Source organism: Cetorhinus maximus, chromosome 24, assembly GCF_964194155.1.
Source record: "Cetorhinus maximus chromosome 24, sCetMax3.hap1.1, whole genome shotgun sequence".
In the NCBI taxonomy this organism is placed as follows: domain Eukaryota; kingdom Metazoa; phylum Chordata; class Chondrichthyes; order Lamniformes; family Cetorhinidae; genus Cetorhinus; species Cetorhinus maximus.
The window spans coordinates 25,882,853-26,027,031 of NC_135902.1; the positions used below are offsets into that span (position 1 = coordinate 25,882,853).

Below are 144,179 nucleotides of genomic sequence, written 5' to 3' on the forward strand. Positions count from 1 at the left end.
TATTTGTTTCTACAAAACTAGCAAGAAAACTTGCAAAAACAATCTTTGTTATTATTATGGCCATAGGGGATTGTTACTTGGCAACTCCCTGTAAAAGAACTTAATTGACCTGATAAGGTCACCTGATTATGAACTCATTTCACTGTTGGTCTGTTGCTTTTAAAATATTCTTTCATGGGATGTGGGCATCGCTGGCAAGGACAACAGTTGTTGCATACCTAATTGCCCTTGAAAAATTGGTGGTGAGCCACCTTCTTGAACTGCTGCAGTCAATGTCGTACAGCTACACCTACCATTAGGAAGGGAGTTCCAGGATTTTGACCCAGCAACAGTGAAGGAACTGTGATATAGGCCAGAATTTTACGTTAGTTTTGGGCATGTGGCTGATCTGGAAGAACATTAAATCATGCGTGATGATGTTGGTTGCACTTCCCAATGCCATCGCGCACCTGGACAATAGTGTGATCTGTGTGCGCTCGTGTGAGTCGGCAGTGTGTATGCCGACAACTAATCAGGCATTTAAGGCAATTAAAAGGCTAATTGACTGGAATTTTACGCTGCCCGTGCAGTTTTCCATTCAGTGTACCAGCAACACAGGCAGGCGGCCATCCTGTTTTTATGCTTTTCTCATCCAAGGGCAGGATAAAAGGGGCTGGAGCACTGGCTGTGTAAGTTGTTAGGAATTCAGGTGAGAGTTGGCTGTTGATTAATTGTTGAGGTTTCAGACCTTTTCTTTTGGTTTCTTCTGCAGTATTTGCTTTGTTAGCCTTGTTCTGAGGACTCTTTTGTTTTGTCAACTCTGTTAGAGCATTTTTGCCTCATGCAGTGTTCAGTGCACAGGGCAGTGCCATCTGCATTTCAGCAGTTGGGGATTGTGTACTCCACTGGGGGACTTCCTCTGAGGAAGAAGTGAGCGGCAGAAGGGAGAGGAGGCCAGGTGTCCGCAGACAGCATCGCAGGGAGAGATCTGTGGGAGGAGAGGCGCAGGCACAGGGGGTGCAGGGCAGGCAGGGACAGCAAGGCAGAAAGAACCACAGAAGAAGCTACTATCCTGCTGCCAGAGTGGTCAGGCAGCGATCCCACGATCTCAACATGTCTGAGGTCCAATGCCACAGGAGGGTTCACCTCTCTAGAGACACTGTGACGTCATTACGTCAGATGATTGGTCTGGAGATCGCCGTCAACTGTGTGGGCTGGCACCCAATGTCAGTGTCTCTGAAGGTCGTAGTAGCCCTCAATCTTTATGCATCCGGATCTTTCCAGGGGTCAGTGGGGGATCTGTGTGGAGTGCCCCAATCAGCTGTCCACAGTTGCGTCAAGCTGGTAACTCTGTTAAGTTGGGTCCTCACATTCATTCATTACCGGACGAATCAAGCCAGCCAGGCTGAACAAGCCTGAGGCTTTGCAGCTATTGCTGGGTTCCCCCACATCCAGTGTGCCATAGACTGCACTCATGTGGCCATCAAGGTGCCAGCGGGTCAGCCAGGTGCCTTTCTGAATAGGAAGGGTTACCACTGCATGAATGTGCAGATAGTATGTGACCACAGGACCCAGATTCTACAAGTCTGTGCAAGGTACACTGACAGTTCCCATGATGCATACATCCTGCAACACACCCAGGTGCCAAAACTGTTTGTGGTTCCAGTTCGGCTGGATGGTTGGTTGCAGGGTGACAAAGGGTATCCATTGAAAAGGTGGCTCATGATGCCACTTCGGCACCCTAGGACAGAGGCGGAAGAGAGTTACAATCGGAGTCATGCTGCCTGAACCGTTCTGGGGGTTTCCTGCAATACCCCCGGGAGCACGTGTCGCTTATCGTCTGTCTTGTCTGCTGTGCTCTGTACAATCTGGCACTGGCAAGGGAGGACCCCACTGGAGGATGAGGGTACCGAGTCAACTCCACACGTCTCAGAGGAAGACTCTACAGATGCATCTGATGAGGAGCCCGGGGAGGTACAGGGTGAGGACGAGGATGCAGACTTGATGAACCTTCAGAGAGGCAGGGATACCAGGGAGGCCTTGATTCAACGCTCCTTCAGCTAGGCTGCCAGGGCTTGGCTTCCATCTCAGTGTAACGACACTGCCTCCGTCACACACACAATTCTGAGGAGGCAAGGCCATGACCCTAATGTCACTTCACAACCTCTGTGATAAAGTTTGCTGCCCCTGCCGTCTATCATAAGACACTGAGGAGACTTGCACCTATGGAAAACATGAGACACTCTCAAAGCATTAAAACAAAATCTTGCTTTATATCTTTTCCAGAGTTGCAAACAAGGAACAAAACATAATATGGTTGCTGCAGTCACACAAAAACAATGCATAACACTGATAAAATGAACGCATTTCACCGTGATAATCCCATCCTGTGCTCACAGTGCCTTAAACTTACACTTATTAGTGCTACGTCTTGGTGCCCCCCACTCGCTGGCAGCGGCATTGGAGGCAGATTGCTGACTCTGCTGTCGTGTCTGCCCTGATGACCGAGGCGGTCGTCCTCAAGCTGGTTGGGTCTGAGCAGGCTCTGCCTGCCAGTGACATGGCTGGGCACTCCTCAATTGTCGTGGCCTCATCAGATGCCATGGTCATTGGCAGAGGGGCCGAGGGGCTGTCGCCCTTGTCCGGAGCACTGTAAGAGGAGTCCACAGAGACGACAGGCAGCTCATCTACCAGCATGAGTTATGTCTGAATCTCCCTGCTCACCATTGATGGGTGGGCACCCAGCAGACAGACTGGCTGCCTCATCCATCTCTCACACTGGCAGCAACCTCCTGAGATCGCAGCCGGTATGTGGGACAGCAGATCCGAGCATGACCCCAGGAACTCCTGATTCTGTTCCTGGAGCTGCCTCTCCATGAGAGTTGCCACTCTCTCAATGGAGGAGGCTGCGTGCTTGGTGCTCAGGTTCAACGCAGATGACAACCTCCACATGGACTTCTCTATGACAGAGACTGTGGCACGCAGACCCTCAGGGATCTCCAGATCTTCTCGTGCATTCTGCTGGACATCCAGCATCTGCCGCCTGATGGACGACTCCAGAGGCTCGTCATCTGCCTTGGACTCAGCATGGTCCTGGCCTCCAGCAGTCCTCTGACAGTTGGTTCCCTGGGTGCACTCTGCCTCTGTCACCTCCTTAAGTGAGTATGATGTGCCCTCACCGCAACGCACTCATAATGGAGCTGGCGCGCTATTGCCCACCAACGTGCCTGTACCTGTGCTGGTGCTTGGTGCAGAGAGTGGATGTAATGCGGGTGCATTGCTCAGCGATTTCTCCTTGGGTGTCAAGGGGGGCCCTCGGGGTCAGCCGCCCATTGTGAGGATGGTGCTTCTGAGGCTGGAACAGAATATGTCAATTAACAACATCATGAATAACTGCATTACAGTTGCTTGCCAAAACGGACACGTGCCTCACTGAGGCACTGTGAGTGGCCAAGCAATGGGTACTCTGGATTTGAACTTCTCATTGGAGATGCCACAATCCTGCCCTTCTTGCACACTCCCCCAGCATCTCATTGGCCCATTGTACTCTTACCGTCCTCTGAGACCCCTGCGTCTCCGAGACCTGAGGGCCTTGCTCCTCGCTCGCATTCCATGTCCAGGGCATCCATCTCAAACCTGGACAGGATCAGGGTGTTGGGCACCCCACCATCCTTTCGTGTGTGCTCCAGCAAGTTATGTCTTCTCTTCTCCTGAACGTAAGCAAGCCCATTCATTCGTTCATCGTCTACTTGCAACACCATTCCAGCTTCACGACCCACCCCCTTGGAGAGCCAACTTGAGGTACCCATCAGATTGGCACTCCTCACCCTTCTATACACACAAGATGAGCGGCAAAATCTCTCATCCTCGGCAGGCACAGGGATATGTGTCATTTGGCGCTATGCATCTCACATCCCTGAGCGCCATGACTTAGGGCCACCCTCCAAGACATATATACTCAGTTCCATGCCAAGTTGGTACTTACCCATGTGGAGCGCAAAAGATCATTGAACCATTTCCGGCACTGGATTCATGTGCAGTGTACCACATCATGCCTGCTCACCTGGGCAGTCACCTCCGTCCAGGCCTTCTTCGCCTGGTGGAGTGGCATATTCCCATGGCATAAGTATTTCATGCCAGGCACTCACTGCCTCAACTAGAGTGTGCAGTTAGTCGGCTGAGAATCGTGGGGCAGAGTGCCCACTAGCATTGGCACCCCACCTGCCATGCCCATCAGGTGTTGAGGCCATCACTTATGCCAAATTTTCTACTCTCTTGTCTATAGCTTCATTAGGTTCCTCCCCAACTCCTGGCAGCCCTCAGGGAGCTGCCTGGGCTCAATTATAACCCTAGCCCTAGCCCTAACCCTTCCGGGTCACTATTCTACCTAGCGTCCACCACGCTCCCACCCCTGCCGGCAGCGCTGTACCAATGTCTGGGCACATTTCATGCTGGCTGGCCCTTAATTGGCCAGCCAGCATGAAATCGCGTCATTCCAATGTTCGTGGGTTTAAGTGGACACTGTGGCCGCTTCCAGGTCCGTCGATCACGTGTGCCTGACAAGCGTGAAATTCAGGCCATCGTTACAAATTAGGATGGTGTGTGGCTTAGAAGGGTACTTTCAGGTAGCGGTGTTCCCATGCATCTGCTGCCCTGGTCCTTCTAGGTGGTGGAGGCTGTGAGCTTGGAAGGTGCTGTCGAAAGTGCACCGGTAAGTTGCTGCAGTGCATCTTGTATATAGGGGAGGTGGTGCCACAGTGGTATTGTCACTGGTCTAGGGTTCCAGAGACCCAGGGTAATGTTCTGGGGACCTGGATTCCAATCCCAGTGCAGCAGATGATGAAACTTGAATTCAATAGTGTCTGATGATCTGATGAAACCATTGCTGATTTTTGTAAAAACCCATCTGGTTCACCAATGGAAATCTGTGTCCTTACCTAGTCTGGTCTATATGTGACTCCAGACCTACAGCATTGTGGTTGACCCCTAAATTAGGGATGGGCGATAAATGCTGGCTAGCCAGTGATGCCCATGTCCCATGAATGAATAAAAAATATATAGTATATAAAACCAAAAAACTGCGGATGCTGGAAATCCAAAACAAAAACAGAAATACCTGGAAAAACTCAGCAGGTCTGGCAGCGTCGGCGGAGAAGAGCAAAGTTGACGTTTCGAGTCCTCATGACCCTTCAACAGAACTAAGTAGAAATAGGAAAGGGGTGATATAAGCTTATATTTCACCCCTTTCCTATTTCTACTTAGTTCTGTTGAAGGGTCATGAGGACTCGAAACATCAACTTTGCTCTTCTCCACCGATGCTGCCAGACCTGCTGAGTTTTTCCAGGTATTTCTGTTTTTGTTTTATATATAGTATATACACTGCTGCCACTGTGTGTCAGTGGTGCAGGGAGTGAATTTTTAAGTTGGTGAATGGGCTGCTGATAAAGCGGATTGCTTTGCCCTGGATGGTGTTGAGCTGCTTGAGTGCTGTTGAAGCTGCAATCATCCAGGCAAGTGGAGAGTATTCCCTCACACTCCTGCCTTGTGCCTTGTGGGCAGAATTTGTGCTTTTGTCCTCATTGCTAAGATAACTAGGTCGTTCCTATCTACACATATTTTATACATCATAGTTGAATTTCCCTTCAGCCACCTCTTGTTGCAGTAAAACCAACCCCAGTCTATCCAATCTTTGTGGTTATTGCGGAAAATAAAAGCTCACGGTGTAGGCATGGATAGAAGATTGGCTAGCTAACAGGAAGCAGAGAGTTGGCATAAATAGGTCTTTTTCTGGTTGGCATGATGTGACAAGTGGTGTGCCACAAGGATCAGTGTTGGGGCCTCAACTTTTTACAATTTATACAAATGACTTGGATGAAGGGACTGAAGGAATGGTGGCTAAATTTGCTGATGACACAAAGATAGGTAGGAAAGTAAACTGTGAAGAGGACATAAGGAGGCTCCAAAAATATGGATAGGTTAAGAGAGTTGTCAAAGATCTGGCAAATGGAGTTTAATGTGGGCAAACATGAAATTGTTCATGTTGGCAGGAAGAATAAAAAAGGTTATTATCTAAATGATGAGAGATTTCATAGGTCTGAGATTCAGAGGGACCTGGGTGTCCTAGTGCATGAATCACAAATGTATGCAGGTACAGCAACTAATTAGGAAAGTTAATAGAATGTTATCATTTATTGTGAGGGGAATTGATTACAAAAGTAGGGAGGTTATACTTCAGTTGTACAGAACATTGGTGAGACCACATCTGGAGCATTGTGTACAGTACTGGCCTCCTTATTTAAGGAAAGGTGTAAATGCGTTATCAGCAGTTCAAAGAAGGTTTACTAGACTAATAGCAAGAATGAGCAGGTTGTCTTATGAGGAAAGGTTGGGCATGTTAGACCTGTATCCACTGGAATTTAGAAGAGTAAGAGGTTACTTGATTGAAACCTTTAAGATCCTGAGGAGTCTTGACAGGTGGATGTGGAGAGGATGTTTCTCCTTGTGGGAGAATCTAGAACTAGGGGTCACTGTTTAAAAATAAGAGGTTGCTCAGTTAAGACAGAGATGATTGTTTTATCAATACATTAATGCTAAAAGGTTAGTTAAGGAAAAAGTGGGACCTACCAGAGATGAAGATGGAAACTTGTGTGTAGATGCAGAGGCTGTGGGAAGGGTTTTGAATGAATATTTTGTCTCCATGTTTACAAAGGAAAGGGAGGATGTAGATATAGTAGTCCAGGAGGAACACTGCGAGATATTGGATGGGATAGTCATAAAGAGAGAGGAAGTACTCGAAGGGTTGAAATCCTTGAAAGTTGATAAGTCACCAAGGCCAGATGGATTGTTTCCGAGGCTCCTGAAGGAAGTCAGGGAGGAGATAGCAGATGCTCTGAGGATGACTTTCCAATCTTCACTAGATACAGGGGAGGTACCGGAGGACTGGAGAAATGCAAACATAGTTCCATTGTTTAAAAAGGGATCAAAGGAAATGCCAAACAATTATAAAAACAAAAAACTACTGTGGATGCTGGAAATCCAAAACAAAAACAGAATTACCTGGAAAAACTCAGCAGGCCTAGCAGCATCGGCGGAGAAGAAAAGAGTTGACGTTTCGAGTCCTCATGACCCTTCAACAGAACTGAGTAAAATTAGGAGAGGGGTGAAATATAAGCTGGTTTAAGGTGGGCGGGGGGCGGTTCTAGGGACAAGCAAGCAGTGATAGGAGCAGATAATCAAAAGATGTCACAGACAAAGGAACAAAGAGGTGTTAAAGGTGCTGATATTATCTAAGAGAATGTGTTAACTAAGAATGGATGGCAGGACACTCAAGGTACAGCTCTAGTGGGGGTGGGGTGGAAAGACTGACAGGGCAATACAGGTATAGATTTAAAAATAATGGAAATAGGTGGGAAAAGAAAAATCTATATAAATTATTGGAAAAAACAAAAGGGAGGGGGAAGAAACGGAAAGGGGGTGGGGATGGAGGAGGGAGTTCAAGATCTAAAGTTGTTGAATTCAATATTCAGTCCGGAAGGCTGTAAAGTGCCTAGTCGGAAGATGAGGTGCTGTTCCTCCAGTTTGCGTTGGGCTTCACTGGAACAATGCAGCAAGCCAAGGACAGACATGTGGGCAAGAGAGCAGGGTGGAGTGTTAAAATGGCAAGCGACAGGGAGGTTTGGGTCTTTCTTGCGGACAGACCGCAGGTGTTCTGCAAAGCGGTCGCCCAGTTTACGTTTGGTCTCTCCAATGTAGAGGAGACTGCATTGGGAGCAACGAATGCAGTAGACTAAGTTAGGGGAAATGCAAGTGAAATGCTGCTTCACTTGAAAGGAGTGTTTTCCCAGAAACATGATAGGGTCCCCCTTGTCCTCACTTATCACCCCACCAGCCTCCGCATTCAAAGGATCATCCTCCGCCATTTCCGCCAACTCCAGCATGATGCCACCACCAAACACATCTTCCCTTCACCCCCCCTGGCGGCATTCCGTAAGGATCGTTCCCTCCGGGACACCCTGGTCCACTCCTCCATCACCCCCTACTGCTCAACCCTCACCTATGGCACCTCCCCATGTCCACGCAGAAGATGCAACACCTGCCCCTTCACTTCCTCTCTCCTCACCGTCCAAGGGCCCAAACACTCCTTTCAAGTGAAGCAGCATTTCACTTGCAGTTCTCCTAACTTAGTCTACTGCATTCGTTGCTCGCAATGCGGTCTCCTCTACATTGGAGAGACCAAACGTAAACTGGGCGACCGCTTTGCAGAACACCTGCGGTCTGTCCGCAAGAAAGACCCAAACCTCCCTGTCGCTTGCCATTTTAACACTCCACCCTGTTCTCTTGCCAAAATGTCTGTCCTTGGCTTGCTGCATTGTTCCAGTGAAGCCCAACGCAAACTGGAGGAACAGCACCTCATCTTCCGACTAGGCACTTTACAGCCTTCCGGACTGAATATTGAATTCAACAACTTTAGATCTTGAACTCCCTCCTCCATCCCCACTCCCTTTCCGTTTCTTCCCCCTCCCTTTTGTTTTTTCCAATAATTTATATAGATTTTTCTTTTCCCACCTATTTCCATTATTTTTAAATCTATACCTGTAATGCCCTGTCAGTCTTTCCACCCCACCCCCACTAGAGCTGTACCTTGAGTGTCCTGCCATCCGTTCTTAATTAATACATTCTCTTAGATAATATCACCACCTTTAACACCTTGTTGTTCCTTTGTCTGTGACATCTTTTGATTATCTGCTCCTATCACTGCTTGCTTGTCCCTACAACCACCACCCCACCCCCCGCCAACTTCTCTCCCCCCACCTTAAACCAGCTTATATTTCACCCCTCTCCTAATTTTACTCAGTTCTGTTGAAGGGTCATGAGGACTCGAAACGTCAACTCTTTTCTTCTCCGCCGATGCTGCCAGACCTGCTGAGTTTTTCCAGGTAATTTTGTTTTTGCCAAACAATTATAGGCCAGTTAGTCTTACATCGGTGGTGAGCAAATTAGTAGAATCACTCCTGAGAGATAGGATTAACTGTCATGTGGAAAGGCATGGACTGGTCAGGGATGGTCAACATGGATTTGTTAAAGGAAGGTCTTGCCTCACAAATTTGATTGAATTCTTTGAGGAGGTGACAAGAAGGGTTGATGAAGGTAGTGCAGTGGATGTTGTGCACATGGATTTTAGCAAGGCATTTGACATGGTCCCACATGGCAGATTGGTCAGGAAAGTAAAAGCCCATAGGATTCAGGATAATGTGGCAAACTGGATAAAAGGTTGGCTTTGTAACAGGAAACAAAGGGTAATGGTCGATGCCCTTGCGAATGGAAAGTTGTCTCAAGTGGTGTTCCACAGGGCTTGGCGTTGGGACCCTTGCTGTTTGTGTTATATATTAATGATTTGGATGTGAACATGGAGGGCACGATTGGGAAATTTGCAGATGACACAAAGATTGGCCGATAGTGGATAGTGTAGAGGGTAGCCATAATCTCCAAAACGATATAGATGGGTTTGTGGAGTGGGCAGTAAAGTGGAAGATGGATTTTAACATAGAGAAGTGCGAGGTCATATATTTAGGGAGGTCAAACAGTTACAGGGATTACAAAATAAATGGGAATATGCTAAGAGGGGTAGATGAAGTGAGAGATCTTGGCGTACAAGTACACAGGTCTCTAAAGGCAGCAGTTCAAGTAGACAAGGTTGTAAAGAAGGCATACGGAATGCTCTCCTTCATTGGCAGAGGTATAGAATATAAGTGTAAGGATATGATGTTGGAATTGTATAAATCACTGGTGAGGCCACAACTGGAGTATTGTGTGCAGTTCTGGTCACCACATTACTGGAAGGACGTAATAGCTGGAGGGAGTGCAGAGGAGGTTTACAAGAATATTGCCAGGGTTAGAAAAGTGTAGCTACGAGGAGAGATTGGATAGGTTGGGGTTGTTTCCTTAGAACAAAGAAGGCTGAGAGGTTACTTGATTGAGGTGTACGAAATTATGAGGGGAATAGACAGAGTGGACAGGATAAAATTGTTTCCCTTGGTGGAGAATTCTAGAACCAGGGGACATAGATTCAAGATAAGTGGCAGAAGGTGTTGGGGGGACATGAGGAAGAACTTTTTTACGCAGAGGGTAGTGGGTGTCTGGAACTCGCTGCCCAAGTTGGTGGTAGAGGCAGAAACTCTAAACTCTTTTAAGAAGTACCTGGATCTGCATCTTAAATGCTGTAAGCTGCAGGGCTATGGGCCGGGTGCAGGAAGATAGGATTAGAAAGGGCACCTGGGTGTCCTCAGGCTGGCATGGACAAGATGAGCCGAATGGCCTCCTTCTGTGCTGTAACTTTTCTATGGTTCTATGAGGAGAAATTTTTTCTTTAAAGGGTAGCGAGTCTTTGGAACTCTCTTCCTCAAAAGACAATGGAAGCAGTGTCTTTGAATATTTTTAAGGCAGAACTAGATAGATTCTTGATTAACAAGGAGTTGAAAGGTTACCAGGGTTAAGCAGGAATGTGGGGTTGAAGTTACAATTAAATCAGCCCTTATCTAATTGAATGTCAGAGCAGCTTGAGGGGCCGAGTGGCCTACTCTTGCTCCTAATTCGTATGTTTGTATTTCTTCGATCGTTGAAATTCTCTATTCCTGGCCACATTCTTATAAACCTCCTCTGCACCCTCCCTACTGCGATCACATCCTTCCTGTAGTGTGACAACCAGAACTCTATGCTGTACTTGAGCTGTCTCACTAGTGTTTTTTACAGTTCTAGCAAAATCTCCCTGCTCTTATATTCTATGCCTCAGCTAATAAAGCAAAGTATCCCATATGCCTTCATAACCACCATACCCACCTGTCCTACCACCTTCAGTGGACATGAACTCTAGCTTCCCCCTGTTCATCTAAATTTCTCAGTATCCTACCAGTATCTGTATTTCCTTGCCTTATTTGCCCTCGTCAAAAGCATTATCTCAAACTTCTCTGGATTCAATTACATTTGCCACTCTTCTGCCCAACTGACCTGTCCATTGATATTTTCCTTGCAATCCACAGCTTTCTTCTTCACTATCAACCACACAGCCAATTTTGTATCATCTGCAAACTTTTTAATCATGTCCCATACAGTAGACCATTCGGTCCCCTCGAGCCTACCCCGCCATCCGATAAGATCATGGCTGAAATAATTGCGACCTCAACTCCACTTTCCTGTGTGTGTCTCTACCCCCCCACCCACCTACCCACCCACCAACCGCCACATAACCCTTGACTCCTTTGTCGATCAACAATCTATTTAACTCAGTCTTGAATTTAGGTCTAAATCATTGACATGTACCATGAAAAGCAGGAACCTAGTACTGAGATCTGCAGAAGCCCACTGTGGTCACAAAAACTTTTCTGACTAGTCTGCCACGTGGGCCCTTGTGAAATGTCTAGCTAAATTCCATGTAGGCTACATCAAATGTGTTGACCTTCCTTGTTGCTTCCTAAAAAAATTCAGTCAAGCTAGTTAAACATGACCTTCCTTGAACAAACCCATGCTGACTGTCCTTGATTAGTCTGCACCTTTTAAATTATGGTTTATACAGGCACACAGAATTTTTTCCAATAATTTGCCAACCACTAAGATTAGGGCGACTGATTAGTAATTACTCAGTCTATCCTTTTCTCTCTTTTGAAACAAAGGTACAATGTAGCAGTCCATTCTCTGTAATCAGAGCTTCCACTATTTCCTTCTTTGCTTCTCTTAACAGCCTGGGATACATTTCATCTGGGCCTGATGATTTATCCACTCTCTCTGTAGTGTTCAATTGTTTGATTATATGGGTCTGTTTACTATTGATGCTCACTGTGCTTGATTTTTTAAGCCTTGACGTGGACTCAGAAAAAGTAAACAAATGGTTGAACTTGCAAAGAGTCCTACAAGCATGGAACAGTCATTTTAATGCAGTGAACAAACCCTGTTACTCATATAGAAGCTAGTGTCATTTCTGCATAGCTCTGAGATATAAAATATACAACATTCTGAAAGTTACTAAACACCTTAATGTTTCTTCTCACACTATGTTTATTCCATCCAATATTCCATAGTGCTCCTCCTTAACCACAATGTTTGCATTGACCCCTATTTTGTGGAGACAATTTCCTACTACCAAAATGCTATCCCACTGATATCCTTTCACCTGCCCAGCATAATTCCCTTCAGCTAAGTTAGAATTTCCCCTCCTCTTGTTGGACTTGCTATGCACTGGCTAAGAAATTCTCTTGAATGAATTTTAAGAATTCTGTGACCTCTTTGCCTTTTGCACTAATTCTACCCCAGTGAATAAAATTAAATCCCCTTTGAGTTTTGCAATTTCTCTCTGATTGTTTGGGGATGTATAGTACACTTGCAGCTGTGTAATTTTCCCTTCTTTTGTTCTTCAATTCAACCTCTTTGGCCCCATTTAGTCCTCCTTGCATCTCTCTCCTCATTGCTATAATTCTTTCTTTAATATTGCAACCCCCACTTCCTTTTCATCAGTCTCTCTATCTCATCTGAAAAACAGTTACCAGAAATGTATTCCTGCCAATCATTAATCCATGTGTCAGTAATAGCTATGGTATCATACTTTCAAGTGTTCATTTGTGCCCTCAGCACATCTGCTTTATTCACTAGACTCCTTGCTTTGATGTACGGTGCGTTCAAATTCTTTATTTATTTTCTAGGCTTCATTCCAGATGTAGAAGTTGCTGGATGCAAAGTTCAACACGCGATCCTGGCAAGTGCTGCACATCGTTGCTGTGCACTCACCTCCAAGTTCCCCTCAAAGTGCAGTCCGCCAAGTGCAGTGCATATGCTGCATTAGAAAGATTTCAAGATTGGTCTTTTGGATAATGCATGTCTGTCCTCTCGGCTGTTATAATTGATTCCATGGTACTATTTGAAGGAAAGCAGGGATGTTCTGACCATACTCTCAATCAATATCCCATAAAAACAGATTATCTGGCCATACATTGCCATTTGTGGGAACTTGCTATGCACCAATTAGATGCTGATCTTTCTAAATTACAACAGTGGATGGGATTTTCTGTGCCTGCTGGCGTCAGGCATGTTTGGTGGCGTGAGCGGACAATATGGCGCGATCGGTTTCACAGCACCGTGAAACAAGTCCGCAATTGTCCACATTTCCCGCCATCGCACATTGGGAACCTCATTGCATATCATTATTTGGCCAGCCTGCCAGAATCGTCCCTCCCGGCAAGTGGATTGTCTGTCCACATCGGTGGGAAAGCACGTCGATGTACTTCACAACAGCACATAAAAGGCTTGCACTTGGCGGGCTGCACTTTGAGGGGAACTTGGAGGTGAGTGTACAGCAACGATGTGCAGCACTCGCCAGGATCGCGTGTTGGACTTCAAGCTTGAGGAGTATTGGGGGTGGGTCAAGGGCAGCTCTACCATTGAGGTGACTTGTAGGGGGGCAAGGGCTGCCTTGTGTTTGAAGCGACTTCTGGAGGGGGGCGGGCAAGGGTTGCCTTGTGGTTGAAGCAAACTGTGAAGGGCAGACCTGCTATTGAGATGATTTGTGGTGGGGTGGGCAAGGGCAGCCCTGCTGCTGAATATAGTGCACAAGCATTCGGGGTGGGGGTGTGGGTGGGTGAGGGGAGTGGCCACACATTAGGGAAACCTGTATAACGTGACCATTCCACTGCAGCTGAGACAGTTCAGGCGCAGCCACCTTGATATGATTGGCGACGGGCTTCTAGCTTCTCTGCCTACACAAGCAACACAGAGGCATCAGAGTGCCACTAAGTGCTCCAAAGCTTTTTACCCTCCCCACCCGGCACAGATCGCATAAGTCATGAGCGTTTTAGTGGACTGCAGAACAGTTGGATAACAGCACAGGTTGTCCAATCTCCTTGCTAAAGCTAGCCATGGAGCAGTCACTGCTGGAGGCACTCACAGCTCCATGCAATGTCAACATCCCGGTTTGGACCAGTCTCCCTGATGGTTTAAGCTAAGAGTGCAGTCTTGGAGCGCAGGTTAGGAGAATGCCTGTGCCTGAGCTGCAAGTACATCATGCAGTCCAATAGGAAAAGCTGTTGCCAATCGGTCGGGCGGAGTGGGGCGGGTGGGGTTTCAGGCAGCCATGCAGCACTTTAATCTCTGGCCGTCCAAGTGGTGGCCCGCACACTCCAGGAAGCATTAAGGGGCCTTCACACTTAACCAGGACGGGTTCTTTGTACACCCATGCTAACCACGTGTCTCTCTCCTTCATCCTGCAGGAGGAGTACATCAGGATCATGGAGCCTAGTGAGCTAGCTGTATGCCTGATGGCCTACAGAGAGCAAAGACGATGGAGGAGATAGCAACTGAGGCTAGGAGCAACAATCTTAGAAAGAAAGGGTGGCTGGGGCTCCTGCATATGCCGCTCAAGAGCCACAGCGAGCCGTCACTTGTTGGCACTTTGCCACACCCAGGGTTTATAGGTGCTGCCTTTCATTCCTGCAGATGACCGAGAACCAGTGTTGCCAAAGGCTGCACATGTCTAGGGAACTGGTCGGTCACATATGTCAGCTGTTGCAGGATTTGGCACCAAGGGGACATGGAGGGCATCCACTTCTAGCGGCCATGAAAGTGACCGCGTGCTCAATTTGTATGTCAGTGGCTCCTTTCAGGGCTCCACAGGTGACCTCTGTGGGATCTCACAAGCCTCCACCCACAGGTGCCATCTTTGTGAGGGCACACAACTTTGTGCATTTCGCCCAGGACCAGGACAGCTAGGATGCAAGAGTGATTGGATTCACCCAGATCTCAGGTTTCCCACAAGTACAGGGTGCGATCGGCTGCACTCACGTGGCACTCAGATCTCCATCACAACACGTGATGAACTACATCAACCACAAGGGTTTCCACTCACTGAATGTGCAGCCGGTGTGTGAACACCAGAAATGCATCCTGCAGGTGTGCACACAGTTTCCAGGCTCCTACTTTCTTAGTTGGTCACAGGACCCTGGAGTCTTCCAGCTGCAGGGATGGCTCCTCGGGGAAAAGGGCGACATGCAGGGGTTGTGGCTGATGACACCCATGTGGTGGCCTCAGACTGCAGCAGAGCGACGGTATAATGGCGCTCATGCTGCAGGTTGCAACTTGGTGGAGCAGACCATCGGGATGTTGAAGATGTGGTTCCAGTGCCTGGACCGATCTGGTGGGGCCCTGCAATACAGTTTGCAGAGGGTGTCATGCATCGTCGTTGTCTGCTGCTCCCCTTACAACCTGGCACTACAATGGGGGTATGAGCTGGCTGAGGAGGAGATGCAGAAGCTGGAGGTCTCCTCCGATGAAGAGGATGCTGACAGGGATGAGGGTGAGGAGGTCCTTGAAGGCGATGATGACGGGGATGAGGCCCTTGCACTAGCCAGATGAGGCAGGCATGCTCGGGAGCCTCTCATAACTGCTAGATTTGTGGAGGATGATGACGACATGCAATGAGGTGACCCCATAGATCCTCACTTACATCTGTGAATATTTGACTCCAGTCTGGCTTATGGCAGCGCAACTACCCTCCAGAGTATGCTCCTGTCATGGAGATGCAGCGGAGGCCCTAATAGTCGCTCGATTACAGGAGGATGATGACGACATGCAGTGAGGACACTCCATAGATCTTCACATAGCCTTTGAGAATGCCTGACTCCTGTCTGGCCGAGGGCAGCTCGCTTGCCCTCTGTGATCAAGGTCATGTCATAGAGATGCAGCCATGAAACTTTAGAAGCATCTGATTCTTTGTCCGCCTTCAGCACCTGTGCCCTTCAGGAGCAGAGTGTCACTGGTCACAGATGCTGAAAATGATAGTGGAGAAAGGGTAGCTGGAGTAAGGTCGAGCTGCCCGGCACCCCTCTCATGTATACACTGTTGGAGGCCAAACCATGGCATCAGCAATGGAATTGAGCCTGCACAGCAGTGCAGGAGCGAAGTCCTGGACCAAGGTCTCCATGGCAGCTGCATCCTACCAGTGTTGACCTCAGTGCATTGCAATGCTGGTGCTATCACCTCAGAGTGAAGGCAGACAGACTCCTCTATCGTGCCTTGCAATCTGAGGAGTGCAGCAGACGTCCCTTCCTGATGTTCCCGAGCTTGCCTTTTCAGCTTCAGTAACTGTGACATGACCAAGTCCAGAGGCTCGTCATCTGACTCGGACTCAGCAAATTTCTGGCCTCCAGCAGTCCTCTGAGTGCTGGACACCAGGGAAGCCCCTGCTGCATCCTCCTGTGGTTTAGACATTGTGATGTGCTCACCAGATTGTGATCCCGGGACTACTCTAAAGCTAGGTCCCACCAAGGTGTGTGTCTCTGCGCTGGTTGAGGTTGTGGGTGAGCGCTGTGACGGGACTTAAAGGAAGGTGCCTCCAGATTCCTCTTCAGAGGTTTCTTTGGGGCTTGATTAGAGGCCCTGGGTCGTGGGCTCTGTCGGCTGTTTCCCAGATGTGCCTGCGAAAGCAAGGAGAGGTAATTAGTGCATGGCAGTGGCTTGTGAAACAGGACACATCACTCACTGCATGGTTGTCTGATGGATGTTGCACTGCTGGATCCTCACTTGGTAGAGCACCGCTGACTTCACCGTTTGCACAGGAATGACTCAGATCCTCACTGGCCAGCTGGATGGCTCCGTTTTAAAAGTCCTTGAAGGCCTTGATTTCAGGCATTCCTCCACCGGTCTGCAACCTCTCCCTCTTGTTGTGTGCCAGCTTGTCCTGCATGAATAGAGATGGAGTAAGTGTAAGCAGGATGCCTGCCAGGCCAGATGATAAGTATGCCAGGCATGTGTGGGTGGTGAGTGGTCCCACGGACGGGTTGAGGATGATGATGGTGAGTGTGAGAGAGTGAATGGCAGTGAGTGACGGCCTTGTGGATGTGTAATGGGCTTGTGAACGTGTGAGTTGGGAATGATGAGAAGAGTGACTTACTCTGGTGGGACAAGGAGATCATTCATCCTCTTGCAGCACTTGAAGGGCGTTGGCACTGACCACCACTGCCACCACCTCCCATGCCTGGTTGGTCATGCCGCTGCCCATCCTGCAGCCAGAGTGGGGTTAGAGGACATCCCAGCAAGGCATCCAATAGGCGTTCCAGTTATGCGTCGCTGAACCTAGGGGCTGCAGTCTTTTTCCATTTTGTGGACATCTTCCCTGCAGCAGTTGTGGGCCAGAAGCACTGAGATGTGTGCGCGCGGCTAGACTTTAAATATGGCACCTGGCGTGATGAAGTGGCGGGGTGATGATGGGCGGACAAATGAGAGCCATCCGCCATGGAAACAGTGTGTTTCCCTGGATTGCATAAATAATGTGGCGGGTTTAGGATGTTATGGCATGAAAGCCCACCATTGCGGATGGTGGGTAAAACGTCGTTGTACCCACCTGCTACTGCACTTAGTGCAAATCTGGGATGATTCCACCCAATGACTGGGTTCCCAGAGTGCTTCTTAGCCTGTCAAGTGCTTTGGAATGTCCTGTGATCATGAATGCCATCACATAAATGTAATTTTTTCTCTCTCTTTCTTGGTGTGTTCAGATGCATACAATCATCTATTCAGGTCTTTAGTACTCTCATTTATCAAATGGCCTATAAATCTCTGTTTTAAGAGAAGTGTAACAGCAGTCATTTTAAAGCAGCACAAGCTTAAAAAGCATCAATACAACTATAAACATACCAGTGCTTAATTTTGCTGATCCTTTTTCACATTAAAAGATCATAGTCTGGACATGATATCAGCCTACTAAAAGAAGAAGCCTTTCTTTTTAAGCAATATTCAGGTGCACAATTTGTTCACTGACACAACAGTCAGACCTCACGGCCATTTCCCTGAGGCAGGCACCTTAAGCAAATGCTATAGACACCTATTAACAGAACGCAAATGCCCCTGACCCCAGAATTTGGAACTGGGTCAGAGTGCATCCATGGGGTGGGCAAAAATTCTTCCTCAAATCTCATCGACCGACAAATGGTCACCACTAGAAACCTGGCCCCCCATTACCTAATGAGGAAAAAGCAGCAGGAAAGCAGGAACTGTGTGAGACTATGCCTGCCAGCAGTAGAATGGCAGGGAGGGAAAATGTGGCAGCCAGCAAAGTTGCAGCCAACCTGTAAGTCCATAGCTGCCAAGCACACTGACTCAACCAATGATCAGCACTGCTAGTAGAAGGAAAACCTCAAGTTCTCTAGGTTATTGGAGTAAGAGCAGTGGAATCATCACCAGACACAGTAGCACTGTGGGAGAGGGGGCAGTATTAAGAAAAGGAGCAGCAGAACTTCAAGGAAAACTGGCAGGAGCAGGAGGGCCTTGTGAATTGGAAATTAAAGAAATATATCATAGTCCTCATCATTGACAAAGGAGTCTTATTGAGTGCCCAATGCTTTCATTATAATTAAGAGGTTTATCGGAAAAGCCACCCGTATTTCTTGCATTTCTCTTATCTCCAGTTCTTAGGTTACTCTGCATCTGCCAGCTATCCCGATTCCAATCCTGGAGCAGAGGACTGATTCCACTTTGAGGCGAATTCTGCAATCACTTTCACACTGTGGAGCATGGGAAGTCCAGCCCATAATCGAGCTGACCACATGCCATCATGCCACTCTCCCCTTGGCCAGCCTTTCATCATCTCCCAAAGATTAAGATCTTTAACAATCCTTTGGATCACACAATTCTGCCATGCCACCTTCTCAAGTGCAATCAGGGAGAGGCAACAAATGTTGGCCTTGCCAGTGATGCCCGCATCCCATGAAAGAATAAACAGATCTGTTCTTTACATAGAAGCTACTCATTGTTTCAAAGTTGGACATTCCATCCATCCAGCTGATGTCAACATTCTGTTTGTGTAGCTTGTTCCAAAATGATGTAGCCTGATCTGTGTTTGTGGTTTCATCAATTTTCAATTGTGCACCACCTTAACACTTTAAAATTTCCTTGCATGCTAATGAGATGTATTGCTTCCTGCTTCCAAATGGTTTCCATTGATGTCAAAAGTATTTCTTTACTCTTTCCCAGGTGAACCCCAGTGGTTTGTTGTGCCATGGAACTATAGAACAGTTAAGCAAATTGCTATGATGCTAAATTCCCTACTCCCTTGGATATTCAGGCCTCAAATTGAATGACCAACATGTATGTTTTTTCTAGTTGTTTGGTAATTGAGAACATGTTGATGCGTTTAATTAATTTTGGCTTAATGCTTTTCCCTTGTGTTCTCCAGCTTGTAAATCAAGTCATTTGAGTTTTATCTATAAACATTGGTTATCTTGCTCTTCAGGAAATGGCAGGACTCACTGTGTACTCTGGAATAAATGCTTGCTCAGTATTGACATTTTATGTGAAAAAGCATTGCCCAAAATCATTTATAAAAATGATTTATTGCCCTGCATCCTTAATGACAACTACATTAGCCCTAAGGCAGTTTTTGAATTTAGAAAGTCAATGCACATAATAAAGACAAGGAGATTTCTAATAACTTTGGATTCACTAGGTTACTTGTTTTAAAAATCAGCCGATAAGTAACATAATCAACTATCTTGTCCACTGGGCTTCAGTGCCTGTGTGGTAATCTGGTGCACTTTGTTGCCCAGACATTGTAGAACCCTCCTGATTTTCATTCTGTTGAAATCAATGCCAGATTACTGCCCAGGAGGTGAAGATAAAAATTTGAGCTGGATTTTTGTATGACTTTTTCCATCAGGCAGAAGGCGAATTGAGTGAGCCTAATGGAATCAGTCCAATGCCTGGCCATTTTACAGGCAGGTCCCAGTACTGTTGTGAAATTGAGGTGCCAGCACATTTGGAGTAGTGGACAACATGGAAGTCCTATTGCAGAATTCAGCTAAATTAAAGGAAGTGGGAGGCGATCGTGAGGTTTAGGCATACATGGAACTGTTGGGAGGTGTTGATTACAGAACGGTGTCTCTTAAAAAAAGTCTTCGTAGTCTCCAGTAGGTTAACTGTAAGTCTTTATTAACAAGAAGGACTATTTACGCATGTACAATAAAGGGGACAGTCTAAGAGCCATCTCCATCCTTAGGTCTTTGAAGTGAAAGTCGCTGTCCCCCCAGAGGGACATAGGCTGCTTTTTCATTAGCGAGAGATGATTGCTGGTGAGGTTAACCTGAGGGTCACTACACCTCAGGCAAGGGGCAAGGTTGACAATGTGGGAATTGAACCCACATTGTTGACATCACTCACCAGCCGTCCAGCCAACTGACCCCCTAGGTCTTTACCTGTCTCTGCTCAACCCATACTGACCCCTGAGTCTGGGTCATGCGACTTTCTTACACCACTGTGGGTGGTACCATACTCAGTCCCACACTGACCCTTATATACCAGACCCTTATACTACAAGAACCAGGAACAGCACTGGTTTTAACTTTTTGTGGAGCAATTTGCTGCATTCCTTTTAAGGAGAGGGTGTTATGCTGTTCAATGGCAAGTACCAATTGACAAAGTTTGCATGGGCTAAGGGCTCCCTCTTGTTATCAGTAAGCACTTGGGCTGAGAATTTCAAGGCCCCAACCAAAATGCCAATGATCTGGACATAGATCATAGAACATCAGGAATATGCAGCAAGTGCTTTGCTGCTATTTTAATTGCACCACTCCCTCATTCCTGCCAGTGAAGGCATATGTGGTGCCATCATTATTAAATCTAACAACATTCAAGGGTCATGTGATGCTGGATATTGGAAAATACTTAAACCTGAGTTAAATCCTCTATTTCAGCCATGTATTTGATGTAGTAAGAAGCAATAAGTGATGTGTTGATAGTGTTTGGTGCTGTCCTTATCTTAGTTCTTAAAATAACTGCTATATACCTCTGAGACTGTAGTTGGTTGTTGTCAGTTTTAGAAGTACAGGTCAAGAAATCGGAGCAAAATGCTTGGCAAACTGTCCACTTTAACTGGGCTAATTTTATAAAGAACACACTCAGTGAGTAATGTGTGTTGCCTTTTGATGTTGCCAACCTACACAATAAGTTCAAAGACTCAGTTTCATTGGTGTCTCTTGATTCTGCAAAGGCCACTGATCATATGCAATTGGGCCTTAACTTCTGAGCTCCCCAGCGTCGGATTCGGGGGTATCCCGGAGATGCTCTGGGGAAGCCCCATCGGAAGTTCACAGGTTTGCACCACAATTGCCCAGAAGTGCAAACTTCCCCAGGGCAAATGCCCTACCTATACTGGGAATGATCTGAAAATGAGACATAAATCATAAACTTCAGATGGTTCCGAATGGGTTACACCAATAGTTATATAGAAAAAATTAGAAGAATTAAATAATTTCTAACTTCTGGGTGACTATTGCACAGGTACAGATCAAGCCCCATGGGATTCCCCCCAACCCCCTCAAGGGTCACCCCCTACCCCTGACTATCTCCCAACGGGATTCATACCCACCCTCCCTTGAGGCCTGACACCCTTCCCCTGAGGCCCTCTCCACCCGACACCGTAATACCACCCACCGCCCCACCCCCGAGGCCTTCTTCCCCTAAGGTCCAACGCCCTACCCCCATAGACCCAACCTGACCCAAGGCCCGACACCCCTCCATGGACATCTGCCCCACCCCAATCTTCAACACCCCCGGACCTCAAACCAACTCTCCCAACACCGGACCTCTGACCCCCTCCCCACTGGACCTCCATCCACACCCCCAAACCTTTGACCCCCCACACCGGACCTCCGAACCCCTCCCCCACCAGACCCTTACTCCCACCACTCCCACCTCCTCTACTGGACCTTGGATCTCCCCCACCCCAGACCTCCAACTCCTCCCCCGGACCCCTGATTCCCCCCTGCCCCCAAATCCTATCCACTTATCTTAGACAATTACCTTCTCCCTGGCCTGTCAAGGACCTTTAAATTTCAATGGATCTTTAAACTTGTCTGGTTTACGGCAACTAATGCCATAAAAAAGGGGGCATGGGCTCCCTCCCTTTGACGCTGGGCCTTGAGGCTGTACTGCACTGCCTGGATCTTGCCTGGCCTGAGTTGGAAGGTCAGGCAAGATAGGATCGGAAAATATTTGGCGTAAGTAATTGGGCACGGAGTGGCAATCCGACACTGTTTGCTACTGCGAGGAAGTTCAGCCCCATGATTCCATCTTAATCATGCATTTTAACAGTGTTGTGTTTGGGATAGGCATGCAAGGTTAAGTTTGTATTCTCTACAATATATCCAAGCCATTGTGGTTATGGGTTACTCCACCTCTCATAATCTTATCAAGTTTACCCATCTCTAGTTTCAATCCACATTTTGTCATGTTTTCCTTTGAAATTTCAGCAGCTAGAATCTAGAAGCATGCAGAATGTTGATTAAAGCATCACACCTGCAGTTCCAGTGATATTATTAAATACGTGGCTGTGGGAAGAAGGGGTTTTATTCATGGGGCACTGGCACGAGTACTGGGGAAAGAGAGAGCTGTTCTATTGAGGTGGGCTCCACTTCAACTAGATTGAGATGAGCGTCCGGGTGAATTGTAGAAGTAAGGCTGTGGATAGGTTTGTAATCTAAAAGAGTCAGAACAGAGGTTAGGTGGAGGAAGGTTTAGAAATCTAAAGTGAAAAGTCGAGACAATCCTGTTATGATCTTTGTAGAGACCGATAACTTTAAAAAAGAAATTTAAACTTCTAGTTACTAGCTGTAGAATGACATGGCAAGATTTCACGTTTTAAAACTTTTACTGTAACAAATGGCTAAAAGCACTAGTAACTAAACACTATTTATTTTTTGCAGGCAACTTTATACATTAAACTACATGGAAGAATATTCCCCTTTTATACTTATCACACATCGCACTTTCATAATTTGCTAGATCCTCCAGTAGGGAAATGGGGTAGCCATTAAAATGATGGTCAGCAATCGGTCATTGGTATATTCCAATATGTCTTGGGGATGTTTATGACTGTAACATTAGGATGGTTTCCATTCTTAAAATAAGTCGTTTTTTTTTATTGGTATGGCTGGGGAAGCAGTTGTAGTTCAATGTCAAGGTTAAGGTTAACAATCCATTCGACAGCTTCAGCTGACGCAGTGTGAATGGTTGTGAGGCCGCCAGGACTGGATCTTTCAGGGCAGATGTTCATTATATAAATAGGTAATTTCAGATACTATCAGAGAGTGGTCTTGAATTAATTCATTGGCATTGTCTTGAACCAAGTCTGGACGCAAATAGCAGAGGGAGGATCAAGGATGGAAAAAGTCAGTCAATCTGTGCTAAGTGGGAGTTTGAAATTCCCTTTCAGAATCACTGATTCTGACTACCCCCACTGCTTCAGTTTCGGCGCCACTAGTGCTATAGCCTTCACCTACATTACTCAACAGTGACGTGTTACTAGAATTCATAGAGGCTTACAGCACAGAAGGAGGCCATTTGACTCATTGTGCTTGCTGGTTTCTGTAAAGAGTTGTCCAAATTAGTCTCACACCACTTTTTCCTCAGAACCCTGAAACCTAGTCTACTACAAGTACATGTCTACCTGCCTATTAAAATTTTCTTTGGAATCTGATTCCACTACCCTATCTAGTAGTGTGTTCCAGATGATAATCCTCTGTGTGAAAAAGATCTTTTTAGTTTCCCTTGACAACTTTCCTAAATTGTGGTACCCAGAATTGTACAGAATACTCCAGCTGAGGTGTAATCAGAGATTTATCGATGTTTAACATGACTTCCTTGTTTTTATACTCAATGCTTCTATTTACGAAACCAAATATCCTTTATGCTTTTTTTTACTGCCTTATTAATGCACTTCCATCGCCAAGGATCTGCAAATATGCAGCCCATGTCCCTTCGCTCTTGAATCCCCCTCAACAAAGAGCCATTTAGATTATAATGACTTCATACATATCCCCATTAAATTGCATCTGCCACGTTTTGGACCATTTCATCAGTCTGTCTATACCCTCTTGAAGTCTGCTACCATCTTGTTCACTATTTATATAATACCAAGTCTACTGTATAATAGAAGATGTCCTGTGATGCTCTCATGGTGAATCAATAGTTTGATAAGATCAGAGGTTTTATGCCAAGTAGTAACACCAGGAGCACAGTAGAATATAATAGCTTTGTAGAGGGCAGGAACTCTTTCATACCATCAGGCACCACAGAACACACATATCAAAATATTTTTGTTCTAATTGGCATGTTTTGTTTGTTTGTACCAAGAGATTATATGGCTCTGGGTGCATAGTGAGTGTCTAGTCATTTGCATAAAATTTTGCGCAACGACTTATGAGATAATGTGACGGACAGGGAGAGGAGTGAACTGAAACCCTGGTACCCTTTCCCTTACTGTCCATAATCAGTGTGTTTTTTGAGAGGAAGATATTTGTGTTTCTTAGCCACTAGAGTGTGTGGTCAATTTAAATAACAGCAGCAAGCTTTTGTGGGTTTAAATAAAGATGATTATTTATTCACCAATTCACCCCAGAAGTCTAAATGTTACATCACTCACTCGGCACTCACACACACACTCAAGAAAAATATAGTTAGAGAGAATACTGTACGTTTACAAGTTGTAAACAAAAGGATAGTTCATAGTTCATGTGTCTGGCTCATTGGAGGGAAACAGTCATTGTGGGTCTGGTAAATAAATGAGTCTTCTCCACTCTTGAATTGTAGTTTGAAGTTGGATATCAGGGTCACTGCAGGATTTTTTCAGACAGATGAATGTTCAGTAGGTCATGGAACTAGGCACTTGTGCTTTTCACATCAGGTGTTCCAATTTCTTTACAGGTGAACTTGGATTTAGGAATCAGACTGGAAGGCTTTTTAAAGATTTTACAGTCTCCAGGTTCTTAAAGGCAAAAATGACACAGTCTTTTCCTGCAGCTGCTGTGACTTGCGATGTTCTCTGCAGACTGCCCAGGTCTTTCTGGGTCTTTGGATAATAAAGGATTTCGGTGTCAGAAACCAGTTTTGGTCACATGATAACTGCTACTGTCCACCCAGCATGACTTAAAGCTGAAAGCCATTGCCATACAATGGAGATAGATAACGGCTCTTCACATTCACTTATGGATAACAAGTTTTCTGCCGTTTTCCTTTTGTTGAATTGCAAAGCTAGCGACATGGGGTGGGATTTTCTGGTCCCACTAGTGACGGCATCATTGCGGGTGGAACGAGAAAATTTGGAGAGCAGCCAAAAGTCAATTGTCTTTTGGCTGCTGTACAAATTATCCTTTCCTGCCCACCCCCGACAATGCCCGCCGCTGGCGGGACTGGAAATTCCCAGCCATGCAGTCTAGAAGCCCATTGATTCTGAGTTTGGAGTAAACTATGAAGTAAATTACGAATAATGGCAAGCTTGAATTCCACAGCGGGGTGCTGTCTTGGTATGTCTATTCAAGGGGGAGTCCCTCATTCACTGTGATTCAATTCGGTACTTTCCAGAAGCTTGATGTAGTCTATGTTCAATTTGCAAAAAGTATCCAACACTTGACAGCCGTCTTAGCCACCTGGTTAGTGTCCATGTAAAAAGAAAGACAGCTCTGGAAGCTCCCATATGAGCACAGTGCATATTTAAAGTAATGACTAGGCACTTCACTGGACATAACAGATAGGCTGAATGGTCCAGTTGGTCTTCCCTTGTCCCACATTTTCTGTACATTCGTAATGCTTAAGCTGACTTCAAACTGGAGAGTGGTGGCCCCTTTTTGAAGTAGAGTAGGAAAATTGTGCTTTTTAACAATTGCATGCATGCATGTTCCACTGTTTGTAATTTTGGTTACTGGTTTCAGGGTTCACTTGCTATTGTCTAAACTTTTTGAAGGTTATAGATAGAATCCACACGTATGGAAAAAAAAATCTATTCTGTTTTAGTGATGTAAGTTGAACTTGATGGCTAACTTGGTGACATTTTATAAAGAGTTATTTAGAAGAGTTTACTGGACTATTCTTTTGACACCCCATTATGCTGTCTCTTTTAATTATAGCCAGTTTTCCTCAAGTGCCACAAATTATTTGTAGCACTTGGTTTCTGTAATACTTTACAACTATTGTAGCCAAGTACACCAAAATCACTTGTTTTTTTAACTTTGTAAGGTCTTTTTCTATCTTCATGTTTATTTTGGCAGCTGAAAAAAATGTCTGAAATTGAGCATAATTACTCAACATTGAAATCACAAACAGAACTGAAGAAATGGATTGAATCAGAGAACATTTTTCAAGCAATCAAATTAAAATGTGACACATCTGCTGCCACAATTCCTAAAAGGATAAACCATTGTAGAATGATAAATCTGAAAACAATACTTAAAAAAGTCAGCAGTTATCAACCAATCAAGCCAGATGATCTTTTTGATTGAAAAATCTCAATAAGTTTCAATAAAGTATTTTTTTTCTGCTCAGATGTGAACTTAATTTCAGGAATAATAATATGGAAGTATAATTTGCTACATTATCCAACATTCCTCCAATTCACTGAGAAAGCATGTTTTTGTTTCTTCTATGGATCTAGGTTTTTCTTCTCGTCACTTTTGCTTGCAGCTTCCAAAAGCAGATCTAAATCCCTTATGAATTGAAACCTGCAGCCTTTTTTCTAAACCATTTATGGTTTTCAGGCTTATTTTTGATGCCTGCCAAATTCTCCCATCATCTCCAAAACTAAAAATAAGCTACCAGAACAATGTGTACAATCTCTGCTTGGTCAGATTTATTTAACAATGAAATAATGTACTGAACCACAGAAAAACAGCAAGATGCCCAACAACAAAAATGGATTCAGCCAATAAAGATTTGATAACTTAGCTTTTGGAACAAGTCTTCTTGAACAATGCATCCTTTGAGTGAAAGTGTCATGCTTATGATTGTCTATGAAAATGACATTCTGCACATTGAGTATATAGGTTGCAAACACTTTCTTGACCTTCTTGGATGTTAAATATGCACATGCATACTAACTCAAAGGATAGAGCCCCTTACTGCCCTGGTGTAACTTCAACACACCATTCCTCATTTGTGCTCATTCCCTCCTCCACCAGCCACACAATCTACTAGGAAAGGCAAAAAAATGATGGCAACCAGATCTGTAGGCTTCTTTTAGCTAAAGCCATTAATTTTAGAGTAAACATGAAAGTAGCTTTGACTCCTTGGTAGCCAAGTTAATAATGGCATGAAATTGATTCTTCCATCGCACACTTTCTCCCAGGCTAGATTTCATGCATTACTCATGACTACAATTGGCAACTCTCTCTGTCAATCCATACATATTAGCATTTTCAAATAAACCAATTCAGCATTCCAAAAAAAAATTAATTGGTTTTCAGAATATTAGGTAGTATTACGTTGACTGGCTGCATCCACTCTTCTAATTTGAAATTTAATAAAGCAAGTGTAGCTTCAGTTTTGAACTTTGTTTTAATGGGCCAAAATTTTGTGGAGCAGGATATCTAACGTCATCTGCTGGTAGCCTGACTTGCCCCTGCACCATTCAGTTCAATAATGTTTGCCTACAAAGTTGCTTGAGAGTGTGAACTGATAACATAACAACAAAGTGAACAGGGCAACTAACTGGGGACCTCCTTAACCAAATTCTTCTTAACCAAGATTTAAATACAAGGAAGTAAATACAAGAAGGGCTGAGGAGAGTCAATTATTGGGGTTGGGGGGGGTGCTGAGGTCCTGAATTTGATTTTCATTCCAGTTTGAAAATACAGAGGTAATGAAAGATTGTATTAAGAGAGAGAAAAAAATAAAGATATAAGGGAAAAAAGAAAAATGACACTGATAAAATCTCCTTAAAACATTCAAAACTTGAAAGAATGAGACCTTATAAATGTAATAGATATTTTTTAGTGCCAGTAAGTCTTACTGGCAGTAATTAGCACTTAGCACGTCATTAAGAGGGTGCTTGCATTGTAATGATAGAATGTAACTTTCTTTGGTGAGTTTAATGAGGAAATTTTTAAGGAGTAATTTACTAAAGACAAAGGGAGGCTAAAGATGGGATGCTATATTAGTGTGTGGGGAAACTTGGACAGCAACTTTTATATATTGTTATTTAACTGCAGATCTCCTCCACACCTGGGCCTGAATTTTACCTTTGTCCATGCATCACAATCAATCACCTGAAAAAATAGATGATAAAAATGCAGTCCACAGATATTTGTTTATATTTTATTTCATAATGGAGATTTCATCCCGCCCTTGGATGAGCTTTGATGAAAAACGCAAAGGCTGCCTGGCCTTTTCACCTGTTCACCAACCATAAGGTTGGATGGGCCACAAAAACCGGAGACAGTTGCGCCATAATTGCCCTCTTAGAAAGCAGGTGCGCTTCCGATTTTGCATGTGCCCGCCGAGCGAAATATCGTGCGAGTGCGCGATGATATCGGGATGCTTGCCCGATGTCTTCTCAATCGGGTCGGGCATGCACTTGCCTACTGGATGTAAAATTCAGCCCCTGAAGTTGCTGTGCCATTTGCCTATAAATAATGGTAAGCACCATTAGTCTTGCTGTTCTTTAAATGGCCCATAAAGGCAGAAAAAAATCCATATTTGATAATTAAACGTGTGACAACATAATTTTTCCTTGATGCATGCAAAATAGTCCTGCAAAACAACGTGTCAAAATGCAAGATTTATATGCATCACATCTTGCACTTCCCCGATTTCTGTATTGCAGTGCTTTTTCTTTCATTTCTTTCTGCACTGATTGTCCAACTGATTGCATAGTTACTGGTTCAGACTCCATATCCTGCAAACAAAGGTCAAGTACATTTTGGCATTAAGTCACACGGCAGTCATTTTACTTCAGTACAACATGTCTTTTTCCACTGTTATTTTTGTCGTCCCAATTTCTATTGCTCTCATTTTACTTTTATAGCTTACTTTAATAACGTTTCTCCTGAACTGTGTATTACATGATTCTTTGTTAAGTATCATGGTTAACAACAACAGGCTTTTGCAGTTACATATGGGGATTTTGAATGATCTTGGACAGTAAATGAGGAATGCAAGTTTAGCAGCCCTATTGTCAGTTAAATTCTGTGGAGCAGGAGCTTTCTAAAATTCCCGTTCAGTGGTGAACCTACAAAGCATTTTATGATCTGCTTAAAGTTAATACTTTTTTGGACAATTATAATTAGTTGTTCAGATCAAGAAAATAATTAAGAGAATGGTGAATTGATAGATGTATGCAGAGAGGTGAAAAGTATATTTGCAGTTTTAGCTTACCAAAATATACAGAAAAGATTGATGTGTAGGTTTTTTGTTGTAGCCTGCTCCCAGCTGTTTATAGGTTATTAAATGTGAAAAGTAGTAACAAGTAAAGAAAATACATTGTTACCCAAAGGAATTAGATCATCATAGAAATGTTAGAGAAACTGATTTTCTTATAATTACATGAGACACACATATGTAATACAATTGTGTGAAAAAAAGTTTATTAATTGAGCATCATTGCTCTCTTGAGGCTTTTTGTTTACTTGCAGTGCATGCTTTTACAAAGTTTGGTTCCCTTTTTGCACAAAATGCTATCACCATGTCCTATGCATAGTACAATTTAATGTCTTGTGTTAGTTTGACATTCAGTAACTGCTGGTTCAAGTTTTTAGCACTGAGCATTTAAGAACAGTCTAAGTTGTAATAAAAGTCAAATATTGTGCAGGGAGATATTTGACTTTGGGAAATTAAGATATCTACAAGAATAGAAAAGCTTTGGTTTGGACTCAGCTAAGTCATTTGTCATAGAGATATTAAATTTGTACTATAATATGTAGTATGTAACTGCCACTCCATTTCCTGGTTAATGCATAGGCAACAACAAAGATGAAGGCTCTGCTGAAATGCTGAAGATTATTTGAAGTGGAATTTACAGGATGAACAAGAATGGACAGAAGAACATAGGTTAAGTTATGAGGTATTTGAATATGATGATTTTTTAATATTGAAAGATCATGCATGTTGATTTGTACTCACAGCTCTGAAACATGAATAAGAGAATTTGTAATGATAATCCAGTATTAAGTAATAAATCTATTGATTTTGAGATGGTATTGTTCTGTTAAGACGAAAAGGCATGCAAATTTGACTAGTTTTCGGCATAGAAATTGGAGAAATCCCTAAATATGTTTCTCATCGAAAGTCTGTGATGATTACAAGGTTAGGGAAAAGGTAATTGTAAAAGTCTGTTCCAAAGTTTCGCAAGCATAATGGTTCTTAAATTAATGTTATACAGGTTTCCATGTTCACCATTACACTCATCAGTGAACATCAGCTACTCCCAGAGTGTGTACATTGTTGTCAAAGGATCTTGATGCTCTTTAATTCAGAACTAGTATGGATTGTTAAGGTTGTGAAACATGTGTGGAAAGGTTCTGCAACTTAGTTCAACTGTCCTTTCTTTGTTAAGTGTATAGAAGGTAAAGATGATCTTTACATTTTTGGACACTTACATTTAGATCACACATATGAGTCACAAAAATGCAAAAAAAGATTCGCAAAGATCTTAGTAATATCTATAAAAGTATTAGTACTGACCTTTGTGCTACACTAAGGAGCAAATGCTATTGTTTGGAACTCAAGATGCAGTGTAACATCAAATAATGATCTAGTTGATGTTCAGCTGTAGATGGCACTGTAGATACTTAAAATACAAAAACTGAATATCACAACCAAAGCTCTCATCATTTATAATAAAACAGGTAGTCTGAAAGCATGATTATAACTGTAATTGTCCAGTCATCTCCAGTCTAAATCCTGCTGAGTATGAATGTTACTTTTGTGCTCATGAGTTGTTTAATCACTCTGGGAAGTAAATTGAATATGATCACTCCTCAGAAATGGATAATGTGGATGGGGAATAAGATGGATGGCTTAAGTGATTAATTGCATCCATAAACATATGAAACACATTTATAAACATAGACTGATCCCTCTATTTGAACCGTTCATTCCTTGAGCAGTTTTTCTCACCTGGCTCTCAGTAGATTCCTCTGATGTGGTCAGGGAAAAGCTCATTATTTTATAGTGTCAAGCTTGAAAATGTGACATGAAGGCCCTAGACATTGATTATTGCACCTGGGAGTCACTAGCTGATGACAGGAAAATGGCAATGAAATTGTGAGGTGCCATACACCAACATTATGACCAGTGGCTGCAGAGGCTTGGCAAAAGTTGCCAACACCGAAAACAATAACAACACTCGGTAGCTTCATGTGTGGCACTTGTGGCAGAACCTGCCTCTAAAGGATTGGTCTCTTCAGCCATCAGCAAATATGCATCATATGAAGACACCCCATCTAAAATGGATTTGTTCACTGTGTGTCCATCATCTTTCGTAGATGGAAGGATGCCAATGACAATGTACTGGGGTTGATACCGAGAGGTACTTGGGAAAAAGTTTTCAGATATGGCAGAACTATCCTTTATACTGCGTTGTTGTACTTTTGACCATTTCTATATTCTTCCATTTTATTGGACATCAAAAAATAGTTCTTCTCTATGATGACCCAAATGAAAATAATCTCTGGGTATGCAAATATCAGTACTTGTTTTTTTATGTTAATTTGTAACAAAAGACTGCTTTAATGTAATAAGCAAAATTAAAGTGTTCCCTTCTTAATTTGCATAACAGTAGAGTTTCCGTGATTCATGTAGGGCTGAAGTACTACAGAGATTTTTGACAAGCCTTTCATCTGTAATCTGGAAAGGTTATCATTTTGTGATACAGAGAAAAAACAAGAGCTCAGGTAAGGATAGTTTTATTTGATGATTATCTGCTATTATATGTCTGTAGTGGATGCCTAACAGCTCTGTTCAAATAGTTCCTCATGAAAGTTGCATTAACCTTAAGCTTTCACATACTTATTGTTTTTGGTTGGAGATGCAGAAGTAATATTATTCATAGATAATTACTTAAGTTTATTTAAAGATGCAAAATACTTTTGATTTTAGAATTGTTTGAAGATGAGTTGCAATTTCATGAGGTTGTGAACGGGTTAGATTATCTTCAGTGCTCTCCTACGATGTGAGCAAACAGATTTACAGATAAAATAATCAATGGTCTGACTATTCATGTGACCCTTTTGACCAAGGGCTTTGGCAGTGCAGTAACCTGTCTGTAAATGAATAAAGAAGGTCGGTAATGTTGTGATATTAAAAGGAAGATTAGCATTCAGAAAATGGAGAAGAAACATGCCAGTAATGAAAATTATTTAATATTTATATAGTTGGGATTTAGTTGCTTTTGAAATAAAGGATATCAATATCAAGGGAAGTGATGCACTTTTAATTTTTGCACACTTACATTTGCAAATATGTTTGCAATACACATCCATGAAGATGCTTGGTGTATAAGAAAGTGTGAAATGAGAAAAGGCCATTTTACCTAGCAAGCCCAATTGTCTACAAACTATGTATATGCTGTCCCTAAATCTTGGGACTTAAGGAAAATAGTAAAAGTGTTGCATTGAGTAGGCTGGTTATGGAAAGCATCAAAGCATATGGAGAAGTAATCAAGTAAGATACTTGCCTTTCTGGTGCCAGGGTCAAGATTATCACAGAGCGGGGCTGCAGGACATTTTTAAGGAGGAGAGTGAGTAGCCAGAGGTCATGGTTAACATTGGTACCAATGACATAAGTGGAAAGAGGGATGAGATCCTGAAAGCAGATTTTAGGGAGATAGGTAAGACATTAAAAAGCAGGACCTCAGAGGTAGTAATCTCCAGATTACTACCAGTGCTACATGCTATTGAGCATAGAAACAGGAGGTTAGAACTGATGAATGTGTGGCTGGAGTGATGGTGTAGGAGGGAGAGATTCTGAATCCTGGGGCATTGGGACTGATTCTAGGGGAGGCGGGACCTGATAAAGCCTGACGGTTTACACCTCAGTGAAGCCGGGACCAATATCCTTGCTTGAGGGTTTAAACCAGCTTGGCAGGGGCATGGGAACCTGAGGGTAGACTCAGATGGGGCAAAATAAGAAATGGTAATGGAAGACAGAAAATCAGTGAGTGAATCTGGAAGGCAGGAGAAACAAAAGAAAGAAAATAAACAAGAGACTTTTGCAGTGCACAAGGGTATTTACTTCAATGTAAGGAGAATAACAAATAAAGCAGATGAGCAGAGGGCACAGCTAGAAATGTGACAGTGTGATTTCTAGCTATTACAGAAACATAGGTTAAAGAGGGTCAGGAATCGCAGTTTAATATTCTTGGTTACAGGGTTTTCAGACAAGCTAGAGAGGCGGTTAAAGAGGAAGGGGGCATGGCAATTTTGGTTAGAGAATCAATTACAGCTCTGAGAAGGGATGATATGTTAGAAGGATCATCAATTGAGGCTGTTGTAGGGTGGTCGAGTTGTACTATTAGTGATAGAGTTTATCTGCACACACTCCTTGGGTGGAAACATTAAGTTTATTTACAATGTACTTGGCAGCAACACGCATGCTTTCAACTCCAACTTTACCTTTACTCTGGTCTCCTGAGGTAGCCCACACTGCTCTCCTATTTGTTGCTACAGATCATGTGATCTTGCCTATCAAATATTATTCTTAAAGGTACATTATACACTAAATAAAACCATAATTATTACATTCCTCCCCCTTTAACTCAGCTATGCTTATTATATTTACAAGTACATATTTTTCAAGACAGCATAATATTTACACTGGGTAAAGAATTTACAAGTTCAGTCTTTCAGGTGGTTTCCTGGTACGTGTGGAACGTTGCAGCTCCACAACTTAAGATTCTTTGTCAGGAACCTCCTTTTCCGGAATTGCCTGAACATCAGGTGCTTCATGGGCACTTGCAGTTCTGTATCCTCAACTCTTACAGGAACATCAGAAATGTCAGTATCCTCAACAGGAAACACAGACCTGGTCATGATCGCTGGTGGAAGCAAATCTTGATGATTTGCCTCTCTCTTTCTTAAATGGTCCACGTGTTTACGGATGATCCGGCCTTCCACCTCCATGTGGTAAGATAGAGGTCCACTCACCCCACTTGTTTCAACCGGTAACCACTTTGGTCCTTCTCCGAAGTTCTCCAGGTATACCGGCTCTCCCATGGTAAATTTCCTCTTGCCAGTCATGTCTAGTTTTGTGGCTTCCTTGACTCTTTTCCTCCTTCACCTCTAAATTCGGCATTATTGAGCTCAATCTTGTCCGAAACGGCATTTCAACAATGACTCCACAGGTGTGACACCTGTTGTTGTATGAGGGGTAGTCCTGTAATGAAAAGAGAGCGTGCTAGCTTGGTTGCCAAGGAATTGCCAATTAGATTTTTCATGCCTGCCTTGAATGTCTGAACCGCCTTTTCTGCAAGTCCGTTTGAGGAAGGGTGGTACAATGCAGTTTTAACATGAGTGATATCATTGAGGCTGGTAAACTGTTGAAACTCAGCGCTCGTAAATGCCGTGCCATTATCGGAAATGACTACTTCTGATAGTCTGTGAATGGAATTGTAGCAGCTGATATTGGTCACTTCAATTCATAGATGTCCAACCATTTTGAATGGGCATCGACAATGAGTAAAAACATTGTTTCCAGGAAAGGTCCAATGTAGTCAATGTGTAACCGCACCCAGGGTCTACCTGGGTACTCCCATGGGTGTAACGACTCTGTCACTGGCAACTTTTGCAGTTGCTGACATTGCACACAGTGCTTTACTAAACTCTCTATTTTGCCATCCGTCCCAGGCCACCATTGATAGCTGCGTGTTATGGTCTTCATTCGGGGAATTCCTGTGTAGTTCAATTAAAAGTGGTTCCCTTCCCTTTGGAGGAACTATCATTCGTGCTCCCCGCAATAAGATACCATTCTGGCTGGTTATTTCATGTCTTCTGTTGAAGTACAGTTTCATTACGTTAGATATGGGCTCCTGTGACTAACCATGTAGCTCTTATTTTCATGCTTGAGATAGAACTGGGTCTAGCTTGTTCAATCTCTGATCTGTTGAGCACATTCTGGCGAGGAATCTGAGAAATTTAACACTAAAATAAGTTCCTGTGGAACTGGAATGTGCTCATCATTTTCTTGTAAAGGCAAATGACTAAGGGCATCAGCGTTTGCGATTTGATTGCCAGGCCTATGTACAAAAGTGTCTTCGTATGCTGCCAGAATTAAAGCCTGATTAGTATTTCTGTATCTTCTTTCTACGTGCCTTCTTTTTTTTTAGTGTTATGACACAGCAGTTGTTAAAGCTGAGTTACTTAAAAATCCCAGAGGGAAACTTTAACAACTGTCATAACCTATATTTTCATTTGGTATGTTTGAGATGCAACTCTGAATTCAGGCATAAAACCACCAGTTCTCAAGAGGTTTTATATCAAATTACATAAGACATTTATTAACTTACAGAAGTTAAACATATACACATGCCTACAAATTACTACTATCATAACTTTTTAACAAATTCCCAAAACTAATCCTCACTAAGGCAACAGCAACCCATAGACTTTAAGCAGACACCAGGCAAAGCATTTTCACCTTACAAATTCAAAATGAGGTTCCTTTCACTTTGGTTCATGTGCAGACAGTTGTAGACTTACAGCTGCTTGATGTTACATGCCTCTGCTCTGCACACGCAAAAATGCTATCTGTTACAACCAGCACATCTCTTTGAATGTAAATTCTCATTGTATCACCAGCCCCTTTGAACTCCAACCTCTTCTAACAATAAAACCCCTTTCATAGTACTAGTTTTATTAGTAATATAAACATTGCTTGGTCTCTGCTAGCACAATTGGGTACTGCCAAAACTGGTGTCGTACTTAATACAGTTTTCAAGCTATTGAATGACTTCTGACACTCCAGTGTCCATTGAAACTTCTTGTTCCTTTTTAATAGCTCAGTCAGTGGAGCAACCACTTGGCTAAAATTTGGTACAAATTTCCAGTAAAACTCACTCATACCCAGAAATCTCATAACTTTTCGTTTTGTTGTCGGCACTGGGAAATCCACAATAGCCTTGACTTTCACATCTCTCAGAGCCACCTTACCATTACCAATGATATGGCCTAGATACGTAACTTGAGCATTTGCAAATTCACTTTCAGCCAAGTTCATCACCAAATTAGCTTCTTGTAGTCGAGTAAATAATTCTTCCAGATGCTATAAATATTCCTCCCACGTCTGACTGAAAACGATTAGATCATCAATATAAACAACACAATTGCTTAGGTCTAAAATTACTTTGTTTGTCAGTCTTTGAAATGTCGTAGGTGCATTCTTCATACCAACTGGCATGACTTTAAACTGATATAGTCCACTTGGCGTTACAAAAACTGATATCTCAGCTGAGGGCAGATTTGGCCCTAGTGGAATGGGCAGGAGGACTACAAGGTAGGACAGTTGATGAACAGTGGCAAATATTTAAGGAGATATTCAATTCCTCCCAAGTAAAATATATTCCAAAGAGGAAGAAAGATGGTAAGAGGAGGAAAAAGCATCCATGACTAAGCAAGGAAGTTAAAGATAACATAAAGGCAAAAACTAAGGCATACCAAATTGCAAAGGTCAGTGGCAGGCTGGAAGATTGGGAAACTTTTAAAGATCAACAAACAGTTACTAAAAAATAATAAAAAGAGCAAAGGTAAATTATGAAAGAAAACTAGTGCAAAATGTAAAAACTGAAAGCAAAAGCTTCTACAAGTATATAAAAGGAAAGAGAATAGCTAAAGTGAGTGTTGGTCCCTTGGAGGATGAGACTGGGGAGTTAATATTGGGGAACGCAAAAATGGCAGAGACGCTTAATCAATATTTTGCCTCAGTTTTCATGGGGGAGGACACTAGTACCACCCCAATAGTAACAGGTAGTACAGAGGGTATAGAGAAGGAGGAACTTAGAACAATCACCATCACTAGAGAAAAAGTACTGAGCAAACTATTGGGATTAAAGGGTGACAAGTCCCCAGGACCTGATGGCCAATATCCCAGGGTCTCAAAGGAAGTGACAGCGGAGATAGCGGATGCATTGGCTATAATATTCCAAAATTTCCTGGATTCTGGAAAGCTTCCAGTGGATTGGAAAAATGCTAATATAACGCCCTTATTCAAAAAGGGGGGAGGCAGAAAGTAGGAAATTATAGACCAGTTGGTTTAACGTCTGTCGTTGGGAAATTGTTGGAATCCATTACTAAGGAAGTAGTAATGGGGCATTTGGAAAGTCAAAATGCAATCCATCAGAGTCAGCATGGTTTTATGAAGAGTAAATCATGTTTGACTAATTTGTTAGAGTTCTTTGAAGATGTGACAAGCAAAGTGGATAATGGGGATCCTGTAGATGTAGTCTATCTGGACTTCCAGAAGGCCTTTGATAAGGTGCCGCACAAAAGATTAATGCACAGGATAAGATCACACGGAGTTAGGGGTAATATATTAGCTTGGATAGAGGATTGGCTAACCAACAGAAAGCAGAGAGTCAGGATAAATGGGTCTTTTTCTGGATGGCAAGCTCTAACTAGTGGGGTGCCACAGGGTTCGGTCCTTGGGCCCCAACTATTTACAATCTATATAAATGACTTGGATTCAGGGATAGAAGGTACTACAGCTAAATTTGCAGATGACACCAAAATAGGTGAGAAAGTAAGTTGCAATGAAGAAATAAGAAATTTACAAATGGATATGGACAGGTTAGGTGAATGCGCCAAAATTTGGCAGATGGAGTTTAATGTGGATAAGTGTGAGGTTATCCATTTTGGTTAGAAGAATGAAAAGGCGACTTATTATTTAAATGGAGAGAAACTTCAGAATGCTTCAGTGTAGGGGGATCTGGGTGTCCTCGTGCATGAATCGCTGAAAGCTAGTATGCATGTACAGCAGGTAATAAGGAAGGCATATGGAATTTTGGCATTTATTGCTAAAGGAGTAGAGTATAAAAATAGGGAAGTGTTGTTGCAATTGTACAAGGCATTGGTGAGACCGCACCTGGAGTACTGTGAACAGTTCTGGTCCCCTTACTTGAAGAAGGATGGAGTTGCATTGGAGGCGGTTCAGAGGAGGTTCACTAGATTGATTCCAGAGATGTGGGGCTTGTCTTATGAGGAGAGATTGAGCAGTTTAGGCCTATACTCGCTAGAGTTTAGAAGGATGAGAGGAGATCTAATTGAGGTGTATAAGATGCTAAAGGGGATAGACAAAGTAGACGTGGAGTGGATGTTTCCCCTTGTGGGGCGTTCTAGAACGAGAGGCCACAATTTTAGGCTAAGGGGTGGTAGATTTAAATCAGGGATGAGGAGGAATTACTTTTCTCAAAGGGTCGTGAATCTGTGGATTTCACTATTTCAGAGTGCAGTGCATGCCGGGACGCTGAGTAAATTTAAGGAGATAGACAGATTTTTAATTAGCAAAGGGTTGAAAGGTTATGGGAAGAGGGTGGAAAATTGGAGTTGAGGCCGAAATGAGATCAGCCATGATCATATTGAATGGTGGGGGAGGCTTGAGAGGCTGAATTGCCTACCCCTGCTCTTAGTTCTTATGTTCTTATCTCCTTTGCTCTCTCCAACAACGGTACCTGCCAATACCTTTTAGCAAGTCAATCTATGTGATAAATTTCGATTGTCCCACTTTCTCAATGCAATCTTCCAACAGTGGTTTGGGATATGAATCCGCTTTTGTAACCACATTCACCTTTTGATAGTCCACACATGGTCCTTGTGTTCCATCCGGTTTCGGTATCAGTACAATAGGCGAACTCCAGTTACGCAACTAGACTGAATGATATCATTTTGAAACATGAAATCAATTTATTTGTACTTGTGATAACTTTGCCAGATTTAATCTGTAAGGATGTTGCCTTATTGAAGATGAAATTTCTATACATATATCATGTATAGCTAACTGTATCTTTACCAACTTATTTCCACAAATAGGTTTGTGTGACTGCAATAGCTTTTCCAAATCAGTTTGACACTTGCTTGGAAGGTAACTTAATATTTCATTTAAATTTTCAGGCACCCCCTCATTATCCAATTTGATTAGAGGAAAATCAATTTCAGAGTCCTGCACTTCTACCTCTTTCTTATCATCCACCATCATTAATACCTCTTTTTGTTCCTCTTCCCTGTCAAAGTACTTTTAAAGCACATGAGACACCTTCTGCTTCTTTCTTCTATCTGGAGTATTTATTAAATAATTTACCTCTCTCAGTTTCTTTTCAATCCTGTAAGGCCCACGGCATCTTGCATTTAATGAATCACCTGGTAACAAAACTAGTAGTTTCTCTCCAGAAACAAAACTGTGAGTTTTAGCTTTCTTATCTGCTTTCACTTTCATCACTTGCTGTGATATCTTTAAATGTTCCCTAGCCAACTCATATGCTTTGTTCAATCTTTCCCTGAAATTTGATTAGTAATCCAGGAGAATCATTTCTGAATTCTGACCCACCAATTTCTCATGAATCAATTTCAATGGTCCCCATACCTCGTGACCACAAACTAGTTCAAAAGGGCTAAAACCAGTTGATGCATTAGAAGTGTCTGTAATAGCAAATAAGAAAAATGGAATTCCTGTACACCAATCCTGTGCATAATCTTGACAATACGCTCTCATCTTAGTTTTTAAAATTTGATGGCAACATTCCAAAGCTCCTTATGAGTCTGGATGATAAGCTGTTGACTTAAACTATTTTATCTCCAAACTGTTCATTACTGCCTTAAACAGCTGTGACATGAAATTTGGCTCCTGATCTGATTATATTTCTTTAGGTAAACCATATCTTGTAAAAAATTTAATTAACTCCTCCACAATCTTCTTAGTTGTAATATTTCTTAATGGTATCACTTCAGGAAACCTGATAGACATATCCATTATTGTCAGTAAATACTGATTTCCACTTTTAGTCTTAGGGAGGGGTCCTACACAATCAATTATGACCCTGATAGAAGGTTCTTCAAGTGCTGGTATTGGGATTAAAGGCTTAATCACTGCTTGTGCTTTTCCTGTTATTTGACATGTATAACAAGTTGTACAGAATTTGACTTACATCCCTATGCAACCCTGGTCAAAAAAATGCCTTTATATGTTTTCCTATGTTTTCCTAATTCCTAAATGTCCCCCATTAGAATTTCATGAGCAATCTTCAGAATCTCCTTTCTATATCCCAATGAAGTAACAATCTGATGCACCTCCCTCCAGCTTTCATTTGCTGAGACATGATCTGGCCACCACTTTCTCATTAAAATACCTCCTTGAAAATAACATAGTGGAATACATTTTGCTTCTGTTTCTGAATAAGCTTTCTGATATAACTGCTTTAATTGCAAATCATTTCTCTATAACTCCATGATCCTCTTTGAGTTAAACATTTCAGCTGAACTGTCCTGTATTCCTTCCTCCTGAATAATGTTATCAAACACAGTGCTAGCTAATTGTATTTCACACCTTCTTCTTGCCTTTGAACTGCCTGCCTGTCTCATTTCTCTTGCTCTTCCCCATGAGCCTTTGATCTCATTACAGCACAATCAGGAAACAATCAAGGATGTTTCTTCTGTAACACCTCTGTTGAAAACGCTACTACAGGCTGCTCAACTACCATATCCAACAACATTTGCGGTCCAGCTATATCATTACCCAGAATAAATTGAATCCACGCAATGGGCAATTTTTTCACTGCTCCACCTATAACTTCACCCGGCTTCCATTTGCTCTTTAAGTTTACCTTCCACAATGGAATAGACTTAGCATCTCTATGAACCCAACTGTTCCAGCAATAATCCCTTTGAACAACAAATATCACTATCCCACATTAAGGATTGACTAGCCCCTGTGTCTCTTAAATTTTTAACATCTTTACCTTTGCCACCCTGTACACATGGAAATACTTTCCCTTCACACACAAAGGGCAGAATTTTGCCATCGGCGAGCAGGGGGCGGGGCCCGTTCGCTGATGCGTAAAATGACGCGGGGTGATGTTGGGCGAACCCCCAACATCATCCCGCCCCATTTAAATTTTCAGGAAGGCGGGGGCGCAGCAAAATCAGCTGTGGGCCATCCGAGGCCATTGACAGGATCATTTAAACAATTAAAGGACCTGCCTGTCCAACCTTAAGGTCGTCGGGCAGGCCAGGAGCCCTGGCGTCAAATAGAGAAAACATGAAACCTCATCCACCGGCTTAGGGGATCCCCCCCGCCTGCACAGGGAGCGCATAGCGCTTCCTGCCAGACGTCACGCTGGGCGGGCCTTCATTGGCCCGCCCACGTAAAATGGCAGTGCGGCCCACTTCGCTCCCGGCCCGCCGGAGATTGGGTTGGGCCCGCCTGCCCGACAGGCAGAAAATTCTGCCCAAAGTCTTTAACATTTCTGCCACCTGCTCCTCAGAATTGTCTTGAGTAAACTGAACACATTCTCGCTTCTTCAACTATCATTGATTCTCCCTGTTTCACCTGGACACAAACCAAAGGTTCCTCTTGTGCCTGAACCTTAGAACCCATAGTACTTTTACTTCCAGGGCTTTTCTATACCCCAAAAATTCCAACAGATTTTTCTTGCAATCTCCCACACATTGACTTTGTGTGCCCCACTTTATTACAATGAAAACACCTCAAATTTCAAATGTCACTTCTGCCTTCAGCACTTTCCTTTTTATTTTGAGAAAAAACTTCCTGGGAACCTCCAGCTACTCTTTCTCTTCCCTGACTACCTACCTTTCTTTCACCTTCCCACTTTTATCCTTTTCCAATTGAAAGGGTAACAAAAAAAAGTGTAGCTCTATGAACTAACTCATAATCATCAGCTATCTCTGCTGCTTGTCTTACGGAATTAACCCTCTGCTCCTCCATGCGAGTTCTCACTAACAAAGGGATTCAGTCTTTAAATTCTTCCAAAAGAATTACTTCCCTAAGAGCTGCATAGGTTATCTCTATTTTTAGCACCCGTATCCACCGGTGAAAATGACTTTGTTTTACTCTTTCAAACTCAATATAAGTTTGCCCAGACTGTTTTCTCGTATTCCTAAATTTCTGTCTGTATGCTTTAGGAACCAACTCATATGCACAAAAAAATAGCCTTTTTTCACCACATCATAATTCACCGACATTTCTTCTGATTGCAAATCATATATCTCATTCACCCTACCTAACAACTTAGACTGTAATAATAACGTCCAGTTTTCCTGTGATCATTTCATCTGTTTAGCTAGCTTCTCAAATGAAATAAAGAATGCTTCAATATCTTTTTCCTCAAACTTTGGAAGAGCTTGTACAAATTTAAACATATCCCCACTGGGTTCTACTCAGGAGTTAAGTTTTTTCTCACCTATTGGCGTCTCTTTCTTAACTGCCAACATTTTCAGCTGGAAGTCTCTCTCTTTTTCTCTTTCCTCCTTCTCTATCTTCACAATTCTAGTTTCTAATATTTCCGACATTTCTTCTGATTGCAAATCATATATCTCATGCGCCCTACCTAACAACTTAGACTGTAATAATAACGTCCAGTTTTCCTGTGACCATTTCATCTGTTTAGCTAGCTTCTCAAATGAAATAAAGAATGCTTCAATATCTTTTTCTTCAAACTTTGGAAGAACTTGTACAAATTTAAACATATCCCCACTGGGTTCTACTCAGGAGTTAAGTCCTTTCTCACCTATTGGCGTCTCTTTCTTAACTGCCAACATTTTCGGCTGGAAGTCTCTCTCTTCTCTTTCCACCTTCTCTATCTTCACAATTCTAATTTCTAATTCCCTTTTAAAAGCCATTTCTCTGTCCTTTGCTTCTAATTCAAGCTTTTTCAGTTCCTTTGCTTGTTCAAATTCAAGTTCTTCATTTGTAACTGAAGTCTCACTACCTCCAGCTGTGACTCACTAGTGTCGGGTTTCACTTCCAACTGTAGATGCTGCACTATACTTTTAATTATATCTGATTTCCTAGACCTCTCAGGTAACCCCAATTTTAATTTATCTGCCAACTCTGTTAACTTACTTTTGGTTATTTTCTCCAACCCAATCAGAGGTATATCTTCTACTCCCAAACAAGTCATAGCAATTGCCAAACCCATCTTGCAATCTCACCACTTCTAAACTACCTCACCAGCTCCTGAATTCAAAGTGCTTCTCATACGCGTAACCTTAAGATTCACCAAGTCCAAACCAATCAAGGAATTAGAAATATTTTTATCCTGCCAGAGCCCCCAATTGTCATGACACAGCAGTTGGTAAAGCTGAGTTATTTAAAAATCCCAGAGGGAAACTTTAAACAGCTGTCATAGCCTATATTTTTATTTGGTATGTTTGAGATGCAACTCTAAATTCAGGCATAAAACCATCCGTTCTCAAGAGGTTTTTATATCAAATTACATGAGACATTTATTAATTTACACAAGTTAAACATATACGCATGGCTACAAATTACTATCATAACTTTTAACAAATTCCCAAAACTAATCTCCACGAAGGCAACAGCAACCCATAGACTTTAAGCAGACACCAGGCAAAGCATTTTTACCTTACAGATTTCAAATGAGGTTCCTTTCACTTTGGTTCATGTGCAGACAGTTGTAGGCTTACAGCAGCTTTGATGTTACATGCCTCTGCTGTCTGTTATACCCAGCACCTCTCTTTGAATGTAAATTCTCATTGTATCACCAGCCCCTTTGAGCTCCACGTCTTCTAACAATAAAACCCCTTTCATAGTGCCAATTTTATTAATAATATAAACATTTCTTGGTCTCTGCTCGCTAGGTGCCAGATTTCACTCCCCTTCTTGAATGCTCTATTCAACAAAATGCAAATGTACTCAACCTCTCTTACATCTCAAAACTAGTATGCATCAAAGTGCCCAGGCTAGCTGGCTTTAATCCGATTCAGACATACCCACAGACTAAAACTCTATTTAAAAAAATAATAATTTCCAGCAATATTATATACATTAATAGCTTAATAATACTAGCGCAGACTTTAAACTTGGCCTGCTTTTTGACTTCACTGTTGGCCAAACTACTCTCAGATGCAAGCTCAACTTGTCTGAGCTCAGTGACTGAATCTCCCAAAATTTCATTAACTGTCTGCTCCTTGGAAAATTCTGCGACTTTTGCTTCCAAAGCCTCTTTGGCTTTAGTCAGCTGATTCTTCAGCTCTTCTGTCTCTTTTTTGTAATTGTTTGCTGCCTTCTGGAAAAATGAGCATTGTTGTGTTTTCTCTGCCAACTCATTCTTCAGTTTGTTCAGAGAAGTACTGATTTTTTTCTGTTTCTCTTCAGACAGCCTGCATTTCTTCAGGTTGTTGAGTCCTTGCACACTCCTTTTTCAAAACAGTATTGCTTCCAGTTTCCTTTTGGAATCTCAGTGGCCAAACAAGGTTGATATCCCTTAGCCAAATTCGCCCTATAAGGCTCGGTCCTCTGCCTCTCAATACTAACACTGGTAGCTTTGCTGGTTGGCTTCCATGATGGACAGTTACTCTGCTTATGCCTTTTACTTGAATGTCTTCACCCATATATGTTTTTCGCTTGGCAACTGTTTCTTCTAAACTTAATTGATGTTCACCATTATTCAAATATCTGTAGGTATGTTCCCCAATTACTGTAGTGGAAGCTCCTGTGTCCATTTCCATTCCAACAGGTTTGCCATTTACTTTCACAGTGAGGAATATTGATTCTGTCTTTCCAACTTTCGGATTGAGCAATGAGTAAAGGTCTGAATTTGTCATTTCAGGCTCATCTACACTGTAGATTTCATTGGGCTTCTTCTTTTGTTTACAAGCCTGCTTGAATCTTTCCTTGCATTGCCTCATCATATGTCCATTTCTATGACAATAGTAGCATTCCATGTTTTTAAACTGCAATTGCCAAAAGATTGATTGTCTCCACCTCTATTAAAATTGTTCTTCGATTTTACTGCCAAGTTATTTCTCTTTATTCTTTGGCTGGCGGGGACTGTTTCTCGCTTCTCAGCAGAGTCTCATTTTTTTGCACCTCTTTCGGTTGAGGTCTCCCACGTGGTGTGGAGGACGGCGCCATTTTGAGCACCCTGTATTACTTTTCAATCTCTTATTGCACTTTCCATGGCAAGCGCTTTCTCTAGCGCTTTCTTGAAACCCAGGTTCACTCTGGACAATAATCTTTTCTGAATAAAAGCAAAATACTGCAGATGCTGTAAATCTGAAATAAAAACAGAAAATGCTGGAAAAACTCAGCAGTTCTAGCAGCATCTGTGGAGAGAGAAACAGAGTTAATGTTTCGAGTCCACATGACCCTTCTTCAGAGCTCTGAAGAAGGGTCATACAAACTCGAAACGTTAAATCTTTTCTGAATGGTGTCCTCTTTCACACCACACACTGAACGATCTCTGAGCATGTCATTCAGAGTCGTACCAAACTCGCAATGTTCCATTAACTGCTTCAAATTTGCCACATAGCATGCAATTGCCTTATCCAGGGCTCTATTACGCAAATTAAACCTGAACCTCTGCACTGTGACTGAAGGCTTTGGTTGAAAGTGGTCCTTCACGAGGTCCACCAATTCTTTGAAATTCTTCAAATCTTGGGCACTGGGTGCCATCATACTTCGAATCAAGCTGTAGGTTTTGCTCCCACAAGTACTCAAGAGGATCGTTTGCCTCTTCTCTTCCCCCGTAATCTCGTTCGCTTGACAAAATAACGTGAGGCGTTCTATGTATGGAGACCAATCAGCTGTGGCAGGCTCAAAAGGGTTAATTCTCCCAAACTGTGGCATTTTGAGAGGGGATAACTTCTTCAATTCTAACAGAGCTTGCTACTTACAATCACTGGGTGAAGTACAGTTCCGATTTCTTTTTAACTTGGTTTCTTTGGTTCAATCCTGTTTTATCCTCATCGCCAGTTTGTTGTAGCGTGGCTGAGTTGTACTATGAATGATAGAGTTGATCTGCAGACATTTCTTGGGTGGAAACATTAAGTTTATTTACAATATAGTCAGCAGCTTCTACACGTGTGCTTTCTACTCCAACTCTAGCTCTACAATGACTCCTGAGGTAGCCCGCGTTACTGTCCTCTTGGTTATAACAAATCATGTAACCTTGCCTAACAAGTATTATTCTTAAAGGTACATTACACACTAAGTAAAACCATAATTACTACAAAGGCCATATGGATTGAGCTTAGGAACAAAAAAGGGACGTTCACACACTATAGACCCCCAAACAGTCAGAGGGAGGTAGAAAAGCAAATATGTGGCCAAATATCTGAGAAGTGCAAAAACAATTAGGTGAAATAGTAGGGAATTTTAGCTATCCCAATATTAACTGAGACAGGTTTAGTGTGAAAGGAATGGAGGGTACAGAAGTCTTAAGGTGCATTGGGGAGAACTTCTTTTGGCCAGTATGTAGCAAGTCCAACAAGAGAGATTGTGGTTCTGGACTTAGTTTTGGGAAATGAAGCTGGGCAGGTGGAAGGAATAGAGCATTTTAGTGATTGTGCTCATAATTCAGTTACTTTTAACATAATTATGGAAAAGGACAAAGATGGAATGGGAGTTAAAGTTCTAAAGTGGGGCAAGGCCAATTTTACTAAACTGAGGAGTGATTTGGCAAAAATGGACTGGAAACAGCTACTTGAAGGTAAATCAGTGTCAGAGCAGTGGGAGGCGTTCAAAGGGGAGATTCAAGGGATTCAGAGTAAACATGTTCCCACAAAGAAAAAGGGTGGGACAGCCAAATCTAAAGCCCCTGGATGTCAAGGAGCTTACAGGGTAAGAAAAGGCAGAAAAGGAAAGTTTTTGTCAGCCACTGAGAACTCAATACTACAGAAAACTGAGAGGAGTATAGAAAGTGGAGGGGTGAAATCACAAAGGAAATTAGGAAAGCAAAGAGAGGGCAATGAAAGAATATTGGCAAGTGAAATCATAGTGAACCTAAAGATGCTTTATCAGTGCATTAAGAGTTAGAGGATAACTAAGGAAAGAGTATGGCCTATAAAAGACCAAAAAGGTAATCTATGTGTGGAGGTGGAGGATGTGGGAAGGGTTCTTAATGAGCACTTTGTGTCTGTCTTCACAAAAGATGGGGACAATGCAGACATTATAGTTAAGGAGGAGGAGTGTGAAGTATTGGATGTGATAAACATAGGGAGAGAGGATGTATTAAGGGATAAGCATCCTTGAAAGTGGATAAATCACCAGGGCTGGGTGAAATTTACCCCAGGCTGTTAAAAGAAGCTAGGGAGGAAATAGTGGAGGGTCTGACCATCACTTTCCAATCCTCACTGGATACAGGTATGGTTTCCCGAGGATTGGAGGTCTGCTAACGTACCTTTGTTTAAAAAAGGAGCGAGGGGTAGCTCGAACAATTACAGGCTAGTCAGTCTGACCTCAATGGTGGACAAATTATCGGAATCAATTCTGAGGGGCAGGATAAACTGTTACTTAGAATGGCAGGGATTTAATCAAAGACAGTGAGCATGGATTTGTTAAGGGAAGGTCATGTTTGACTACAGTGATTGGATTTTTTGAGGAACTAACAGGAGGATTGATGGGGGAGTGCAGTTGATGTGGTCTACATTGATTTTAGCAAGGCTTTTGACAAGGTCCCACATGGCTGACTAGTTAAAAAAAACCATGGGTTCCAGGGGAATGTAGTAAGCTCGGTACAAAATTGTCTCAGTGGCAGGAAACAAAGGGTAACTATTGATGTGTGCGAGGGATGGGCCAGAAAATTATAGGCCGGTCAGTCTGACTTCGGTGGTGGGCAAATTATTGGAATCAGTTCTGAGAGACAGGATAAAATGTCACTTAGAAAAGCACGGATTGATCAGGGATAGTCAGTATAAGGGGGAAATTAAAAATTCTAAAAGAGAATACAGTAAGAATTTACTGAAAAATCCTTAAAATCTCCAGGCAGACATGGCTGCTAAACATATTAAGAGTTGAAGATTACCAGGTGAACATTGCACAGCCTTGAGTGTCAGACCGGAGACAAAAAGTATGACATAAATTAGATTAAGTGTACTCCCCTCTAACATAGGGAAAGGGCAGATAGTTTTAGCTTAGATATGGGAAGACAAACAAGGGGCAAAGAGGGGGCTTTGATGAAACACAAACAGTCTTGAGTTGTGAGAACCAAGGTTTTTGCGTACGTGTTTTAATTTTGTTTGGATAATATAATTATGTATGCAGCCTTTAGAATAATTGGTTAGCAAGATCACATGTTTATGTACTCAATAGGATAGAGTTAGCATGAGACCGGTGTGTCGGTTACCGATTGGATGTATTCAAATGTACTCAAATGTATTATGGTAAGAAAAAGTACAAAAGTAATGAAATGTAATCAATCAGGGAGCTGGGTCCTCATTCTTAGGAATAATTTTGGCTCCCTTGCATGTGCTTGAATAAAACCGGTTAAAGGAAGCCTGAGTCTCTGTGGTTGCTGTGTGATCGGGGATTGTAACTTCTCCTCTTCAACTGGCCTATGTGGTAGTTGCAGGATTGGAGGGAGTACCTTCTTCAGTCAGCATGGTTTTATTAGGGGAAGATCGTGTCTTACTAGCTATATAGAATTTTTTGAGGAAGTAACAAGGAGGATTAATGAAGGTAGTACAGTGGCTGTTGTCTACATGGATTTTAGTAAGGCACTTGACAAGGTCCCACGTGGAAGACTGGTCAGAAAAGTGAGATCCCATGGGATACAGGGGAAGGTGGCAAGTTGGATCTAAAATTGGCTCAGCGACAGGAAACAAAGGTTAATGGTTGAATGGTAAAGGGTTTCAAATGGCATTCTACAGGGTTCAATGTTGCAGTCTTTGCTGTTTGTTGTATATATTAATGATTTGGATTTAAATGTGGGCGGAATGATTAGGAAATTTATAGATGGCACAAAAATTGGCCATGTAGTTGACAGTGAAGAGGATAGCTGTGGCTTCCAGAAAGATACCAATCGTTTTGTTGAGTAGGCGGAAAAGTGGCAAATGGAATTCAATCAGAAAAGTGTGAGGTAATGCATTTGGGGAGGGCAAACAAAGTGAGGAAATATTCAATAAATGTAAGGATATTGGGAGAGGTTGAGGAAGTGAGATGTCTTGGAGTGCATGTCCACAGGTCCCTGAAGGTGGCAGGACAGGTGGATAAGATGTTAAAAAAGGAACATGGAATGCTTTCTTTTACTGGATGAGGTATTGAATACAAAATCAGGGATATAATGCTGGAACTGTCTAAAACGCCAGTTAGGCCACAGCTGGAATTCTGTGGACAGTTCAGGTCACCACATTACAAGAAGGACATAATTGCTCTGCAGAGAGTACAGATATATAAGAATGTTGCCAAGGCTAGAAATTTGCAGCTATGAGGAGAGTTTGGATGGGCTAGGGTTGTCTCCTTAGAACAGAGGAGGCTGAGGGGTGACCTCATTGAGGTGTACCAAATTATGAGGGGCCTAGATAGAGTAGACAGGAAAGACCTGTTCCCCCTAGCTGAGGGGTCAACCAGGGGGCATAGATTTTGGGTGATTGGTAGAAGGATTAGAGGGGACATGAGAAAAAACTTTTTCACCCAGAGGGTGGTGGCTGTCTGGAATTTGCTGTCTGGTTTGGTGGTGGAGGCAGAAATTCTCAACTCATTTAAAAAGTACCGGGATCTGCACCTAAAGTGCTGTAACCTGCAAGGCTATGGACCAGGTGCTGGAAAGTGGGATTACAAATGAGCAACTAGTTTCTTTTTTCTCCTTTTTTGGCTGGCGGCAACACAATGGGCTAAATGACCTCCTTCTGCGCTATGGTTCTATGAGAGGTTTTGCGACTGGAAGGCTGTTTCCAGTGGTGTTCTGCAGGGCTCAGTACTAGGTCCGCTGCTTTTTGTGGCATATATTAATGATTTGGACACAAATGTAGGGGGAATGATCAAGAAGTTTGTAGATGACACAAAAATTGATGGCATGGTTAATAGTGAGGAGGATAACTGTAGACTACGGAAAGATATTAATGGACTGGTCAGGTGGACAGAAAAATGGCAAATGTGTGAGGTGATGCATTTGGGGAGGTCAAACGAGGCAAAGGAGTACACAATAAATGGGAGGACACTGAGGGGTGTAGAGTAAGCAAAGGATCTTTGAGTGAATGGCCTCAGACCCCTGAGGGCAGCAGGATACAATGGCATAGTGGTACTGTTGCTGGACTGGTAATCTAGTAGACCTAGAGTAATGCTTTGGGGACCTGGGTTCAAACCCCACCACAGCAGATGGTGAAATTTGAATTCAAAAAAATCTGGAATTAGAAGTCTGATGATAACCATTGTTGATTTTTGTAAAATCCCAGCTGACAACATGAAATGAATTAGGGCCATTTTAATGCCACATTTATGCCTTAAAAGGCAAAACAAAAAAGCATTGAAAAGAATACATGGGGGAGAATTTTTTCCCCGGGAGTGGGGGGGTGCTGAGCGGGAGTGGGCGCGGGTGGGTGCGCAGCCAATCGCTGGCCATTTTATGCGGGCGGGCCAATTAAGGCCTGCCTAGCATGACACACACCCGGAAGCGTTGAGCGAGCTCCCTGTGCAGGTGGGATGAGTAGGCTGAGTTGGGGCCTGCGCTCTTTAAATAAAGAAAAAAAAAACATTTTAAGACATGTCTCCTCATGTAACAGTGTCACATGAGCTGGGACATGTCAATGAACTTTAATAAAAACTTTTATTCAATTTATAAACACTTCATGAAACCTCATCCCGCTTGTGGATGAGGTTTCATGATAAATGCGAAGGCCGCCTTGGCTCTTCGCCCGCTCACCAACCTTAAGGTTGGACAGGCAGCTCCATTGAGTACTTTAATTGATATTTAAATGGCCTTAATAGGCCTTTGAGAGTTCGGTGGGCACGCAGCCGACTCTGGTGCACACACGCCGAACTGAAAATTGGAATGATGCGTGGTGACGTCGGGATGCATGCCTGACATCACCGCGTGTCATTTTATGCGTCGGCGAGCGGGGCCCGCCCCCGCACGCCAACCCAAAGATTCTGGCCATGGATATGCACTGTTGGCATACAGAAGCAGAGACTTGTACAAAAATCTATAGGATGAATGGCGCTGGTTAAATTATTGGAGGTGCGTCAGGAAGAAAATATTTTTAAATTAACAAAGGGAAGGAAGAGGCTGTCATTGCCAAAGGCAACCATGCAGCCTAGTGATAAATCTCAGTCACCAAAGGGTGAGAAGGAACAATTCCCTCAGAATGAATTCCTACCAAACCAGAAATCTTCACTGGTATCTGCAAATTGGAAAAAAAGGAATTATGAGATGAATAAAGTATTTCTGGTTCTCCTACTATCCTGGCAGTCACATAAAACAACAATAATGCAGTTGTTAACTAAACATCAAAATCGATCACTATCAGCTTGGAAAATCCATCAGTGGGGTAAAACTTTGGAAACTGTAGGTTCAAAGTCACCAAGCAAGTTCCTCCCAAGCATGCTACATTTGCTATACGTCATGACTCAAATTACTCATACACAGTAACCCAATGTATTATATGATGAAAGGAATCTATCTAATTTGTATTTGAATTAGCCAACACTTCTGTTTCCATCATCTTCCTTGGGAGCCTATTCTATAAACGTACACTCACTCACTGAGATATTGGTTGAATCTTAAAGTGGAAGAACATGTAATTTTGGATGTGGGGTTAAAACTGATGAAACTGACAATGCGTTGGGAGGCTGGTTCCAACCCGCCCACTTCCCCATTTGACTCCAGTGCGCCAGGCTACCTGCACGGACACTCTTGGGAGAAGTGGGTTGTCGATTTACATACGCTAATCGCTTGATAGGCATGATATTGACTTTTCAATTTGACGTTAGGCCCACTAGTTTCCTAGCTTTCCTGAAACTTACCAGTGAAATCAAGGTGAGTACGCAGAATAATTGAGGGGCTGATACTATCTCAGACAAATATGCCAATAAATATTCAATACTCACAGTGGGAGAAGGGTTTTTTCACTGTACTTTTGCTGAGAGATTACTTTGTACAATTTAGAGGTTACTTTCTACACTTTGGATGTTGCATAAAGATGAGGTTTGAAAAGAAGTGGTGGATGAATAGATGGGGATGTGAGGAGGTGCATAGAAAGAGGAAGAGTGCACCTGCAAGGCAAATGAGTGTGAGGAGTGATGTGATTGGTAGGCTAAGGCAGACTGATGGGGCGGGGTCACGTGCAGAGCAGGATGTGAATTAATGTGCTTCTGACACATCATTTCTGATTTGCTGTGATCATTAAAATACTTTTAGCACTGAATTTAGGAGTGTGGCACCTTGCTTCTGCTGCTGACCTTCTTCGTGACATCCAACCATGCCTTTGTGGTCTTCGCTGGAGAATTCATCCTCCCATTGATAGGGAAGAGTGTCTCTCTCCGATTCCGCCCAGCCCCAGCAGCATATCCAGTGAGATGGAACCAAAACGAAAGGGCAGCCTTTGATCTTTTGGAGTCATTTCTGGCACTGCATTTTTTGGTTCCCATTACCAAATGCCTTCAAATTGTCCCTGTGAATACTGGGATTGAGTTTGAGATATGCAGGTCCACATCACACTTGCTGCCAAAGTACATAAGGAAACCTGAAATAAAATTATAATGAGGTAGTTGAGTTAAAAAACACACAATGGCAGAAGCACTGCATTTAGCTCTAGGTTTCCCTTGCACTGCGGAGACCCCACTTCCAGCACGTAGAGGAATTAAATCAGGGACATTGCTTCCAAAGATTGGTTTAGAATTTACTTCCCTTCAAGCACAGAATTCTGCTATTCTGGTCAAGGTACCATAGAATACATTATCTTGTTCTTTCCTATCAGTATGGCTGACATTCCAGTATTTCAGATGCAAGGCAAGTCAGGACCTGCTCTTTCATCAACAACACATATTATCCTGCTCTCAAATGGCATTAGCCAGATTGACCATCTGATCCACTACAGAATGCCAACAACTGCTTATGGTATATTAGCCTTGCTCATACGCTGAAATCAGACTTGCTTCTCATATGCCATATTGATTGGACTCCTTTTTTTCTGCAGAATATCATGCATGACACCTGTCTTGGTCACCATTGGTGAAAAAATTTTGAACTTGTGATTGACAATTAGGGAGCAGACATAGTGGCATAGTGGTAATGTCACTAAACTAGTAATCCAGAGGCCCTGGCTAATGCTTTGGGGATACAAGTTCAAATCCCAAAATGGCAGCTAGTGGAATTTAAATTCAATTAATAAAATCTGGGATATCTGCTGGCCATAACAACTATCATTGATAGCCGCAAAAACCCCTCTGGTTTGCTAATGACCTTTAAGGAAGGAAATCTGCAGTCCATACCTGGTTTGGTCTACATGTGACTCCAGATCGACAGAGAAAAGACTAACTAATAGGGCAGAATTTTGCCGTTGACGAGCACGGGGCGGGGCCTGCTCACTGATGCGGGATGATGTTGGGCGGAACCCCCGACGTCATCCCGGCCCATTTAAATTTTCAGGAAGGCCGGCCTGCAGCAAAATCAGCTGTGCGCCCGCCGACCTGTCAGTGGCCAATTGAGGCCATTGACAGGATCAATTATACAATTAAAGGACCTGCCCGTCCAACCTTAAGGTTGGTGGGTAGGCCAGGAGCCCCGGCGGCAAATAGATAAAACATGAAACCTCATCCACCGGCGGGATGAGGTTTCATGTAGGGTTTTAAAAAGTTTAATAAAGTTAATCTGTAAATTATGAACATGTCCCATCTCATGTGACATTGTCACATGAGGGGGACATGTTAGGGAATTTTTTTTTCTATTTATAAAAGTGTCAGTGATCTCCCTGAGGCAGCACTTAGCATCAGGGAGATGTGCGCTCTTTTGTGCGCATGTGCGAAAGAGCGCGCTCTGGCTTTTGGGGAATCCCCCCCGCCCACACAGGGAGCGCATAGCGCTTCCCGCCGGACGTCATGCTGGGCGGACCTTAATTGGCCCGCCCACGTAAAATGGCGGGGGGTCCCGCTTCTCCGGCGGCGATCGGCTCCCCGCCTGCCGGAGATTGGGTCGGGCCCGCCCGCCTGACAGGCAGAAAATTCTGCCCATAATCTTGTTGTAAAAGGACCTTTAGGGAAGAGTGACCATACCATGATAAAATTTTCCATTAAGTTTGAAAACTATATAGCTTAATCCAAAACTAGGGTCTTAAATCTAAACAAAAGAAACTATGAAAGTATGAAGGGCAAGTTGGCTGTGGTGGATTGGGGAACTACATTGAAAGACCTGATGGTAGACAGGCAATGGCAAGTATTTAAGGAATTAATACATGGTTTACAACAAATATACATTCATTTAAGGCACAAAAACCCAACAGGAAAAGTAGGTTAACCGTGGCTAACGAAATAAATTAAAGATTGTATTAGATCAAAGGAAGAGGCCTATAAAGTTGCAAAAAGAAACAAGGATTGCAAGCATTTTAGAATTTGGCAAAGGAGGACAGCAAACTGATAAAGAATAGAATATAAATATAAACTAGCAGGAAACATAAAAATGGACTATAAAAGCTTCTATAGGTATGTAAAAAGGAAAAGATTAGCAAAGGCAAATGTGGGTCCATTACACACAGAGACAAGAGAATTAATAATGGGGAATAGGTAAATGGTGTATCACGCCGTATCATCCCAATCCTGCCTCATTAATCATGCATTCCTGGGAAACACTCCAGGTCACTGGCAGGGTGTCCTCCGATTCACGCACCCCACCATCACCTCAGTCCTCAATAAACAGGGTGCCATATTTAAAGGCCACTCTTACAAAGAGCTAGCACTCTTCAAGGGATAGGAAACTGCTGTGAACTGATGGCTGCCAAAGGGAAGAAATACGCTGCCTCCAGATTTAATGACACCTCCCTTGAGCGTCTACTGGATGCAGTGGAGGCTCGTTGCGACGTCCTCTACCCTCGCTCTGGGCGAAGGCCAGAAAGCAAGGTCACCAATCTAACATGGGAAGCAGTGGCAGTGGTAGTCAGCACCAACGCCCTGCAAAAGAGGACAGCCGTCCAGTGCAGAAAGAGGATGAATGGTCTCATCTGTTCCACCAGGGTAAGACACTCTTCTTAGCACTCTCAACGCACACACTCACAAACACATCACACATCCACAGAGATCTCACACCTCAAGGGGCAACACCACTAACTCTCACATACATCCTCACATCTCTATCAGGCTCATATCCTCTTGGGCTCGCGTCCTCACCCTGTCCATGGCTCCACTCACCACACAAACATTTCACGCAGTGCCATGCATCCTGCTCACATTCGCTCCATCTGTTTTCGTGCAGGAGAAGCTGGCTCACATCAGCAGGGAGATGTCTGTGACCTCTCCGGGAGTGAAGTGGCCCACATTAGGCCCCTCTCTCACTTTGAGGAGCATGCCATTGCGTTGACTGGTGAGGACGTTGGCTGTGTCTGCGGCGATGGTGAGGTCGGCAGCGAACACCCATGTGAGGATCCTGCATCACATCATCCCTCTCAGGAGACCCTGGTCCAACAGAACGCAGAGATATGTGCAGACTTGGACTCCACCATGGTAGCCATGGTTGAGTTCCTGCAGTGGTAATGCGAGAGGGAAAAGGGGCACCTCGATGTCCCTCCTGGTGCTCCTTCCCTCAGGGAGTCAGACTGGGAACCCTCGGACACCCGAAGGGAGGAGGAGTGGCAGCTGGACATCCCTGGGTCATCCACTCAGGGATCTCAGAGGATGTCTGCTCACTCTGAGTCGCCGTGCCTGTTACCCCATCAACCTTGTCCTCTGTCACTGCAGAGGGAGCAGCTGGCCCACAGAGGGCAGTCAAAGCAAGCTGGGGCACCCAAGGCCTCGGCTGTCCAGAGGACCCACGCCAAAATCATCAGAGGCAACAGGGCCAACCATTGCACAGGCTGCCTCCATCCCTGCTGTGGATGTCAGGGCAACACCTAGAAGTGGTAGGCCTCGTGAAAATATATTCACTTTCACTGAATAACGTGTAATGGTGACTTTGCAAGGTTTCGCAAGTCCTCCCTCTTGCATTACCCCCACCAGCAGTTCAGCTGGATGCAGCTAGCCCACTAGTGATTCTGGAGGGAGAAGTGCGTGTCTGGCAGGGCCTTTTGGAGCCTCGTGCAAGCATTCTCCCATGCACATGGATCCTTCCTCCATCACACTCATCTCAATGTCCGAGCATTTTCAATGCTGCCTGATGCGGTTCTCTTTCAGTTGTCCATCCGAGCTGACCACCCACTGATTCCCATGCAGCACCTGTTTCCACCCAACATGAAGTTCCTTTCACTTTCGATTTTGCAAGATGGTTGTAGTGAAGCATGTCTTCAGCTCCCCCATTCTTTCCCCTCCCCCAGTCACCCATGTCCTTTCACCCATCACTTTTGACGTCCTCGTCTACCACCCCCCACCGTCACCTACCAGCCAGAACCTGTCACCTGCCAACCAGAGCCAGTCGGATCAGCTGCGGGGAGCCAGTTGGAGCAGCAACGGGAGCAGAGCGGAGTGTACCTGGGGGTGAACGGTGTCAATGGAGCTTCCCAATAAAAGCCTGAGGGTCGAGGCCCAGATCGAGCCAGTCGGAGCAGCAGGTAACCCCAACAGAAACCCGGCCAGAATTCGAAAAGGCTGACAGAAGTGACGACAGTGCAAAGCAGAGAGCTGATGGGTAGGTAGTGGGTAAATTGTTTTTCTCCACTTTAAAGCTACATTAAGGAAAGGTTAGAGTTCTGGCTTTTTTTAAAAAGAAAGAAGCTTAAATAATTTTCTACTTGGCTTAAACTTAAGGTAAAAGTATTTTAACTAAAGGTACGGCAGGGGAGCTCAGTCCCGTGTGTTGCATGACCTGCAGGATGTGGGAGGTCTTAGATGTTCTTGCCAGTCTGGATGATGACATCTGCAGGAAGTGCCACTGGTTTGAACAGCTTGAGCGCCGGGTTTTGGAGCTTGAGCAGCAGCTGGAGGCACAGCATTGCATCCGCAAGGCTGAGGATTTTGTGGATAGTACATTTGTAGACGTGGTCACCCTGCAGCTTAAGGAAGTGCAGTCAGAGAAGGAAAGGGTGACCACCAGTCAGAAGAAAGGGGGGCAGGCAGGTAGTCAGGAAAGCCCCAGAGTGCATCTCACTCAAGAACAGTTTTTCTGTGTTGGAAAACGGTGAGAATGACGGTTCTTCTGGTACCAATGACATACGTAGAAAGAGGGATGAGGTCCTGTAACAAGAATTTAGGGACCTAGGTAGCAGATTGAAAAGCAGGACCTCAAAGGTTGTAATCACTAGATTACTCCTGGTGCCCACGTGCTAGTGAGTATAGGAATAAGCAGATAGAGCAGATGAATCCGTGGCTTAAGAGTTGTGAGTTAGGGAGGGCTTTAGATTCCGGGATCACTGGGTTCGTTTCTGGGGAAGGTGGGACCTGTACAAGTCCAACGGGTTGCACCTGAATCGGAACGGGGCCAACATCCTTGCGGGGTCGGTTTGCTAGTGCTATTGGTGGGGGTTTAAACTAATTTGTCAGGGGGATGGGATACGGAGTGGAGGTATAGTAGGGGGTGATGCACAGACAAGTAAGAAGAAAAACCAAGTCAATCTGGAAGACAGAGTGAATATAGTCAAGTTAAGGCATAAAGGAGCATGGCAAGGCTGGATGGCATTTATTTTAATGCAAGGAGTCTTGCAAGTAAGGCAGATGAGTTGAGGGTGTTGATTAACACATGGGGATATGATATCATTGCTATTACAGAGACAGGGATGAGGGAGGGGCAGGACTGGCAGCTCAATATTCTGGGGTATAGAATCTTCAGGTGAGATTGGGGAGGGGAAGGGTGCAGTGTAAAATAGGAGGTGGGGTCACAATATTGATCAAGGACTCAATTACTGCAATAAGGAGGGATGATGTCTTAGAATATTCCTCAAATGAGGCCATATGGGTAGAACTTAAGAACAAAAAGGGAGCAATTACATTGTGGGGAGTGTATTACAGACTCCCAAACAGTCAGGGGGAGATAGAAGAGCACATAGGTAGGCAAATCTCAGAGAAGTGTAAAAATAATAGGGTAATAATAGTAGGAGATTTGAACTTCTCCAATATTAACTGGTATAGACAAACTGTGAAAGGCTTGGAGGGGGCGGAATTCTTAAAATGTATCCAGAGGAGCTTTTTAAGGCAACACGTAGAAAGTCCTACAAGAGAGGTGCTGGACCTAATTTTAGGAAATGAAACTGGGCAAGTGGTAGAAGTGTCAGTGGAGGAGCATTTCGGTGATAGTGACCATAACTTAGTAAGATTTAAAGTAGTTATGGAAAAGGACAAAGATGGACCGGAAATAAAAGTTCTGAATTTGGGGAGTGCCGATTTTAATGTGATAAGACAGGATCTGTCCAAAGTGGACTGGGAGTATCTATTTGCAGTGGGAGTAATTCACAAATGAAATAGTGAGAGTGCAGGACCAACATGTTCCCCTAAAGGTGAAGGAGGGGACAAACAAGTCCACAGAACCCTGGATGTCAAGGAATGTACAGGATTGGATAAGGGAAAAAAGGGAAACTTACAATGGATACTGTGGACTCAAAAAAGGAAAAGTATAGAAAGTGCCAGGGGGTTACTTAAAAAAGGAATTAGGAGAGCAAAGAGGGGGCATGAAAAAACACTAGTGGGTAAAATGAAGAAAAATTCAAAGGCATTTTATAAGTATATTAGGGGCAACAGGATAATCAGGTAAAGAGTAGGGCCCATTAGGGACCAAAGTGGCAATCTGTGTGAGGAGCTGGAAGACGTAGGTGAAGTTTTAAATGAATACTTTGCATCTGTATTCACTATAGAGAAGGACGATGTAGGTAGAGAAATCAGGGAGGGGAACTGTGTTATACTTGAACATTGAGAGGGAAGAGGTATTAGCGGTTTTAGCGAGATTAAAAGTGGATAAATCCCAGGCCCAGATGAAATATACCCCAGGCTGCTGTGGGAGGCAAAGGAGGAAATTGCAGGGGCCCTGGCATTAATTTTCAAATCCTCTCTGGCCACAGGAGAGGTGCCAGAGGACTGGAGGACAACTAATGTGGTACCTTTATTCAAAAAGAGGGTAGGGATAAACCAGGGAATTACAGTGAGTATAACATCAGTGGTAGGGAAGCTTTTGGAAAAAATTCTGAGGGACAGAATTAATCTCCCCTTGGAGAGGCAAGGATTAATCAAGGATAGTCAGCAAGACTTTGTCAGGGGAGATCATGTCTAACAAATTTGATTGAATCTTTCAAGGAGGTGACTAGGTGTGTAGGTGAGGGTAGTGTAGTTGATGTAGTTGACATGGACTTCAGTAAGGCTTTTGACAAGGTCTCACATGGGAGACTGGTTAAGAAGGTAAGAGCTCATGGGATCCAGGGCAATTTGTCAAATTGGATCCAAAATTGGCTTAGTGGCAGGAGGCAGAGGGTGTTGCTCGAAGGTTATTTTTGTGACTGGGAGCCTGTGTCCAGTGGTGTACCATAGAGTTCGGTGCTGGGTCCCTTGCTGTTTGTAGTGTACATTAATGCACTAGACATGAATGTAGGAGGTATTATCAGTAAGTTCGCAGATTACATGAAAATTGGTGGTGTGGTAAATAATGAGGAGGAAAGCCTTAGACTACAGGACAATGTAGACAGGCTGGTCAGATGGGCAGAACAGTGGCAAATATAATTTAATCCTGAAAAGTGTGAGGTGATGCATTTTGGGAGGACTAACAAGGCAAGGGAGTACATGATGAATGGTAGGACCCTAGGAAGTATAGATGATCAGAGGGACCTTGGTATGCATATCAATAGATCCTTGAAGGTAGCAGGACAGGTAGATAAAGGTGGTTAAAAGACATATGGGATACTTGCCTATATTAGTCGAGGCATTGAATGAACACAAGGGCAGGGAGGTTATGATGGAGATGTATAAAATGTTAGTTAGGCTGCATCTTGAGTACTGTGTGTTCTGGTCGCCACACTATAGCAAGGATGTGATTGCACTAGAGAGGGTACAGAGGAGATTCACCAGGATGTTGCCTGGGCTGGAGCATTTCAGCTATGAAAAGAGACTAGATAGGCTGGGATTGCTTTGCTTAGAGCAGAGAAGGCTGAAGGGGCACCAGATTGAAGTGTACAAAATTATGAGGGCATTGATAGGGTAGATAAGAAGCCTTTTCCCTTAGTGGAGGGGTCAATACCAGGGGGCATAGATTTAAGGTAAGCGGCAGGAGGTTTAGAGGGGATTTGAGGAAAAATACTTTCACCCAGAGGGTGGGGGTATCTAGAACTGACTGCCTGAAAGGGTGGTAGAGACAGGAACCATCACAACATTTACGAAGTATTCAGATGAATACTTGAAACACCATAGCATACAAGGCTATGGGCCAAGTGTTGGAAAATGGGATTAGAGTAGATAGGGACTTGATGACCGGTGCTGAAGGGCCTCTTTCCATGCTGTAAAACTCTATGACTCTTTTTTCTCTCCGGGATGTCCAGGTGAACGTGCACGAACCCCCATCTTCCAGAGAATCCCACCCCCATCCACATTGACCTTCATGACCTCCTCCTTCCCATCCCCATGTCTGCCTCCGAGTCCCCACTAACCACCCTCGCCATCCCTTCTACCGCTACTGTTGTATCCTCACTCTCCACCCTATTGGCTCACTATGCCCTCTCTCATTCTCATCATTCCTTCCTAACCCGTCCACCCTCATTTCGCTCCCCAGGAGGCAATCATTGGCTCCACAGACCCCTCCCTAGTGCGTACACCTGGACATGCCTCCCTTACTCCTTCTTCCAACATTATTCCTTCCTCTGCCCTTACTTCCTCCCCCCCGACACCATCGTTCCCCCTCCCAAACTCACTCCCCCGATACCTTCCTCTCCAAGTCAAATCTAGTCCTTCCTTTCCCACTCGCCCAGTACACCTTCCTCTCTCGCTCACAGCTGGACTTCCCTCTCCACCCCCTCAACAAATATCCATAGCAGACCATGGCCAAGATACTGATGCCCTGAAGCAGACCCTCAACGGTGACCTTCCACAAGCTGCTTTCTGGTGCAACCATGTCCATGAGAATCCACCCAACATGCAATGCATGTGTTCCTCCAGGGTCTGATAGCTGTAGGGTTCCAGCATCTTCTGCTCCTCGGATGTCAACAATGTGAGCAAGGCCCTGACAGTAAGTCCTGACTTCTGCACATCACACTTGTCAAGACACGTTCTGCACTGGCATGATTTCCCGTTGGTGTGTCCGGTACATTTTTCATGGGGGGATGATTCCGGCGAGCAGGGCTTATAATGATATGCATATTTATTAAAATGATGTTCCTGACGTATGGCGGTGGGTAAGGTGGCCCGCCGTTGACAGGCGGAGTGGATGATCGCGAACTGGTTTCACGACATCATGAAACCGATTTTTGGCTTTCCCACCATATTGTCCACTCACACTCACCATGCCACCCAACGCTAACAGGGACGGAAAAGAATGATCTGATTGGGCAGAATCAACATGGATTTATGAAAGGGAAATCATGTTTAACAAACCTGCTGAAGTTTTTTGAGGATGTTACCAGCAGAATAGATAAGGGGGAACCAGTGGATATCATGTATTTGGATTTTCAGAAGACTTTCGATACAGGAGGTTAGTGAACAGAATTAGGTCACATTGGATAGGGGGTAATATACTGGCATGTATTGAGGGTTGGTTAACAGACAGACAACAGAGAGTAGGAATAAACAATTCATTCAAAAGTTGGCAGGCTGTTACAAGTGGGGTACTACAAGGATCAGTAATTGGGCCTCAGCTGTTCACAATCTACATCAACGATTTGGGTGTGGGGACGAAGTTTAATATTTCAAGTTTGCGGATGACACAAAACTAGGTGGGAATGTGTGTGGGTATGATGAAAAGAGGCTTCAAGGGGATTTGGTCAGCCATAGTGAGTGGGCAAGAATATGACAGATGGAATAGGATATGGATAAGTGTGAGTTTACCCACTTTGGTAGGAGGAATAGAGGTGCAGAGTATTTCTTAAACAGTGAGAGATTGGGAAGTGTTAATGTCCAAAGGGACTTGGGTGCCCTTGTTCATAAGTCACTGAAATGCAGGTGCAGCAAGCAATTAGGAAGGCAAATAATATGATGGCCTTTATTGCAAGAGGATTTGAGTACAGGGGTAAAGATTTCTTGCTTTAATCGCATAAAACTTTGGTTAAACGGCAGCTGGAGTATTGTGTATAGTTTTCATCCTCTTACCTAAGGAAGGGTATGCTTGCCATAGAGGGAGTGCAGCGGAAGTTCAGCAGACTAGTTTGAGGGATGGCAGGACTGTCCTATGAGGAAAGATTAAGGAGACTGGGCCTGTATTCTCTAGAGTTTAGAAGAATTAGAGGTGAACTTATTGAAACTTACAAAATTCTTAAAGGGCTAGACAGGATAGATGCAGAAAGTAAGTTTCCACTGGTTTGGGGGGTCTAGAACCAAGGGGCATAGTCTCAGAATAAAGGGAAGCCATTTAGGATTGGGGTGAGGAGGAATTTCTTTACTCAGAGGGTACTGAATCTTTGGAATTCTCTATCCCAGAGGGCTGTGGAAGCTCAGTCATTGAGTATGTTCAAGACAGAGATCAATAGATTTCTACATATTAATGACATAACAGGATAAAGGGATAGTGTGGGAAAGTGGCATTGAGGTAGACGATTAGCCATGATCTAGTTGAATGGCAGGGCAAGTTCAAGGGGCTGAATGGCCTACTCCTGCTCCTGTGTCCCTATGTTCACAGCAATGTTGTTGAGTCTTAACTGCTCACTGAAATAGCTTAGCAAACCATTCATTTTGAGTGCAATTAGGGATGGGCAACAAATACTGGCCTTGCCAGCAATGCCCACATTCTATGAAAGAATAAAGAAAAAAGTTGAGCTTTACGTGCCAGGACTGAGTTTCCATTGTAAGATAGTTCCTATTGAAGCAAGTTTGCAGCATTGTAAGGCAGAGTTTCATGAGTCACGTACTGTCTAGACAATATCACATTTTTAAGAAGTAATTGCAGTAAAACTGAGAAGTCAGGACCCTTTATTTCCACTTCCAGTGATTTTGTTTCCTTTGTTGTATAAGCTGGTGCTTTTTTTTCCAAAGTGACAATTCTTTAGAGAGTCATAATTTAGTATCTCGTTTTAATAGAAAAATATATTTAAAGCAAAAAAATTCTCATAAGAAGTTTAATAGGAATTGAAATAATTGATCACTTTTGTACAACAATAGTACTTAGAGGTGATTTTTAACTGGTAGACAACCTGTTAATGAGGGAGCTAATAGCTGCAAATGGCTGCGAAACAACAGGCATCCCTTTACTGCCCAAGATCCACCTGATGTGAAGGAGCACCCAGCTTTCTTTACTGAAACAGGCAGGAGGCTGCTTGCATGTGGAATTGTGGATCCTACAATACTTGTAGAACCTTTAGGAACTTTTAAGTGCCAATGAGCAGACTATACATGCTCCGCCCATTTGTACCAGGCAGTGAGAGGGCAAACAAGGGTCTTTGATGCTGCCCCAAAAAATGGCCTAGACCATTTTTGGGGGGCATTTTTCATTAAAATATTATGGCTAGATGCTGGCTGCTAGGTAAGCAGCATTTCTCCTCTCTCTCAGCACCGACTTCCAACTTGGCTTGCTCTTGTAGCTCATGGATTTTTGTGTTCCTGGTTTGGCTGGCTGCTCACTAGACCTCATTGAGCATTGGGCAGCTTGCCAATTTTATTATATTATGGCCAAATCCAAAAATGGTGTGGACGTACTCTGGAAGGGCTTCGGCTGATATGGGGAAAGCATCAGGATTTAAAACTACTTTTGGACATATGCTAAAATTGTCCTCAAGGTCAATTAGAGCCAAGCCTTAATTAATATTGCTTTTAAAATATACTTCAATATGTTCAAAAATGAATGTCAGGAATATGATGCCAGGATAATTGCCCTGAAGCCATTCATTTTGCCAAATAAACTCTGAACATTGAATTTATGATTGAAAATTACATTTTATTCATGTCTCTTGAACATGGCTTTTATTAAGGATAATGGTCTAAAAAGGGCAATCAAAGGAAGTTATTGTAGATAATCTGAGAAAACCTTCTGGTAGGATAAATGCTGCCACAATTTTCCCTGGGCAAAGTAGGTTGGCAGCTGGCCTTTAAACAGAAGAGGCCCCTCAGGTAAGTGCAACATTTTCCTTTGTGGGACCAGGAGGAGCTGGGCCTGATAAGGAAAGTCAGAGACTGACCAGGTCTGGGCTTGCTTCCCCTCTCAAAACCTCTTCCTCACCTGCAGGCAACCATTCTGTGCCCTCTTCAAACCTGTGCTGGAGGAAGTTAACCGGCAGAATTGAAATAAGGGTTGGCAGTTAAAATTGGAGTTTCCAGCTGTCTCTTCCTGGAGGGAAATCAACTCACCCATTCAGGCTGCCAGTAACCAGCTTCTAGAATTAATGGTTCTTGCTTCTTATGGAGGCACTTGTTAGTAGGTGTGTACAAATAAAAATTGACTAATTAAAACTAAAATTAAGATCATAATCACCATTAAACACTAGTATACTGAAGACTCTGAGAATAACTTAAACCCATATTACAGAGCAGCTCCGAAGTCAAAAGAATCTTGCATTGCAACAATGACCTTATTTAGAAAACATATGGTAACCGATGTTTGCTTTCTGACATTTTCCTTTACAAAGGATATTTTAAGTACATAGTTTAACTTAGCGCCAAAAAAAAAACATCTGAACCCTCTTATTCATTCTTGATTAATCACAGATATTTAAAAACTCTTCTATCCTCAGATTTTCCAGTTTGGATTCTACCATTTACAGATGCTTCTCAGAGTCATTATGACACAGAAAATGGCCATTTAACCAATTGACTCCATGCTGGCTCTCTGTGGAGCAATCCAAACAGTCCCATTCCCCTGCTCTACCCTTGTAGCCCTGCAAGTTTATTTTTCTCAAGTGCCCATCCGATTTCCTTTTGAAACTGTTCATCATCTTATTTCCACCACTTCATAGGCAACGAGTTCCATATCATTACCACTTGCTGCATAACAAAAGTTCTTCCTCACATCTCCCCTTTTCTTGCTCAAAACCTTAAATCTGTGTCCTAGTCCTTGCACTATCAGCTAATGAGAAGAGATTTTGTTTGTCTACCTTCAATGGAAAATCAAAGATTAGAAAAACACTGGCGTTACTAGGAATGATTACGTTAATAGCTTTGAACAGCCCAGCTGTTTCCAATGTACTGCACTTATCAATACTGAAACCCAATAGTTCAACTCATTCAGTGCTCATGATGAAAAACAGACAGCAGCAATTGTATAAGACAATTATTTTACTCAGTCTATGAAACTTATTTTCATATAAATACTTATATTAGAAAATAAAACTTTTGAGTTCATTTTTTTCCTATTTTTAATCTCTCCAAGTTTGCCAACTTTCCATCAGCTGGTAATATTGAGCTGGCTGTTCTTTAAGTGAACAGGTTGGTGGCATGATAATCTGTTATTATCAGCTATTAATGTTGAATATCTGAATGTAATGTGAATAGAATAATCTTGCCACACAAGTTCTAAATATATTTTTTGTTATAAGTCGAAGTGACTCTGTTTCTGCATTCAATATTGTTTTAAAATTCCTGTTGATACTGATGCTAACTCTTAGCTCACCAAGCTTCCTATAGAAATGCACGACTGGCTGATTACATCTAATGCTAAATTCCATAGTCCTTGAGGTGCAGCCAGGATTCTAAGCAAGTCTATAGGATAGAATATCAGCTTTGTAACTCTGGCAGAAATACTAAACTCCATAAGGTAAAATGCCTTAGAGTTTTTTTTAAATTTAACTAAGGTGAATAGATCTTATGGACCCGAAATTTGTAAAGAAACATACAAACATTTGTAAGAGTCTTCATTGCAAAACTGTCAGAATTAATATCCAATCTGGACTGTACAAATAGCAGAAGACTCATTTCATGCCACAGCTTAGCTTTATATGTGCCATGGGTATCCAATTATAGATAACACCATAGCTATAAAAGATATCTTGTGAGGTGCCTTGGAGATTTCAACCTTCACCTCATAGTAACTGACAGTTAAAAACAAACAGATGAGAATCCACATTAATTCTGGTGTTTGTTGAGAGCCTCAATGGCCATTTCCATATGAGTAAAACCAAAGTATAAGACTGGAGCCTTGCTGTGCATTTTCTAACAATCCGTACCTATATAACTAACTTTAGTGTGATTATTTTTATATTGGAATTTTTTTGAGGGCTCAAAATTCTTCCATAATGTCGCTCCTTTTTATTTCTGTCTCTCCATGCAGCTCTTGCATCTGCTGTGGCCAGCAAACATGGATGGTAGGTCTTTGACATCTGCCAGCTTCTAGAATATTGCTCAATGAGTCTGGTTTTAAAGCCCAGCCTAATGACCAGAGACCAAGTGCAGCAGGCATCAGAAGCTTAGTGTAGTGACAGGTCAAATACTACCACATGTTGAAACCATTGCACTGACCCTTTTTATAAGCAGCTTCTTCACATTAAATAAACTAATGTCCTACAGATACAATTAAATTGTCGCTTACTGTTTATCGTGTAAATGGAAACTGTAATACATTATTTCAACAACAAAGCTCTAGTTAAAACCAGTCTGGCGCTTCTGAGCAATCAGAGGCTTAACTTTCCATCATGAAAGTACACCCAAGTGTTGCTTAGTGGGTACCAACATAAAAAGAATGAGGGTAAAATTTAACTTAGTCAAGGTACAACGCAGGCAAAAGTGGATTGGCATTCTGCCAGACTATCCTCATCATTGAAGTTAATGGAGAATCAGGTGGGCTCACCCATTTACGCTCACTTTACGCCCTAGCCAAGTTGAATTTTAACCGTTCCCCCACTGTGAGAGTCTTGGTTCCACCCAATTGGTTATTCTAAGCCCGACCAGGTCAGAGTGATTACAGCATCTTTTCCTCATTATTCCCTATTCTCTACATTTTTATTATAAAGCAAAGTTATAAGACTGAGGCAAATGAACAGTCCGCAAATACCTTGGACTGGCAGGCATTGATTTTTTAAGTCCTTTTGAATCAGAATCACATTTATGAAATGCTGGTTTATGTTAAATTTTGGATTGTGAATCTTCTTATAATTCACCCTGATCTATAAAATTTTGTTGTCCTACATCACAATCTTGATGCCTTGTTAAGCTCTTTGGCTTAAGGGGAATGTGCACAGGCCTGAATTTGGAGGACTGAAGAGTACAGGAGGGGACACAAAGTTGGAGGATGACATAGATAGAGGAATGGGATACCGCAGATCCAGTCTGAGGAGATATCAACCATGACTTCAAGCAGACTTGGTGTTGCAATGCAAGATAGAAACTGCATTAAAGAGATTTAAACACACACACAGTTTTGAAAGAAATGAGCAGAGATCTGGGAGGTGATCTTAGAGAGGAGAGGGGGATTACCTTAGAGATGTAAAGGTAACTCTTTCGAGAGAGGATGGATTGACTGAAGGTAGTTTTTTTTAAGGAGGGGAGATGATAGTAACTTTTGAAATGGAAACATACGGTGCTTGAACAAAGAGATAATGGCAAACTTACAGTCCAATGGAATAGTTGAATGAGCTACAGGCAAGTGAGGAAGGGATCAAGGGAGAAGAAGGTAGAACTCTTGGAAGAGAGCGTTGGGAAAAGATGGGAGAGAAAGTGCAGAATGGAAGGGGTATTGAGGTTGGGTCGGTGGTGGACTGGAATAGGCCAAGAATTGTGGGAGAAAGAGTGGATAGCAGAGGCAGCTGCATAACTATTTTAAATATAATTAATAAGAACAACTTATATTTAATTAGCATCTCTATTGTAATGAAACATCCTGAGGTGCTTCAGAGTAGCATTATAAAAAAATAGTATGCCACCAAGCCACATGAGGAGATACTAGGTCAGATGACCAAAAGCTTGTTCAAAGGGGTAGGTTTTAAGGAGTGTCTTAAAGGAGGAAGGTGAGGTAGAGAGGCGGAGAGGTTTAGTGAAGGTATTCCAGAGCAACTGAAGGCATGGCCACAATTGGTGGAGCAATTACAATTTAGAATACTCAAGAGACCAGATTTAGATGAGGACAGATATTTCAGAGGGTTGTGGGGCTGGAGAAAATTACTGAGATAGGGAGGGATGAGGGATTTGAAAACAAGGATGAGAATTTTAAAATCAAAACTTTGCTTGACCAATGTAGGTCAGCGAGCACAGGAGTGATAGGGGAACGGGAATTGTGAGTTAAGGCAAAGGCAGCAGAGTTTTGGATGACTCATCACTCTGTTTCTCTCTTCACAGATACTGCCATACCTGCTGAATATATCCAGCATTTCCTGTTTTTATTTCATCATAACTTCCTTCCTTTTGTACTCTATGGCTAGGATTTTCTGTGTCCACTGGCGTTGGGTGTGTTCGGGTGGCGTGAGTGGACAATGTGGCGAGAAGGCCAAAAATCGGTTTCACATCATGAAACCAGGTTGCGATTGTCCACTCAGCCTGTCGATGGCGGGCTGCATTCCTTGCCATCAGATGCCGGGAACCTCATCGTAATACATCAGCATATCATTCATATCATTATAAGGCCAGCCACCAGACTCATCCCACGCTGCTGGATTTTCTGCGGGAAAACACGCCTATGTGTGTCACAACAGCATATATAAGGCATGCACTTGGTGGGCTGCACTTTGCTCAGGGACTTAAAGGTTTGTTTCCCTACCTTGCTTCTGTCAGCACTCATGGTCATCAGCGCCAGACTTCACAGAAGCACATCACTTTTAGGGGGGCTCACAGGCAGGTGTCCATCTACCAGATCAGCCATATATGGGTGGCTTTTCAATGGCTGCAGGGTTAGGGCTTGCTTGGGGAAGGGGGAGAAGTGGGCTCAGGCAAGGGAAGAGGCAGCAGGACGAGGGTTGTACTGGGGAAGGAGGGTGTCCCAAGGTGTGTGTGGGTGCACATGTTGATTGGTGCAAATGGTTTCAAGATGGTGAGGGCTGAGGAGGCAGTCTCCAGAGGAGATGAGGCCAAATGTATGTGTGTGAGAATGGGTGGTAATGTCCCTTGAGCTGGCAGTGAGTGAGATGCCAGTGAATGTGTGAGTTTAAAGTGATGAGATGGTTGCCATACCCTGGATGTATGGATGAGATCATTCATCCTCTTTCTGCACTGAATGGCCAACCTCTTCTGTGCAATATTGGCACTGATCACCACTGCCATCGCCTATCAAGCCAGAGTGCTGCCCCTCCTGCGACCAGTGAGGGAGCAAAAGACATAACAGCGGGCCTCTATGGCGTACAAAAGGCTTGAGGGCTGTAGTCTTCTTGCCTTTCTGGGCCATGTCTTCTTTGCTGCAGTCCTGGGCAGGAAGCACTGAGCACGGCTGTACTTTAAATGTGGTGCCTGGCGTGATGAAGCAGCGAGGTGATGGCGTGGCAGGAGAATCGGAGCCCACCCGAAATTGAAACGGCGTTTATCCTGGTAATGCATAATTAATATGGCATGTTAGGGACAATACAGCGTGAAAAGCCGACATTGCACTATCGCACTTAGTGCAAATCTGGGACAATTCCACCCTATATCTCTATTTGTAAAGCCCAGAATTCCATATACCTTTTTAAACATTTTCTCAACCTGATCTGCCACCTTCAACAAGTTTTTTATATTCATTCATGGGATGTGGACATCGCTGGCTAGGCCATCATTTATTGCCTATCCCTAATTGCCCTTGTTCAGAGGGCATTTAAGAGTCAACCACATTGCTGCGGGTCTGGAATCACATGTAGGCCAGGCCAGGTAAGAACAGCAGATTTCCTTCCCTAAAGGACATTACTAAACCAGATGAGTTTTTATGACAATCGGCAATGATTTCGTGGTCATCATTAGACTTTTAATTCCAGATTTCTATTGAATTCACATTTCACCATCTGTCATTGTGGGATTCAAACTCAGATTCCCTGAGCATTACCCTGGGTCCCTGGAATACTAGTCCAGTGAAAATACGATTGTGCCACCACCTCCCCCATGATTTGTAGACATACACCCCAGGTCTCTCTGTTCCAGCATCCCTTTAGAAATGCATCCTTTTTTATAATATCTCTCCTCGTTCTACCTATGAATATGCAACGCTTCAAACTTCTCTGCATTAAATTTCATCTGCCATGTGTTTGCCCATTCCACCAGTATGTCTATGTTCCATTGAAGTCTAATACTATCTTCCTCACAATTCACAATACTTCCAAGTTTTGTGTCACATGTAAATTTTGAAATTGTGCCCTGTACATCCAAGTTAAGGTCATTAATATAGATCAAGAAAAGCAGTGGTTCCAGCATCGACCCCTGGGGGGCCTCATTGTATGCCTTCCTCCAGTCCTAAGAAGAACTGTTTAACGCAACCGTTTCCAGTCACTCAACCAACTTCATATCCGTGCTGTCTCCATCCCTTATATTCTAAAGACTTCAACTTTGCTGGCAAGTCTATTATGGTGACACTTTATCACATGCCTTCTGGAAGTCCATGTAGATCACATCAACCACATTACCCTCATCAAAAAACTCAATCAATTTAGTTAAACGCACTTTGCTTTTAACAAATCCATGCCAGCTTTCCTTGATTAATTGCCAATTGTCCAAGTGACTGTTAATTTTGTCCCTGACTATCGTTTCTAAAAGCTTTCCTGCCACCAAGATTAAACTGACTGGACTGCAGTTGCTGATTTGACCTTATATCCTTTTGCAAACAAGGGTGTGACATTTGTAGTTCTCCAGTCCTCTGGCGTGACCCCTGTATCTAAGACAAACTGGAAGATTATGGCCAATACCTCCGCAATTTCCTTCCTTACTTCCCTCAGTATCCTTGGATGCACACCATCGAGTACTGGTGTCTTACCAACTTTAAGTACAGCCAACCTTTCTTATACCTTATCAATTTTTAGCCCATCCAGTCTCTCAAATGCCTTCTTTTCACTATGTTTTTGGGAGTATCTTGTTCCTTGATAAAGATAAATGTGAAGTATTCCATGAGTGAATCCTTGAGCTAAATGGTTGCGACTCTTAAATAAGTCAGGAAACTGGCAGGAGAGCGAAGGTGGTGATTGAGTTTTTGCAGAGTTCTCCTGTGCATTAATGAGTTTCCCTAATGTCCTGATGCTGAAAGAGTATGAGAGATCAGAAGGTGAGTGAAGGATCTATCAGTGATAGAGGACGTGTATTGGCACAAGTCACATTTATCGCCCTTGAGAGGTCGTTGAATTTTTTTTGGTTGGAAGCTTTTTCTACCTCTATCCAGACACCTTGCATAATCCCCTCAGAAACATAAGAACAAGAGTTGGCTATTCAGCCCCCTCAAGCCTGTAACACCATTCAGTAAAATCATGGCTAATCTGTACACAAGTACATAAGAAATACGAGCAGGAGTAGGCCATATGACCCATTGAGCCTGCTCCATAATTCAATACAATCATGGTTGATCTTGGGTTTCAACTCTATTTTCCTGCCCACTCCCCATATCCCTTAATTCTCTGAGAGACCAAAAGGTGTCTATGCTAGGCATAAATGTATTCAATAATGGAGAATTCACAACTCTTTGGGGTAAAGACCCCAAAGGTTCAAAATCCTTTGAGTGAAGTAATTTCTTCTCATCTCAGTCCTAAATGATCAGCCCCTTTTTGTGAGACTGGGCCCCATATTTTAACTTCCCCGACCAGTGAAAACAATCTCTCAGCATCCACCCTATCAAGGCCCTTCAGAATTTTGTAGGTTTCAATGGGATCGCCTCTCATTCATCTAAACTCCAGGGGATATAAGCCCAATTTACCCTGATCATAGGGCAACCTCTTCATCTGAGGGACAAATTTAGTGAACCTTTGCTGTACTGCCTCCAATGCAAGTATTTCTTTCTTAAATGTGGGCAGAAACTTTTGCTCGGTGGGCGTATGCCCGACCTGCTCAAGCGTGAAAATACGCACGTTGATGTCGGCTGAGTGCGCCGATGTCAATGTGCAGTCATGCAATAGTTCGGTTGGTGGGTGCGCGTCGGAGCCGGCAACATGCCTGCCGACAATTAAAAAGCCTGTTAAGGCCATTAGTTAATCTATAAACTTAATTTTTTCACTGCCCATCCAACCTAACATTGGTGGACAGGCGAAAAGGCCTTTGCATTTTTTTGGAAACCTCATCCACGGGTGGGATGAGGTTTCCAAAAGCAAATAAAGATAAAATAAAAGTTTCAAAACTGATTCAATGGCATGTCCCTGCTCATATGACAAGAGTCACATGAGGGGACACATTTCATTACACTTTTATTTTTTTCATTTCCTTTTTTTAACAGCGCTTCATCTCCCTGAGGCAGCTCCGTGCCTCGGGGAGATTATGCAGCGCTCACTTATGCGCATACGCGAAATTCGTGCTCTGCCGGCTCACACTACCACCCCCGATACCCCCTGCACAGGCAGCACTCAGCGCTGCCGCTCACGTTTCATGCTGGGCGGGCCTTAATTGGCTTGCCAGTGTGAAATCATAGTGCGGTGCCAATTGTGGGCGGCGGTTGGCTTCCCGACCACCAAGGGCAAAATTCTGTCCGTGGAGACCAAAACTGCACACAATACTCTGCTTTTCCATTCTTACGACCAAAGTGAATAATTTCACACCTCCCTACATTATACTCCATCTGCATCTTATTGCCCCCTCAATTAACCTGTCTATATCTCTGCAGCCTTTCTGTGTCTTCCCCACAGCTTACCTTCCCACCTAGCTTTGTATCATCAGCAAACTATTCTCTGTCTTTTTGTCTAAGTTATTAATATAGATTGTAAATAGCACTGATACTTGTGGCACTTGCCTGTTTGCTGCCTGCCAACTTGAAAATGTTCTGTTTATGCCCACTCTCTGCTTCCTGTCGATTAACCAATCCTCCAGTTGTCTCGTGTTAGACACATTTCTGTGCAGCAGTTGTTCAGCTGGTGCAATTTGCAACATTGTACATTAATTGTAGATTAAATAGAGGATATTGGATGGTTGCCACTGCATTATTAAACAGCAATCTAACTCAGATTTTTTTTAAGTCCGAGGCCAAATGCAGTTTAGATCCAAATGGAAAACATTTTGGCAAATTATTTATGTATTTTTCAGAGTTCAGCTGTATTTACATAATCCCATCACTGTTAGACTGTTTTTTTAGTAATTGATGTACGTCATACTTTCTGCATTAATAACCCATTTGTAGTTGCGACATGAATAGAGTATTTTTGTCTTGACAGGCTATGTATTTTTTAAACACAAGTTATTTGTTCAACCTCTCTGATTTTGATAGTTACTCTAACTCGATCTACCAATTGAGGATTTGGTCATTTGGGTCAATGTTGAAAGGTCAAATCAGTAGCAATGGTTAGTAACAGCCTAGTGTTCAGAAAAAAAAAACAGAACAAATTCATTGCTGTCCTGGAGTGCCACATTTTGAAGGTGTAGACACTATTGCATCTCAGCGATCTGCTTTTATTTGATACATTATTTTTCTATCTATTGTGTTCCATTCATGTAACAACAAATCAGCAACAATGAAATTTATTGCAATGTCTGTCAAAATCATTCCAAAATACTCTTAAGGCTTGAACCACGATTGAGAATAATTTTCAGTTGCCATCTAGTTTTAGATTTTAGACAGAGAAAACACCAGCTAGAAAACAGGCCACTATTTGGCAGTGTTTAATCGCATTTACTTCAGTGATAGGCACTCGGAAGAGCAGTACCATTATTACTGAATCATCACCTCAGGCCAGGACTGGAAGCTCAGCATTCCCGGTTTTCCTTGTAAGAGAGGGGGAGAAAAATAGAAGGAAATTTCAATATTAGTTAACGACACGACTATACCTGTGAGAGGCTGATGATATGTGGGAACAGGTTTGTCCAGCGTACGAAACCCCTCCCTCCCTGGAGGCAGTTTGTAAAATTCCGCTCAACCAGGCGGGTTTCAGTGGAGAGTCTGCAAGGAGCGGCTCCTCCAATCAGAGACTGATTCTCTCCCGCCTTTGCTGCCGATAGGCTCACTGGCAGCAAGTGAGGGAAAGCAGCCATCTCTGATTGGAGGAGCGGCAAACGCCGCCATTGGTCAGTCGCGGGTGGGTGGGGGGGCGGCGTCTACCAGCCGAGGGAAGCCAATGGACGTCGGGGCCGGAGCCTTGGTGAGCCAGGTAGGTCGGGCCCCTGGAGGGGGTGGTTTTGGCGGCCCAGGAGGGCAGAGCAGGGGCGAAGTCGCGTTGGGGTAGGGGACGGCGGTGACGAAATCACGTTGGGCCTGGGCCGGGGCCGGGGCCGGGGCCGGGGTCGGGGTCGGGGTCGGGGTCGGGGGGTGGGGGGGGGTGCGGCGAAGTCACGTTGGGCCCCGTGGAAGACCAAGTTTTGGCGGGTCCGTTGGGGTGGAGTGAGAGAGCGTGTGTGTGTTTGGGGGCGGTGGGAGGGAGGAGTGAGCGAGTGAAAGTGTGTGTGTGTGGGGAGTGAGTGTGCGGGGGGAGTGAGGCAGTGAGTGTGCGGGGGGAGTGAGGCAGTGAGTGTGTGGGGGAGTGAGGCAGTGAGTGTGTGGGGGAGTGAGGCAGTGAGTGTGCGGGGGCAGTGAGGCAGTGAGTGTGCGGGGGCAGTGAGGCAGTGAGTGTGCGGGGGCAGTGAGGCAGAGAGTGTGCGGGGGGAGTGAGGCAGTGAGTGTGCGGGGGGAGTGAGGCAGTGAGTGTGCGGGGGGAGTGAGGCAGTGAGTGTGCGGGGGGAGTGAGGCAGTGAGTGTGCGGGGGGAGTGAGGCAGAGAGTGTGCGGGGGGAGTGAGGCAGAGAGTGTGCGGGGGGAGTGAGGCAGAGAGTGTGCGGGGGGAGTGAGGCAGAGAGTGTGCGGGGGGAGTGAGGCAGTGAGTGTGCGGGGGGAGTGAGGCAGTGAGTGTATGTGGGGGAGTGAGGCAGTGAGTGTGTGGGGGAGTGAGGCAGTGAGTGTGCGGGGGCAGTGAGGCAGTGAGTGTGCGGGGGCAGTGAGGCAGTGAGTGTGCGGGGGCAGTGAGGCAGAGAGTGTGCGGGGGGAGTGAGGCAGTGAGTGTGCGGGGGGAGTGAGGCAGTGAGTGTGCGGGGGGAGTGAGGCAGTGAGTGTGCGGGGGGAGTGAGGCAGTGAGTGTGCGGGGGGAGTGAGGCAGTGAGTGTGCGGGGGGAGTGAGGCAGAGAGTGTGCGGGGGGAGTGAGGCAGAGAGTGTGCGGGGGGAGTGAGGCAGAGAGTGTGCGGGGGGAGTGAGGCAGTGAGTGTGCGGGGGAGTGAGGCAGTGAGTGTGCGGGGGGAGTGAGGCAGTGAGTGTGCGGGGGAGTGAGGCAGTGAGTGTGCAGGGGAGTGAGGCAGTGAGTGTGCGGGGGGAGTGAGGCAGTGAGTGCGGGGGGAGTGAGGCAGTGAGTGTGCGGGGGGAGTGAGGCAGTGAGTGTGCGGGGGGAGTGAGGCAGTGAGTGTGCGGGGGGAGTGAGGCAGTGAGTGTGCGGGGGGAGTGAGGCAGTGAGTGTGCGGGGGAGTGAGGCAGTGAGTGTGCGGGGGAGTGACGCAGTGAGTGTGCGGGGGATTGAGTATGTGATTGAGTGTCTGTGTGGGGCTGGGTTAGTGCGAGAGATTGATCTGGTGTGCAAAATTTTCTCATCGGCCCCATGAGTGAGAAAAATATGCCAATGTGCCCCTGCCCCCAGCGAAAAGGTTGGACAAGCTTGATTTACAGGTTAGTATTCAACCTTTTTGGCTATGTTATGAACCTAACATAACCATCAAGTATTGGAGTGAGACTTGAACTCACACACAACACACACACAATTTCTGGGTTCAAGCCCTAATCCAAGTGGGACTAGTGCTACCAACTATGCCACAAGAAAGAGTTATAGAGAGTGCAAAATCTTACAATGTATTTAGGAGAACTTAGTCAGTGTTTAGCAAGCCACACAAGAGTAAGGGCAGTTATTTGTAATGACTCAGCAGAGCAAACAAGGGTGGCTGCTTTGTTTGTGGACATCACTGGCTAGGCCAACATTTATTGCTCATCCTTAATTGCCCTTATACAAAGGACATTGGTGTGGTTGAAGGTTGACAGATTTCCTTCCTAAAGGACATTAGTGAACCAGATGTTTTTAAGACAATGGTTTCATGGTCAACATTAGACTTTTAATTCCAGATATTTATTGAATTCAAATTCCACCATCTGCTGTGGAGGAATTTGAACCCAGGCAGATGGTGGAATTTGAATTCAATCATTACCCTTGGACTCTGGATTACCAGTCCAGTGACAATACCACTATGCCACCACCACCTCCCCACTAACCAGAATCAGCTAAACTTCATTACAGAGAGCTTTTCAGGTGCTACACGCTCGGCCAGAGCTCTCGTCAGGAAGGCCCAACCCCCTGATTGCCCACACAAAGGGCTCACTGGTCAAAGCCCCCACAGAACATCACGTGACCCTGATAGACAGCAGGACGGGCTCAGTTACCACATTTCCTCCTCCTTTAGTTTTTTAGCATTTCTATTAACAGGAAACATTTGAACATTCAACAATATATACATATATATATATATATATATACAATTTTGGGTGATTAAAGATCAAGTCTCTGAGGTCCTTATATGGCTAGAGCACTACCACTTGAGGTTCCTCGACAGGATCTGGAACTGCAGCATGAGACACATCATCAGAATGTGGTGGTTCAGTGTTTGGCAACTCTACAAAGGCATTGGAATTCATGGTTCGACGTTAATCACAGGTGGAATAGTTGGTTGTCGGAATGTCTCTCTGGCACGAATATGATCTACGTGCTTGCGGACGATTCTATCTCCTATTTGTACTAGGAAAGATAATGGACCAGTTTCTGAGACAATGGTTCCAGGAGCCTAATTGGGACCACTGCTGAAATTTTGCATGAATACCGTGTTACCTACAGTGAATGTGCGAGCTTTGCTGCGTATGCTGTGGTTAAATTTTTGATTACTCTGATTACGTTCAACCTTCCCCTCTAAATTTGGGAACACCATGTGTGACCATATACGGTAAGCAGCATTTCATCAATAATTCAGATGGTGTTGAACCCGTAGTAGAATGTGGTGTTGTACGATAACTGAAAAGAAAGTGGGAAAGTTGAGATTCCAGAGTGCCTTCTGATAGCTTTTTCATGCCACACGTAAAAGTTTGGACTGCCTTCTTGGCTAGGCCATTTGATGAGGGATAGTAAGGGGCTGTTTTAATATGTCTGATTCCATTCAGATCCATAAATTCTTGAAACTCTGTGCTGGTAAAAGCGGTCCCATTGTCTGAAATGACAATTTCAGGTAGGCCATGTATGCTGAAGCTGTGACATAGCTTCTCTACAGCTGCGTTTGATGTTGATGTCTTGACTTCATATACATCCATCCATTTGGAATGTGTATCGACAATTAACAAGAACATGGTAACCAAGAATGGTCCTAGGTAATTGGTATGTAATTGAACCCAGGGTCGACCAGGCCACTCCCACAGATGCAGGGGAGCTAGAACAGTCAATTTCTGTTGTTGCTGACAGTGGAGACAGTGCTTGACCAAGCTTTCAATATCTCCATCAATGCCTGGCCACCATAAATAGCTTTGCGCAAGCAGTTTCATTTTTGATATGCCCAGATGGGCACTATGGAGTTCTGTAAAGAGCAGCCCCCTGCCTTGTGACGGGACCACCACTCTTGACCTCCACAACAAAATCCTGCCTTGGGAGCTTAATTCCATCTGTCTGACATGGAATGGTCTCATTTCTTCAGACAAGTTTGACAAGACAGGCAAGTTTGGCTATCCTTTTAGGACAAAGTCTCTGACTTTCGATAATGTTGGATCTCTGTCCAATTTCTAATTTGTTTTGCGCACACAGGTGAAGAATCGAAGGTATTCAATTCTGCGTTAATTCCTGCAGAACGGGAGTGTGCACAATACTGTCTGGCAATGGGAGACAACTGAGTGCATCTGCATTTGAAATATGTAGGCCAGGACATAAAAATATACTTATACGCAGATAATATCAGAGCTCATCGTTGTATCCTTGCTGACGCTATTGGCCTTGTCCTCACTGAATAAACCCATTAATGGTTTATGGTCTGACACAATGGTGAAATGGTGACCATGTAGGTACTGGTGGAATTTTTTCACCCCGAATACCACTGATATATCTTCCTTTTCTATTTGGGAATAGCCCTTCCCGGCTGTGGAGAGGGTCTTGTGACACACCCAATGGGCCTTTGAGGCCCATTTCCCATTTTATGGGATAAAACAGCTCCCACTCTGTAGGAGAGGCATCACATGTTAATATCAGCTCTTTCGACTGGTCGTAGTGTACCAATAGACACGGCAAATACAACAATTCCTTTGTTTTCACGGAGGCTTCTTCCTGTTGTGACCCCCAAAGCCAACAATGGTTCTTTTTTAGTCATGAGTGCAATGGTGCCAACACATTGATAAGTTTGGCAAGAAGTGGCTATAGTAGTTGATCATACCCAGGAAAGACTTGAGTTCTGTTACATTGGAGGGTGATGGCGCATCCTTTATTGCCTGAATTTTGTCTTGTGCCGGGTGCAGTCCCATGGTATCCACCTTGTGGCCTAGATAAGTCACTTCTGGTGCCTGAAATGTGCACTTTTCCTTCTTTAACCGTACGCCGGCTTCCGTGAACCTCCTTAACACCTCCTCCAGGTTGGTCAAGTGTTCTGTCTCGGTTAACCCCGTGATGAGGACAATTACTCGTGGGAGTCTTTGCAAAAAGGCTTTCCATTATTCTCTGGAAGATAGCGCATGCTGACAAGACTCCGAAGAGTAGACGGGTGTACTGATAGAAACCCTTGTGTGTGTTAATGGTTACGTGCTTGATGTACTTTCCAGCTGTAGTTGCTGGTAAGCATGGCTCATATCCAATTGCGTATAGGACTTGCCTCCAGCCAGTTTGGAATATAAGTCAACTCTCCTTGGGATAGGGTACTTGTCTAGCTTGGCTGCCTTATTTACGGTCACTTTAAAGCCTCCGCAGATATGTATGCTGCGGTTGGGCTTAACCACTGGAACTATGGGTGCAGCCCATTCCGAGAGTTGAACACATTGGATAATGTCCAGCTTTTCTAACTGGCACAGCTCCTTGTCAGCCTTTTCTTTCAATGAATAAGGCACAGGTCTTGCCTTAAAGAAGGGAGGTGTCACCTGTGGCTCCACATGTATCTTGGCCTGCAGACTTTATAACTTCCCTAGTTCATCCCAAAAATCCATGTTGTATTTCCTTAGAAGTTCTGGAACTCCATCAAATTTGAGATGAAATATCTCAGACCAGCCGAGCTTGATCTTCTGTAGCCAGTCATGGCCTAAAAAGGCCTGGGTCCTTCTCCTTTCACAATTATTACAGGCTGGTACTTTGGCAATGTCCTTTACCTGAATGGATTCTCCTGTGTATGTCCTTAATTTAGTGGTTGTTCGCTCCAGGTTTATTGGCTGTCCATCTTCATTAAGCTACCTAAAAGTGTGCTTTCCCACCACTGTAATTGAGGCACCCGTATCCACCTCTATTATTAGTGGCTTCTCATTGACTTGGATTGTCACGGTGATAGGTTGAGTTTTCACAGCAGTTACATTATACAGGGAGTAAATGTTGGTGTCAGCAGCTTCAGTCTCAGCTGTATTCTTTAATTCAATCCTGTTGGTTTGCTGTTTTGCAGGCTGCTTCAACTTTGCCCAATATTGCCTTACCTCGTGACCTTTCTTATGGCAGTAATGACATTCTGCCTCTTTGAATTTACAGATGTCTGCTCCGTGGTCACCTCACCATCTGTAACAACTTAATCTTGAAGTCGCTGCTGAAATGTTCCTACTATGTTTTTTCATGTTTCCCACAGTGGACATTGCACCTTGCTTCGATGCTGTGGGTCTGGTTTTCACGCCATGGTTGGCGGTAGGTTCCCGCCCAACATGAAGTATGGCGCCATGTTCTACATGTTGCAAAGCCTACGAGTCTCTCGCAGCACTTTCCATGGCGAGGGAGATTTCTAGGGCGCGTTTAAAGTCGATGTCGACCTTGGCGAGTAAATGGCACTTTATACTCTTTCGAGTTATCAACAGTCACAGATTGCAACTCTTTGAGTACAATCACAGTTCTTGGTTTTCCGGGAGTGGGACATGAACCCACAACCCTCTGATTCAAAGGCGAGGGTGCTATGAACTGAGCCACAGCTGACACCTCTAAATGGCACTTTATGGCGTTGTCCTTAACTCCACAAACTAATTAGTCCTGCAGCATATCATTTAATGTGTCCTTGAAGTCACCGTGTTCTAATAACTGCTTGAGGTTCACTACATAGGTTGCGATGGACTCTCCCAGGGTCCTAATTCTGGAAATAAATTTAAAATGCTGAATTATTATGGATGGCTTTGGCTGGAAGTGTGTTCCCATGAGGTCCACTAATTCATTATAGGACTTCGAATTGGGCATGCTTGGGGCCATCAGATTGTGAATGAGGTTGTATGTTTTACTGCCACTTGCACTCAAGAAGGTGGCTTTCCGCTTCTCCTCTGTGGTAATTTCGTTAGCTACGAAATAAAATCCAAGGCACTCTACATACTAGCTCCAGTCTTCCATTGTCGCATCATATGGATCGATTCTGCTGGAAAGTGGCATGACTGGTGAGTAGTCTTTTTAAAAAAATTCGATGTACTCACAGTAACAGGGTGAGGCGCAGAGTCAGAGCTAATTTTAACCTCTTCGCCAAATGTAATGACTTGACGGAGCAGGCAGATTTCAACAAGAAGCAGCTAAACTTTATTACAGAGAGCTTTTCAGGTGCTACACCTTTGGTCAGGACTTCCGTCAGGAAGCCCCGCCCTCCAGATTGCCCATGCAAAGGGCTCACTGGTCAGAGTCTCCACAGAACATCACGTGACCCCTGATAGACAGCAGGAGGGCCTATATCCTCATTTACCAATTATAGACTTAGTTTTAGGGAATGAAGCTGGATAGATGGAAGGGGGATCAGTGGGAGAACATTTTGGTCATGTGATCATAATTCAATTAGATTAATGTAGTTATGGAAAGGACAAAGATAGACCAAAAATCAACCTGCTGTATTGGAAAATGCTGATTTTTACTAAGCTGAGATGTGATTTAGCAAAAATGAATAGGAAATAGCTTCCAATTCAAGGAGGAGCTCGTGAAAGTCAAATCAAATACTTTCTCAGAAAGAAAAAGGGTGTGACTCCAAAATCTGGAGATTCCTGGATGTCAAAGAGGTTGTAGCGTAGCATTAGGCAAACAAGGGAGGCTTGTGCCAGGCACCGAGAGCTCAATACTGCAGAAGGCTTCGAGGACTTAGAAGGGTGAAATTAAGAGATCAAAGTAAGGTCATGAAAAGATAACAAGTAAAAGATGACAAGTAAAATCAAGGAAAAATATGTTTTGTAAAATATAAGGAGCAAAAGGAAAGAGTGCAGCCTATTAGAGACCAAAAGGGTGATCTGTATGTGGAGGTAGAAAACGTGGGCATAGTTCTTAATGAATGCTTGCGTCTGCCTTCACAGAAGAGGGAGACAATGCAGACATTGTTAAGGAGAAGGATTGTAAAATATTCTATGTGGTAAACATGGTGAGAAGGGAAATGTTAAGGTGTTTAGTGCCTTTGAAAGGAGATAAACTACTAGGCCCAGATGAAATGTGTCCGAGCCTCTTAAGAGAAGCAAAGGAGGAAATAGCTGAGGCTCTGATCATCATTTTTCAATATTTATGGCCAGAGGTGTCATCCTGGAGAACTGCTAACATTGTGCCGTTGTTTAAATGTGGAGAAAGGGATAGACCAAGTAGGTTTATTTTTTAAAAATTCAACTTCCATCTTGGCCAAGGGCCGAATTGAGGTAAGTTTTACAATTAATTATTACAACTTGAATATATTATACAAAAAATTGTTAGAAAGAACGGAATAGAATAACTCTGATCATCAAATTAGGGGGCTTACCTTATCAGGGTTCAAAGTTTAACAGTCAACAGAGTTTGTTCATTGTATGGATGAGATTGGACCATTCTTAAATCTTAAAAACAAAAAACTACTGCGGATGCTGGAAATCCAAAACAAAAATAGAATTACCTGGAAAAACTCAGCAGGTCTGGCAGCATCGGCGGAGAAGAAAAGAGTTGACGTTTCGAGTCCTCATGAGTTCTGCTGAAGGGTCATGAGGACTCGAAACGTCAAATCTTTTCTTCTCCACCGATGCTGCCAGACCTGCTGAGTTTTTCCAGGTAATTCCATTCTTAAATCTTGTTGTTTTACATGTTAAGCCATTTAGGTGTTTTGAATTCCATAGCTGGTAGGCACTGTGAGATTTGTGTGTAGGTAACAAGTAGTGAAGCTACAGGCCAGTCAGCATAGCCTTGGCATTGGGGAAAATATTGAAAAATAATCTGGGGACAATATCAGTCATCATTCAGAAAGGCACGGATTAATCAGTGTCAGTCAGCATGGAATTGTTAAACGAAGGTCATGCCTGACTAACTTGTTCAAATTTTTTGAGGAGGCAGTGGGAAGCTAGATGTGGCTTGCATTAATTTTTCCAAGGCTTTTGACAATACCCCATATGGCAGAATCGTCTGAAAAGTAAAAGCCCATCCTATTCAAGGGAAAGTGGCAAATTGGATTCCAAATTAGCTAAGTGCAAGAAGCAAAGGGTAGTGACAATGGTCGGTGGGTGTTTTTGTGACTGGAGAGTATTTTCCAGTGGGGGTCCACATGTATCAGTAATGGGTGTCTTTTTTTTTGTGGTATAATAATGATTTGGACTTAATTTGGAACTTGCTCCTAAAAAGGGTGTAAGAGGCAGAAACTGTCATCACAGGGAGCATGATGGTGTGACAGAAACTAGTTGCCTGATTAATACTGAGGAAGGAAACTGTAAACTGCAAGGAAGATGTCAATGGACTGGCCAAGTGGCCAGAAAAGAAGCAAACAAAATTCAGTTTGGAGAAATTTGAGACAATGAATTTGGAGACAGCACAAAGGCAAATGAATACACAATAAATTATAGGAAACTGAGAAATGTGGAGGGGGGGATCTTGGAGTGCATGTTCACAGACCCCTGAAGGTCACAGGATTGATAGTTAAGATGGTTAAGAAGGCACGAAAGTCATTTCTTTATTGGTTGAGGAATTACTTATAAGAGCAGGAAGACAGTAGTGTAGTCGTAATGTCACTGGACTAATAATCCTGGGACCCAGGCTAATGCTCTGGGGACAGGGGTTCAAATTCCACCATGGCAGCTGATGAACTTTGCATTTAATTAATAAGTCTGCAATTGAAAGCTAGTGTCCATAATGATGACCATGAAACTATCATTTTTTTGTCATTAAAACCCATCTTGTTTACTAATGTCTTTCAGGGAGGGAAATCTGCCATCCTCATGGTCTGGCCTATATGTGACTACAGACCACAACAATGTGGTTGACCCTTAACTACTCTCGGAAACAGCCTGGCAAACAACTCAGCTGTACCAAACTATTATGGGTGGGCTGCAGCGGTTCAAGAAGGCAGCTCACCACCACCTTCTCAAGGACAGTTAGGGATGGGAGGCAAATGCTGTCTTAGCCAGTGATGCCCACATCCCATGAATGAATAAAAAATAGGGAGGATTAAAATCATGTAAAATACTAGTTAGCCCAGAGTACTCTATAGAATGTCACTTCATTGGAGGAAGCACTAATGAAGGTCCAGAGGAGATTTATGAGGAGGATGTTGCCAGGAATGGAGAAATTTATGAGGAAAGATTGGAAGGCTGGCGTTGTTTTCTTTGGAACAGAAAAGGCTGATGGGAGATCTAATTGAGGTGTATAAAATTGAGGCGATATGGATGGAAAGGACCTAATACCCTTAGCGGAAAGGTAATTAACCAGGGGGCACAGATAGATGTAAAGTAATTAGTAGAAGAATAATGGGGGATTTTTTCACCCAGGTGGTGGGTGTCTGGAACTTACAGCCTGAAAGACAGAAACTTTCATTGCATTTAAAAATTACTTGGACATTCACTTAAAATGCCGAATTAATCTATAGACCAAGAGCTGGAAAGGATAACTATGTTTCCACTGGCATTGACACAATGAACTGAATGGTCTCTTTCTGTGCCATAACATTCTATGATTTCATGTTTATCTTGGAAGGAAAGGATGCATCTGCATCTGCATCTGCATTTAACTTTTCTACTGGAAATTGTGTTTTCACAGAACCCCAATTCGCACTTTAGGTTTCCAGTTGTGGATCCAAATCAGAGTACACCAAAGAGTATTTTTGTATGTCCTGTAAATACATTTGCTCAAATGAAAGGAACAATGAAATGTACTTGGACTGAACTTATCGGTGTGTAGTCTTTGTGCTTCACTTGGAAATGAACACTGAGAAAGAGGTTTAGCTCCTGTTCTTGGAGTACCCTGTGAAAATTTGGACCCATGCTTTAACAGTAGATACTTGCCTTGAAATAAGTCATATCACTAATTAGAATATAACTCTCTCCATATGTATGTTTTATTGTTGAACAGATACTTCCTCTACCTTGATTTATGTTTTGCCTCTATAAACATAAAGTAGCCTATTTGTGTCTCATAATTTCAGAAACCTCATGGCATGACATGTAAAATAGCATTTTAAAAGTGTCGTGTTTCTCCTCTCTGCACTTTTGTGATCACTATTTCTGTGCTAAGACCATTATTAAGATCCAAACTGAGATAAGGCTAGACGTTGGCACAGAAACTCGAAGTTTATTTTGACTGACTGTCGAGATTTGTCACTTTTCAACACTCCTCCTAATGATTATCTTCAGGACTTTGTATTGAAGTGGTCAATCAAGATAGGTTAAAATCAAAATGCAATCTAATGGACATCAAGAATGTGAAATCAGAACAAAAGTAGGACAGGTACTGAGTGAAAAGCTTTTCAAAGTGGAGAGATCAGGGAAGAGGTGTAGAGGTACAAGTTCCAAAGGATAGGGCTGAAGCAGCTAAAAACTTTACCATAAATTTCAGTGAAAGCATTTAGATTGTAAGATGGGTGAGGGGATATAACACTGAAGTTTGAGAAAGGATGGTGAGAGGTGTCTAGGTGTATGAAGATGAAGGCCAGGATTTTTATTCAATGCACTGGGGGAATATATACCAGCGGGAAAACACGCCGGGGCAGAACATGTCCTGACAAGTGTGACGTGCAGAAGCCGGGACTTACCGCCAGGTCCTTGCTCACATCGCGGAAATCCGAGGAGCAGAAGATGCTGGAACCCGACAGCAATAGGACGCTGCAGGAATATGAATCACATGCTGGGTGGATTCTTATGGACATGGCTCCACTGTGAAGCAGCTCACAGAAGATGGAAAGCCACCGTTGAGGGTCTGCTCACAACGGATGATCGGCAAGGAAGTGGAAAGAGGAAGTTGTACTGGGGGGTGGGAGAGGAAGGCCTGGGTTTGACTGGGGGAGGAAGGTGTGTTGGGGGAGGGGGGGATGAAGTTGTTGGGGGGGAAATGAAGGTGTCGGTGGGGAGTGAGGTTGGGAGGGGGGAGCAAAAGTGTCAGTGGGGGTGAGGTTGGGATGGGGGAAGGTAGGTGTCAATAGGGGGTGAGGTTGGGAGGGGGCAACAAAGGTGTCAGCGGGGGTGAAGTTGGGATGGTGGATCGAAGGTGTCAGTGAGGGTTGAGGTGGGGGGGGTGGAAATGATGGGATCAGTGGGGGGTGAGGTTGGGAGGGGGAATGAAGTACAGGGGAGGAGGGGTAATGTGGGGGGAAGACGTCAACTGGGGAGATAGGTGTAAGGGGGTGAGGAAGGTCTAAGGGAAGGAGTCTGGGGGGAGAAATGAGTAAGAGTGGAGGAAGGTATCAGGAAGGGGGAAGGACTAAGGGGGTGGTGGGAAGGAGTCCGGAGTAGGGACAGTCTGGGAAGGGGGTGTGTGGGGGTGAAGGAGTTCTGGCGGGATAGTCTGGGGGCAGGGAAGGAGTTCCAAGGGGGGAAGGTGGATGTACAAGGGAGGGGTCTGCAGAGTCGATGACTACCTCCTGGGGAGGGCATGGTAAAAATGACCGAGGGCAGAGTGAACCAATAGGGGTGGGACGATATTGGTAGAAGGGGCAGCGCAGGTACTTGGTGTGGATTTACCGGCAGAGATGGACCCTGTAGGTGGGAAGGATGAGTTCAGGAAGTTAATGTCAATGGGAGTAAGATTTTCGGGAAGAAAACATGCACATTCACCTTGACATCCCCGAACGGAAAGGGTTTGGCTGGTAGGTGACGGTGGGGAGGCAGAAGGTAATGCTAAGGGGCTTGTCAGTGATGAGGGAAAGGAAATGGTTGACTGGGGGAGGGGAAAGGACGGAGGACCTCAGGAAAAACTGCAGCATTACCATGCTTGCTAAATTGAAACTGAAACGAGAGTCGTGATAGGCAAGATCAGGTGCTGCATGGGAGTGTGATCATTGGGTGGGCAGAGATGCAGGTCAACTCAGATTGACAACTGAAAGCGAGCCCCAGTAAGCAGCATTGAAACTGCTCAGGACATTGAGACGAGTATGATGAGGGAAGGATCTGCTTGCGTGGGAGAATGCTAGCACGAGTCTCCGAAAGGCGCTGCCACACACATTTCTCCCTCCAGAATCACTTGTGGTCCAGCTGCGTGCAGTTGAACTGCTAGTGTGGTGGGGATTGGGGGGGTGTTGGTATGGTGGGAGTTGCAGGGGGAGGGCTCGCGAAGCTAGCCAATGAGGCTGAAAGACACCAGTGCACATTATTCAGTGAAATATATTTTCAGATTGTAAAGTGACAAAATGACCCATGCAACCAACAGTTTGAACACCTTAGAATTCTAGGTGTTGCCCTGACATCTGCAATAGGGTGGAAACAGCCTGTACAATGGTTGGCCCTGTTGTCTCTGATGACTCCGGCGTGGGTTTCTGGAGACCTGAGGCCTTGGGGGCACCAGATTGCTTTGGCTATCCTCCTGTGGGCCAAATGCTCTCCCTGTGGTGACAGAGGACGAGGTTAGGGGGTCATAGTCAAATGGGAGTCAAAGGGAGAGGACAGCCTCTGAAATAAAAGCAAAATACTGTGGATGCTAGAAATCTGAAACAAAAACAAAAATAGCTGGAAAAACTCAGCAGGTCTGACAGCATCTGCGGAGAGGAATACAGTTAAAGTTTCGAGTCCGTATGACTCTTCATCAGAACTAAGGAAAAATAGAAATGAGGTGAAATATAAGCTGGTTGAGGGGGGTGGGACAGGTACCGCTGAATAGAGGGCCAGTGATAGGTGGAGGCAAAGAAGAGATTGCCAAAGATATCATAGACAAAAGGAGAAAGGGGTGTTGACGGTGGTGATATTATCTAAGGAATGTGCTAATGGTAATATTAAGGGTAGAAAGCAGGACAAGCAAGTGACAGATCGTTCAAGTGGGGGGGGGTGGGGTGGGGTGGGGAGAAGGGATCAAAATAGGCTAAAAGGTGGAGATAAAACAATAGATTAAAATAAATTTAAAAATAGATGGGAAAAGAAAAATATATTTAAAAAATTATAAATTATTGGAAAAAGGGGGGCGGGGATGGAGGAGTGAGTTCATGATCTGAAGTTGTTGTACTCAATATTAAGTCCGGAGGGCTGTAAAATGCCTAGTCAGAAGATGAGATGTTGTTCCCCCAGTTTGCGTTGAGCCTCACTGGAACATTGCAGCAGGCCAAGGACGGACATGTGGGCTTGAGAGCAGGGTGGTGTGTTGAAATGGCAAGTGACATGGAGGTCTGGGTCATGCTTGCAGACAGACCGAAGGTGTTCCACAAAGCGGTCACCCAGTCTGCGTTTGGTCTCTCCAATGTAGAGGAAACCGCATTGGGAGCAACGAATGCAGTAGACTAAATTGAGGGAAGTGGAAGTGAAGTGCTGCTTCACTTGAAAGGATTGTTTGGGCCCTTGGATGGTGAGGAGGGGGGTAAGTAAAGGAACAGGTGTTGCACCTTCTGCGGTTGCATGGGAAGGTGCCGTGGGAGGGGGTTGAGGTGGAGGGGGTGATGGAGGAGTGGACCAGGGTGTCCCAGAGGGAACGGTCCCTACGGAGTGCTGCCAAGCGGGGAGAAGGGAAGATGTGTTTGGTGGTGGCATCATGCTGGGGTTGGTGGAAATGGCGGAGGATGATCCTTTGAATGGGGAGGCTGGTGGAGTGATAAGTGAGGACAAGGGGGACCCTATTATGGTTCTGGGAGGGAGAGGAAGGTGTGAGGGTGGATGTGCGGGAGATGGGCCGGACACGGTTGAGGGCCCTGTCAACCACAGTGGGTGGAAAACCTCGGTTAAGGAAGAAGGAAGACATGTCAGAGGAACTGTTTTGAAAAGTGGCATCATCAGAACAGATGCGACGGAGGCGAAGGAACTGAGAGAGTGGGATGGATTCCTACAGGAAGCGAGGTGTGAGGAGCTGTAGTCGAGGTAGCTGTGGGAGTCTGTAGGCTTGTAATGGACAGTCTATCACCAGAAATTGAGACAGAGAGGTCAAGAAAGGGAAGGGAAGTGTTAGTGAAGACCCATGTGAAAATGATGGAGGGGTGGAAATTGGAAGCAAAATTAATTAATTTATCCAGGTCCAGACGAGAGCATGAAGCGGCACCGAAGCAGCTTGATGTACCGGAGAAAGAGTTGTGGGAGGGGGCCTGAGTAGGACTAGAACAAGGAATGTTCCACATACCCCATAAAGAGACAGGCATAACTGGGGCCCATGCGAGTACCCATAGCCTCTGAAATACCCGATTGAATGTCCCAGTGGTGTCCAGCTGCTGCTGCTCCTCCCTTCGGCTGCCTGAGGGCCCCAGCCTGACTCCTTGATGGGAAGGAGCACCTGGAGGGTCGTTGAAGTGCCCGGTTCTCTCTCACATTGCCATTGCAGGAACTTATCCATGGCTACCGCGATGGAGTGAAGGTCTGCATGTATCTCAGTGTTCTGCTGGACCAGGGTCTCCATGGCGTCAGCTGTCCTTCCTGTGGCAAGCTCCATATACGCACATGAGGGCACCACTTCATCAGAGAGTGGGTGGATGCACCCCTCCCACTTGCATGCCACTCTGTTGAGGGTTTCCAACAGCTCTGTGTCATGTTCCCCTGCCTTCTGCTGACTCTCCGAGATGAGTTGGAAGGCCAAACCCAGAGGCTCATCATCCGACTTGGACCTGACAGATGCCTCTTCCCCAGGAGTCTTCCAAGTGCCAGGGAGCTTGGCTGAACCTGTCTCCTCCTGCGGTGACCACCAGCTTGTGAACCCGAGTCTGCTCTATATCTAGGTTCCACCAAGGTGTGTGTCTCTGCACTGGTAGAGGGTGTGGATAAGCACTGTGATGGGTCTTCCAGGCTGCTTATTTCCAGCTCTTCAATGGAGGTGATGTCCTCTTGGCTGGAGGTGTGGATGCGGATGGAGCTGAGGGACTGGCTGGCTGAGGGTGCTAGTCGCTTGGCAGAGCTCCCTGTGAACCAAACTAGAGTTAATTAGTGCACGGCAGCAGGGCTAAAAGCAGGAGAGAGAGCACTCGTATTTGCGTTGAAAGAAGGATGATGTGGTGCACCATTCTCAAGTCGGTGTTGGCCACCAACCTCGCTGTTGCCACGGGCACGGTCCATGTCCTCACCAGTCAGTGCAATGGCATGCTGTTCAAAGTGAGTGAGGAGCCTAACGTGGGCCACTCCAGCCCCCATCTGTGACCTCTCCCTGCTGATGTAAGCCAGCTTCTCCTGCATGAATACAGATGGAGAGAGCATAAGCAGAATGCATGGCACTGCACGGAATGTTTGTGTGGAGAGTGGAGCCATGGACAGGATGAGAACGCGAGCTCGACAGGATATGAGCCCGATAGAGATGTGAGGGTGTTTGTGAGAGTTAGTGGTGTTGTCCCTTGAGGTGTGAGATCCCTGTGGATGTGTGATGGGTTTGAGAGTGTGTGAGTTGAGAGCGATGAGAAGAGTGACTTACCCTGGCAGAATGGATGAGACCACTGATCCTCTTGCGGCACTGGGTGGCTGTCCTCTTCTGCAGGCGATGCCGCTGACCACTGCTGCCACCACCTCGCTTGCTGGATTAGTGATGTTGCTGCCCCTCCTGTGGTCAGAGTGGGAGTAGAGGATGTCACGGAGGGTCTCCACTGCATCCAAAAGGCGCTCGAGGGATGCATCGTTAAACTGGGGTGCTGCAGCTTCTTGCATCTCAGGGTCATGTCTTCTTTGCAGCAGTCCTGGGCTGGAAGCACTAAGGCGTTTGCACGGCTGCACTTAATATAGCGGCCGGCATGATAAAGCGGTAAGGTGATGGTGTGGCTGGCGAATGAGAGCCACCTGGAAATGGTGTGTTTCCCGGGAATGCATAATTAATGAAGCGCAATGAGGACAATACGGTGTGAAAAATTGCCATTCCCTCCAGCAGGTAAAACGTCCTTTTTCCCACCCGCTACAGCACTTGGTGCAAATCTGGGGCGATTCCGCCCACAATCTCACTAGTGTGAGCTGTGGCTCAGTTTGTAGCACTCTCATCTCTGAGCCATAAAGTTCAAGTCGCACTTCAGGACTTCAGAACAAAAATCAAAGTTGACATTCCAGTGCAGTACTGAGGGAGTGCTGCACTGTAGGAGGTACTGACTTTTGGATGAGATGTTAAACTGAGGTTCCCTCTCAGGATATAAAAGGTCCCATGACACTATTTCGAAGAAAAACAGGGGAGGTAACCCTGGTGTCCTCAATATTTGTACCAATCAACATCACAAAAACAGATCGTCTGGTCCTTTTCACACTGCCTTTTGTGGGAGCTTGTTGTGCAGAAATTGGCTGTTGTGTTTCCTATATTACAACATGTGACTGTACTTCAAGAAGTACTTCATCGGCTATAGTGCACTTTGAAAACACTAAAGAAATTCAAGTCTTTTTTTCTCATTCTGGCTGATTCACTTGCTTACTTCTTCCGCGCTCCTATTCACTTCCTGCTCATTCACTCAAGTTCACACTGGAACCCATTCTCTTGCTCTCACTTATTCTCTCCTGGTCTCTCACTCAGTAGCTCCTTTTAGTTGAGGGAGAGGAACATGTACCCTGACTCCAGAGTGCGAGAGGATCGTATCTTAGTCTCAGGGTGTGGAGGGTTTATTAATTTTATTCTCTCTCATTCTCTGACCTTTCTGACCAACTTGATTCTACCCCCTCAACACGCTGTACTGAGAATCAGAGCCTATTGTTCAACTCGGAACAAAAGATTGGGGGTCCCATCTAGAAAAACCTCCCACTAACTTCTATTGCTGGGATCAGTGCACTATCAGAGACAAATAGTTTTTTTCTAACAATATAAAGGTAGGTTGTCTAATTGATATATGTCAGTTGTTATGTCCAAATCACCACACAGCTTGGTGTGGAATAGCTAACTGCTTTTATTTCCAGATATTTGTCAATAATCATGTATAACAAAAGCTAAACAACAGGGACCTTAGATTGTATTTCAATGTACTGACTCCCATTAAGGTCATCTAGTGCTCAATTGAAAAAGATATGCAAATGCATTACATATCAACAAAGTATCAGCAGATAAATCAGGTAAGCCTCCTGACTATGCTTGGTGCTTCATTGCACATTTACTTACTTGCTCATACTCATTCACTCAAGTTCGTGCACACATATTGGAGTTATCTCCAATATTTATCAAGTTCTGCTTATTTTTGTCGCTGTGGTTACAGATTAGCAGAGAATGATCAGTAGAAACTAATCCACAGATGTGCATGTTGCAGAACTGATTCTTCAGTTGTGGGAAAATATCCATGAAACATGCTTTTTATGGACTTTTTTCATTCCATATCTGGTCTAGATAGAGCATGGTACTGTACCCATCTGTAAATGCTGGAGAAAATCAGGCATTGAGCATATATTCCTCCCCAACCAATCTAATCCAAATAACATAAATATAAACTAAGTGATTAGAAGAATCACAGCTACAATCAAAGGAAATGTATAGTCAGGACATCACCATATATTGCATGCCTTGAGTACTCTTCACTTTCCAACTCTTTTCTGATGTTCTCCAATCTATAACTATCAGCAGTGGTTTGATTGGCAGCATTCTTGCCTTGATATGAGTCAGTAGGTCATGGATTCAAGACCCACTCCAGAGACCAGAGCACAAAAATTCTAGGCTGAAACTCCACTGCTACATTGAGGGAGTGCTGCATTGTTGAGTGTTGTCCTTCAGATGAGTTGAAGGTCCCCTCTGGTCTCTCAAGTGGATGCACAAGTAGGGGAGTTATATTAACTTGTCCTGGCCACTATTTATTTTTCTTTATGCTTTTAGATGTGGGTGTCAATGGCAAGGCCAGTGTTAGTTGCCCATCCCTATTTGTCCTTGAATTGAATGACTTGCGAGGCCATTTCAGAGGGCAGTTATGAGTCAATCACATTGCTGTGGGTCTGGAGTCACATGTTGGCGAGGCCAGGTAAGAATGGCAGATTTCCTTCCCTAAAAGACATTAGTGAACCAGATGGGATTTTATGATGATAGTTGCATGGTCACTATTACTGAGATTAGCTTTCATTTTCAGATTTATTAACTAAATTCAAATTCCACCAGCTGCCATGGTGGGATTTGAACCCATGTCCTCAGAGCATTAGCCTAGATCTCTGGATTACTGGTCCAATAACATTACCACTCATTCATTCTCCTCTCAATCAATGTCGCAAAAACGGATAATCTGGCCATTATTACATTACTGTTTGTGAGCTTGCTGACTGCAAATTTGCTGCTGCATTTCTGACATTACAACAGTGATTGTGGTTCAAAAGTATTTAATTGGCTATGAAGTGCTTTGGGACATCCTGAGATCATGGAAGGCAATGCATAAAAGCAGGCTTTTTTTCCTTTAATTAATCAAGTTTTGACATAGATCCATGAATAAGATGATCCATCTATATAGGAAAGCCGTCATAATCTCTGATCCATTTGTCCTACTTTTAGGGTTGCACCAGTTATTTCCTTTGTAATCAACATCCAAAGACCACTCCAGTAGGCAAGTCCAACAAATCAGGGCATGACTATGCACAGTAACAACTTGTATTTTCCATAGTGTTTTTAATGTAGTAGAACATGCCCCAAGGCACTTCACAGGACTGTTAGCAGGCATTATTTGACACACATAATGAAATATTAGGATGGATAACTGTCATGCCCAATGAAGACATGTCCTCCTTATAACTTTAAGCATGGACTGCATTCAGTATATAATTTTCTGGAACCGTTTTATATTTAAAATGAACACCAACAAGGTAGCTAAGATGGCTGCCAAGGCTTAGGTGACTTCTGCAATTTACACAGACTACCTCAAGTGTCTAGAAAGTTCCTACTTGAATGCCTATGGGTGTAATGCTCCACGCCAAGATCAGACTCCATGACTCTGAGTTTGAAGCTTAACAATGCAAGCTGGGCAGAAACAAATTCATCCTGAGTAAGTGGGGAGAACTCATCCATTGTGTAATCATGGTTTTAGACTTCCAGATCATTCTAGGTGGACAATATAAGTTGATCATGTGACTGAAACTGGCTTCAGATAGCAAATTGTACTTATCTCAAGACACAAAGAGAAACTCAAACAGTACTGACCACCAACTGCAGAACATCAGCAGTGCAAAAGGCTGTAGATTCACACCTTCTTAAACCTGAAGACTGTTACATCTAAAAAAAAACTAACCTGATTTCTGTTGTATGATGCTGTATGTGCCTGCATGCCATTGTTTTTTTAAAACTGCATGGCTGATTAAGGGTTCGCATGTGACTGGAGAATAGCACCGCCCACGGTAAGAGAGTCACATGGTAATAGACTGCGAGAACATCTAGGAAGAACAGTATAGAAGCAGCCTGCATGGAGACAGCAGCACCAAGCATGACATTAACTGGGATCTGTAAATCATTAAAGATAACGATAAATGGTTCATATTTAAACATACAGGTCCCAAGATCTTATATGTGAGACTCCACAGCTGGAATAAACCCATAACACAACATGGTGATCATTGGTGATAATGCAAGATAGTGAGCAGTGGCGGTGGCGGTGATGTAAAAGGTGGCATTTTAAGCCATGAACCCAGAACAGGATCCTAAGGTATGATGAACTAAAAGCTGCTGAAGCTTGACCAGAGAGATGTGCACCTAAGAAGGAAAATTGAAGAAACGCTTGAAGAAGCTTCATGACAGACTTAGAAGTTAAGGAATCCACCAGAGTGAGTGGAAGTCCATTACAAGACCCACGAGTGACACAGTAAACAAGAAAAAACCTTGACAGATCATAAAGATGGGTGAGCACAAATACAAATAATGCAAGATCCCTAAGTGATGCAGAACAAAAAATTGGCTCAGATCACAAATAGGGTGAGCAACATTACAGAAAATTGCAAGACCTGAGTGACGCAAAGTCAAGGAACCTTGTCAATTCATGAGACGGTGAGCAAAAATGACAAAAGAAAGCTAAACTTACATTGTGCAATAGATGGTCATCCCAGGGGCTCAGCATATCCATACAGCAGCTGGAGGAAAGCCCCAATGCCAAGAGGCACCATATAACATGAGTTGGCCGAGCTGAAGTAATAAAAGTTAAAAAGAACCTGCAGAGTAAAACAAAAGAGGCCTGCAGAGTTTAAGAAAGAAGTGCTGTAGCTTTAAGTTTAAAAGAATCAGAAGGCAAGCCGACCAAGTCTCCCAGAGTGTGGGACATTAAAGAAAGAAAAGTTCTTGCAAAAAAAGAAAAAACATTTTTAAAGTTTAAAAAAAGGAGCCACGATTGCTGGGGAACCCTGAAGGTTGTAAAAGTGAGGGAAAATCACAGGCTGTCTGCAGCTGTCAGTTTCACGGTCAGAGTGGGAAAAAACAGTTACTGCACTGTCAGCCTTAAAGAGGCAACAACATTTAAAGTTGTAACTACAAAAAAAATTAACAGCCATGGACAGAAAATTACAAGAGACCCAGAGATAGGGCAACTGCCAATAAAGTGCTGAGGGCAACAAGAGACCCCAGAGAGAGGGCAACTCCCAATAAAGTGCTGAGGGCATCAAAAGACCCCAGAGCAAGTGCAACGAAAGACGCCAGTGAAAGGGAGACAGGAGACCCCCAGAGTGAAGGAGACAATATTCAAGTAAATCTCAAGATAATTGCAAACGATGTCAGTGCAATGAAATGCATGAGATGAGGAGTTTAGTGCAGAAGAAAGGTATGGCTAAGAAGCAGCATAAGGCTTAAAATTAGAGTTTTTTTTGAAAATTCTGACGCAGTACCCAATGTGCAACAACAGGTAACTGCGGAGTGAGCAGATAGCTATGAATGAAGGAAAGCTACCTGAGGTAATTCTAAAGAAGCAAAGCATGCAAAAAGTGAATGAAGCTATGCTACAGGACAATGTTTGCATCAGAGCTGTACTGGAAGATTTAAAGTGCAAGATTCAAACTGAGTATATACCTTTGAAACCGTACAATAAACTGATGTCTTCAATGCACCAAGCTGTTGAAGACCTGAGCAAACAAATTTCAGAGACGACACAAAGGTATCAGGAGGAAATGATGATCCTCTATTCCACAGTTGGAAAATCAAAGCAGGAGTTGGGGAAGCTGAACCAGATGTACAGCCAGGCAAAACAGCAGGTAGAAAAGACATGCAAAGAAGTTGTGAGCCTGAAAGACTCCTTGAAGAATCAATATGTAGCCATGGAAAAACATGATGATTTAAAAAGGACACTGAATATTACTTCAGAAAAAACTGCATTTGAACTATCTAGCAATGAAATGATGCACTGAAGCCCAGAGTGAGTTAGCAAGAGCTTAACAAGAAACTAAACAGTTGAAAGAGCAGTTGATTTTCCTTCAACATCAAATGCAAAAGGAATGTGTAGCCATTCAGCAACAAGACAAGCAGGATTTTGAGTTTGGTGTACGGGCACGGTCGGCCGCCCTAGGAGTGGCTGGGAAACGGGTTGCCGCCCATGGGCGACCCCCCCCGGCCCCGATTTAATGTTGGCTGGCCACTTAACGGTCAGCCAGCGTGAAACGTGTGCTGATATGATCAGCGCTACCTGGGTTGGGGGCAGGAGGAGGGCGAGTGCTGAAGTCAGCACGGGTGTTGGGGAGTGCTCACAGAAAGCTCCCTGAAGGCAGAGAGCTGCCTCAGGGAGCTGAGGACTTCAAAAGTATCAAATAAGGATTTTTAAATCCGGAAAAAAATGTCCATACAACACAAGCAGCCACTTGAGCATAGATATTATAAGAATTCTGTGCATAATTGTTTTACATTTAATAACGGAAATCTCATCCTGCCCTTGGATGAGGTTTCCTGAAAAATGTAAAGGCCGCCTAGCCGATTTGCCCGCCTGCCCGCCAACCGTAACTTTGGATAGGCAGCAAAAGACCCCAGCTAATTGCGCCATTAATGTGCTTAATAGCCCTCTTAATTGTCGGTGGGCACGCTGTCGACGCTTGTGTATGCCTGCCGATGGAAATATTGTGTGATGCGCGATGACATCGGGACATTTGCCTGACATTGTCACGTGCTATTTCACACTCAAGTGTGTCTGGCGTGGGCCTGCACGCCAAGCGAAACATTCTGCCCAACAAAATGAAGACTGTCTTAAACAGCAGAATGGTAGCACAGCGGAAGAAATTCGAGAAGACTTTGGTTAATTACAGGAAAACTTAACATGAAGCAAGCAAGCTTTGCAAAGATAAAGGAAATCTTTTGAAGAATCTTCACATGCTACAAGATGGGCTATTAGGGATGGGCAATAAATGCTGGCCCAGCTAGCAAAACCCACACCCCGTGAATGAATAAAAAAAACTCCCTCAGGTTGAACTTTATTCCTCTGGAAAATTCCGAAAGGAAGGAAAATGAATTTAACGTCACTCTGAACAAACGGAAGAACCAATATTCCAGGAGGAAGCCAAAAGCTACAAGACAGACTAAAGGGTTGAAGAAGTAGTTGAATGAAAATGAGGAGGCATTGAAAGGGAAAAGCATAGAACTTTCCAAACTGAGCGGATAATGAAGCCATGAGTAGCACAATTACAGAACTGAAACAAGTTCAGACTTCGCCGGAGACAGACCTGGCCAGCAGTGAAACCAAAATGAAGGACAAGGACGAAGTTATGCTACAGACGGAAAGAAAAGACAGAAATGAGATTGGAAAATGTAAATCCGACACTGAAGTGCAAGGAACTAGAAGAAGAAGAAAAAGCATTGGATGTCTCAGACATACTGAGAACCATTGAGCAGAATGGAAAGATTCATGAGCTTGCAAAACACTTTGAAAGTTAAGCAGCAAACAAGTGTTTGGCTGAGATTGTCAAACAAGTGAAAATGAAGGTTCCATTTGAGAAACATATATATCCAGCAAGAACATGGTGGACATCACAGAAAAAGAAAGTTCAAGTACACTTTAGGAATGAATAGGACAAATCCACAGTGTCCGAAAAAAGCAGACGGATTTTTAATAAAGTGAAATGAAACTCGGAGGAGCACAAACTATGAATCAAATGGAGATAACCAAGTACCAGAAACACAGAGTACTACTACTACCGCTACTACTATTTCTACTATTCTTCAAACATGACAGACTGAGATGCGGAAGAACTGTCACGCCTCAAGACTTTCCTAATTCATAAAGCCAGAGACTTGAGATGGGGGACCAGGGATAGCAAATAAAGATTGTATTATAAATAGTTATACTCCATTGGAAGGGAGGAAAGGTTTCTTTTGAGAAGAAAGGGAGATGTGTGTGCCTGCACAAAACAAAACAAAAACAGAATTACCTGGAAAAACTCAGCAAGTCTGGCAGCATCGGCGGAGAAGAAATCAGTCAACGTTTCGAGCCTCCATGGCCCTTCGGCTAAAAGCTTTTAGCTTTTTGTTTTTATCTCTGCGTGTTCCTGCATGCCAATGTAATGTAAAGTGTTCAGCAGAGCATGGGTTAATGTGTGACTGGAGAATAGCACCACCCATGGCATGATGCATAGAATCTGCATTCTGAGAGACTGAGAGAACATCTAAAAAGAACACTCGAAGTAGCCTGCATGGAGACAGTAGCACCACACATGACATTAACTAGAATCTGTAAAAAGTTAAAGATTAACAATAAATGGTTCATGTTTAAACATACAAATCTCAAGATCTCATATTTGAGACACCATAGCTGGAAACCCGTAAAACAACATGGTGATCAGCGCTGATAATGCAACAAGTTTCTATTCCAAGCCTACCTTTAAAGAAGCTTATTGTCCTGGTAAGAATAAGCTACAAATGACTACCTTCACGACCAGCTGAACATCTAACTCTTTGAGGGAATCCTACAATAATCCCTGATATATGACTACAGATATTGAAACCACCTAGCCTTTTGTAGTGAAAATGGCACCTTCGCCAGGCCCACAACAACTATTTTTACTATGAAAACTTGATGCTATTATTTAAATTGACTGCACATTCTTGGAGCTAAGGATCATACACCTTTCTTTCCAAAACTATACTGATCATGGGCATTAACGGAAAAGATGCTCGAGAGTCAGTTCTATCTCGCCCCTATCTGTAACAGTAACCAAACGCTTGGTTTCAAGCACTGACTTTAAGAAGGAGAGAGATGGAAATGTTTAGGGAGGGAATTCAAGAATTTAAGGCTAGATATCTGAAGTCACAGCTGGTGGAGCGATGAAAATCATAAATGCACAAGGAGCCAGAAGTGAAGGACTACAGAGTTCTCAGAATGTTGGGCTGGAGGAGGTTACAGAGAGAGGGAGGTGTGAGGCTGTGAAGGGATTTGAACACAATGATGAGAATTTTAAAATCAAACTGTTGTTGGAGCAACAGTCTATGTGTCAGCGAGTATAGGGATGTTGGTTGATGTGCACCAACTGGAAATGGAGCATCATTCTTGGATCAAGCAGATATTTTTATTCCCATAATATATTGAATTAATCTGGGGCTCCTTGTGTCTCCCTCGTTTTCACTTCAGGCCGAGGAAGAATAAACACATAAAAATTATTTAAGCAATAAACTATTAGCAAGGTATATTAAAAGTAAAAAGGAACAGAAAATCAATACAATTGTTAAACTTTAATACTGAACAGTGAACTAATGCCTCAGATATACATAAGGAGAATAGAAGAAGTTACAATTAGTGAACTCTCCAAGAGTGCATTTAGACTGCAAAACCGATCTGAGGTCATCAGCTGCATTTTGGATACTAGCCAGCCAGTTTCTGTTTAGATTGCTTGGCCCTGCCCTGTTCAAGAAAGAAATTTTAATGCTTGGATAGCAGTAAGGGAGAACCTCAGTCCCCGTAAATTTAGATCAGTAATTAAAAAATGTCCATGATGCCTAAGAGATTCCCAAGCACCTTGGAAACTTTGTGTGAAAGGGCAATGGATTTAAATTTCATATGGTATCAAACTTAAACAGTGTTAATCTCCACTTTTCAATTGTGCCATGTGTTGGTGATTTTGTTGTGGAGCACATTTCCTGGAAAGCTGACAGAAAATGGTCTTGTCTTGTGATTTACAGGGCCAATTTGCACATTCATAGTCAAAGAGTGAAAAAATGCAGCCTAGATGTGTCACAAGATGCTTCAGACAATTTGTTAGAGACAAGGACAGTTGGATAAAGAGACTGGGCCTCTTAGTTTCAAGATCATCGAATTGAGGTGAATTTTACTTCTTGCAATATGAACTGCTTGTCTGTTGCTGTGACAAACCCTTCATCCGGTCACCAGAGTTGTAAGTTGAATTATACCTTTTTTATCCTTTGGAGCTGTGTGACTATAAATTCCAAGTACATCACTTGTCTTTCAATTTGTCTGAGCACTTCACGCTATCCTTTCTCCTGGTGTATTGCGTTGTGGGTGATGTTTGCAGCTAGTTCCTCATCTTCCATTTAGCTTCTGTTATGAGAGAATGAACAGTTTATTTAGGTGATAAACTGAATATTTTGCAGCTATATTCCTCATTGTCGCTTCTTGCTGTAGCTTAGTACTGGATGTCAATTGTTTTCACTGTTAGTTACATTTCAAAATGCATATTTTATTTCCTTATGTTGATAATCTTCCCACTTGTCTACCCCCAGTTACTGTTGTAACAGTGGTTATTCATTTTTGTGTGGCTCATTATGGTGTGGTTCTTTGTCAAAAGTGCAGCAAGAAAAAGTCTTGCTTCGTGTCACTCTGTCTCAGATTTTACAGATGCCAGAGCAACAATGTGATTTTTTTTGACAAGAAGACTAAACTTCAGAATAAATAATGTTTGTGCTTTGTTGATCAATGGTGGTTTTCTGGATATTTAAGTGTGGCAAAAGTTGGTTAGATGAAATACACTAGCAGGTGGAATCTCTTGCTATATAAGAGATCCTACGACAATAATTTGGACTTATTTTGTTGAAGATTTTTGTAGGTATAGCCACATGTACATCTGGTTCTCATAACCATTTAAGAGAGATTTGGGGCAGAATTTAGTCCTTGATGGGTGAGCGGGCCCCACCGGCTCGGCGGCGGGCGGGCGGGCAGCCAACCTCTGCCGCCGAAACGGGGCCCGCCGCCATTTTGAGTGGGCGGGCCAATTAAGGCCCGCCCAGCAGTCTGCCCAACAGGAAGCGCTATGTGCTTCCTGGGCGGGGCAGGGGGGAGGGAATCCCCATCTGTCAAAGTGCGCACTGCTCCCTGAGACAAAGTGCTGTCTCAGGGAGTTTACTGACAGGTAAGAAAAGTCAAAAAATAGAAAAATTAAAAAATTATTAACATGTCCCCCTCATGTGACAGTGTCACACGAGAAGGGACATGTTAATAAGAAACACATAAAGTTTATTGAATTTTTAAAAAACGGACATGAAACTTCATCCCTCCAGTGGATGAAGTTTCATGAATAATCTGGAGCCCGCTGGGGCTCCTGGCCTGCCCGCCAGCCTTAAGCTTGGATGGGCAGGGTCTTTAACAAGGTTAATTAGCCTGTCAATGGCCTTAATTGGCCATTGACAGGCCGGCGGGTGGACAGCGAGGGGGTCCGTCCCAGCGTTGTTCCCCACTATTTTACCGGCTTCCATCTGCTTCCATTCCTGCCACCTGCGTGCTGGTAAAATTCAGCCCTGATTGTCAGTCGGGTAATCAGCCATGAGCATTATAGTTTCTCTGCTGGCAGACTTTGTAGGACTTGTTCCATGGTTGGCAGGAAATGAGTTAGGAAGCAGTTAAAATGAGACTGTTCCATTTCCCACTGCATCCCCACCAAATCCCCAGTTAAACACCTCTGCTTTGAGTGGCAAATTAGGCTCCCCCTAGACTCCAGTGGGAGATTCATTCATATAGACATAAGAGACCCATGATGTAGATGGGACTCCGATGATATTATAACCCACTCCTGAGTGGGGCACCAGTCATGGCCACCGGCCAGGTCAGCATGTTGGGAAGCCACTGAATCTCTTTAAGTTGACAAACATACTCTGTGGTGCCAGGAGCAGGATAGTTCGTCTGGCCCCTACAAGGAAGATGCAAACCGTTGCAGTCCTGGGTTCTTCCCCAGCCTCAAAATCCTCATAATATCTCTTGTGCACTTAGCTTGCTCCTTTTCTACTGGTGTCAACCAAGATGCAGGGTTGATGTTTCCCTTTGGCTAGGGAGTCTAGAACAAGGGGTCACAGTCTCAAGATACGGGATAGGCCATCGAGGACTGAGATGAGAAACTTCTTCGCTCAGAGGGTGGTGAACCTATGGAACTTTCTATCACAGAAGGCTGTGGAGGCCAAGTCACTGAATATATTTAGGAAGGAAATTGATAGATTTCTGGACTCCAAAGGGGTCAAGGGGTGTGGGGAGAAAGCAGAATTATAGTGTTGAGATAGAGGAGATAGAGCCATGATCATTTTGATTGGCAGAGCAGGCTCGAAGGGCTGAATGACCTACTCGTGCTCCTGTTTTCTATGTTTCTAAGATGATACAAAACTAGTGTTTATAATATTTTAACTCATATATTTGGTAAAGAGAGATGAAATCGAAAGCTGCCACTATTAGTTTTAGCTGCTCCCCTGTTATATCACTTAGAGGAAAATTATCTTTGCTTGAGAAAGGATTATTTTGATTAGATTTCGTGATTTCTTAAATGTTAATTCTGAGTTTTAATAATGTCTGCTTTTGTTTTCTCAATATGAAGCAGCCTCCTGAAGCTCTGTTGTTTAAATAATGGAAGAGATTTACATGCTTTTGAGAAACGTTCCAGATAATATTTAGCAAAGGTTAAAGATAATGTGGAACAATTATATAGAAATTTTTCTTTTTAAAAAGTGGAGGATCATTTTTGTCAGTGTTTTTTCGAATTGTACAGTCTAGTAAATAATATTCAGAGTGTAGGTTCTGCAAAGATAATTGCCATTTGATGTCTATTAATCAGAGGACTGTCTGTTCAGTCCCTTAACATCTGGTATCAAGAAGCCTTTCTGATCTTGACAAATAGAGGTATGTGACAGAAAGTTACAGCTGCAAAAGCCAAACTTCTTAAGGTGGCCAGCTCACTGATGTATTCACAGTTTTGTGGCATGTAATCATGATCAGTCTCTGTGTTAGATCAATGCATTCAGAAGTTTTGATGTCGTTTCCTGCCTCAATATCTATTGAGGGAAGACTGCATATTTTTTGTAAAGTAAATTGTGACATTATGGCTAAAATGTTGTGGTTAGTGCTGAAGAGATGGTGTTCTCTGTTTATTACCCATCCACTTGCCAATAGATAGCACTTGAAGGCCGGAACCTTGTGGAGGCGCCAGGTATCTTGGCTGCTGGCTGGAGAACCAACAAGAGCCCCACTTCACCTGTTTTTGGGAAGGTCTGCCGTATCTTGTGCCGCTCAGAAACTTGACAGGCCAGTGGGGGGGGCCTTCTGCCTGAGATTAAGGATCCCATTGGGCGAATGTCTCGCCTACCGAAAGAGGTCAGCTCTTCTGTGCTCAGCAGCACCACTGGGGTGGGAGTGGTTGCTGTTGGTACTACACTTCGAATTGAGGAGGGTCCCAGGCACAGGTGAGTGATAGCCAGAAGGGAGTCACGGGGTAGTGGTCATAGGGTGGGTAGAGTGGTTGGCAGCAAGGGCAGGGGGGTGTCTATTAGTGCCCCCCTCTTCCCAATACCGGGTCATTTGGTGAGGCACTGAGTGCCTTCGAATGATGGAAGCCCCAGAGTCTGCAAGCAAACATGCCGGGGTTTGCTTGCCATGCTTCCCGCATGGTGAACTCCCGCCTACCACTGGGTCAGTACCAGCATTGGTGGAGTGAGACCCTTAAATGGCTTGAATTGGCAGTGGGGTGGGAAGGCCGACCTCAGGCCTTCCCACCATAGACTTAATTGGGGTGGAGGTGTAAAGCTGGCGGTTTCCCCACGTCCCCTCCTGCCTGATTAAATGCCCCATCACAAAACTTGCCACGGGGGAGGGCATAAAATTCTGCCTGCCTTGCCAAAACAATGTAGTGCCCTGTACAAAATATCTGAGACATCAGTGATCAGAACAATTAATTGTATATCTCCTTAACCAATCAGATTCAAGAATTGTCACTGAGCTACACAGGGTCTTAACGAGGAACTGGGAAGTTAGAATATTTATTTCAATGACAAATCAGGTACAGAAAACAAAACAAAGAAATAGTAGGAAGGAGAGATGCAAAAGAAACAGAAATAGTAAAAAAAAAATCTCCACAATAATTGCAATCTAAATGAATGAAATGCCATTAATTTTCAGTGCCTGAGAGGTTGTTTGTCAGAATTGTGCATGTGGGGATGCCAGAGGTTGCTGTCTGACTCTCTTCTTAACAATGGTGAGCACTGATAGCCTCACTGTTACTTCTACTGCAAAATCTGGGCTAATTACCTGCTTCAATTTAATAAAGAAATGGGTGAGTTGTTGGTGGCAGTGCATTGAAGAATCAACATGCAATACCTTGAAATCACTTCAAATCACTTATCTTCTAACTTCACACATTATTGTGGGGATGTGCATGAGTTAAGGCAATAGCTGGCGTTTTGTGTACAAAATTTTGGATTTCTATGAATGGATAGACTTTCTATATATCATCCAAAGAGCAATATTTCTGGTATTGTGTATGTTGTATATACTCGTTCTTTGTATCTTACTATGCTTTGGTATCAGTAGAGTTTGTATTAAATGGTACTAACATTGAACAGTTGAAGCTGTTTTCATTCAGAGTTTGACTCTTGTGCTGTGGGATGTATTTTTTCCATTGAATCATGTATTTAAACATGGACCTGATTTTGTTGACCCTCAGTAGCTGTGGCCTATACCATAAGATTTGTTTTGTTAGTGTGTTCATATTTACTATCAGACAAAATTGATGCATCTCCTGTGCCCATCTGTGCCCAGACTTTAAACCCCTGATCAATGCCCCCTTTCCTGTCATTGTCCTCCCTCACTTATCTGAGGAAGGATCTGCTCAATCCTGCTTTGCTGGTGGGCAGCTTCCTGATACTCTTTGTAGCTCGTTGACTTGATGGAAGTAAACCCCAAACCCCGCCATGGGCCTCAACATTCAGGTACAGGTAGGGTTCCTTGTGTTTGTGCCTCTCTCCCCTTGGAACCCCAAAAGTGGGTGAACCTGAATTTCTGGTCCCTTATTTCGCTTCCTAATTTACCTATTTGATTTTTTTTGTCCATTACCAAGTTTCTCTGTTTAATTCCATTAAGCTATTTCTATCCTGCTTTTACTGTCTCTGGCTTATTATTTACTCTCCATTTGCTGAATGCAGCTATTATTTCAGAAGATTGTAAAGGGGGATTCGCCTAAACCCATTACTGATATGAGCAGCCATTTTTCTTTGAATAAAGATCAAAATGTGCCAATACCAGCAAATTGAAACACACACTTCAGTCACCTTCTGTGAAGAGAGAGAAAGTTAACAAATTGGGTGAAAAGCTTACAACACTGGTCGTTAAATTAATTAGAATGTACAAGTTCTCTTAGATTTTGTAAACAAAATAATTAATGTTTCTCTAACAGGGATCTCCTTTGTTACTTAAGAAAAGCTGAATGATATTAAAATCTTGGAATATAAGTTTTAAAGAAATAGCAGAACCAAATTCATGGCTCCCTTGGATTTCAGCAGATACAGACTATTAAAGTGCCTTCGTTAAATTATTTGATCAGAGAATTGTTGAGCACAGGAAGCAACTCAACTGATTGCCTCTTTGCTTCCTATTAGCACAAACCATGGGGAAATTATTGATGCAAGAGCATCTGTTGGCTATGTTACTTTTTGATCTTTTGTAAATTAGGCCACTTGTTACAGATAAATATTGGCAAAACCTTAGCTTCATCTGTTTAACTAAGAAAAAGAGAAGCAAAAGTAAAGTTTAATTGGTGTTTTTTTTAAAGTATGCTCATAAAGAAACACAAGAACATAACCGTGTTCGTTATGGAACAGCTCCACCTCTGCAACGTCATCTGATTCTGTCTTTGCCTCAGCCCATCCACTCTTGAAACTTTCATCCAGGACTTTGTTACCTCTAGAGTTGACCATTCCAATGCACTTCTGGCCAGCCTCCCACCTTCCACCATCTGTAAACTTGAGCTTATCCAAAGCTCTGCTACCTGTGTTCTAACTCATACCAAGGCCCATTCATTCATCATCCCTATTCTCATGGCTTACATTGGCTCCTGCTTAAGCAACGCCTTGATTTTAAAATTTGCATCCTTGTTTTTAAATCTCTCCATGGCCTTGCCCTCCCTATCTCTGTAATTGCTCCAGCCCCACAACCATCTGAGATCACTGCAGTCATCCAATTCTGGCTACTTGAGCATCCCTAATTTTAATCATTCCACCCATGATGGTCATGCCTTTCGTTACCTTTTTTTATTCTTTCATGGGACATGGGTGTCACCTGCTAGGTCAGCATTTTTAATGCCCATCCCTAAATGCTCTTGAGAAGGTGGTGGTGGGCCGCCTTCTTGAACTGCTCTAGCCCATGTAGTGTAGGTACATCCACAAAGCTGTTTGGAAGGGAGTTCCAGGATTTTGACCCAATTCTGACCTGGGCTGTAAGCTCTGGAATTCCCTCCATAAACTTCTCTGCCTCTTTTTCCTCCTTTAAGAAACTCCTTAAAATCTACCTCTCTGACAAGGATTTTAGAAATCTACCCTAATATCTTCTGATGTGGCTTTCTGTCAATTTTTGTTTGATGATTGTACCTGTGAAGTGCCTTAGGATGTTTTACTGTGTTAAGGGTGCTGTATAAATACAAGTTGTTGTTGTTAACTTTGACCACTATTAAATATTAACCTTCTCTGCCTTTTATCAGATGCTGAACCTATAAACTTATGTCTCATGCTAATTATACCAAAAAGAGATTCCAGAAGCAAGCCAATTTACCTGACCCACACTGGTGGTGAGCTGCTTTCTTGAACCACTGCAGTCCATGTGGTGTAGGTACACCCACAGTGCTGTTAGGAAGGGAGTTCCAGGATTTTGACCCAGTGACAGTGAAGGAATGGCGATGTATTTCCAAGTTAGGATGTTGAGTGACTTGGAGGGAAACATCCAGGTGGTGGTGTTCCCATCTGTCTGCTGCCCTTGTCCTTCTAGATGGTAGTGATCGTGGGTTTGTAAGGTGCTGTCTAAGGAGCCTTGGTGAATTCCTGCAGTGCATCTTGTAGATGGTACACACTGCAGCTACTGTTTGTCAGTGATGGAGCGAGTGAATGGCACCACCTCAAACAATCGAGTGGGCTACTTTGACCTGGATGGTGTCCAGCTTTGAATGTTGTGGGAGCTGCACTCATCCAGGCGAGTGCGGAGTATTCCATTGCACTCCTGATTTGTGCCTTGTAGATGGTGGACAGGCTTGGGGAGTCAGGAGGTGAATTAATCGCCGCAGGATTCCTAGCCTCTGACCTGCTCTTGTAGCCACAGTATATATATGGCTAGTCCAGTTCAGTTTCTGGTCAATGGTAACCCCCAGGATGTTGATAGTGGGGAATTCGGTGATCATAATGCCATTGAACATCAAGAGGCAATGGTTAGATTCTCTCTTGTTGGAGATGGTCATTGCCTGGCACTTGTGTAGTGTGAATGTTACTTGCCACTTGTCAGCCCAAGCCTGGATATTGTCCAGGTCTTGCTGCATTTGGATATGGATTGCTTCAGTATCTGAGGAGTCACGAATGGTGCTAAACATTGTGCAATCATCAGCAAACATCCCCACTTCTGACCTTATGATGGAAGGAATGTCATTGATGAAGAAGCTGAAGATGGTTGGGCAAAGAACACTATCCTGAAGAATTCCTGCAGTGATGTCCTGGAGCTGAAATGACTGTTTTCCAACAACCACAGCCATCTTCCTTTGCTAGGTATGACTCCAACCAGTGGAGTGTTTTCCCCCTGATTCCCATTGACTCCACTTTTGCTCTGGCTCCTTGAAGCCACGCTCGGTCAAATGTGGCCTTGATGTCAAGGGCAGTCACTCTCACCTCACCTCTGGAGTTCATCTTTTTTTTTTGTCCATGTTTGAACCAAGGCTGTAATGAGGTTAGGAGCTGAGCAGCCCTGGCAGAACACAAACTGGACATCAGTGAGTGCTAAGCAACTGCCGCTTAATAGCACTGTTGATGACCCCTTCCATTACTTTACTAATGATCGAGAGTAGACTGATCAGGCAGTAATTGGCTGCATTGGATTTGTCCTTTTTGTGTACAGGACATACCTGGGCAATTTTCCACATAGCCAGGTAGATGCCAGTGTTGTAGCTGCACTGGAACAGCTTGGCTAGGGGTGTGGCAAGTTCTGGAGCACAAGTCTTCAGTACTATTGCTGGAATATTGTCAGGGCTCATTGCCTTTGAACTACCCAGTGCCTTCAGCCATTTCTTGATATCACATGGAGTGAGTCGAATTGGCTGAAGATTGGCAAATGTGATGCTGGGAACCTCCAGAGGAGGCTGAAATGTATCATCCACACTGCACTACGAGCTGAAGATTGTAGCAAATGCTTCAGCCTTGTATTTTGCGGTGATGTGCTGAGCTCCCCTATCATTGAGGATGGGGATATTTGTGGAGCCACCTCCTCCAGTGAGTTGTTTAATTGTCCACCACCATTTACGACTGCATGTGGCAGGACTGTCGAGCTTAGATCTGATCCGTTGGTTGTGGGGTCACTTACTCAGTCTATCACTTACTGCTTGTACTGTTTAGCATGCAAGTAGTCCTGTGTTATAGCTTCACCAGGTTGACATCTCATTTTTAGGCATGCATGGTGCTGCTCCTGGCATGCCCCCCTGCACTCTTCTTTGAACCAGGGTTGATCACTGGCTTGATGGTAATGGTAATGTGGGGGATATGCCAGATTATGAGGTTACAAATTGTGTTTGAGTATAATTCTGCTGCTGCTGATGGCCCACAGTGCCTCATGGATGCCCAGTCTTGAGTTGCGAGATCTGTTTTGAAATCTAACCCATTTAGCATGGTGGTCGTGCCACAACACACGATTGAGGGTATCCTCAATGTGAACCTCATAACTGTTGGACAATTTTTCAGGGACTGAGGCTCCTTGAACGCTACCTCCTGGGTCCCATACCTGCCTCACCTGCAGTCACACCCTCCTGTCCCTGATCACAGACCAAATTCAAATTATTTAACCTGTTGGCTGTGACCACCTCCAGTGGGATGGGTTTCACTTGAACCATACTGGGACCAGTGTCCTGGCGAACCGAATAATTAGGGCTGTAGAGAGGGCTTTGAACTAAATAGAGAGGGGGGAGGGTTCTGGAGAGGGGATAAGTAGGCTTACAAAGCAAAAGGATATGGCGGCAGGGCAGCTACTTGGATAATGATACCTAGAGTGTGACAGGAAGGATCAGAGTGTACAAACATAAAGAAAAACAGCAGCAAATAGGGTCAAAGGGGGAAAAGATGGTAAAAAGGCATAATTGATGGCTCTTAAATGAACATAGTATTCGCAAGAAAATAAATGAATTAACAGCACAAATAGAGATTAATGGGTATGATCTAATAGCCATTACGGAGACATGGTTACAAGAAAATTAAAGTTGGGAACTAAATATTCAGGGGTATGTGACTTTCCGAAAGGACAGGCAGCAAGGAAAGGGTGGTGGGGTAGCCTTGTTAGTATGAGATGGAATAAGTACGATAGCAAGAAATGATCTTGGATCGGAAGATGTAGAATCCGTATGGCTGGAGGTAAGAAATAACAAGGGGAAGAAGACACTGGTGGGAGTAGTCTATAGACCCCCTAACAGTAGCTATGCTGTCAGAGAACAAATACAGAAATAATGAGGGCATGTAAAAAAGACAGTATATTAATCATGGGTGACTTTAATCTTCATGTAGATTGGGAAAATCAAATTGGCAGAGGTAGGCACAAGCAAGAATTCATAGTGTATTCAGGATAGTTTCCTAGAACAATATGTTGTGGATCCAACCAGGGATCAGGCTATTTTGGATCTGGTAATGTGTAATGAGGCAGGTTTAATAAATGATCTCAGAGTAAAAGATCCTTTAGGAAACAGTGACCATAACATGGTAGAATTTAGCATTCAGTTTGAGAGTAAGAAATTTAGTTCGGAAATATCTAAAGCTAAACTTAAATAAGGGTAATTACAAAAGAATGGGGTCAGAGTTGGCTGGAGTGGACCGGGAAAGGAGTTTAGCAGAAAAGACGGTTGATGAACAATGGCAGACGTTTAAGAAAATAGCTCATGACTCACAACAAAGATATATTCCAGTGAGGAAGAAGGATTGTAGGAAGGGGATAAACCAACCATGGTTAACCAAGGAAGTTAAGGATAGTACCAAAGTCAAAGAAAAAACATACAATGTAGCAAAGATCAGTGGTAAGCCTGAGGATTGGGAAAGTTTTAAAACCAACAGAACATCACCAAAAAAAAAAATAAAGGAAGAAAATAAACTTTGAGGGTAAACTAGCAAGTAAATAAAAACGGACAGTAAGAGCTTCTTTAAATGTATAAAGTGGAAGAGAGGCCAAAGAGAATGAGGCTGGGGAAATAATAATGAGGAACCAGGAAATGGCAGAGGAGTTGAATAAACACTTTGCATCAGTCTTCACAGTAGAAGACACTAACGGCATACCAAAAATACTAAATAATCATGGGGCAAAAGTGGGGGAGGAAATAAAGACAATAACTACCGCTGGAGAAAAAGTACTAGGGAAACTAATGGGGATAAAGGCCGATAAGTCACCTGGACCTGATGGGTTGCGTCCTAGGATATTAAAGGAAACAGCTGCAGAGAGTGGATGCACTGGTAGTAATCTTCCAAGAGTCCTTAGATTCTGGAAAAGTCCTAGAGGGTTGGAAAAATGCCAATGTAACACCCTTATTCAAAAAGGGAGGGAGACAAAAAACAGCTAACTATAGGCCAGTTTGCTTAACATCTGTCGTTGGGAAAATGTTAGAGTCTATTATAAAGGATGTAATAGCAGAGCATTTCGAAATACATAATCTAATCAAGCAGAGTCAGCATGGCTTTATGAAGGGGAAATCATGCCTGACAAATTTATTAGAATTGTTTGGGGCGGTAACAAGCAGGATAGATAAATGGGAACCAGTAGATATAGTGTATTTGGATTTCCAAAAGGCTTCTGATAAGGTACCGCATATAAGGCTACTTAAGATAAAAGTCCGTGGTGTTGGGGGTCGTATATTAGCATGGACAAAGGACTGGCTAACTAATAGAAGACAGAGTTGGGATATGGCGGGGCATTTTCAGGATAGCACCCTGAACTAGTGGACTGCCACAGGGATCAGTGCTGGGGCCACAATTATTTACAATATATATTCATGACTTGGATGAGGGAAATGAATGTAGCATCACCAAGTTTGCTAATGACACAAAAGTAGGGTGGAAGGCAAGTGGTGAGGATGACACGGAGTCTACAGAGGGATATAGACAGGTTAAATGAGTGGGCAAAAATGTGGCAGATGGAATATAATGTGGGAAAGTGTGAGGTTATGCACTTTGGCAGGAAGAATAGAGGAGCTAAATATTATTTAAATGGAGAAAGACTGAAGAAAGCTGCAGCACAGAGGGATTTGGGGATCCTCGTGCATGAATCCCAAAAAGCTAGCATACAAGTTCAGCAGGTAATAGGTCAGGCAAATAGAATGCTGGCCTTTATTTCAAAAGGAATGGAGTATAAAAATAGGGAAGTCTTGCTAAAACTATACAAGGCACTAGTTAGACCACACCTAGAATACTGTGAACAATTTTGGTCCCCTTATCTAAGGAAAGATATACTGGCATTGGAGACAGAACAGAGAGGGTTCACTAGGTTGATCCTGGGGATGGAGGGATTTTCTTATGCGGAGAGGTTGAGTTAGTTGGGCCTGTACTCATTGTAGTTTAGAAGAATGAGAGGCAACCTTATTGAAACATATAGGATTCTTAGGGGGCTTGACAGGGTAGATGCTGAGAGGTTGTTTCTCCTTGTGGGAGAGTCTAGGACCAGAGCGCATAATCTCAGAGTAAGGGGGCGCCCACTTAAAACAGAGATGAGGAGGAATTTCTTCTCTCAGATGGCAATCAATCTGTGGAATTACATACCACAGAGAGCTGTGGAGGCTGGGTCATTAAGTATATTCAAGGCTGAGATGAACAGATGTGGACAGATTTTTAATCAATAATGGAATCGAGGGTTATGGGGAAAAGGCAGGAAAATGAAGTTGAGGATTATCAGATCAGGCATGATCTCAATGAATGGTGGAGCAGACTCGATGAGCCGAATGGCCTACTTCTGCTCCTATGTCTTATAGTCCTATGGACACTGAGGGTGGAATCGTCCAAGATTCCACCCTAAGTGCGATGGCGGGCAGGAAGAGCAATGTTTTACCTGCCGGCTGCAATGGCACTTTTCACGCTGTATCATCGCAAACCCACTGCATTAATTATGCATTCCTGGGATACACGCCATTTAGATGGCGGCCGGGCGCCAATTCGCCTGCTACGCTATCACCTCACCGCTTCATCACACCAGGCACCACATTTAAAGTACAGCTGCGCTCAGTGCTTCCAGCCCAGGACTGCAGCAAAGAGGACATGACCCCAAAAGGCAAGAAGACTGCAGCCCTTGAGTGTCTCTTGGACGCCGTGGAGGCCTGTTGTGCTGCCCTCTACCCCTGCTTTGGCTGCAGGAGGGGCAGCAACATTACCACTCTGGCTTGGTAGGTGATGGCAGTGGTGATCAGTGCCAATGCTGCGCAGAAGAGTTTGGTCATCCAATGCAGATAGAGGATGAATGATCTCATCCATGCAGCCAGGGTATGGAAACGATCTCATCACTCTAAACTCACACACTCAAGCCCATCACACATTCACAGGCATCTCACTCACTGCCAGCTCAAGGAACATCACCCCCCCATTCTTTCACACATACCCTCAGATGTCCTCTGGAGAGACTGCCTCCTCAGTCCTCACCATCTTGAAGCCACTTGCATGGGTCAACATGTGCCCCCACACACACCTTGGGATACCCTCCTTCCCCAGTACAGCCCTCACCCCCCACTTCCCTGAGGCCACTTCTCCCCTTTCCCTAAGCAAGCCCTATCCCTGCAGCTGTTGAAAAGCCACCCACATATGATATGGTAGGTAAAGACCTGCCCGTGAGCCCCCTAAAAGTGATGTGGTGCTCTCTGTGAAGCCTGGCGCTGATGACTGCAAGTGCTGACCGAAGCAAAATGGTCAAACAAACGTTGGAGTCCCAAGCGAAGTGCAGCCGACCAAGTGCACTCCTTATATATGCTGTTGTGAAACAGGTTGGCATATTTTCCTGCCGACATGGGTGATTGATGCAGCGGGTGGGGGTGAAATGAGTCTGGCAGACTAGCCTTATAACTGATATGCAGAAATATCACTATGAGGTTCCCGACGTCCGATGGCGGGAAATACGGCCCACCATTGGGCTGAGTGGACGATCGCAAACTGGTTTCATGATGTCTTGAAACCGTTTTTTTTGCCTTCTTGCCATATTATCCACTCACGCACACGCCTGATACCAGTGGGCACGGAAAATCCCAGCCTCCCATTGTTTCCGCTGGTCAGGGAATCTAAAACAAGTGGGCACAGTCTCAGGATAAAGTTCCCAGTGAAGGGTTGCATGGTAATTGCCTGGGAAGTTCAAGCTTCCGTTGGGCAAAATTGCCGTACAGTGGGAACCATCTGAAAATGCGATTTCAAATAGCAAACTTTAGATGGCTCCAACTGTGTTATAGCAATAATTACCCAGGGGAAGTTAGGAGAATTAAAATCATTTCTAGCTTCTGGAGAACTATAGCACTGACTCACTCCCATCTCTTTTGGGACCCATGCCCCACCTCACTCCGACTCCGGTGACTATCTCACCCAGCCCTTCAGGAGACACCCCACCCCCCCCATACCCTCTGACTACCACCACCCCCCATTGCCAATTCCCAACACCACTGCATCCCCACATCCTACCCACTTACCTGATACACTTACCTTCTCCTTGGCTTGTCTAAGACCTTTAAAGTTGGCTGGACCTTTAAATTTACCTGGTTTAAAGCAGCTAGTGCCGTAGAAAAAGCAACTCTGTTGCTTACCTGCGACAGAATTGCCCTCGACTATTGGCCTCACGAGCTGCACTGCACAGATCTCTCTCGGCCTGAGTCAGAATGTCGGGTGAGATAGAATCGCCTGGATGTCTAGGTAAGTAATGTCAAGCAGAGTGGCAATCTGACTCAATTGCCACTCCACTGGAAGTTACGGCCTGTGTTTGCTGGTTATATTTTCTATGTTTTGACAACTGTCTGGGTTTTTCAACATTTAGGTTATGCATTCTTGTTCTGTCACATTTGATTCAATCATTAGGAGGCGCAGAAGTAGCAACCCTATTTCTAGGCCAGAAACTCCAGATTTGAGTCCCACGCTGGGACTAGTTGGCCACAGAAGGAATGCTCATGAGTAGTTCAACGGGCTGATAATTAGTCTGAGAATCCTTCTACCACCTCCCACTGTTCCCTAAAGTGGAGGGGGGGGGGAAAGAGTGTTGGTGCGAAGGTTTTTTTTAAAAAAAGTTTAAAGCTTTATAACCAACATCAAACGTTATTTGAAACAAAAACAAAAAGTGCTGGAAAAACTCAGCAGGTCTGACAGCATCGGTAGAGAGAAAGGCAGAGTTAACATTTCGAGTCCGCATGACTCTTCTTCAGAACTCAAACGTTAACTCTGTCTTTCTCTCCACCGATGCTGTCAGACCTGCTGAGTTTTTCCAGCACTTTTTGTTTTTGTATCAGATTTCCAGCATCCATAGTATTTTGCCTTTATCAAATGTTAATTACTTGGAATGAAAATATATCATTTATGCTTTGATAAGCAGTGAGGAATCTAGATCACAATCCAAATGCATTATCTTCCTGCTTTATTTTTGTGTGAAATTTTTAGTTAGAACTTGGGTGAGAACACACTGGGCTGGATTTTGCAATTAAAAATAATGGTGAGGCTGACAGTGTCATTGAGATAATGGGCAAAATATGTCAACAATTTCTGTTGCTAACTGTGCAAGTTAAATGCACAAATCTGTTAGTTATTGTCAGAGATACCCCAGGTCCACTGGGTGTGGTTTTGCTGACCTTTTTTCTTTTGTGGGATGTGCTAGTTGCTCACTCGGCCAGCATTGTTGCTCATTTCATAAATGCCCTTGAGAAGATAGCGATAAGCTGCTTTCTTGAATGCTGCAGCCCATCTGGTGTAGGTACACCAGAAGTGTGATCAGGAGGGAGTTCCAGGATACTGACCCAGTGACAGTAGATTTAGCATAAGGAATAAGTTTGTAATCCCACATTCCTACCAGGAATGCCAGGCTTGCAGTGAACATGTCTTGATGATAGCACTTGTAGTATTGCAACCCTGATTGCTTTCTCCTTCCTCCCATTAAAGGTGGGATTATAGAATAAGACCAATAGTGTCAAGTGTGAGCTTTGACTGATCTAGCATATTGCATTAAGCAATTGGTCAAACAATTAGATGGCAATGTGACCGAGCCATAATCATGGGAGCAAAGTAAAAAGCAACCATTGTTGCAGTACCTCTTCCTATTGGGAGAATATACAGGGATTAAATTTATGATCAAACCTGTGAAGGACTCACTGGCATCAGCTGCTTTTGTCAATAGGCGATCTACTGGTATGTTTAAATATTTTCATGTTTCAAGATCCACAGCTCAGAATAAAAATTATTACACAATGATTTTTTGTTTTTAAGTTTGTCAAATGAGTTGGGATATTGCCTTTTCAAATGTGTATTTGTTGATGCAAAGCAACAGCATCAAGGGACCGAATGAAACTTTGGTACAAGTGAAACATCCTGCACTATTTGCTAGAACACCTGTTTTCCCACAGTAATGCATTAAGTGAATAAAGATAGAATAGCAAAATAGGAGTGCAACAGGTTAATCCAGTGATCCATGGCTGGAATTTTTCCTGCAGATGTGGCGAGCCATTCAAACATTCATTGGCTTTGGGACCGAAGATCTCGCTGGTGTGAGGGGCCAGAAAATTCCGGCCATGAACTTTAGAAGTGATTGCTTCTGGTGGACTTTCACACCTATATAGCAGACCCAGATATTCAAGTTGAAACTTGGAAGTGTAGATGATCAGAAGTGTGCAGAATCACAACTCATGGGCCTGAATTTTGATGTCGGCGTGCGGGGGCATCCCGATGTCACCACGCGCCATCGCGATATTTCAATGGGCGGGCGCTATGAGCTTCGATGTGCGCCCACCATTAATTAACAGGCCAGTTAAGGCCCTTGAGGCATTAATAGATGGAGATTTTTTGGAACCTGTGCGATCTTCAGAGCATCGTACAGGCGCAACAGGCAGGTGGATAGGCCACATTTTTAAAAACCTCATCCACGGGCGGGATAAGAGGGGTGAGTGGGCTCGTGAGCGGTATTTGTTAGACATTGAATTTTTAAACTTATTGCTACTTGCTTGTGTGAACAGGAGAACCTTAAACCTCTTCACAGCTGCTTGTACAGCAATAATAGGCTCCAAGTCAGGACTCTGGAGTAAACATCATTCTTGGGGCCTTGCTGGTTTCAGGCAGCCTTCCCTTACTCTGGGAATGGGAGTTGTGCTCTCCATTGGAGGCACCTCCTCTGAGGAGGAAGAGAGGGCCAGAAGAGGGAGGAGGCCAGGAGTCCATATTCAGTCTCCAGGGGAGCCACCTTTGGGAGGACAGGCACAAGGGACACAGGGTCAACAGGAAGTGTAAGGCGGAAGGGGCCACAGAAGGTGCCACTATCCTGCTGCTAGGGTTCACAGGCGATGAAGCAGCTACCTCAGTATGTCTGAGGTGCGCTGCCGAAAGAGGCTCCTGTCTTTCAAGGGAGACAGTGACCTCTATTTGTCAGATGATAGACCCTGAGATCAGCGCCAGCTGTGTGGGTGGGCACACCATGCCAGTGGTGTTGAAGGTCATGGCTGCCCTCAACTTCTATGCCTCTGGCTTTTTCCAGGGGTCAGAGGGTGATCTTTGTGGAGTCTCCCAGTCAGCTTTCCACACTTGTGTCAAGCAGGTGACAGCTGCTCTGTTCAGGCATGCATTGACTTTCATTCACTACCACTGGGACGAGGCCAGCCAGGTGGAGCAAGCCAGAGGCTTCGCTGTGATTGCTGGGTTCCCTCGCGTCCATGGTGCAATCGACTGTACACATGTGGCCATCAAGGCGGCAGTGAGTGAGCCGGGTGCCTTTGTCAATAGGAAGGGCTTCCACTCCATGAACGTGCAGATAGTGTGTGACCATAGGATGCAGATTCTGCAAGTCTGTGCAAGGTACCCAGGCAGCTCCCATGACGCATACATCCTCAGACACTTCCAGGTGCCGAGGCTCTTCAGTGCTCCAGCCTGGCTGGATGGATGGCTGCTGGGTAACAAGGGCTATCCCCTCAAAAGGTGGCTCATGACGCCTCTCTGCCACCCAAGAACAGAGGCTGAGCAGCGGTACAATAGGAGCCACGCCTCCACAAGGGCGGTGGTAGAGAGAACCCTCGGTCTTCTCAAGATGTGCTTCCGATGCCTGGACCGTTCAGGGGGAGCACTGCAGTAACCCCCAGATCGTGTGTCGCTGAAGGTGGTTGCATGCTGCACTCTCCACAATCTGGCACTGGAAAGGGACAACGCAGTGGAGGAAGAAGATTGAGATGCATACTCTGGCTGTGCACGATGAGTCCAGTAGTGAGTCTGAGGACGAGCACGCTCAGGAGAATACTGAGGGGATAGACGCTGACCCGGGAAACCTCCAGGGAGGCAGGGATGCCCGGGAGGCTTTAATCCAAGAACCTTCAGCTAGCCCACCACAGATGGCCCTCCAACACATGCCAGGGCTGCGTAAGCTCCATACTTGATACCTGAGAGCAAGGTATCGCCAACTGTGTGGGTGGGCACACCATGCCAGTGGTGTTGAAGGTCATGGCTGCCCTCAACTGCTATGCCTCTGGCTTTTTCCAGGGGTCAGAGGGTGATCTTTGTGGAGTCTCCCAGTCAGCTTTCCACACTTGTGTCAAGCAGGTGACAGCTGGTCTGTTCAGGCATGCATTGACTTTCATTCACTACCACTGGGAAGAGGCCAGCCAGGTGGAGCAAGCCTGGTTAGGAACATTAACTATGTGCCTTGTCAATAAAGCTCAAATGACAAACAAGTCACTCATAACATCATGGGTTCCTGTACGCCTGCAGAAGTAAGGTAACATCCTGAGCCTTGTTCACAACTAAAGCATTTACTGATTTCACAAAACAGAACAGAAAATAAACTTCATTCACAGGTGTTGAGCTGCACACCGACTAATAATCAACTAATACCGGGGCAACAGAAAATCACTAGTGAGAAACCCGTGGTGTGCCTAAGGTGCCTTACGCTTACGTTTTCGGGTGCTACATCTAGGTGCTCCCCCCTCGCTGGCACTGGCATTCGAGAGAGCCTGCTCACTCTGCTGCCCTGTTGGCCTTGATGACCTTGGCGGGCATCCTCTGGCCTGTGGAGCCTGTGATGGCCCCGCCTGGGAGGGAGCGGCCGGTGGCATGCCTGGCATCTCCCCAGTCGCCGCAGTCTCATCGGATCCCGCGCTCACTGGCAGAGGAGCAGAAGAGCTGCTGGCCGCATCTGGAGTGCCCTGAGATGAACCCACAGAAACGACAGGCAGCTCGTGCGCCAATGTGATGTCGCTTTGGACCTCCCTGCTCATCATTGATGGATGGGCACCTAGCTGGGATACTGGGTGCCCAATCCATTTCCCACATTGACACTGACCAGCTACGGTCAATGCCACTGTGAGGGCTTGCAGGTCCGAACGCTTCCCCAGGAAACCCTGATTGTTCTCCTGGAGGAGCCTCTCCATGAGAGTCGCCACTCCCTCCATGGAGGAAGCATTGCGCTCCGCCATGAGGGTCAATACATCGTTGATGCCCCGCATGGACTCCTCCATCACGGAGACCATGACATGCATTGTCTCATGTATCTCTGCCAGATCCTCCCGCACACCCTGCTGGACTTCCAGCATCTGCTGCCACAGGGACAACTCCAGAGACACATCATCAGCCACTGACTGAGCATGTTCCTGGTCCCCTGCAGTCCTCCGACAGCAGCTCATTCAGTCCATCAGGCCTTTGTAAGCCCTTTTCAAGGGCAGTCCTCTGACTGCCGGCTCCATGGGCACTCTCTGTCTCCGCCTGCACCTCAAAGCGAGTGTGAAGTGGCCTCACTGCTGTGCCCCGGCACACTAACGGACGATCTAATCCCCACCGAGGTGCTAGTATCTGCGCTGGTTCCTGCCTGGCTGAGATGGTGTGACGCTGGTACTTGTAAGTCGTCAGGGCCCTCAGGTGTTAGTAGCGGCCCTCTGCCTCCTCGTTCCAGGCCTGTTCAGGTGAGGCTGAAAGGAAGAACGAGGACATTTGATTAGTTGAAGTCAAGACACTGTTAATGTGCGAGCCTGGCCCCCCCGGATCAGGATGCGCTCCTCCTTCCATGATTAATGGGAAATCCATGTTGCATGCTGAATTCACTAAACAGTCAATAGTGGAATGGTTGCAAGGACAGACATTGTGACCTGCAGTGCACGGCACTCTTACCTCCCCCTGGCACCCCAACCTCACCGTTACCGGTTGACCTGGGTGCATGGCCTTTCCAGCTCGATAGCCTCCTGCTTGCATCTGGTGAGAATCGCCAACTGTACCTGTCCTCCGCCAGTCCGCATCCGCTCAGAGTTATTATGTGTGGTCTTCTCCTGAAGTGGAGAGAGGAGCATTGATTGATTAGTCCACCCTGTACCAGGATTGCCATTGCATCCCTGCCACCCCCACCTGAGTGAAACATTGCCGGGCTCATGTGAATTGTGACCCTGGAGCACCGTACAATCACACCAGGCAGCAGGGCTGACCCCCTTGACCAGATGCTGCCTTCATCACATTTGCCACTGACACTAAGACCTTACAAAGCAAGGAAGCACTACCAAGTAGAATGCCAAGGGCAGCAGATGGATGGGTGCCCCACCACCTGGAAGCTCCCCTCTCAGTCAGTCAGCATCCTGACTTTGAAATGTTTTGGTGTTTCAGCACTGCGCCTAGGTACAGTTCCTTGAGGTTGCCCCCAAAACAGTACTGTGGGTGTAAGTGTACCACATGCAATGGATGCAGAAGCCAGCTCGGCACCACCCTCTCAGGGTGAACTAGGCATGGGCAATAAATGTTGGCCCACCCAGTGAAGGCCACATGCTGTGAGTGATTCAATGCAACTACATTGAGTTGGTGGGGGAGTGGGGGCCAACCTAACTGCTGTACTAAGTGACCCATGCCAACATGGTACTCACCCTTCCTGATCGCAACAGGTCATTGAAGCGCTTGCGGCACTGAACCCAGGTGCGTCACATCACATCGTGTGCGCTGACCCTTTCTGCACTTCCTCCCAGGCACGTTTCGTCATGTGGTGGTGGCAGCGCAGAGCCAACTGTCCCGCCTGACAGGCAGAAAATTCCACCCATGAACCCAATGATAATGTTAGCCTAAGGCACCTGCTTCTCTTGACTCCACAAAAACAAATCAACTCTTACCTGTCTATGGCCACTTTGGCCCTATCGCCCTTGGAACTGATCAGAGTATAGATGGACACGCACTCCAACCAGTTTCTATCCTAAGAAGGCAATCCGAGTCCTATGTATATTATAACAGTATGATTTTCAAATTAAGTTGGACTACCGCCTGATGCATGTGATTTTTTTGTCTGCCCGACTGTGTAATTCACTGTGGGCCAAACTTTAAAGTTAACAGGTAGTAAGACTACTGATTCAATTTTAAGACTGTAGCACCCTGTTAATGCTCATTTTGGCAGGTTAAAATTGACTGCACAATAGCAAGTGCAGGTTGCAAAAGGATACTTTTTGCTATCATATGATTAGATACAGTGCAAACTCCTTAAAATCAGACATAGGTCAGGTTGCAGCAGTGACCCACACTCAGTGATAGTACACACTGTTTTGCATATTGTCACTCATGCTGGCAATTTCTCTCCTGAAAGTTTGAAGAGATTATTATTGTAATTTGTATCTGACATCTGTCATAACTGATCTGGAAACAAAATATTTGCATAATAAGTATGTACTTGCATGTGCATTTCAATTTTATTTCCTTACATCAGTTAAAAATTTACAAATCACTTGCTCTCCTCTGAAAGCATAAATGTGAAAATTTCACTCTTTCCATATGACAGATTGGTTCATAGCATATTAAAGAAAAGCTATCATATGAAATGTATTTTAACAAGTATATGCTTCAGTAAAATAAAGGCCTCATGAGAGGAAGCTTGTTCACACTAAGGAGCTAATATTACAAAAATCGGAACATGAACATTACATCTTATTTTTGGGGTACTACATTTACACAATCTTTCTGAAAGAATCATCTAAGTATAATTGTACAGTGCATGCCTACTGTAGTAAACTCCAGTTTTAGTTCTACTACTCTGATTCATAAAAAAATTTCTATGTCTGTGCCTTAACCTCAAAGTAATTAGAATATCCTTGCAGTTACTAAATACTTGCTAAACAGAACAGCTGGATGACAAAATTTGTCTGTATAGAAATCAGCTGTCCAGCTATCTTTTGACTGAAAGCGCATGAAATGACTGCATATCTACAGAAATTTATTCTTCAAATCTACTCTTTGAAATCACTTGGCCAAATCCAGATCCCCAATAATATTTAAAATCCTCCACAGTATAAAAATTTGGCTAGTTGTGGCTGAGGCCCCAAAATAGTGTGTGTAGTTCTAATTGAATATGTTAGCATGTAAATGAAGGGTTGAATCAGGCTTGTCTCACCTCTTAGTAAACAAGATTTATCAGCTCTTAATGATGATGCAGGAGATCAAAAATCATCAGCCCAATTTGTCTCACTCTTTTGGTTGCAGTTGAAGAAATGAGGAAATAAGCTAAAAATTTCTGTTGCTTGAAGTGAACAATATACAAAACATGGAATAATGAATAACTGCAATTTTCACTGCAAGAAAATTTTAAAAATACAATAGAAATAGGTGGGAAAAAAATATATATAAAAATTTAAATATAAATATTTGAAAAAAAGGGGTGAGGTTATTTTCCCCCCACCTATTTCTATTTTTTTTATAATTTATTTCCATTCATTGTTTTATCCCCACTTTTTAGCCTATTTCGATCTTTTTTCTCACACCGTCCCCTCCCCCCATCCCCACTAGGGCCATCTGTCATTTGCTCATTCTGCTTTCTACTCTTAACGTCACCATTAGCACCTCCTTTAGCCAGTATCACCACCATCAACATCCCTTCGACCTTTTGTTTATGACATCATTTGCAATCTCTCCTTTGCCTCCACTTATCATTGGCCTTCTATCCAGCTTCACCTGTCCCACCGCCCCCTTAAACAGTATATATTTCACTACATTTTTACTTCTCTTTAGTTCTGAAGAAGAGTCATACGAACTCGAAACGTTAACTCCGTCTTTCTCTCCACAGATGCTGTCAGACCTGCTGAGTTTTTCTAGCAGTTGGTATCCTTTGTTCACATGAATGTTACATTATTTATGACAGATATCTACTGCTGTCCTCGGGAGGATTTGAAATCGTTTGGAGTTAAATACCTCACCAGGAGCTTACAGTTTCAATAATTAAAAACTGCTCCTGCTCTTCTTTTGAAAAATTGTTAAAGATATTCTCCATGTTAGAACTTGTTTGTATCGGGAATGTTAATCACTGATATGCCATAATTTACCCATAGCTTTTTATTGCTGTTAATGCAAAGCTGTGGGTATTTCTGTGTGGTTTGACGATATATATTTATCGTTTTAGTTGTTCTTTCTCCTGCAAATTTTAGAGAAAAAAGGTAGATGTAAGTAAACAGTGTTGCATTGTGAGTAACGAATGCTAACAAGGTATTTGCTTGTGCTAAGTGCTGTTCTGAAGACGCAAAATGGCTTCATGAACATGAGCAAAGAATGAGAAAAATACTGCCATTTCTTCATTTGTCAAAGGTCAATTATGAAGCACTCTTACAGAATCAGATTTAGAATCAGTGATATCAATGAAAGCTAAAGTTTGAAAGTATCATTGCATCAATGGCAAAAATGAACACCACGCTGAAATTTCCTGTTCTGGAGTACATATATAATGGATTTGACATTATCCCCTACCATAGGTAGCCACTTAAGATTTGGACCTATGGGATAGATGGCAAGGTATTGGATTAGGTTAGAAAATGGCTTGTTGATAGACTTGTTGCCTGAGGCAAAGGGGGACCTGGTTGACATCTGGTTGATAATGGTGTGCCACAGAAGTTTCTGTCAAGAGCGCTATTACTTTTACAATAATATGGTGAGTGGAGTTGTACCCATTGTGTGTAAATTTGCAGAGGACACAAAACTGAGAGTAGTGGTGAAAGAAGATCAGTATGCATAAAGCTAAATGGAGATGGATAGATTGCCTATGGGAAAAGAAGTAGCAGATAAATTTTAACAAATATTGAGATATGAGATTCAGTAGAGGGAATTATGTTGATTATATACTAAATTAAATTTTCTTGCAGTATCATCACTGGAAGAAGACCTTGGTGTTTTGATGGACAGGCCACTTAAACAGTCAAAATAGTGTTCCCACTATTTGTAAGGAAAACAGAATATTTGGATGTTTAGATAGGGATGTAACTTAGAAGCTAAGAGAGGTAAATTTAAAATTATATCTGTCCTTGTGAAAACCAGCTCTAGAATAGGATATGCACTTTTGGTCTGCTTCTATTAAAAAGAATATTAAGATATTGGATGGAGATTAATCCCACAGTTAAGAGTCAGAAGTATGAGGAAATGTGAAACTACTTTGAAACATCCCTCTTTTGAAAAGCAAAGCAAAGACTGTATAAGTATTAAAATTCCATTGATTTCTTCCACTGTGGAGGAAATTGAACAACAAAGGATCATAGTTTCAAATTAAGCTTTTTTGAAGAGATAACAGAGGTTGATGAGGGCAACGCCGTCAACATGGTGTACATGGACTTCCAGAGGGCATTTGATAAAGTGGCACACAACAGACTTATGGGCAAGTTAGAGCTTATGGACTAGAAGGGACAGAAGCAACATGTGTATGAAATTGGTGGAGTGGCAGGAAACAGAAAGTAGTGGTTAATGAATGTTTTTTAGGCTGGAGGAAGGTTTGTAGTGGAGTTCCCCAAGGGTTAGTGTTGGGACTCTTGCTCTTCCTGACATATACTAATGGCCTCAACCTCTATGTATATAGCGCAATTTCAAAATTTGTGGATGACTCAAAATTTTGGAAATGTGAGCTGTGAGGAGGATAGTGTAGAACGTCAAAAGAATATTTTAGTGGTATTGTAAGCAGTTTCCATTCCCCTCCTGCAATGGCTCTTGGACTTTAGGATTTTATAGGGAACAAAATTGCAAAGACACTGGCTCAGCTCAACTACAAACTTGCTGCTTATTAGAAATAAACGTCCTAACACCCTAATACAAAACTCTTAAGATGGTTTACATGACACAACATCTTGATTGGTTCGTCCAATTTTAAATCCCTCCATGATTCGACCTCTGCTCCCAACCAAGACACACAAAGTCACCACGACTTATTAGGAAAAACCTTTTACTGGAGAAACCACAGGCAAAACACTATGTTTCTGCCCTAACCGCACTTAGTTCAGACCCAAACCCCCTGGATTTGGTAGTTACCCTTAAGTTACTCTAACCTCTCAGCCCCAATACCCCTCGCATTTGGCTGATGATCAACCGTGTTGGTCCTTCTGGTGGGAACTGTAGGTCCGCAAGCCAGGTTGACCCTTCTTGACCCCCCTCCTTGACTGCAGTGCCAAACCCTTCGCTCTTCTTTTTATGATGATCCTTATCGAAAAATCATGAACACATTTCCTGAGGCCAACCTCGATGGTTAGTGCTTAGCACATTCTCTGATCCTTTCAAGTCTGTTCCAGACAAACCCACTCAGTGCTGATGTTGTTTTCACAAGCGAAAATAATGAATCACACCAAGGTGAGGTATCCTTGGCTCCGAAGCTGATCTTTATGTGAAAGGTTTCTCTCCTTCTATGACAGGAGTGAATGGATGTTGTCTGAGGCCATTTGGTTGTGACAATGGCCTCCTTCATTTCTTAATTAGATTACATGATGGTGGTTATCCTGTGTTCACTGCTGTGATGGTGTCTTAAATTCAGTCCTTCTAATAGTATCAGTTCTGTTGAGATGTTGGAATGTCTGAAATTAACCCCTGCCCCACAATGTAGCCTGCTTCAGTGTGTTTTGTTTTGAGACTGGGCTTTCATTCACAGTACTTGCGTCTGTGGGGGTTTTGGGGTTCTTCCACCACATTTTATACAGTCCAGTTGCAGGGGATTCCAATCCCACAGTACAGGTGGACAAGTGGCAGATGAAATTTAATGTAGAGAAGTGTGGAAGTGTGAAGTGTTTCATTTTGGTAGGAAGAACATGGAGAAACAATATAAAATAAAGGACACAATCCTAATGGGGGTGCAGGAGCAGAGGGATATGGTTGTAAAGGTGCATAAATCATTGAAGTTGGCAGGACAGGTTGAGAATGTGGTCGGTTAATAAGGCATATGGCATCTTAGGATTTATTAATGGGGGCAGAGAGTATAAAAGCAAGGAAGTTAGGTTAAACTTGTACAGAACATTGGTTTCGGCCTCCATTGGAGCATCACCTCCAGTTCTGGGTGCCATGCTTTAAGAAAGATGTGAAGGCATTAGAGAGAGTGCAGAAAAGATTCATGAGATGTTCCTAGGGATGAAGAACTTCAGTTACATTGGAGAAGTTGGGACTGGTTTCCTTGGGGAAGAGAAGGTTGAAAGGAGATTTGATAGAGGTATTCAAAATCATGAGGGGCCTGAACAGAGTGGATAGGGAAAAGCTGTTCTCATTGGTGGCAGGACCGAGAACAAGAGGGCACAGATTTAAGGTAATTGGCAAAAAAATCAATGGCAACAAGAGGAAAAACTTTTTTACACTGTGAGTGGTTAGGATCTGGAATGCACTACTTGAGAGTGTGGACTGGAGGCAGGTTCAATTGAGGGTTTCGGGAAAGAAAGAACTGGATTGTTATTTGAAAACGATGAACATGCAGGAGTGCGGTATTGGGGAAGGCAAGGGACTGGCACTGGGTAAGTTGCTCCGATGGAGAGCTGATGCAGATACGGCGAGCCGAATGGCCTCTGACTGTGTTGTAGCAGTTCTGAGTTTCTATGAAGGATGGCAATGTAGTTAAACACATGGAACAAACAAAGGTGGGGAATATGGAATTGGATAAGCTGCAGCCAACAAAAAAGGATTTTGTGATATGTTTTCAGCTTCAACATTTTTCATATTAATTGAATTTAATTTCTAAATTTGTCAATGTAATTTTGTATGAAGTTGGAATGGCAGGTTAGAAGGGATGATGGTCTACTGCTCATTGCAAATTGTTACTGAATTCTGTTCATCAGTGTTATTTTTTGGTAAACATTTAATTTAAAATCCTTTATATTTGATTAGCTTAATATTGCCAGAGAAAGTGTTCTTTCAGAATGAAATTTTTAAGTTATTTATTGACTTTTGTATGTTTATATGTTTATTGCCATCTGTTATGACTCACATTTCAAATGCTAAGTGTCAGCCCTGACTCAGTTGGTAGCTCTCAGACGAGTTGTGGGTTAAAGTCCCACTCCAGGACTTGAGCACCAAAAGCAAAACTGAAATTCCAGACAGAATTGTCCCATTTTTGCAGAAAGTGGGCGGAGTTGTCCCAGATTTGCACAAAGTTCAGCAGTGGGTGGGAAAAAGGTCGTTTTACCTGCCTGCCTGCCGCAATGGTGGGTTTTTGCACTGTATCATCCCATTCCTGGGGCGTAATACCTCATTAATAATGCGTTCCCGGGAAACACGCCAGATCACTGGCTTCTGATTCGCCTACCCTGCCGTCACCTCAGGCCTTCAGTAATCCAGATGCCATATTTAAAGGGCACCCTCTGTATAAAGCTAGCATTCTCTAAGGGATCGGAAGCTGCTGCAAAGTCATGGCTGCCAGAGAGAGGAAACATGCTGCGCCCAAATTTAGCAAAGCCTCCTTCGGACATTGACTTGACTCAGTGGAGGCTCACTGAAGTCCTCTACCCCTGCTCTGGGTGAAGACCAGCAAGCAAGGTCACCAACCCAGCATGAGTGGCGGTGGTAGCGGTGGTCAGCGCCAACGCCCTGCAAAAGAGGCCAGCCACCCAGTGCTGAAAGAGCATAAATGATCTCCTCTGTTCTGCCAGGGTAAGTCACTCTCAATTCGCACATACACAAACCCATCACACATCCACAGGGATCTCTCACTGCCAGTTCAAGGGACATTCACTCTCTCATACATACATTCATCTGCCCTGCGGATCGTGTCCTCATCCTGTACATGGCACCACTCACCACCCACACATGCCATTCATCCTTATCATCTGGCCTGGAAGGTGCCCTGCTTACACACTCTCTCTATCCTTATTCATGCAGGACAAGCTGGCACACAACAAAAAGGAGAGGTTGCAAGCTGCTGGAGGAATGCCTGAAATCCAGGCCCTCACAGAATTTGAAAATAATCATCCAGCTGGCTGGCGACGATCTGGACTGTCCAGACAGTAAGGTCAGCAGTGCTCAACCAAATGAGGACCCAGCAGTGCATCATCCATCAGACAACCATGCTGTGAGTCAGTTCCCCTGTTCTGCAGTCCCTTGCCATGCACTAATTGTGTCTCTATGCTCTCATAGGCACATCTGGGAAGCAGCCATAGGGTCCATGAGCTAAGTCCTCGACTCAAGCCCCGAAGACACCTCTGAAGAAGAATCTGACACCCTAACGCTCACACACACCCTCCTCCAGTGCAGATACACACACTTCGGTGGGACCTAGTTCTAGAGTAGCCTCGGGGTCACAACCTGATGAGCACTTCGTACTGTCTGATCCACAGCAGGCGGTGGCAAGGACTTCCCAGGTTTCCGGCAGTCGGAGGACTGCTGGAGGCCAGAAATATGCTGAGTCCGAGTCAGATGACGAGCCTCTGGACCCCACCATACCTCAGTTGCCAGAGCTAAAAAGGCAAGCTCGGGAACATCAGGAAGGGATGACTGCTGCACTCAGTTTGCAAGACACAGTAGAGGAATCCACCTGCCTTCAGTCTGAGGTGATAGCGCTGGCATGCCAATGTACTGAGGTCAATACTGGTAGTATGGCGGCCGCCATGGAGACCTTGGTCCATAACGTTGCACTGCTGTCCTCACTGCAGGTCGTCGTCATCCTCCTGGAATCTAGCAACTATTAGGGCCTCCGCTGTGTCTCCATGACATGAGCTTGAGTACTGAATGTATGTGCACTGCCATCAGCCACACAGGACTCGAATGTTCACAGATGCAAGGTAAGGATGTCAGGACTGTCCTAGCTGCATCTTGTCATCATTCTCCATGAATCTTGTGGCTATGAGGGCCTCTCGAGCATGCCTGCCTCATTTGGCCAGTGCAGTGGCCTCATTGCCAGCACCCTTGCCTTCGAGGACCTCATCATCATCATTCCTTTCAACATCCTCCTCATTGGAGGATAAGTGCAGCTCCTCCATCTCGTCCTCAGCCATGTCCTCCCTCCCACCATTACAGCGCCAGGTTGTGGGACATGCAGCAAGCCACAAAGATGCGTGACACCTTCTGGGGACTATTGCAGACTCCACTGGACCTGTCAGGACACCGGACCCTCATTTTCAAAATGCCCACTAACGTCCAGGTCGCAGCATGAGCCTCACTGTGCTGTCACTCTGCTGCAGTCTGAGGTTGCTGCACAGGCATCATCAGCCTCGTCCTCTGTTGGTATCTCTCCTCCCGAGGAGCCAATTCTGCAGCCTTTCTGGTCCCTGGAAAATGTCAGGGATCTGAGACCTGCTAAGGATGTAGGAGTTGCGGATGGTCCCTGTTCCCAGACCTGCAGACCTGCAGACCTGCAGAGTGTCTGTGGTGGTCGTCCACCAGCTGAACATTCAGCGAGTGGAAGCCCTTGCGGTTGACGTTGTTGACTGCTTGTTGCCACAGAGATCTAAGCACCATGTGAGTGCAGTCAATGGCACCCTGCACCTGGTGGAAACCTGAGATCTGTGCAAATCCCAGCGCTCTTGCTTCCTGGCTTTCCTGATCCCAGATGAAATGCAAAAAATTCTGTGCCTGTGCAAAGCTGGCGTCCATGATCTCCTGGATACACTGGTACATGGAGGCTTGTGAGATCCTACACAGGTCCTGTGTGGAGTCCTGGAAGGAGCCATTTGTGTAAAAATTTAGCTCCACGATCACTTTCACACCCTCCATGTCACTGTGGTGCCAAATCCTGGACCAAGTGCATATGTGACCGACCAATTCCTTTAGACAAGTGCAGTCTTCGGTGACACTGGTTCTATCGTCTGCAGGAGTGACTGGCACCATCTATAGACCCTAGGTCTAGCAAGGTGTCTACGAGCAACAGCTCATCTGTGGATCTTCAGCTGCGAGCGTAGCAAGCCCTGCCACCCCTTCATCTTGAGGGAGGTGCTTCTCCCTTTGCTGAGCCAGGTGCATCCGCTGCTCTCTTCTTCTGTGATGTCTGTTGGCCATGAGGCATATTGCTCAATGATCCTTGTGCCCTTCTCCTGTAGGATCAAAGAGAGACACGCATGGGTGTACTAAGAACCTCTCTTGATTAAGTCTGAAGGCCCCTTCACGCATGCAGGAATATGCTGGCCACCACTTGGATGGCCAGTGTGTAGTGCGCTCGTTGGCTGTCCGAAACCCCACCCACCTCCACCCCACTCCATTTGACTGATTGGCGGTAGCTTCGGCCATTGGACTGCATGCTGTGCTCTTAGCTCAGGCACAGGCCATCTCCTAACCTGAACTGCAAGGCTGCACTGTTAGCTTGAAGCGTATACTGGTGGGGCTGTGAGTGCCTCCACCAGTGACTGCTACATGGCCACCTTTCACAACGGGATTGTACAACTTGCCCAGTTGGCCAATTGCTCCGCTGCCCCCTAAAATGCACATTAATTTGCAGTCTATGCCCAAGGGATGAAAAAGTTCTGGAGCATTTGGTGACATTTTCATGCTTTTGTGTTGCTTGACTGGGCAGAAAGGCTTCAGAACTTGACTCCAAGCATGTCAATGGAGCTGCAGCTGAACGGTCTCATCTGTGTAAGAATGGTCGCTTTTTTGACCAGTTTTTCCAAGTGCATGGCTGCTTCCCTCCCCCCCAACCCCTGGCGTGTGCTTGAGTATCCCCTTCTGTCTGTGTTGCCATGACCACCCCGCCCACCAGTCTGATCCGCACTGGAGCCCTTGGCCTGGCATGGCACTGAAAGCCAGCCTGGAGAAAGTGACTAGCCCATGTCCCCCGCGAATGTGCAGCACCTCTCCCTTGATGTTCTATGGGCGATGCAAGTGCTATGTAAGGTTGTGTGCATTCGTTTCGGAGTTCCCCTCAAAGTTCAGCTTGCCAGGTGCACGCTTTTTAAAGTCAGTCGTGAAGCGCGCCGTTCTGAAGTCATGCCGACATGGGCAGTAAATTTGAAATGTGGGGATAATTTTCGGTGAGCAAGGCTTATAATTAGATGCAAATCTATTGAAATGATGTTCCTGATGTACGGCAGCGGGAAACGCCATTGATGAGTGGAGTGGTCAATCACAAACTGGTTTCACTATGGCGTAAAACAGATTTTTGGCCTTCTTGCCATATTGTTCCCCCACCTTCCACGATGCCCGACACCAATGGGGTCGGAAAATCGTGGCTTCTGGTGGAGTACAGATGGATTGCCGAACTGTTGGAGGTGTCATCTTTTGTATGAGATACATTCTGCCTTCTCAGGTGAATCCAATAGCACTATTTCAAAGAAGAGTAGGGGAGTTTTACCGAGTGTCCTAGCTATTATTTACCCCTCAATCAACATCACAAAAATAGACTACCTGGTCATTATCACGCTGCTGTTTGTGGGAATTTGTTGTATGCAATTAGCTGCATTTTTCATATATAAGAACAGTGACTACACTTCAAAAGCAATTAATTGGCTGTAAAGTGCTTTGGGACATCCTAAGTAAACACGATTACTTTAAAATATAATCTTGGCTTAATTAACAAGTAACGTACTATTACCTTTTTATAGTGCACCATTCTAGTGTGTGTTCTATATTCTTCCCTGGTTCAGAGCAATCTGCTTTCCAATGGCACAGAGCCATAAAGTTCTCTATTACCAGAAGTGCTGAAGCAGAAAACTAATATCTTGTCAAATGTGACATTGAAAAGATAGTCATTTCGTAACTAATCCTGCCTATATTAATAACTTAGTTGTAATTAAGTGTTTTCGCTGCATATGTAGCAAATTGAGTTTTGTCCTGTGTATGTATTTTTAACTCCTCTTTCTCCATCTCATTTGCTTTCTCTTGAATGTAGAGAAATCAGGCTGGCCAACTCTGGGGGAATAAAATAAGGGACACTTTGACTGTGGGACAGGGGTGCGAGCGGGTCTGAGGTGGGGAGGTCAGAAGTTTAGTGGGGAAATTAAGGAGTCAACTATATTGATGAATTTACAGCCTTGTATGACCTTTTGCTGTATGTTTCCCATCAGTGGCATTTGGAATGGTTGAAGTGTATTATTCACAATAACTGTGGGGATGTCTGGATCTGCTGAATGTATGAATAACATAGATGGAAGAGGCTAACCTGAGGGAAGGAGGAGAGACAATTTTTTGTTTTTTGATTTTACTCTGTTTATTTTGATTTGTGTTGGAATAGATTTAAATTTGCTAAGGCTGAAATACATTCAAAAGATTCTCGTCTTATTTTTTCGTTTAATGAGAGATCTATGGCACTGCATGATAGCGTTGACTGTCTTCCAGGACAAAGGTGCTGTAAGAAATGTTATCCTGTTTCTTGCAAACTGGATAAGAAATAAAGGTCTACTGCAATGGGTTAACTGAAAATTCGTGAGGTGGTTGTTAACCCAACAGACAAATCTCAGGTGAACACCCTTCATTCCTTTACCAAGATAAATACAAAAATGTTAAATAAGTCTGCTACTTAGCCATTATTAGTAATGATAAATTGCATGGCATGAGAACTGTGAAGCAGATCTAGCCTTTTTTCCCTAAAACAATTTCTCCAGTGAAAATGAAAATATGGACCTTAATGGGATTGTTATATACACTGCCTTCTTTGTCAGGCACTGAAAGTCCAAGATTTGACAAATAAGTCATTAATTGTAAAGGCAGTTCAGTTTGCCTTATGACTGAAGACTCTAGGGAACATAACTTAAATTTGGCACTGTATTTGTGACGCTTAGCTGAATACCAAGCAGAAATGTCATCACATTGTCCTAAATTCAGTCGCCCAGTCTCACAATTGAATTTCATGCTAAAATCCTCATTGAAACATGATGTATTTTCTGATTCCAAAAATGTTGCATAGAAAATAGCTTCTTCATAATTGATTAAAGGAACTGTAAACTAAAAGATGTTGAGCCATAGTACCAATGCAGTAAAAAAACATTAATTTGACTGAATTTCACTCAAAAACCAAGAATGCTGGAAACACCTATTGGGGAAGTTGGCATTTGTAGAGAGAAACATGTTCATATTTTGAACAATGTCCTTCAGAAATGAAGATTAAGGTGAACAGGCATAACAGCGATGACTACATTTCAAAATAATGTATGCTGTAAACTGCTCTGGGGGCATTCATGCTCCCTCTGTCCTCACTGTAGCCCTGTGATTTTTGATCTGCAGTTGATCTGCAATGGTCTTCAAAAGGACCGGTGGTTAGTTGGTAGTTTATGCCAGTGGTATTCACTAGAAGAATAGTGAGGGCCACTTAGGATATTGGAAAATTTTAATCGGGCTGCAAGTTTGAAAGATACTTAGAGATTCATTGTGATTTATTTCTTCAAAAAGGTGTCTTGGTATATAATAGATAAACACACTAGTAACTGTACACAGTATGCCAAGTCTGATCTAACCAAGGCTACGTTAAACATAACTTCTCTACTTTTTCTCATAGACTCTGCACCCTTGTCTTCTGACTGATGTTGGCTGTGGCAGTTCTTTTTTTTTAAGTTTTGGCAATAAATGATAATCTTTACAATATTTATGTTAATTATTGTTCAGAATTGTGAGATTCTGACCAATGTGCTGGTTCCGGAAGGCTCTTCAAATTACCCTCATTTTCTGAGGTGCACAAGCATTTGTCAGCACGTTTTTAGTTTTTTTTCAAATCGAAAATTGTTTATTAAGAAACTTGAGAAGTGTACACCAATTAACTAAATGGTTTGGTACAGTGTTTTGAAGCCATTTTCAGTGATGTTAAATCAGGTTACTCACAGGTACTGGAGACTCTTATCAAGTGTTCATTTTCAGTGATTAAAAACCTACTCTCAGCTATATTAATAAAAGTACATTAGGTTATCGGTCTTGAGTAAGTCTGGAAATGCTTTTCAATTGAACAAAATAAAAAGAAGCTATTATGTTCCATTAGGCTGCCCAATCCTCACCCTCCCGCTCGCCGCTTCCTTCCTCGACCCACCTCGCCAACCCTTCTGCTCTGTATTTCCCTCCTGTGACCCTGCTAGTCCTGCTCGACGCTACGTCCCCTCTCCCAACCGATTCTCCTGCTTGTTGCTTCCCTGCCCGACCCACCTTTCTGCTCACTGACCCATCCTCTCGCTCGCCACTTCCACCTCCCGTATTCTTGTTGTGCATGAGGGCCCGGGGGAGGGGCAGTGAGAGGGAGGAAATGAGTGAGGGAGCGAGTGGGAGGGTTGGGACAGGAATTGGCGAAAGGGAGTGAATTGGTAAGCGGGAGGGTCAGCGAGCAGGGAAATCAGCGAGGTAATTGGGAGGGTTGGCATTGGTGAACGGGCTGCGGGACAGTCAAATGCAAGTGAATACCACTGTTCTATGCGCTATAGCAGAGTGTACCATTGATAGAATCATAGAATGGTTATAGCCCAGGAGGAGACCATTTGGTCTGTCATGTCTGTGCTGGCCCTCTGAAACAGCAATTTATCTAGTGCTACACCCCTGCCTTTCCCCCATAGCCTAGTAAATTTTTACTTTCCACATCAGGATCCAATTCCCTTTACAAAGCCTTGATTGAACATACCTCCAATCTAGTTTCAGACAGTGCCTCATAGATACTAACCACTCACTGCATGAAAAAAGATTTTCCTCATGCTGCCATTGCTTCTTTTGCCAATTACATTAACCTGTGCCCTCTGGTTCAGCAATACCCTTGTCAACCCTCTCTCTGTTACCTCATCAAAAACTCAAGCAAGTTAGTTAAACAATTTTCCATTAACAAATCCATGGTTTCTTCCCTTGATTAGCCTAAATTTGTCCAAGTGACTACTAATTTTGTCCTGAATTATTCAGCTGAATTTTCATCCTTGAGTCAGGAAAATTCCCGACTCAGCCTGCCCACCTTAGGAGAAAGCGACTTCAAGACAGATTTTCATTGTAGGGGGTGGGCGCGGGCTGGATTTTGGCCAGCCAACCTGGGGCAAAGCTTGGAGACAGACACTTGAGTGGATGGGTGCAGAAGCCCACCTTGGTGCTATGAGACTTTGTCCCAGTTATAATAAAAACAAGCCCCCAGCCCTCACCACTCACAGCCCTCACCACTCACACCCCTCACCCCTCTCACATTCCCCAGGCTCCATTCATGCCACCACATGCCCTTCATCACCCCATGGCCCCTCATATCCCCCATGCCAAGGTATGCCCCAAATGTATGTTTGTATCCAAGAAGACATTGAGGCTTGGCTGATAACCCAAAAATCCATTAGCCTGTTAAATATGTGTCCCCTAGGGAAAACATTGCTTGGCATGGCAAGCATGAGAGCCATAGGGGTTGTTTGGTGGACATAGTTTGGCATTGGAACATCAGGGGCTATAGCAGGTGGGTACATACCTTGTCATGGGGGGACCATATTGGGTGGGGTAATAACTTGACATAGGATGCATGAGAGGCCATAGGGAGTGGGAGCATAACTTGGCAAGGGGGGGCATGAGGGGCTAAAGAGTTTGATTGGGGGCACACCTTGGCATGAACTTGCCCTTCAAAAGGTTCCCTCATGCAGGCCATGGTTCACAACTCTTCTTAGGTGCTGGGAACCATGATTCGCTGGCCCAACTCCATGAAAATTGTGGAGGACTAGGACCTGCTTATCCCCGAAATGGAGCTGGCCTGGATGGGAGACAGGGTGTGGGCTTGCGATCTGAACCAGCCCGTACTCCTGAAAGTCACTCCTGAAATTCTGAATCCCCGGGAATTGGGTTGGGAATCCTGGAAGCAGGACCCGCCCATCATTTTTAAAGGGCTCACAATTCATCCCAACTTGGTGAAAATCCAGCCCATTGTTTATAAAAGCTTCCCCACCACAGAGTTTAAACTGACTGGCTTGTGGTTGCTGGATTTATCTTTACACGCTTTTTGAACAAGGGTGTAATATTTGAACTTCTCCAGTCCTCTGGCACCACCCCTGAGTGTAAGGAAGATTGGAAAGTTATGGCGAGTTCCTCTGCAATTTCCACTCTCACTTCAGTATTCTTGGATGCATCTGATCCAGTGCTGGTGCCTTATTAACTTCTAAGTACAGATACCTCCATCAATTTAAAATCCTTCAAGGATTACCTCCTCTTTTACCATAGCCTGGGTAGCATCTTCTTCCTTGGTAACGACAGGGCAAAGTATTCATTTAATGCCTCAGCCATGACCCCTGCCTCATGCATGAATCCCCTTTTTGGTGCCTAAACAGACCCATTCCTCATCTTTTTACTGTTTATATGCCTGTAGAAGACTTTGGGATTCCCTTTTGTAGCTGCCAGTCTCTTCTGACACTCTCTTTTTGCTTCTGCTATCTGCTTTTCCAATTCCCCTCTGAACCTTCCACATTACCCACCTGACATCTGTCACAAGGATACTTTTTTTGCTTCATTTTAATCTCTAATCTCAATCCTTTAATATCTAAAACTTGTGTTGTGGTCCTACAACTGACATAGGACTCCAAGTTAACTACTGAAGTCGCCTACCTGTTTTGGGAAGGAGAACCTTTTTGTTCATTTCAAAGCCAACTTGAAAATCGAGTCATGTGATGGAAAATGTTTTTTCCAGATCTCTACTGATGACTCAATGATCTTTCCTTCTCTCCACCCCATGACTGAGTGGGCTGATGGCAGAGATGGCACGCAGTGTGCTTGCGCAAAAACCAAAGACATAAGGCTAGTGTCAAGAGAAGACTCCCCAGCAGTCTCCCAGCCACTGTCCAAGTAATACAGGACAAGAGGCACCCTGGGGAGCCAACGGCGGGTCAAGGGACAAAAGGTCAAATTACAGGAAATGTTTACTTGTATTATGCAGTGATCACCTTCTCTTCAACTGCTGGGCCACAATGAGTTCTCTCTTGATTTTGTAATTCAGCTCATCTGTAATTTGGATTTCAGTGTCTATTGAGAATCAGCCTTCATTATATAACTAATTTTTGAGTATGTTTTACCTAAGATAATTGAGTGGCATTGTGTGTTTCCTATGAAATTATAGAAGCACAATATAAGGACATCAGTATAAGGAATAAATAATTATTCAAATTTAATCCTGAAAGAACAATTTCACTGGCAATATTGAACTAACGAAAATATGGAGGATTATAGATTACATTATTAAACTGCATGTTTGCAAAAATGCACCCTGATGAGCAGAATATAGTAGCAACTTGCAGTGTCATGAAAAGCATTAGAAATGTTTCTTTCTTAAAGAATGCACTTGGGCCCGTATCTTCTGGTCTCTGGATGGTCAGAGACTGGATGTACCCCAGAGGATGCGCTGTGGGAGCCCTCGGAAACCCCAACACAAGGACGCTGTGAGAATTTCCTGGGAAATTTCAATTTCCGATGGGAAATTCCGCTGTTCCCTGGGACTCTCCAAAAAAGTCTCCAACCCCGAGCCGGAGACTTTGGACGTTTCCGACTTACTGGATAGTTTCCTGGGAAATATTAGACCAAAACAACCATGTCTAACTCATGGGTAACTATACAACTGACCCACGACCCGACCTGTCCTGAGCTCACTACCCTACCCACCCTGCCACCTTACCCATTCTAACAACTACCTCCCTACCCAGTGTGCCACCCTACCTCAATCACATTCATTCACTAATGCGCTGAAAAGCTTTTTAGATGTCCCAATATGTTTCATTGTGTTAATGAATGAAGATTTACCAAAATACAACAGCTAGTGCTAGAGCGTGTGGCTTGCCTTCTCACGACAATCCTGCACTATGGAGAAAGAACCCCAGAGCAAGTACGTTCCGCATTTCTAACGAGGCCTTGTTTAGAAGTCAGTGCCAGAAATGCGGAGCTCCGTCTTGATGTAAAGGAAGCACCCTGGCAATTCGCTGGTGATTGCCACTCCGTTGAAGACTCGGCCCAAGATTGTTTAAAAATAATGGAATTCTTGGAATGTGGGTGACCTATTGCCCATTTCTATTTAACCAGAGTAGGTTTTCGCACTGGTGAGAAGTGGAAGAGCTTTGAGTAGAATCCCCACTTCAATGTCTCCTTTCACCATTTTTCTCATGGCCCAACCGCCCTTTCCTGCCGGCAATGAACTGAAGAGCACTTTGCTGCAGATCTATGGGTCAATGAGCAGCTAAGACTAGTATGTCATTAATCTGACTTAAGATGACACTGATAGCATGCAAGCCCTTGTTGAAGGCCTGCATGGACTCATTTGATTGTCATTTTTGATGCTTTCCATGGACAAAGAGCGTCAGAAAGGCTGGCAACATCATGACACTCCTCCTGGTGATAATCTCCTTCACTCGCTCTAAGCCTGCAGAAATGCCTTCTAGCACATCACACATTCTTTAATGCTGCTTCTGGTGTACCCCCTGCATCGATAACCCCCAAGTTTCAGTATCTGCATTCAGCTTGGAGAATTCTACAGCCTCCAACATGGACTCTCGACTGCTGTCCATGTCTCTACCTCACTCACTCTCGCTCACTTGTGATGTGAGTTACCACGTTAGATCCCAACTACTTTCCTTATAGGTTCTAGTGAAATGTAAGTGTTAGTTGGTGCATGATCCTGTGATGATGCACCCCCTGAGTGACCTGCTCTGAGGAGTCATTGCCCTCCTGCACCACTTCCTGTGGGATACTTGACTGCTCTTCAGGAGACTTAGCATATGAATTAGAACCACTAAGGTAAGAAGGTTTGAATCATTATGCACGTGATCGTAATTCACTTGCTGTTTGACATCAAGTCAACTTGACAGTTGTGTGCCATGCGGCTGCCTGCAAATTCTGTCACCAGGGAGGTGGGAGGCTCCATCTCTGATGGTTAAACATGCCAAGACTCCACTGATGATCAAAGTCTCTTCATCTACAAGTTTCAATATCAAGATGGCTGGGGGGCCAGCTCTAGTTTCCTGCCTCGATCTCTCTTGTGATGTGTGCTATCTTCTCCTGCACGACTTCACCTTGCTTGGGCACACCATGCTTCTTTTAGTCCCACGGGGCAATTTGATGAGATGGAGAAAGTAACTGATAAAAAATTCAGCAATGCAGCTTATCTTGAAACAGCTGAGAACTTGACAGGGCCAAATAATATTTGAAAAATTCCATATCCAACTGTGCTGTATGTTAATTTCCTTTATGACATGCTCCTGATTGCTAACTAACTAAATTTTGTGCAAATGCTTTGGGAATCATAGACTTTAAGTAGCTGAACTAGACTTTTTAATTACCATTGGAAAAATAAGTCAGCCATTGAATAGATAGGAATTAGCCACTTTGTGATTGGTGGTATTGGTGTCAATTGACACCAATTGAGGTATGAAACATAATTGCTTTGTCCCTTAGGAACTACACAGAGCGATGTGTTCAATATTTTACTATAACTAGGTTGTAATTTTACAAAAACAACAGAGTCTCCAAGGGCTGGATTTTTTTTACAGATTCAGGAAGACTCCGTGGACTTTTTAAAATGGCAGGCGGGATTCAGATGCGGAAGTCCTGCCCCAATTTCCGACATCCAATTTTTGTCAGTAGAGGTAACACAGGAAGGAAACCCAAATTAAGTAGGGCTATTTGAGCTGAGTGAGCTCAAACAAGCCCCATTTTGGCAGTTGCAAGGGGTCCTAACTTACAGTGTGGGAGTCATGAATTGATGGAGTAGATGTATGAAGGGAAGATTAGGTCCGTATAACAACTGTCACTATTTACATTTTTTCAAATGCCCTGTTCCTCAAGCTTGGTTACAGCTACTAGTGAGAGGTTAAAAAAGCCCTCTGCTGGACTGCTTTGATGGACAGGCAGGTTAGAAAAGGTAGCATCTAGTCATCCAGTTTCAGCGGAGCAGTTTGATGATATTTCCCCAAGGGTTGATATGATGTCATTCTAAAACTCATCCAAAAATTCATAAACAGAAATTATCTTTCAGCAGGGGGTTCTGAGTTTGCAGTTTGACAGTTCAGAGTCTATTAAAGGATTAGCTTTGTGAGGTTTGTTTATATAATAAAAGATTAACCACTTGAAGACATTTAAAAGTGCTGAATGGACTTCTATGGATGGGAGTTTTTTCACTATCAAATGTGGAGGAATGAGAGCTTTATTAGATTGTTAGAAGCTTATTTTTTTTCATCTCCACATAGCTCCTGAGGACTTCCCATGGTGGATACTGGGTGAATGGTTATGGAGGGTTATGAGCTCCTTGGGGTGGATGCCAAAACCTAGCCCCAAGTTTTTTCCAAGAAGAAAAGAATAAGGATTGGAAGAACCACCACCCATACCTGGTTTCTCGGAGACATTTGAAAAAGTAATTGAGAACACCTACGTAATGTTATATGATACTCTGTGGCAGATCAGAGAAAAAAGGCACTGGAGGAAATTAGTGCCTTGTACTTTCAGAGCAATGCGACTAAACAAACACATAATTAGGCTATTAGGATTTGGACCCTTTCTCAACACTACTCATGCTCACTGTAAAAGATATTCAGATGCTGATGAACCTTAGCTGTGTCGCGGATGAGAGATAGCAGAGCTGACACTACACATCTACTCTTATATCACAATTCTACTGGAATTAGTATTGAATTCCCAGTGGATGTTCCTAATCTTTCTGCTGGGTGAGAAATGCATGCTGGCAGATTGCATATTGTAAATGGTAATTTGATATAGGAGAAAATATTTTAATAGGTTAAATGCAGTATTTAATTCTGTCATTTTAAATTGTTTTGTAAGACCAGCCAAAAGTATTTCAGAATTTGAAAACTCCTTTAACTGAGAGCTGGGTGACCTAATTAAGACAAATATAATCAACTTGCACTTTTTCTTTCAGTTGTTTGTTTGTTTCTTTGTTTATTTATGTCCATTATTTCCCTTTAATTGTGCCCAGCGAGGAAGAGATATTGTAAGAGGTATATTTCAGGGCATACAATCAGAAAGCTTCCTGGGTACTAATCAAGTTCAAACTCTGATTTCTGCATCTAACACTCCGTTAATTCTGTTTTTTTTCAATTTTCCAATTGAAAATGTATTTTGTGAACATTATCTTTCACAATTTAAGCATATTTTTCAACCTACTGGAAATTTTACAATACAGTTGATTGTGTCAACAATAACATCGCACTTTTTGAATTATTATTATTTTGCAATGAATGCAAGAACAATGATTTTATGATTGATTATTCACATAACCAGAAATGTTTGTCAAGTTATAATTCAGTGTTGTAAGGTTTCTATTCATCTGGCCACAATAGGACAGAAGTCAACAGCAACTTTTGAATTTTATAATTTTATTGGCATTCAAATAGAACAGTTTTATTAGAAATTATCTTTCAACCTTACTCTGGGAAGCAGAAGGAGTGATTAGTTATTGATCTGGGAGCATTTCCTGTGCCTTCCTTGCATGTGACTTGCATTCTTTTCTCAATGCTGTAAAGCTTTATCTCTATCTTTGTGTCTCTATCTTTGTGTCTTTAAGTCTGTTGTTCGGAAGAAAAGTCAAATATTGACTTGTTTTTCTTTCCCCTGTGCTCACTGATCATTGGCTCAGTTAAGTGATGCATCTATTTTAAAATTCTCCTCCTCCTCCTTCTTTTCAAATCCCTCCAAGCCTGCCCCTCTCTATCTCTGTAATCTCCTCCATCCTACAACCCTTAAAAGATAATTCTGTTCCTCCAATTATTTCCTCTTGAGCATTCCAATTTTAATCACTCCACCATTGATGGCCATGTTTTCAGCTTCCAAAGCCTTAAGCACTGGAATTCCCTCCTTAAACCTCTCTGCCTCACTAATATTCTTTCCTCCTTTAAATCGACCTCTTTGACCAAAGTTTTGATCATCATCCCAATATTTCTTTAGGTGGTTCGGTGTTAGAGATTGCTTTATAACATACCTGTGAAGCGTCTCAGGATGTTTTACCGCACTAAATGCTATATAAATACAACATGGTGTTGTTGCTTCCAGCAGCGCTTCATATTTCCTTTTTGCTCTTTTCTTGTTTTAAACCACAAATGAGCTTAAACATAGGCCGGGATTTTCTGGCCCCATTTGCGGGAGGCGTCATGGTATGCGGGAGCAGAAAATAGCAGGAGATCACAAAAATTGGCTTCACCTCGTCATAAAACCAGTTTGCAATTGTCCACTCCACCAGTCAATGGCAGGCTGTGTTTTCCCCACCTTGCATCAGAAAGCTAATTTCAATACATTAGCATCCCATCATAAGCCCTGCTTGTCGGAACCATCTCCCCATGCTGGATCATGAGGTTATGTATTCACGATGGTACATAACCGATAGGCACCTGGTGACCTGCACTTCGCTTGTGACTTTGAAGTTCGTTCACCTACCTTGGTTTGGACAGTACTCGGGGTCATCAGCGTCAGGTTTCACAGGCAGCACCACATCACTTTTAGGGAGGCACATGGGCAAGTCTCTACCTACCAGTCCGGCAGTAAGGGAGGGTGGATTCTCAATGGCTGCAGGTTTAGGGCTTGCTTGGGGAAGAGGGGGAAGTGGCCTCAGGTGAGGAAAGGGCTAGGGCAGTACTGAGGAAGGGGGGTATCCCAGGATGTGTATGGTGGTATATGTTGAACTATGCAAGTGGCCTCAAGATGGTGAAGGCTGAGGTGCACAGTGGGCATAGGCACCTCCACCTCAATGTCTATGGGCTAACAAATGGATATCCACCACAAAAACAATGGGATCAAGGGATACAGGGGGAGGACTGAGAGGTCTTTGACGTTAACTTGCTTGGTGATGATGGGGGTGGGTTGGGGGAGTTCCATACACACAGGGAGGCCTGGCAGTGAGAGCTTAGCACCACCATATTCAAACCTGCAGCGAATTACACAGTACAAAATGTAAATTAGAAAAGACCCTGCTTGTGAGGGCTATGCAGATGGCTTTAGAATTCCTATGGTGTGACCCAGCAATGTCTGGGTAGCAGCATGAGCCTCAGTGTACTTTCTCTCTGCAGGAGTTTGAGGCCACTGAACGGGCCCCATCAGTCAGATCCTTTTGTGGGTAACATTTATCATTGAGGAGCTGGCCCTGAATCCTTTGAGGCCCCTGAAGATGTATGAGTCGTGGGTGCTTCCTGGGTATCTGGTGCAAACCTGCAGGATTTGTTTGTTTGGTTGCATACCAGCTGTACATTGAGCGAGTGGAAGCCTTTCCTGTTATGTATTGGAGTGCCTGTTGCCAGGAAGCTTTGATAGCAGCATGAGTGCAGTCGATGGCATCCTGCACCTGTTGAAACCTGGAAATCTCTGCAAAACCCAGTGCTCTGGCATCCTGGCTCACTTGATCTCTGTTGAAGTTGATGTAAATTGTGGGCCTTGGTGAAAACGGCATCTGTGACCTCAAGTATGCACTTGTGCGTGGATGCTCGAGAGCTCCCCAGTGGAGCCCTGGAAGGAGCCGGTGGCTTAGAAGTTGAGTGCCACTGTCACTTTAGAGCCACTGGCAATAGATGTTCTCCCAGTCCCTGTGGCGCCGATTCCTGGAGAATGTGGCAAATGTGAGTCACCAGAGGCATTGGTGACACTGATTCTTGCTTATCTGCAGATAAGACATGTTATGTCTGTACACCCAGGGTCTTGCGAGGTGCCTACGCATGACATTTCTGCTCTTCTCATCCCCTGCGTTCGGAGTGGACCCTGCTGCTCTTGGTTTTGAGGGTTTTGCTCCGCCCTTTGGAGAGCCAGCCTCCTCTGACAGTCTTCTCCTTCTCTCATGCCTGGATGCTATTGAACAGGCTGCAATGAATCCAGGCTTCATCTTCCTGATGGCTTCCTCTCAGACGAGTCATGATTAATCTGCAAAGGTCCTCTTTCTATCAATGACTCATCAGCGAATGTGGGTGCACGGGCTTTGTTCCCGTGCTGGTAAGTGCTCGCCTCTGAAAGGATGGGTGGTGGGGGGTGTGTCAAGGTCCTTCCCCAACCCACTTCACATGAGCGACTGCTATGAGATTGCTTTGGCCAGGTGCCTGTATGTGCTGCTTTCAGCACAGGCACTGGCACTCTCATTCACAGCACTGTAATATTAGTCCCTGGAATATAGAGTGTCAGTTTTTAGTCAGGCTGTGAGATATTTCGAGCCTGAGGCTTATGTTCTGTGAACCATCCAGCGCCACCACTGAAAGATGCTTCTGAAGCTTGTCCAGTTGCCCAGTTGCTGAAATTCTTTATCAATCTGAGGAATTTCCACGCTGCGAGCAAGGGGCTAAACCAAGGAGATTGATTAGTGCCACTTAGCGTGGTTAGCCTCACATGAAGGCGCATCATTGCTTCATTTTAGTGAGTCTCTGCAATGCCATTGAGAGACTACTAACATGCCTCAGGTGTGCTTCTCTGCTCATGTGGGAATGCACAGTTCAGTTGGCTTCCTTATTAATTTGTGCCCACCCTCCCCACCCCCCGCCTCCCACCCCCCCGCCCCCAGCCAAGTGCATTCAGCTGGCCACATACCATAGGGATCCTAAAGATGCAATTCTGATGCCTGAACAGATCTGGCGGAGCACTCCAGTACAGTCCCCAGAGAGTCTCATGGATCATCGTGGCTTGCACAACCTGGCACCTGTGGAGGGAGGAGGACTTTCCAGATGCTGACATGGAAGAGCTGCACGTCTCCTCCAATGAGGTGGACATTGAAGGGGTTGAGGGTGATTAGGTCGAGGGAACCGAGATGAAGGGGCAATTGCACTGGCCAAATGAGGCAGGCATACATGTGAGGGCCTCATAACCACCAGATTCCAGGAGGAGGATGACTAATTGCAGTGCGTGTCCTCTCAGACAAGTGCCCTTCATCATGGGCCAACATGAACAGCAGTTTTGCTATTCCTCTCTTTTCAACAATGCGCTTCAAAATGAGAATGAGCAGTTCCACATCAGGTTCACATTGCCCTGATTCTTTGAAAGATGATGAAGCCACGGGAGCATGTGTCCTTGCTGAGATGAGGCAGAGACTGGAGGAAAGGTCCTAGCATCAGATGTCCGAAGATCTCCAGCATCCCAGTCGTGACAGCAGCATGAGAGGCAGGAGCTGTTCCACTATCCTGAGTGGGTTCGTACGTGGTAGCCTTCAAAGGGATAACATTCCTCAAGGTGAAACTGATAGGTGAAATTTGGGCCAAATCGGCCAAGGACGTT

The 144,179-nt window shown here is 44.0% G+C and overlaps 1 long non-coding RNA gene across 1 annotated transcript; it reads left to right on the forward strand.

The window, feature by feature from the left end:
• Window positions 1–29,737: 29,737 nt before the first annotated feature.
• LOC144699587 (uncharacterized) lies at window positions 29,738–83,396 on the forward strand. Its single transcript, XR_013580569.1, has 3 exons — window positions 29,738–29,833; window positions 31,573–31,664; window positions 83,279–83,396. It is a non-coding gene; the product is annotated as an uncharacterized LOC144699587 (long non-coding RNA).
• The last annotated feature ends 60,783 nt before the right edge of the window (window positions 83,397–144,179 follow it).